The 144,179-nt window shown below is 39.6% G+C and overlaps 3 protein-coding genes across 3 annotated transcripts; 1 reads left to right on the forward strand and 2 right to left on the reverse strand.

Moving 5' to 3' along the window:
• The first annotated feature begins 11,096 nt into the window (after nt 1-11,096).
• On the forward strand, nt 11,097-32,835 carry LOC124162750. The gene is made up of 9 exons (XM_046539385.1): nt 11,097-11,354; nt 18,068-18,178; nt 19,723-19,830; nt 24,325-24,485; nt 27,039-27,200; nt 27,278-27,384; nt 29,169-29,277; nt 29,360-29,487; nt 32,416-32,835. The coding sequence occupies exons 1-9, from the start codon at nt 11,199-11,201 to the stop codon at nt 32,703-32,705; spliced, it is 1,332 nt and encodes a 443-aa protein (XP_046395341.1). The 5' UTR covers nt 11,097-11,198; the 3' UTR covers nt 32,706-32,835.
• A 12,511-nt stretch (nt 32,836-45,346) lies between these two features.
• On the reverse strand, nt 45,347-49,388 carry LOC124162095 (translation machinery-associated protein 16 homolog). The gene is made up of 5 exons (XM_046538477.1): nt 49,227-49,388; nt 49,035-49,114; nt 48,776-48,913; nt 48,062-48,210; nt 45,347-45,557 (listed from the first exon to the last, which is right to left on the reverse strand). The coding sequence occupies exons 1-5, from the start codon at nt 49,227-49,229 to the stop codon at nt 45,412-45,414; spliced, it is 516 nt and encodes a 171-aa protein (XP_046394433.1). The 5' UTR covers nt 49,230-49,388; the 3' UTR covers nt 45,347-45,411.
• Nucleotides 49,389-57,318: 7,930 nt separating this feature from the next.
• Nucleotides 57,319-119,862, reverse strand: LOC124162132 (G1/S-specific cyclin-D2-like). The gene is made up of 5 exons (XM_046538552.1): nt 118,661-119,862; nt 105,466-105,681; nt 73,694-73,865; nt 60,897-61,042; nt 57,319-60,306 (listed from the first exon to the last, which is right to left on the reverse strand). The coding sequence occupies exons 1-5, from the start codon at nt 118,862-118,864 to the stop codon at nt 60,109-60,111; spliced, it is 936 nt and encodes a 311-aa protein (XP_046394508.1). The 5' UTR covers nt 118,865-119,862; the 3' UTR covers nt 57,319-60,108.
• Between the last annotated feature and the right edge of the window lie 24,317 nt (nt 119,863-144,179).

The following is a 144,179-nucleotide window of genomic DNA, read 5'->3' on the forward strand; positions in this document are numbered from 1 at the left end:
TTTCGAGTAACTTGTTACATATAACATGTTTACATAGCATGTTACACATTGTAAACGCACCTTCATCCACGACCATCGTGTTGAGTCCCCTCTCCTTCTTCCCCGTCAACTTACACCACCACCGATCACACAGTCTCACGTTCTCCGACCTATTGCTTTACGCCCCACGGGAGTCCGAAAACAAATTCCAAGCCATCCACGCCAAGGAAACGGGGAGGCGGAAGAAAAGGTTTAATGCGGCGATATAAATTCCCAGAGACGCTCGAAAGAAATGGAAGTGGCGTCCGATAATTTCTTTTCTTTTATCTTTCTCGCCCTGGCGAGACCTCGTACCAAACTCTCCACCCCTTCCGAATAAAATGAATGTCCTGTGACAATCTTCCCTTTTTGCAACTGGAGAAGTCACGTTTAAAATGTCCTTTTACGTCCACTTTTCCCATTCTCGCCATGATATCTTTTATCACAATCATTAATCAACTATCCTTATCGGTGGCGAAGACATGGGAGGGATGAGGGGGATAGATCCCAAATTCTAAGAGAAATTTAAAAAATATTTTAAACTATTGTCTAATTTTGACGTATAATAACTGCCTCTACTTCCAAGGGCTAAAACGATGTAGAATGTATTTCCAGGCATGTCATTTTTCAAACTTTTCCCGGACCCCCCGTTGGCTGTGGGCTATCCCCCCCTCAGACAACCTCTTTTCCCCAAAAGCATTTTCTTTGTCAAGAATCCTAAGATTGATTTGACGCAGCTCTCCATTCCTATCGCTCCTATCCGCGAGCCTTTTCACGGTGATATCATTTTCCTGTATCAGAAATTTGTAACTTTTACCGCGAGAATTTTATCATCAGTAAAGTCTTTCTACTTGAGATTTGGGAAATGTTGACAACTGTAAACGCTAAGTAACCAGGAAATATCAAGGTGATCATAAAAGTTTTGAAGGAGTAATCTTGAAAACTTCCTTGCTTAAGTCCTCCATACAAATATGATTGGTCAAGAGGTAGCAATGCGCCTTATTGAAATCTCTAAGAAATACCCTTTAAATCTAAGTGCCACTTAGGCCTCTGAGTACTTGTAATAAATTATCATCACCATTAGTCAACAATCCTAAGATCGGTTTGACGAAGCTCTCAAATCCGCTCTCCTATTCACTAGCATTTTCATAGTGGTGTATTTCTTCTCTTTCACACCCTTTATAACCTATCCTATGTAACTCATTCGGGGACGTCCCTTGTCCTTCCCTTCCACCTGACCTTCTACGATTGTTTTCACCGGGCTATCATGCCTCATAATGTGGCCAGCTAAGTTGTCTCGTCTTTTCCTCAAAGGTTTTAGAAGATTTCTCTTTTCTTCCACTCTTATCAGCACTTCCTCATTTACTTACTCGGTCGATCCATTTTAACCTCATCGTTCTTCGGTAACACTAAATTTCGAATGCTTTCCGCTCTTGACTTATCCCATTCCTCCTACATCCAAACCTCAATTCCCTGGAGAAACGTTACCACCACGCTTCTCCACTAATCTGATAAATACTGCAGTCGATTGAAGAGTGGAATAGCTCCATCTGACTAACCCATCGTGGTAACGTTTCAGCGTCTCGTACTCGTATAAAAGCACATCTTAGGGAAAATCTGAAGGATTCTCTTTCTCATTTGATTACCATTGCCTCGAAACTTAACTCTTCATTTTAAAACCACATCCCAAGGAATAGCGTTCTCATTTGCATTCTGGCCTTGGGACATTTTAAGAGCTTTTAAGTTCATAAGTTCCATTGGTTTACTACGTATTTAATTGACTCATCTCTCGTCAATTTATTTCCCTCGGATATACCAAATCTGCTTAATAAGCACTTATTATTTGCAAGTAAAAAAAAAACTTTTTAATATAAAGGTGCATTTTGTGTAACATTTTATATAAACAAGTGACGTATAACTTGTTTTACGAAAAAGTTACAAATCCGTGAAACAAGTTACATGCAACATTGTGTTACAAAAAAGAATTCGTGTTATATAACAAGTTTTTGGTTTCCCGCACGAAGTGGGAAAATGTGTAACATGTTACAGAAAAGAGGTGAGGCGCATGTTGGGGATAGCCAGTTGACGTGTGGGCTAGGACTCAATCTGTAACATGTTATTTGAGCATTTTAGGCTCCGCTGGACTCTTGTTATAAAATATATGTTACAAGTAACTTGTTACATATAACATGTTTATATAACATGTTACACAGTGTAAACACACCTTAAGATATGGTTTGGTGCAAAATGACCTCAGATGTCTACGCACCCTTTTAACAAGATTACTACTATCTACCAGTAATCACCCAAGATTTTCATTTTTACTTCCTGTTAGAGTCTAATGCCTTGAAATGAAAATACACAACCCTGGTAAATTTTCACTTTCCAATGAAAAGTTACCAGGGTTGTGTAATTTCATTTCAACATGGATTTTCACAAAGTAAAAGCCGAATCGATTGAATTCGTCTAATGCCTATATTCTCACCTATTGAAACCGAGCTATAAATAAAATGAAAGAGGAATCATTGGGAGTGAATATCCACGGTGAAAAGATTAGAGTACGGTGTTTCAGCAATTATTCATAGTCTTAGTAGAAACAGCGAGTGATCTGAAGAAAAATCTAGCAAATATGGAATGGAAAAGGGCTTTGTGTAGGCTGAAAAAAATGGGAATGAAATCAAGATATAATCCCTTAAGAGAAGAGAGGAAGCAATTAGCAACAACTTACATTTGAAGCAGGCATGGACGATGACAGCGGTAGAAAGGAAAAGATTGAAAGTGTTCGAAATGTGGTTCTGTAGAAGAATCATATATATCCAATGAAGAGAGAGTGTGAGTATTGTGGAAATCTTAGGGAGAATATAATTGAAATAAAGCCTTTTGAAAACATTGAGAAGAGGATTTTCTCATACTTTTGTTTCGGTGATGGTAAATTAGGGTATTCTTTTAATTCGGAGCTTTAGTGCAGTATTTAGTTTGTCAAGTTTCTTTAATAGGAAGTAGCTCATTTTGTTTAGAAAGAACAAAAGACTTCCCCTCGTTGGCAGCCATGTAGCACTTCCTCTGATTTCTTCCTAAAGGCGCTTTCCACGCTTTGAATTATGGAATAATCAGTATTTGTCGAACTCATTAACTGATTTCAAAGACGCCATTCTCAACCTTGGGGCAATCGACGCATGGAATTGGAAGTTAGTGAACATTATGCAAGAGACTGTGGATAATACGGTACCAAGCAAGTTTAAATGTTTGAATGCTGAACCGAGATGGTACAATGTTTAAGTCCGTAAAGCTCTAAAGCGACAAAAAGAAATTCACGCTAAAATGAAACAGGTCTTACTTATGAGAAAATACAATAAATGCGAGAAAATTATAAAAAAATTTAAAAAAGAGACCAAGAAAACCTTTAGGGATGCATTTAGTGAATTCAAAACAAATATTTTGGGTGAATATTTAGGCGTCAACTCTAAGCATATATCTAGCCATACGTAAGGGAGGTACAGGGAAATAGCGTTACAGTTTCCTCCCTTATAACTGAACGAAAACGATGGCATATTTTTAGACTTCAGAAAGGCATTCGATAAGGTTCCGATTTTAAATCTGATTCAAAATTTGGAAACATACGGAATAGATACGCGCGTAATTAGTTGGATTAAAGATTTCCTAAGAGATCGCGAATGTAGGGTTGTTTTAGATGGAGTTAGCTTGGAGTTGTTCAAGTTATCTCAGGTGTACCCCAAAGAAGTGTAATAGGTCCTCTTTTGTTATTTTTTTACATTAATGACATTACCACCGCGGTCGCGAGCAAAATCCGTCTCTTCGCAGACGATGTAGTTGTTTAGAGAGAAGTTTATGGCCATTGCGATAGATTAGCATTAGAAAAAGACCTCGCTACCATAAATGAATGGTTCAGTACTTGGGAGTTAAGATTAAATCTTGAAAAGTGTATGGTAATGAAATTTTGGGAAAAGGATATATCTTCAAGAAGGAGCTACACCGCTAACGGGGTTCAACAATCATTTCGTAAAATACTTAGGGCTCACAATTACTCGGGATCTTTCGTGGGGTAAAAACATACGCAAACTATGAGGGAAAGCTAAATTTAAACTGGGGTTTGTAAAAAGAATTCTCGGTAAATGCCCTGGAAAGTCGAATGAGATAAGCAACCTGACTCTAGTAAGACCTCACTTAGAATATGCTGCTCGCCTATGTGGGAAACTTATTAAGTAGGATTGATAGCTTAAATCTATGGAGTACAGCGCAGGGGGGCCAGATTTGTGCTGAGTTGTTGCGACAAAAGTGCAGCGTTTACAATGTGCTACGCTAGTAAGGATGGGAGTCTTTACAGGAGCGTAGATCGGAGTATAGGCTAAATTTTCTTAGTTAATTCGGGGAAGATATTTTCTCAGACGATGTGAAGCACAGCCTTCGTTTACCGTCGTACTCTGGTAGACGTGATCACGAGAAGGAAATAAAAGGAATAGACTGAAAAACAGATGATTTAAAATGACATTCTTTCATTGTACTATTTAGGATGTCAACGGTGTCTCAAATAACATAATTAAATGCGTCATTCGCCAGGAAGACTCATTGCATGTTATTTTTTTTCTTCCGTTGTTCTAAACTTGCATGGATTTATAACTATAGGAATTACTCGTATTATTAACAAGTTTTGTCTTTGCATGAATATGCACGTATATTTTTTTAATATGCATCATAGTTCAATGACCGTGTGGTGTGCATGAGGCGGTCCTCTTGAATGCTGCATATTGGTGATTTATCACCCCCTGCCACACACCGAAAAGTGTCTCGCAGGACACTACGTAGATGTAGAAAATAATCCACTCGTTGATGCCCAAATTTGGCGGCCAAGTTGAGTAAAATAAACATTTTTTGTGCGACAGTGAACTAAATTCGGAAAACGCTTATTCTCAGCCTCCGTCCCAAGTCCAACTCCGACAGTATGATTGTTCTCTTTGAAGCCCACTCCAATGGACTCTAGAGCAACTCCTCCCCACTCCATTCTCCATGCTCCCCTCCCTTCAATCTCCATCTTCCCCTTTTCTTCATTTCCTGGACACTGCCTTGCAACCCCGCGGGAGCTCTTATTCAACCGTGGAAAAGTATGTTAGAGGTGGAAAAAGGCGTTGGAGGCGTGGTGCTGGAGGCGGAGCAAAAATTGGAAGTGGTGGGTGGGAGGAAGGATAATGCAGTGGAAGGCAAAAGGAGAAGTTTTCGTAACACGACTCCGGAAAAAAAACTTGAAAGGTACCAAAGAGATAATTGCCTGAGCTATTTTTCTTTCTCAAACTCATTTTTCGAGCTCCGTAGATTCCCAGCACTTGGTCAACCGGATATTACAACATTAGAAGGGACAACCGCTTACTAGGGAAAAATCTACAGTAACAAAACCCAATCATAAATATCATTAGTCAATATTATCCAAAGATTGGTTTGAAGCAGCTCTCCATTCCTCTCACCTATCCACTAGCCTTTTCATAGTGACGTAGGTACTTTTCTCTTTTACATCCATTATTACCTGTTCTATGTAACTCATTCGAGGCCATCCCTTGCCCTTCTTACCTTCCTCCTGTCCATCTAAGATTGTTTTCATCAGGCCATAATGTCTCATAATGTGGCCAACTAAGTTGTCCCGTCTTCTGCTTTAGGTGTTTAGGAGACTTCTCTTTTCTCCCACTTTTCTCAGCACTTCCTCGTTACTCACACGGTCAATCCATTTTATATCCATCATTCTTCGGTAGCACCACATTTCGAATTCTTCCACTCCTACTTCTCTGCTGCTGTCAACGTCCAAGCTTCGCTTCCATAGAGAAACATGCTCTACATGTAACATCTGATGAATTGCTTACTTACTTCTATGCTTGTATTCTCAGCATTATGAATATTCTTCTTTTTGTAGAGAGCCATCTTCGCCTGTGCTATAATCTAAAAATAAATAATTTAATTCATTAACCCCTTGCGCTAAAATGACGAGTCTAGCTCTTTCGTGAACTTCCGATGCAAAATCGCGCAATGACCATGCATACCACATTTAAATAATTACACGATCGGAATTAAATGTTAATTTGCGTTCATCATAAAGCAGTAGTTCAACATGTCACCAGCTTAAAGCCTTCAGATATCGAAAATATTTCTAAATATTTTCAAATTAACACCAATTACCAATTCGTAATTCATATGCCCGATTTCTACCAATAACTTCTTATTATCAAGCATTACATAGTTCTTTTTTCAACCACCGTGTCAAACTTAACCGCTGCACTGAAATGACGAGTAAAATATGTCAGGTTAGGGCAGTCTGGATCGTCATAAGATTTTCATAATTTTAGCACTATTTTAGGGATCAGTATAAATATTTCGAAATTTGAACAATGTTAAAACATCCATATTATAATCACTTTTTATTTCTCTGTTCTAATTAGATTACAAACTGCAGAATGTAATTTTATTTCATACCATTCAATTTAAAAGGGACTGCAAAAAATAAATAGAGGATAGAAGCACGATAATCAGACAATGAATCGAAGTGGAAGGGGTTAATTAAATTGGGTTTTCCATGAATTACCTAAAATTCGATCTGAGATAAGAAGGCGTTTAAACGATCCGGAGATATATGGACAATACTTACATGAAGACATGTAAATTTCACACATTGCATGACCCGATGTTACGCCTCGTGAAATCCTTAGATTTTTGTTACGGGCGTGATATTACACCATATGTCTTTTGAATAAGCTTAGTTTTTCATATTTTAACAAAATGATACTAACCTCTAAATAAACAAATGAAGAAAGCAAAAGCCAAATTCATTCTTTAAAATAATATCAAACACACATTCCTCGCATTAGAGGTTGGTTGTTAAGAAACAACACGGAAGTATTGAAACTGGACAGCATTGAGGTATAGATCTACAGTTTTAAGGTCAGCACGCTAAGTATTAATGCACTAAAAACCTATTTTGTACGTTCTCTCCCTACCCATTGAACTAAACCTTAGTTCATATACTCGTACATCGCCTCTCTTACCACTGTTAAGGTAGTAACACACTTTCTCAGACATAGAAGCCAAGACATATATCTATTACTTCTTATCCACTGTCAGAATTTTTAGATCAATGTGTATAACATGCTCGTAATATTTTATGGTTACATCTGAAAAGATAGATGTCTGAAGGAAAATACATGTTACTCATCACAAAATCTTATTTTTTTTACGTTTCTGGGTCCACACATGCGTATTTAAGTTTCTTTTAATTACTTCGAAAAAATGGGGCCGCCGCATAATTGGGTGAAACTGTATTGGTCCCAGTGTGTCCCAATTAACCGGCAGGTGACAAGTTACTAACCAGAATGGGCAAAGAACCGTTGTGCCCCCTAAATATTCAAAGTAATTTTTGGTACCGAAAAGCGTTAAATATCTTTTTTCATGACTGAAATTGAATATAGCTCTGGTGAACTTGAGCTAAATTCATCGTTTAAATTTGTGTGCAATGGTAGATTGATTTGCGTCGAAAATGTACCCAAAACTCAGGAGAGTATTGACATTGATGACTTTGGCTCAAGCTTTACAATGTATTTGAAATTGAGTTACACCTTGGAATAAAATGTCTCTATGCTGCACCTGGTAGCATACCTGACTGCAATAATAATAATAAATTTATTGTCCTAAGATAATATCCTTCGGAAGTTATGAAGTTATACATTTACAATTTAATTCCGTAAATGACAACACAGGGAGATGTAATAGGTCCAAAATTAAACTTTGTTATTTTCCACACAGTATTTACTAAAAGCTCGGTTGAAAGCGTTTTGAGGTCCTACAAACGTATATACCGCCCTATTTGTCAATTGGTTTGTTCTTTTACTTCTTGATAAGGATCGGAAAAGGTCGAAACCAGTACAGTTTTCAATAAATAATGTGTAGAATGTAACGTTTATTTTTTTATCTGGTATGTCTTCATTCCTCGAAGTTGAGCCACCAATCATTGATTTAATAGGGAAATGTAAATTACACAGTGAAAAATGCCTTATTGAATGATTACAACAACAAAGATTAAATAATATGAGTAACAAAACGGCAATTGGGTGATCTTCATGATCTTCTCCGTCAGACCGTAGACTGAAAAATAGACTAAACCTATTATATAAATTCAAGAGCAGTGTATTTTCCGATGAAGCTAGCCATATCTTATGAACGCAATACTACGGTAAATCACCTCACATAAATAAAATATGAGAGATAGACTGTAGAACAGATAGATTCAGAATGTCGTTTTTCCACGATAATTAAAGACTATAACGGCAGCGTTAAAATTCACAAGTTGATTAAATGCCTTATAGTGTTGCCTGCTAACTTGCCTATACCTTAATGCAGGTTTCTGAATTTTTCTTTTTATTTCTCATAGCATGTTTTGTGTGTTCTAGCTTTATTGGCAGATGACCTTAATGAGTAGTTGGCAAGTTTTGCCATTGTATAAATGAGGTAGTATAAGTTGTTTGCGTAGTCTGCGTAGCAAGGTTTACATTAGTATAAGTTGTTATTATGCGGAACGTTTCTTAGACCGTGTGCTGTGCATGTCGGAATCATATTACATACTGTATGCTGGTGATTGATCACCCCCTGCTAAACACCCTACATCTACATCTACATACATCTACATAATACCCCGCAAGCCGCCTAAAAGACGTGTGGCAGGGGGTGTTAGGACACCAGCCGTTTAAAAAAAAGGAAGAAGTGCTCTAACGAGGTTGGGACAAGCGTTTATTAAAGTCCTTTATTGTTCGGGGGAAAAACGAATTCTTATATCTATCCGTTCGGCTAAAAATCTTAGAGGTGGCTCGCAGGGTATCATGTAGATGTAGACGAAAACCGCCGATAATCGGGAGATGCGGGTTTGAATCCCGGATAAGCCTAATGATTTTTTTTTTCATTTCATCCCTAGAGCTGAGGAATCCTAAGGCAAGAATATCATGTTGGACCCCTGCCATGCGCCCATAAATCTGTTCCAGGCCTTCCATTCCATTCACCCCGGGTGTTTTCTGCGTCCCTATATACCGTATATGACGTAAGTAGGAAGGGGTCTCTTTCTCTTGCATCCCACCTTAGGCGAAATCTAGATTGACTCCATCTTCCAGCACTCCCTCCAAGTCTTCTATTCTTCTTTCTCCCTGAGAGTATGAAATGGAGGCGACATGCATTTAAATTGATCCTTAAGAACGCCGCAAGGCTTTTCTAGTTTATACCCCCTTACCCAGCCCCTCCTCCGGTATTGGTATTTGGGGGAGGAGACCGACAGCTGAGGTCATTTGCGCCATGAGGGAAGGGTAGGGGATAGGAAGGGTGGAGAGAAACCTGGCGTCGTTATTAGCCTGCTCATGACCCATTTCCGATAAGAAAACTTTCTACTTGCGATTGTGAAGACAATTAGGTACGGTGCACAGCGGGCGGAAATCGGAAAAAGCCGGACGAAATTACAAAATGGCTTTTTTTGAGTTATAAACTTGAAACTTCGCAGGAATACTCAAAAATGATTGAAATTTATGGATATGTACTTCATTTGACAAAGATCCCACCCGTTACTGATTTACAGAGGCTCAAACGTGCGTAAATTTCCATAAAAACACCCGTCTTAAATTATCCCCGAAAATCTTCCAAAGTAGATGGTGAAGTTATAGGTGGATTCTTGTGGAATGAAAAACCACATAATCTGTTGCCATTGTGTTTTTTCTTTAATTTTTCGTAATCTTAAAGAATATCATCGATAAATTCTTACCATGCAGTTACAATATGGAGGATACTGTTTTTCGACAAAGTTTTACATTTAGGTAGAGTTTCAAATGAGTTTTCGGCAAAGTCACGCAAAGTAGCAAATGAGAGCATTCTTTAAAGATTTCTTGAGGTGTTTATGCAGTTATCTTTGAAATAAGTTTGCGACACCGGAAATAACATTGATTTTTCGATCACGCGGCAGGGTTCGTCTCCGCGCGTCGGGAGTTGGATTAGCCGCGACGCGGTAAGGTTATTGTAACTGCATGGATTTTAACTCTCAGCATTCACCGTTTTTATGTTTTGCTTCAAGAAACTCCTCCTTTCTTCTCTAACCTTTCTCTCCTCACGAGTACACAACGCGAGAGCGATATTCGGGATCTGGATGCCGATGTTATTTTTTGAAACTGCTCAGGAAATGTAGGAAGAGAGTCACGGCTTTCTTTCCCATAGGCCCAGGTTTGAGAGATAATTGCAAGTAAATATTTCGCACGGCATGAGTTTACTAGATGTTACTATCATTTGCAACAATCGGCGTGGCCGAGCGGGTTGATGAATGAGGCGCTATGCGCCGGGTGACCGAGGATTGAGTCTAAATGTTGGCATATTTTTTCTCTATCTTTAAATTAAAGGAATCACTGTTTCAACCCAAAGGTGGAGATATTGTCCACGTAAAATTTATCGGAGCAGGTTTTCCGGAGTCGTGTTAGAATTAGGACGACACATTTCTCCCTTTCGAACGGTGTTATTTTATCTTGTTCGGTAACAAATTACTGGGTTAAAATTTAATATCCAGAAAATTTCAGCGTATTAACACTTGACCTTTTTAATATTTGCCGGTTCTTCAAGGGAATAATGAATGCAAACAAATGTTGACAGAGGTTTACAGCGTACATTATGAAAATTTCAAGATGAAAACCAAAGTTTTCCAATGAATAATTGGCCGTGGTGAAGACAAATCGAGCGGGAATAATGGTTTCTCTTAACTGGAAAGCATAAATGGCTGTTAAAATAATGGCAAGAACGCGGGATAACATTTGAAGAGTTAATAGCAGGGAAATGCAATCAATTGCACACCAAAACTTTTATCGGCTACCGACCTGATTACGATCCAATTATCGTTTATTTTGAATGCATTTAAGATAAGACCGGGACCTGATAAAAATGAACGTGGGTGATTTTTTTAAATGGGTGCAATAAATCACTTGCGGTGAAAGAAAATTCACTGACACATTTAATCTTGCAGACACAAGAAGCCATTATCTCTATCAACCTTTGCCTTGTTTGTAAAAAAAAATCGTTGATAAGGGAGTTTTCAGAGCAAGAAGGCACTGAAGTCATTTTTAGCTGGTGTCGGAATGTGTTTGGCTTGACAAATCCAAACGTAGCCGGTCGATATGTATATATTTTTCGTACTAGCTATCATAACGATATTGTTTTTGACATTCATTAATTTAAGAACTCCATTGCCCGTATTTTCCGTGTACCGGCAGCCTGATAAGTGGTACTTTCTGAAGACGACGCTTTTTTACTTGGCTCTAAAACTCCGCGAGGTAAGCACAAAATTTAAACTTGGGTAGAATCTATGTTCAAAAAGGTTAATGGCAAACGGATTCGTGATTTTTCTCATTTTATTCGGCTCGAAAGTAAAATAGAGATTTTTAAGCTTGTCAACTCACATTCTTTAAGATAATTTTTAATATTTTTTACTGTTCTCCAAGATAAAACTAATTCTTATACACCCGCTGTCAAAAATAACTCTCTTATTCTTCCTCTGTTCCTTTCGGACTTGGAATTATAGCGCTATTCAAAGATGATATTCCTTGTGTCATTCTACAGGTAATTTTCTCTTAATTGCTCAAGACTTCAAACCATAGTGCGAGTCTAAACCTGCGAGTCTCCAGCAGCTCCATATGTAGCGCGTGTGAAATCTGTGTAACATTCTATGTTCTCGGAGCGTATTTGACGAATCGATTAATTTTAAGGTGTTTGATGGTGTGAAATGTCAAAATTCAGAGTCCAATATTTGAAAGTGAGCACAAAAAGTATTAAATATATTGACAAATCAAAAACATCGACAACCTATGTTTTGCCGCAACTCTAAGGTGACTCCAAATCTATTGGTCAAGCCTCCTAAAATCGCTCGGCTTATATCGAACTTGGAGCCAAATTGATTGGATTCAATTGAGAAGCGTTTGTCCAAGCAGTTTCGTTGTTCGTGGAGCACGTAAGAGTCAACACCTACCATTGCCAAACTTTAGAGTTAGTTGGTTAATAAATATAATTTATGATTTTTATTCCCAGTGTTAAAAAATTTTACTCCCCGTGTCAATATTTCACGCTATCAAACGCCAAAAAAAGTTTTAAATTTTCAAATCCGCAACAAACGAACACAGACCTTCACACAGCTTTTACACGCATTAGTTTAGGAGCCGCTAAAGACTCTGAGGATAATTAATGCTTTGAATACTTAAGTAATTATGCAAGCATTGACATTCGTATTGATACAAAGAATATCTCTTTGAATAACGTCATATTTAGAAGACCTAAAGAAACTATTTTATAAGAGAGATATTTTGGCCAATGGATAGGTATAAAAATTCGTTTTTCCTCTGGGAGAAAACATATAGAATATTTTTAAAAATTCAATAAATGCTAGGTCGAACAAAGTCAGTCAAATCTTTTACAACGCACACCTTAATACTTTTCTGTATTCTGGAACAAATGGCTGGTGTCATTACACCTTCCTGCCATGCGCCTATCGAGGTAGCTTGTTGGGTAGTATGTGGATGTTAAAACTTGCAACCGCGTACCATTTTAAAGTAAGCAAAGAAAAATTTTGAAAGCCATTGTTTACTAACCCCTTCTTGACCATGGATTGATTTTCATTCATAGATGGGGTTAATGTCATGGGTAAATGTATATTTTAATTGATAGCAAATTCCTCAACTTGCTAACGCTCACTGGGTGTGCAGAGCCCCCAAATCACCCCACCCCAGACCCTTCCGGATAAGGCCTGCGGCCTTATTTTGGTTACTCTGCCAGTTCTTACAATTTTTGTTGAACCAACATCGTATCTCACTCCGGTGTTGAGATAATAATTCGCGATACAGTGAAATTGCACAGTTTGGTCATAATTAAAAGTTCACCGAAAAGTTTAAAAATTGGTTTCTTGACGTATCATGTGGTCTGAATAGGGTAGTTTCCTTCATCAAAGAAAACGAAAGGCATTGATTGCGATTCGTTACCCACCATTAGTTTATTCATTATATACAAATTATTTGATTTTAGAAATTCCAGTTTAGACGAATGTTAATGCTCAATTTTAACCTCTTTTGAAAAAGGCCAGATTGGCGGCCGTGCGATGCCACTCCACGTGACGTCACAGGGCCCTTGATGCTACACGAGTAGTCAAGAGTTTTACATCGTCTGATTCTACCAATGCATGCATGAGGCACAGAGCTCAGGGAAACATCTCTCAATAATCATTTATTAAACTTGCCTAAGGTCGGAAAGTTTCCTCCGTTTGATAGGGTATTAATAATCCTTACTTAAACCAAGCGCTACCTTCTAGCGGGGTACTCTGCTACCTGCTAGCAGCCTGCATCGTTGCGGCGCACATATCCTCTCCCCAAGGTCACCTCACACGGCGGCAGCGGGAACCAGAATGACATCACACGGGCTTTTCCCAGCATTCATACTTACTTGTTAGCCGTCGCGTTTTCGCGCGCTTGAAAATTTTCACTTTTCATTTAATCGCGAAAAATAGATACCGTCATTTAAAAATCTAAAAGTGTGAAATACGTACTCCAGGAGTAATAACCTTTCGATTTAGCCAATAAAAAATAATAGGAAGCCACGCTATTCTAAAAATAGCATTTTTTAATCGATTTTTTGACACCCTTACCTCAAAAAGTAGAGGCATACAGGCTGTTGGAAGTAGTGTAGTATATAGAACATTTTGAGTATCGAGAATGTTTCATAGAATTTCAGACGATTTTAGAGAGGGCTTTCTAAGACTTTTCGTCGTATTTAGTCTTGTCCGCCGCATACGTTCATTTCCATGAGTGAGTCAGTAAGGGATCGGAAGTGGGTTGGATGGTACATAGGATCGGCTTTAGCGTAACGTATAATAGTAACTGATTATTTAAATAACTTCGCATTAAACCAAGGTAAATATTATAAAAAGAATCAAATTCAAAACACCAAAGATTCGCACGTAATTTTTGCGTTTTGAGAAAAATCGTTTGCGTTAATCTGGATTTATATTAGAATACTTCAAAGTTGCGCCTTCTTCTCACGCAACATCAGTATCTTCTTTCCAAGCGGATTTATTGGGGGCTATAATTTCCAATAAAATATTGGGTGCGTGTTTTTGTTCATGTGTGATTGGCGTCTACGAATGATTTTAAAATTTCTGTTGCATAAAGCATGCATTGGTGATCTCGTCTTCTAATGCATATCCCGCGACACGTTTCGTCTGATTTTGTGATCCCTCGAGAGATAATATTTCCACTATCATTTCCTGCTAATACTTAAAGATAAGTTCCAACGCGAAAGCAGTGGTATATTACGTATTTTTCCTCGTTTATCAAGTCTGAAATAACTGTCAGCAAGTTATCTCAGGGAGATTGAAAATAGAGATTGACACTCCGTAGCATATTGTCTCGTCTTCCTAACTATGTATTTTATTCTCGAGTTGTGACTGGGAAGATTTAAAATACAATACTATGTTCCATAACAGTTCTTCCCCTTCCTCTTGGGCTACAACCTTGCCGCGGTGGACAGGATTGTGCGTTTTTGTAACCCCTAGAGCTAGACTGGCGGGATTAATTCTTAACTACTCCACATGGAGTCCACACCCATGACAGATAGATAAAGAGGTTGGAGCCAGACGAAAGGTAGTCCACGTAATGGTATCACGCAAAGAACTGTTGGGATGGAAGTGGGAAACCCTACCGCATATATGACTTCCCTGAAAACGTGGAGTACAATCAAATGAGCCTCGGAAACTCATCGAATGGGACTCGTCCGCAAAGGACGGGTGTCGTTCACGGCAGCGAGGTCGGCAAGGTACTCGGGGTCGTCAACATGCGAAATTCTTGCAGAGACGTATCATCATCATCAGCAGCACTATGAAGAAGGAAGAAAAGAAGACCATGAAGATGGAGTTAGAGAAGGCAGCGGCAATAAACGTAGGGACATGGAATGTGAGGACAATGATGAGATCGGGGAAGCTAGACAATATCAAAAGGGAAATCGAGAAAGGGACAGTGGCGTAGCCAGTAATTTCTTTCGGGGGGGGGGGGGGGGGGGTCCGAAACCATGGGGGAAAATATTTGAAAAACAGGGTACAAAGTAATGGTTTTTAAACTAATTTTAACACTTTTAACAATCGAAAAAACTTCATTTGTTAAGGAAAAATTTTTTAAATTCATGATTTTTCAATGTTTCGTTTTCTTTTATGAAGGAAATAATTGTGTTTTTATATTTCGGGGGGGGGGGGTCCGGACCCTCCCTGGCTACGCCACTGGAAAGGGATGATATAGGTATAAGATACCTTAGGATTATGAGAAGTGAGGTGGAAGTATGATGGGGACTACTGGAGTAATGGGCATAGGCAGTAGCGTGACTAGGAATATGCTTTGGGGGGATGTAGGGGCACAGAAGGGAACCCCCCCCCAAGCAACCGGGAAAATTTTTGAAAGATAACATGCCTGGTAATACATTTTACATCATTTTGTCACTTAAAATTTAACTTTTAGCAGATTCAGTTATTATTTATCAAAACTAGAAAATAGTTTTAAATGAGTTTTCTATTTGTGTGAGGCTTTGGGGGGGGATCCATCCATTCATCCCCCCCATATTTACGCCACTGCAGTGACGTCGTGTGCTGTGCGGGTGGGTATAGGATTATATGTATATTGGTGGGGAGGAAAGTCAGCAAGGGGTAGCTTTGGTATTAAACAGGGAAATGGGTAAGCATGTGGTACGTATTGGCCAGGTAGGCGATAGGATTCTGGTGGTAGAAATTGAGGCACGGCCCACCAACCTTGTGGTGGAGCACATGGTTCAATCATCATAATGAGTGAAGGTGCACATAGTCCAGGGGATACAACAAGATATCAGATAGACTCCGTTATGGTTAGACAGAGGTTTAAGGAGACTATGAGGAGAAAATACCGGGAACTAGTGGAAAATGGTATCTGAAAGATTGAAGATACACAGACTGGGCATTAATAAAATAGTCATAATTACTATTACAAAGCGTTGCAAGCAAGGACTGTGAGACTCAAGGTAAAAGTAGGTGGGGAAAAACTTAAGTAGGTAAAACAAATCAACTATTTGGGCAGCATATTAGAGGAAAACGGATACAGTAGTAAGGACATCAGGAAGAGAATTCCATTAGAATAGGAGTTCATGAACAGGAGAGGATCATTTTACGTTGTAGAAACATGGGCACTTAGGAAGGAGGACGAGAGAAGACTGGAGGCATTTGAGATGTGTGTCTGGAGAAGAATGGAGAAGGTGAAGTGGACGGAGAGGAGGAGGAACGAGGAAGTGCTGTACATGGTGGGTGAGGAGAGGCAGCTTTTAGATGAGATACAGCGGAGACAGACGGTATGGATGGAGCGAGTACTGAGTCAGTAGGAAATTGAAGTGTCAGAGGGTAGAATGTTGGGTAAATGAGGGAGAGGAAGGAAGATAATAGGATTTTTGGATGGAATGAAGGGGGGTTGGCCTTATTATATACTGAAAAGAAAAGGGAGAGAAGACTTCCAGAATACTTCTAAAATACTCCATGGAAAACTGCCTTAATCGATAAAATAATGTAATAATCAGTTCCTATTGTTACCTGTCGGCACCCATTCCTTAACACCGGACCTTATATCAGTGCAAGCAGTGCGTAAACACTTAAATGTAACATCCAAAATAATTGGCAAAATTAAATGCATTTCTTCACCAACATGACAACATTAACATGGGAATACACTGGAAAAGAAACTGAAATAATATCGAGTCAAAGCTGAAATTACTGAAATATTCATCTCCTGGATTTAAAAAATTAATAATGGTAATTTGCATTGGCAAAGATCACCTTGGCTCTATGATACATGAAAAAAACTGATAACCTCTTAATACCTGCGTCCTTGTCAACTCCTATAGGTTCTTCTCCCCACATGCTAAGTATAGAAATTCCTAAGAAAGAGTTACATAGTGTATTTTGAGACTCACCCCTTTTGGTTTCGCCTCCAAAATAAAACTTCACTTGTTTAATTACAGTACAACATGTTCTAGACTCAGGTTTTAATGTGAATAATAGTTGATGGTGGGAACAGTATTTATTACTCTGTATTATTGAGAGACAAAGGCATAAATAAAATATTAGGAGCTTTGGGTAACCTAGAAAGCAGACCTGTGTTTAGGTCACCATCATTATATAATTATCTTCCATGCATTGGTTTAAATAACAGAAAGAAACAACATGTACCAGCATTAAGAAAAATAATATCTTTGACTAAATATATCGTTATAATTATCATATTTTACTTTTATCTTGTAATCTAGTCCCATTCTCTTCCTTCCTCTTCACTTCTTACTAGTGGCATAGCCAGGAATTTCGTTCAAAAGGGGGGGGATCAAAAACCTGGGGTGAAAATTTTTTAAAAACAGGGTACTAAGTAATGGGTTTTAAACTAATTTGAACAATTTTCATAATGAACAAAACTTCATTTGTTAAAGAAATATTTTGTAACTTCATGGTTTTTCAATATTTTTTTCTTTTATGAAGGAAATAATTGTGTTTTTATGTTTTGGGGGGTTCGGACCCCTCGGCTATGCCACTGCTTCTTACCAAACGTTCTTTCCCCTTAATTGGCTTTTAAAAACCCCAATTGGCTTAGTAGCCACTCCAGCCACATCCTCAGTCGCCTTGCCTCCTCCATTAGCTTCTTCTCCTCGCCCACCATCCCCAGCACTTAGTCATTCCCATTTATCTCAGTCTACTTAACTTTCTCCGTTCTCTTCCACACCCACATTTTGAATGCCTCCTAATAATAGGCATGCTCCTATTTCAGCATCCACATTTCTGATCTGCACCTTTAGAAGATTAACTTTCAACATTAATTTTAACATTTTTTAGTTTTATCAATTTGACAGATCTAGGAAACTTTATATTTTTGTATGCTCTCTAACTAATTAGCATGCTTCAATTTATTGTATGTATATTGCAAGTAAAATTAAATCAATGCACTTATATTTTCAGTTTTATGAAAAAGTCAGAGATGATGATGATGATGACCGCAGAGGGGGTAAGAAGCATCAGATTTACATTGAGAAAATGGAATGCTCAAAGAAGCTAGTTTACCACCCTCAGGTAGGTAGGTACATATTCATTTAAAATATTAATACATACTTCATTGCAGAAACATTCTGCATGAATGTAATGCTGATATCAATTATTATATATTGATATTAAATATATCAATTATTTGGGCTAAATTGTTGTTTCCAAGTTTTCATGAAACCTTTGTGCTCTTTACTATCATTATCCTTGTCAATTATAATCCATTTTTAAGAATTTTTAACTTCTTTAAACAATGCATATGGTCTATTATATATACTAAGGTTATTTAATACTTGAGTGGTTCATTTCCTGACATTTTTTGTGGTACATTGGCATGTGGCATTTCATATTCCGTGGGACACTTGACAAACTTCTATAACTATCCCTGAATGATAATTTATATTTTAACATCATTCCATTTTATGTCAGTGATCCCAGATTCAGAATGTGTGGTGCATGAAATTTTGTATGGTGAGGAAAATATCTTCTTCGCATCTTTAAATCCTGAACCTGACTAAAATAATCTTTTTCTCTTAGTTCAATTTTATACGATATTTAAATGAATCTCTTTTCACGGTTTTTTTTTTCAAATTTTAAAAACATATGTGTTGCTGTTTCAAATAAATACCTTACTGATTTCATGTTTATTGCATGTTTTATTAGTTTTGCCCCTAGTATATTTCAGCGTTTCTGAAATTATCATACTGTAATTTGACAATTATATAGTAGTCACCACTGTGAGAGAAAGGGATTTGAATAAGAACTAACGCATGGCAATGAGTCATGGACAATGACAGTTGTAGGCATAAAAAGCAGGGATATAAGTATTTATAATATGGCACAAAAGTGGAATGATTTACAAACATTAAAAATGAACAAATGTGTTGACTGAGTGAGTGAAAAGGAAATCCTCGGATGAATTGGAGAAAAGAGAAGTCCTCTGAAAACTGGGAGAAAATAATGTTAGAAATCTTAAATGGCCATATAATGAATAAGACATGATGGTCTGATGAAGACAAGTGGATAGGAAGAACAATAGAGGGCTATCTATATTGGCTATGAACTGTGGCTAATTTTAGCTCTGGACATTCTTACAATATTTTCCTTTTTGATGAAGAATTATTTTATAGGTTAAATATCTCAGTTATTATTTCCAATTTGACTTTTACAAAACCCTAGCATGTTGATGTTGATGCTGTTTTGTTGATATTTTCTATTGTTGAGATCAGTGGCGGATACAGAAAAAACTCAAGGGGGGGGCGCAACATATCTTGAGTTGTCTTTACTTTTATTGCAATAAGAGATGATCAAGTCACAGGCAAAGTAAATGAAAATTTTATTTAAAGTGATTATAAACAGGTAAAATACAATGCCATCTTATGATATAAAAAAGTTACTATTGTGGTTTTGCAATGTTCGGCAATACAGGCGGACCCGCAAGGGGGGGGCAACGCGCCCCCTGCACCCCCCATCTGTATCCGCCACTGGTTGAGATGTTACTTCATATTTTTAAGTTACTTGTTAACAGAATTAGTCAATGTAATAAATCCATTCCTCTCTTTTTATCTATGTAGGCAATTGATAGTGTATATTTCATGGCAGCTGATAAGAAGGGGAATTTCTTAGCCAGTTCGTTAGGGAGAAGATACAATGGAATTGCTGATGGCTTTATTTATCTCAATGTGAGTATATATGTAATCATTAGTTGGGTACCACTTTGGTCTGGCGTTATATGCATTAGGTATTACATATAATGTAAATTTTGTGTGATTTTATAATTGTCATTTTCACCAGTTTCTTGTGAATGATATGATCATTTTACTTATGCCTTCTTCAAAAATGTTGATACATTTATGAAAAAATATTTCTTGCTTACAATAGGGTGGTTTTCTATTTTTTTAATTGCCTAAATTGAAACATTATTACTACTTTAGTAGGAGTTTCAAGCTTTCAGATTTTTAAATGACGATATCTATTTTTCGAAATTAAATAAAAAGTGAAAATTTTCAAGTAGGCGAAAACCTGAGTATGAATGCTGGGAAAAGCCCCTGTGACGTCATTCTGGTTAGCGCTTGTCTAAAAATAAGGATTATTCATACCCTATCAAATGAAGGAAACTTTCCGACCTTAGGCAATTTCAATAGGTGATTATTAAGAGAGGTCACGTGGAGTAGCATCGCACGGCCACCAATCTGGCCTTTTTCAAATGAGATTTAAATTGACCATTAGCATTCGTCTAAACTGGAATTTCTAAAAACCAAATAATTTGTATATTATGAATACACTAGTGGTATGTAACGAATCACAATCAATGCCTTTCGTTTTCTTTGATGAAGGAAACTACCCTATTGGCCAGGTAGAAAAATGCATGGAATGGCTCATGGGTATGACACCACTTCTATGAAACATCCATGGATCAGCCAATGTATTTTATTTATCTAATGGAGAAAGCTAGTATTAAAGGCAGAGTCAATGTACATTATGCCCAATCTTTTACTGTTGCATTCATGACAGTGCTAATGAGGTACAAGGATTTAATGTATGTATCCCTAAAACTGTTTTAGCAATTCATTTAAAAAATACATAATGTGAAATACAGAAAAAGGTCTAAAAATTCATCTTTTTAGTAGCTTGAGGAATGACCAAGGTTTTATCAGGATGCACAAAATTTTGAAAAAAATTCATATATAAATTTCATTCAAATGATATCTGTTCAACATAAAAGCATTTTATTTTGTAATTGATAAGAATACACTTCAATATCGAAAATTATGCTTTTGGTTGTGACACATTACTCAATATCCATTATTACCATCTTCAGTGTTCAAGTCTAAGTAGGACCCTGGCCTTCTTCACATCTTCCTTGTTCTCAGCTGTTTTTTTCCACAGCCACACCACCACCTTCCTAAGATCCTCCTCAACATCCTCCAACCATTTTTTTCTCCGCTTCAGGGTCCGTTGAGTTATGGTGACAGAAAATGGGGGAATCTGATTTATGTATTGGGAATGAAGGATAAGAAGGCCTGAGTGTGCAAAGATAAGCCAGTTCAAGTGGAATCAGATGTCTGTAGAGCCTCATCAAGAGCGTGGGTATTTGGATTCTGCCGAGAAACATCAACCGAGTGGCTTAGATGGGACTAATGCCACCAGAGAGCAAAAGTCAACCTCCAAATCCTGACCATTCTCAATATCGCCCCTCCACAGTGAAATTTGATATGGAGTTGGGTGTTTTTTTCGGGCAGAGCAAAGCTCGACCCCTCCTCCTTTTTTTCTTTGATCAGCAACTACTCCCCTCCACCCAGAGAGGATTCCCTTTCCACTGGCCATAGCAGCCGACTTCACAACTAAAATCCAGCACCCATTACATTTGGATTTTTGAATTAGGATACAACAGCCTTAAAGATGAGCTACTTTAGCATAGCAGATCAGGTTGGCCAGTTTTACGCAGCTTAAATGAGAGACGTTTATTAGCCATCAGTGGGTTTTGGATGGGTTAGGATGGAGAGCATGTCAAGGCAATTATGTTTCTGCAAGTAAATAGTAAATTAGGGGCACTACACCATATCTGTCTTCCAAGGTGTGAGGTCTCACACTGATTGAGCAATCACCACTGGCTTGCTTAAAAATGAAAAGTAGGTAGATGTTTATTGCTTGTTGTTGCTGGTCTGTATGTTTGGTGCAAACTTGGTGACAGGAGGTGATCATGGATTGGATCAATTATTTATTTAAACCTTTTACTGCCACCGGGCCGATATATCGGCCCTCGCTGGTTGAGCGAAAACTGCCAGGGGCTGATTTATCGGCCCGAATTATTTCACTTTTTTCGTGATTGTGGCCTTTTCAACGGCTGTAATTTATGTAAACCCCCATAATCTATCTATGGTTATGAGATGTAAATATATCTTAAGAATTGGGAAAAATCTAGAGGTATTAAATAAAATTAAGTAGCTGAAAAATTTTTGAATCTGAAATGTTGCTAATTCTGGAAAATAGCCTTGGCAGTCTTAGTACATCCCACCTGAAATGGACTAACAGTAAAAGGGTTAATACAGTTATACCCTTTTTCCGAACTGACGGTGGGTGACCTTGAGCTCGCTTGAGACCTACCCACTCTTCCAGCCAATCACAGAAGAGTGACAGTAAAAAGTGTGTAGGACACCGCAGTCTCTCTCCGACTCCTGTACAGCGCAGATTGCTGTACAGCTAGCAGTGCTGCCAAACTAAATCTGTGGAAATCGCACAGTATTCGTTCTGCCACCCCCAAAAGTACAGTTACTTCCAAGGGCTGGCAAATGCTGGTCGGCCAGGTGGAGGGGAAAGGAGGGGAATGGTGAGGTGGAAGGGGCAGCGCTTCTGATTGGCTATTAGCTCTCTACCACCCACCTGCCATCAGTTCGGTAAAAAGGTATACCTACGTGCTCTCAGATTTCTCTCCTTAACTGTCACTTTTACAGTGGTGAATCAACTCAAGCAGCAAACGATATCCATCGGATATCCAAATAAGGCTGATATATCCTAAACACGATCTTATTATATGATGAATATTTTGACAATGTTACATAGATATCTAGTGGAGTAACTGAATATGCTTTGGGGGCAAGGGTGTACCCAGGATCAAAACTAGGGGGAGGGAGGGGGGGGCAAGCCATGGTTGTTCAAGTACATAGTAGGTGAGATTTAAGCGTGGGAAAGGTGAATGAAATCAACATTTTAAGGAAACTGTAACAGCTCTTTATTAGTTTTTAAAATTATTTGTTTGAAAAAATATTATTTTTCTTACAGACATTTGCGATTTTTGTTTCTAGGGGGGGCAGCTGCCCCCTTCTGCCCCTCACTGGGTATGCCCATGCTTGGGGTGGATGAGATGGTCTGGAGTGCCTACTCCTACCCTCCCACGTAAAATCTGGTAAAAGTTTTGAAAAATGACATTCCAGGAAATACATTTTACATCATTTTGGTACTAAAAATTGAACTTTAAGCAGATGCAGTAATTATATGTCAAAACTAGCTAATAGTTTTATATATTTATTTATTTCTCTGAGGCTTTGGGGGGATCTATCCCCTCATCCCCCTCATAGTTATGCCGTAGTAGTAGATATCCTATTTTTAATATCCATGACGAGTTGTAAAAATAACATTTCATAGATATCCAAGTTGCAATATCCATGATATTAAAACATTGATATTCCAAGCAGTGTCCATAGGTAGCATATATTCTGTAAAGAATTGAAGAGCACACATATGTTTTGTCTGTGTGTCGAAGGATTTATAAAAACCATAATAAGCACACTCATTAGATGTTGTGAAGATATCTAAGAGATGTTGTTATATGGACCTCCATTTCCACTGTTGGACATCGCAGCAACACTCTTTGGCAGGTCCTTAGGATATTTGACTGATATCCATGCAACGTTAATTGGATTAACATGGATATTTCATAGATATCATAGATTAAGGCCAACATTGTTGTCTGGATGTTGTTGGGATATTGATTGCTGCTTGGGTCAAATGTATTTCACCATGGGGTAAAGGTTTGTAAGTTAATACAAAGGTCATCTCTTTCACCCTTTTCTTCACCTAAAAAGTGAAAATCACTTCAGAGGTTGATCTCCAGTCACCATAAACAGGAAAAAAAAATCATTTCACATTCTGTTAAATATAGCGGTAAAGCACTGAAGTCTTTCTTTTCTTACTTTGTATGTATATAAGTACATATATCTTTGTGTTTCCTACATATATGAGGCCAAAATATTAGACAAAAATATTATCTCTGGATACACTGATGACTATATATCAAAATATGCTAACTAAGAAGGAATTATAAAATGATGGATATCATTTTAATGTAAAAATACAATCATTTATGTACAAGTTTTTGTCATTGAAATGATTATTTGCCTTTATTTAATGCATGCAATTGGCTGGACTTGAACCTCTAGCTTTGCCTCTTTTGGCAGTTAATTGCTGCTTTTAGTGCTGAAACAACTGTATTGAAATCTGCAATAGCCAGTAAATAATTTTGGGGTGGTTTATTTGAGAGGGAGTACATTTTTGGTGGTTCATGAGGAGAAGGTACTTATATTTCTGAAACATTCTTGGAGGGTTTTAACCCTCCCCTCTGACCTTCTGTCATTATAGTGAGATATAAAAAATGTTCATGCATAATTTGTCCTCAGGTTCCTGAAATTGGATTTCTGGAGAGCATGAAGCTACCAGACACCATATTATTTCAAGAAAATATGGAGAAATCCATGAGGCTATTCAGTGCTGAGGGACTTAGATTTACACCTCTTCGTCCATTAAAAAAGTGGAAGATTTCTTACAAAGGAAATATGAGGTAAGTCGACTTATTGGGAATCAGGTAGAATACTCACTCTAATATGCCAAGAAGATGTTGGTGGGTAGATCTAACTTGAATGCAAAAACTTCTCCATGCTTAAAAATCCTGTTTTGGGATGTTGCTCTCCCTCAAAATGTAATTAGAAGTTAGATTTATCCCCACTGATTCAGTTTTTAACCCTTTCCTGCCGGTTCCTACAGTTGGAAGACGTTTTCTGTGCTACGAGTAGCATGACAGTATTTTAAACTCTCTGTACGGAGCTCTTATTTGGGTTGGAGTTACACTGGTATTTTTATCCCTCAAATTTGGGACCCAGCTCAACAGGACACACGTCCCTTACCCCGGCCACTGGACTACACCCTCTAACCCTATCATAGCATGAATCCACGGTCAACTTATTGCGTTACCAGTGCTTTTTTCAACCGAACATTGTATTTAATTTTCAATAATTTACTCTTCTAAAAGAATTACTAACATTTTTTTAAGTATCGTGGAATTTCAAATTGATTTCTAGTGTTAATAACAACAAAGTTAGTAAATAAAAGGTAGTAAGGCTACTAGTCCGGAAGTCCATTATTTATTTTTAACACTAAAATTTCGTTTAAAATTTGCTTACCCACAGAACAAATCAAAGAATTCATTTCAAAGTATAAAAAAATTGTAGCATGCAACAAAATATATCATTGAATATACTATTGACAACATAACCACTTAGCAACAGATTCCTGTGGTGAGGGTGATAGTAAATGAGTGGGAAGTTTGGGCTTAATTGACGAGGAATGAGCCAAAGGACTCACTAAGCTGGGTCTCAGGCCGGGCATGAATGCATCAGACGATTGCTAACTCAGCGGTCACTTCCCTTCCCTCGTGTTGGCTAGAGCCAACATCCACTCATTTGCATTGAAAAATTCGCGACAGCTACACTCGACGTCAGGTGTTATGGGTTTGAAAATTACCGTCGACTCCACCCAACGTCCGGCACGAAAGGGTTAATATTCCCATCCCACTTAGAAGGTACTCACTCCATTCAAACCCTACATGTCCTCCATATCTTATCAAGCTTTCTCTCCCTGCCCACTACGTCTTCCTCTTCCTATCTGTCCATTTCACATTCTCTATTCTTCTCCACATCCAAATTTCAAATGCATCTAGTCTCTGACCTCCTTCCTCAGCATCCATACTTCTGCAAGGTAAAGCACTATACTCCAGATGACACTTTGTTCACCTTTTCTTTAAACTCTAACTGAATGTGTTAAGTACATTCATGAATCATCATGTTTATTTTGGAAGCCATCTTTTATATATTAATCATAATGTGTAGCACCAATGTTATTTCACATGAATAATGTGTTGTATGCCATGGCAGTGGAACCTCCTAGCAGTGGCTATATTAAAGTTAGTTTTTGCAGAAAATTTTCAATGTGCAGTGGTAATTTAAACATTCCAAAAGATTCCCAATGAACAACAGTGAATTGTATTGGAGTTAATTTGATGCAATCTTGATGATTCAACAGAATTATCCTTTCATCAGCTCTTATCTATCCATAAACTCCTTCTTTATAAGTGCAATTTTCAATCTGATATCTTTTCTACTGTTGCCAAGTTCACCCTAATTGCTCAATATACAAGTAGCAGCCATATATATCCTAGATATATTTGGGATACCTCTCCACTAGGGTTCTTATTGTTGCTATCGCATCATGAATTGACTTTCCTTTTCTGCAACCGAACTGATTGTCGCCCAAATAATCATTTTCCCTTACCTCAAATTTACTGTCAACTCCACACAACGTCCGGCACGAAAAGGTTAATATTCCCTTCCCACTTAGAAGGTACTCACTCCATTCAAACCCTACATGTCCTCCATATCTTATTAAGCTTTCTCTCCCTGCCCACTACGTCTTCCTCTTCCTATCTGTCCATTCCCTTACCTCAAACATTTTACCTCAAATAGTCTATTTATCATGTTCTGTACTGCCCTCCCTGCAGGCGATATTAGGCTAATAATCCTATAGCCTCCACACTCCATAACTTTCTTCCCTTTTGGCATTGGAATGAGAACTTTCTTCAGAAAATTAATGTCTGAAGCTCCTGTTGATGGGTACTACAAACTAGATTAAGCGTGACAGACTATTGATTTAAAGAAATAGAAATTTCATGTATTCAGCCATCCAGTAAAAAAATATAAGCCCTCTATCTTGAAGGAAAGTAATTTTAAAAAGCAAAAATTTCAACTGCTGTGCAGAACCCAGTGCTAAGTATCAGTGGTAGATTAAGGTTGTTATTTTAGGGAAGAGAGGGGAGCTGCTCATTACTTTCCTCGGTGCCTTCGTGGTAAACCTCTCAAGGATAATAAATCTGATGTCTGATATGCATAGACAAATGGATTTTAAATATTCATCACTGATTTTTAATCATTGCTTGATAGGTTGGTGATGTAAAAAATTTTGATAGGAGAGCGACATTAGAAATCTTTCAGATTTGACACAAACATACACTTCTATTTTTATAGATGCATAATAGAAAATAATTACAGGTTCCTTGTTTCAGAGTTGATGGTGATGCAGAAAATGTAGTTCATGTTCATCTAGATGTCATTTGGACTTCCAGCCTTCCATTCTTTGATATTGACATGCATATGGATGCCATGCTTTTAGCTAAAGCATATGCGAGAGAGCCTTGGAATGAAGATTTCTTTGAAACAGTTAGAAAGTGAGTAGAAAGGGAATTAAAAACAATATTTTTACTCTATCACAATTCTAAAAACACTAATACTGTGTCACTAATAGCTTCCGTATGACTCATTATGAGCAGCATGGCAGTATCCATGGTACAGCAGAGGTCAATGGCGAGATTTTCCAATTAAAAATGAATTCTCTGAAGAGCCGCAGCTTTGGTGAGTCATAATATATAAACACTTGGTAAAAGTATAAGAGAAAAGGTTTTTTGGCCAAAATAAATTTGTTATGTTGTTATTTTTTTGCGAAAATCTGTCTAGTTATACATATTACTATTTTACATTAAATAAAACGCAACCCTCTTTTCTTCACTATTTTAATAGACATCAATTGGTTTCAATGGTCTGTGCCATTCTCAATAAAATACAAATTGTGAGTTTTATTCAATGTTGGTATCATTTTACTGAGTACTAAGTTTCTTGAGTTGTCTATCTGCAAAAAATATTGTTGCAGTACATGCTTGAAACTTTTCATTAGCTATTCAACGATGTGCCATTAACAAATTTGTAGAAGGAAAACATGATAAAAAGTGTATTAGTTTATTTTTCACTTCAAGTACTGAGAGTGCATTTATTCAATTATTGTCTAAGTTTAATTTTCCTTAAGTGGTGGATGTAATGGATCTATGTTAAGAGCATATCCCACACGGAAAATAGATATCTATAGATATCTATATTTTGTCTATTTTCATCTACGGTTAGATGTATATCTAATAGTTGCCTATTAGACATCTATTAGATGTGCAGGTGACAATGGCTGGTTTTGGATCCATCTCCGAAAGTGTGTTTTAAAACGCGATTCTTGAGCTATGGAAGCGATTTAACATTTGATTAAGGGACATTTTTTTTGGTCCCTTACTCGATTGATTACGGACTTAAAAAATTTTGCGACGCGTAGAACCATGCCTGGCGACTATGCCAACTGTATCTATATTTTGTCTATTTTTATCTACGGGTAGATGTATATATAATAGTTGCCTATTAGACATCTCCCACACGGAAAATAGATATCTATATATATCTATATATTGTCTATTTTCATCTATGAATAGACGTATATCTAATAGATATCTATTAGACATCTATTAGATGTGCAGGTGACAAGGGGCGATTTTGGATACATCTCCGAAAGTGTGTTTTAAAACGCGATTCATGAGCTATGGAAGCGATATAACATTTGATTTAGGGACAAATGTTTTGGTTCCTTACTGGAGTGATGGCGGACTTAAAAAATTTTGCGACGCGTAGAACGATGCGTGGCGACTATGCCAACTGTATCTACATATATATTGTCTATTTTCATCTATGAATAGATGTATGATTCCATTGAATGGGCCTTAGTTTGGCTGTAATTAACTTATTTCCGAGTGTTATTTTAACAATTGTTATAATATTTCAAAAAAGCACAATTTCCTCAACAAGATCTGCTGGTATAGTGGTGAGCGCATTTGGCTACGGAGTGGGGAACACAAGTTCAATGCCATGTCGCGGTATTTTTTTTGTAGTTTTCATTTTGATCATACGGCGACAATTTTTTCATTAATGTTAATTGCATCAAGCATAGGCATGAGAAAATTTTTTATAGATATAGATAAGTATAAAACAGATAATTAAATATCTAATAGACAACTACAGTAGGCATCTAATAGACATCTACAGTAGATGTCTAATAGACATCTACCGTAGATATCTATTAGAACTGCTGCTATTTTGACAATAATATATCTAATAGATATCTATGATAGATGTCTATTAGATAACTATTTATCTATCTGTAGATATCTATTAGATATCTAATAGATGTTTATTTTCTGTGTGGGATGATACTGCTGTGTTCAAATTTTGATCTTCATGACTTTGAGTATTCTACTTTTGTAAACTGAATAATAACATTATACACAACTTATCTTACCAATTGCACTAACACTGAACCTATATTTCAGGAATCATTAGGAGAAAACACTTTCACCGCTGTGTTACGCACTTTATGCATTTTCAAGATGGCACAAGTATCACTATGGGAGTTCAATGCATTCCTGTTACTTTTTCCAGGTATGTATCCCCTGAGTGAATGTCTTTATGACTTTATTAGTGCTCATCTCTAAATTTCACTCATATAACTGATTTTTTTCAGCAAGGAATATGGGTATGTCACAAAACCAAATGGAGAAATTAGACCAATTACCTTCAGCAGTATGAAACTGTATGAGCATGGAGAAGGAGGTACTCCTCCCAGAGATTACAGTTTTTCAATTATTGCAGGTTAGAAATCACATAACACTATCATTAACCCTTTCATGCTGAATGTTGGGTGGAGCCAATATGCATTTTCATGTGCAGAAGACGTGACATCAGGTATAGCTATCGCGGTTGTTTCAACACAACAGTACAGATATCGGCTCTAGCCAATCCAAAGGAAGGGAAGTGACCGCTGAGGTAGCAATTGTGGGATGCATTCAGGCCGGTCTGAGACCTAGCTTAGCGAGTCCTTAGGGCCACTCCTCGGCAATTAATCCCAACCCTCCCAATCATTTACGATCATCCTCAGTGCAGTAATCCATTATGAAGTGGTTATAGAGTCAATAGTTTTTTAAATGATATTTTTGGTTGCATACTACAATTTTTTATATGTATTTTGAAATGAATTCTTTGATTTGTTCTGTGCATAGGGATTTTTAAACGAAATTTTAGCAAAAAAATATCGGACCTCCAGACTTATAGCCTTATTATCTTGTATCCACTATTTTTTTTTATTAACGTCATTATTAATGTCAATCCATTTTATAGCACTGCAAGAACAAGTGACTTTGTAAGCAGTCATGTACATAGGTGCAAAGTTAAATACACCGACGGATGAAGTTCCCTATGAAAAAATATTTGACTTGACTTAGGCGGGATTCAAACCCGGATCTCCCGATTGTCCATCAGGTGTGTTAGCCAGTTACACCACCAAGCCATTTTCTCAGAGCAAACTTCGGGGTGGGTTTTACCGAACAAGATGTTGACGTCACAAGTCCACACTGTGGCACATGTGGTGAGGGTCATGCTTAATAAGGCAAGCACCTCACTGCATACAAAGTCACTTGTTCTTGCAGTGCTTTGAAATTCATCGTCGCAAACCAGCGACAAAATAAGGGTTTTTCACACTGACAGTGGCATTAGTAAGCACGAACCTCACCACATGTGCCACAGTGTGGACTTGTGACTTCAACATCTTGTTCAGTAAAACCATAGAGTAAGTATATATCATCCGACAAAATACCATCGGCGATATTATCTCTCAAATTTGCCAATGTTCCAGTAACGCATTGCGGAAGTCTGTAGCAATTCGTCAAAGGAATCACTCTGTCTCGCATAGTATCATTCGATATTTGAGCATATCTCCTCTCACAATTTCATCAAAATCTGTGGTGGTGGAGTGAATACTTCCACAACCCTATCTAACTGATAGCCTATTCGTTTAGTTTTGCTAATATATATATTTATAGGGCCCGGGAACCCGCTGAAAATTCCCTCTCTCTCCTGCTTGACTTTCGGACAGCAATCTTTGAAGTGCATGAGACAGTTTAAACACTTATTTACAGCTGCATGTTGTAAAACTGTTTTCAGTTGGAATGAGGAAAGCCAAGCAGAGGGAAGAATCGTGGAAGACACAGCTCACCAGACAAGAAAAAAATCCCCTATAGGAGCCAATTCTCTCAGCCCGATGTAAACATCGTCTTCCCTTCCTTCGATGCTAGGGAGACTGGGGGAGAGTTAAGGAAGAGGGGAGGGCGGGAAGGAAAGGGGAGAAGCTAGGAACCTTGAAACCTGACTCTCTCGCCTCTAGCTCGCCACTCCAGGGCCATCTATCAGCTGTTTGAGAATTAAAACAGTCGATACGATTTCCTCCTATGCCGTGAGCCCTCTATAATATACTTACTCTATGGTAAAACCCATCCCGAAGTTCACTCTGAGGAAATGACTTGGTGGTGAAACTGGCTAACACACCTGACGGGCAATCGGGAGATCCAGGTTTGAATCCCGGCTAAGTCAAATATTTTTTCATGGTGAACTTCATCCGTTGGTGTATTTAATCCATTTTATTTTCTTTACCCTTCCGTAGTGCTGTATTTTTAATTCCTCAACCCATGATTTCTCTGCTGCCACTGCCATACTCGATGTGTAAATGGTCAAGAGTAGTTACCTTTGAGTATACCAATAATATATGGATGTGAACTTATGCATTCTTTTATTTTTCTTGAGTGATGGCTAAATACTTAAATATTTATATTTAATTCCTGACCAAGGTTTTGACCAGTCTATTGTATTCAACAGAGCTGGGAATTTAATTAAGCCACAGGGAAAAGATTAACAACTGAGCCTTTGAGCGAGAGAGATAAGAGAGTAGCACATATAATCAGGGGCGCAGCTAGGAATTAAGGCTGGGGGGGGGGGGAATTTCGGTGTAACTAATACCGGGGTGTATGGGGGTATGGAATAACCACCAGAATAAGCGGTATGAGTGATATTAATAAATTGCGGAATTTTAAGATAAATGACTCAAAATGGTGAGTTTTACGGCTTTCTGAAGGATATTTTATTAATCCTTATACTATTCTATAAGTAATATCAACCCAATTAAGTACAATGGATTAAACTTCAAAATTTCTCTGAGCTCTGGAGGGGGGGGGGTTTATTCATATACCTGAGGCATAGTGTGGGGTGAGCCCTACCCTCAACTATCCATACCTTCCTCCATGTTGAATCATAAATATGCATAATTATTTTTCCAATAATAAAAAAAATAAAAATATACATTCATCAAAGCATATAAATGACAAGCACGTCTGATTAGGAATGTAGCAAGAGTTTACATTTGGGTAGATGACAAGAACATAAGAGACCCTGTCATAATCATCCTCTTGCCTGTCGAACCAATTCAAAAGTAAATTTATTCTCAAAATCTTCCCTTGGGGAAGGCTGGAGTTGAAGTTAAGTATGCGTTGATGAGAATGGAATCAGAATATTGCTCCCATTTTAATGAGATAAAAGGTATTACGAGAGTCAAAAATATGCGACTTGACCTGTATCTAAAAACTCTCACTTTCAAGTAAGTTGTGACACCAATTCATTTTTATACTTGCATTTTTTTGCAAGAGCATTCAAAATTGACTTGAACTCTAATAGTTTTTTATTTATTTATTATAGGTGGAAGAACTTATCATATCAAAGTTAAAACTATCAAATGCACTGAGTACTATGCTGGATGGCAGTGGGAGACAAGATTTGTGGAGTGTATGGCTACATTCTCTTACAATGGAAACACAGGCTGGGGTGGAATACAGTGGCAATACAGACATACAGGCAATAGGCCTCAGTCAATATCTAGCAAAGATCCAGAGTGGACAGTGGAAACAAATGAGTCACGGATGTTTCCACTGCATAAGGAAGTGGATTATGGACCTGTGATTTTACCATTTCAAGTTAACAAAATCTGAGGTTAAATTCCTAAAACCATTTAATTTATTTCATATAAAATGGATATGAGTCATTATCATAATTAATTTGTACACATAAGAGAATTGTTAAAGTTAACTATGTTTTTAATAAAATAAATAATGCCTCCAACATCCATTTTTCATCCACCAAGAGGCAAAAATATAGGAAAAAAATTAAAAATAGTAGTACCAGTGTTTGAATCATAGGAATAGTGTTGAAAAAACAAAATCAGGTAAGAGAAAGGGTTATCATAATTTTTACACGTTATCCCACAACCTTCATCCTTTCTTCACCCAGCATTTTAAATATGATTTGAGCCACTCTTCAAAAAATGTAAGTTACATGTTAGCCTGTGATCACTGACCTTCTTTTCACATAAGCCAATACACCACCCCATTCTGGAGAATGCATATAATAAAACTAATGGTCCCCCAGCACCAATGTTAATGTACAAAAAGTAACATTGTGATTTCTGCTACATTTTCTACTGTGATAATGTATTCCCAGCAACGTTCTGAAAAAAATCGGAATAATAAGTACTTCCACGTAGCGCAGGGGCGCAGAATTAAGGGTAGGGGGGGTTTTAGGCGCAACTAATACTTAGGAGTGTTGGGGTATTGCATACATGCCAGGGTAGCGGGAGTTGCGGGGGGGGCCTCATCCAAAAATTTTTAAGATTAATGGTTCAAAACGGCGAGTTTTACGGCTTTCTGGGGGGAATTTGATAATCCTAACACTATTCTATAAGTAATACTAATCCAATTAAGTAAAATGGATTTCACTTAAAAAATTCTCTGAGCTCTCGGGGGGGGGGTGTTTATCCCCCAAAACCCCCCCTCGCTGCGCCACTGATGTAGCGAATAGTTTCTCATTTATAATTTTCTAGTGATTTGCAATACCATGGCCATGTCATCTCATTAGAAGAGGCAAATGCTGGGAAGGTTTTAAAAGTATCCTAAAGCTACGTAAGAGGATTTTCTGTTATGCAAGGAACAAGGGTGGATCCAGGACTTTTTTTCTGGGAGGGCACAAGAGTCTGATAGACAAACTGTCTTCTCATATTTGAGATTAAAAACAGCATACAACAATTACTGTACGAAACATAGTCTCTATATTAATATAAAAGTTATTAATATGAACATTTTAATAACTTGCATTTATAATAACGACAGTTTTCATGCTCCTTTCCCACTTGGGCGATGCTTATTTTCGAGCTCTGACTAGCGAATGACCAGCAAATCTGTCTTCTTAACTTGGGCTTAAGGCTTAAATTACTGTGGCTCCGCAATACACAGAAAAAACGAAAGCAATGATAACGGGACCATATTAATCTATGTCTACTTTGGCTATTTTTGTCGTCTATTTTTTGAGCGTCTGGGGGAGCATATCACGAGCCTCCCCTAAATCCTCCCATGGCAAGGAACAGGTAACATTGCCTTTCTTCCGCTTTCTGCTTGGGCGTCGCAGACATGGGAGATTTAAAAGAAATGAATCATATACAGCCACGTCAAACACAAGGGTAATGTCTCCTTGGGTCCGCCTTCTCTTTACTCATCGCGCTCAAGGCCTATGTGAATGTGGAATGCAGGCAACGCTCTATATCCCAGTCCAATAGGCCTATTCCCCGCTGATCCCGCACCCATTTAACCGACAGTCTTCAACCCCGCTGCGCCCCCTGGGCGACTACGTTGAGAAACGCGAGGTTAGTTAGCTGTCTAAGGAGGAGATGGTTCGCAGTGTGTTGCGATTTCGGTCGGTCATTGAGTAGCTTATATTCCCGTGCTTTAATCAAAAGTACTAGATCATACTTGCCTCCATTTTCTTCTTATCGTAGCAAAAAAAGTGTGAAGTGGCTTTTTATTTTAAATTTATACGTCTTCATTCAGTGTATCGCACTGTGGCTTAACATTGTTTTCTCCTCGATTCGGTCAGATAGGAGTGTTTTTAACCCCACAGGAACCCTTGCTGGATACCAAGCGATGTTTTATCTTGGTGTTTACATTTCTGTGACGTTCAAAGTGAGTGTACGACGAGTGGTTATTGCCAAGGTTTCAATTTATGCGTGCTGGAGAAATGTTGATCGTCTGTGGAGGAAATTTCCAACTACAAATTCCCGTATCACAGTCGAAGAAGGGAAGCTCTACGTCCTCAATTTTTTGAGGTAGGTAAGTGCGTTTATATTTTGTAATAAATCGTAACATTAAATAGAATTATTTTTGCATTAACTTATTTTTTCTATACGCTCACTTAAGTTTTGGGTGATTTAATGGAAGCATCGTGCTCAATTCTCTCCTTTCGACTGGAAATTTTGTCGTGGGACAGCTATTTTTCAATTTTCATCATGTTTGATTTCCTCATCATTTCAGAGGGTATGTAAAGATGAATCAGTTGAGTGCCCCTGAGGATTATAAATTTATTAAGATTAATTCAACAGTGTTTCAAATTTGGATTATCAATATTATCATTCTGCTATCAGATACAGAAACATATTTCAGCGTTTTCACTCTCCTGTCTTCATTGGTTACGATCCCATGATGGTCAAAATAGCCAAGGTAAAAAGCGGTTGCCCCTTGCTATCCTTAATCAATTAGCTATTGATTTTTTCTCGAATTAAGATCCTTGCATGTTGCGACTAGAGTGTAAACCTCATTTACGATTTCCATTACTTTACAAGGCCGTAGTCAGGCCATCTCTTTAGTAGGGGCAATCGCTGGGAAGACGTCAACATTGTTAATTTTCAATGGTATTATTTTAATCAAGGATGGATTGTTTGTTGCTATGGTTTTACTTTCAAAGCTTGCCTCTTTGAAGCTGATAACTAAGTAAAACGAAATGTTAAACTCTTGAAAAATAGAAGTACTTCTAAGGGAAGAATGGGTAAAATATTTGCGGGGGGGGCGCTACCCCTCTCTCGATCCCTACCACCTTGTGTCCTTACCTAACATTATAAACCATGTTCAACTACATCATGTACGCAAGCAAGACGACCCATGACTGAATATTGGGTATAGGTACTTCACTCGTTATGCAGTAGAATAAGGCCTATTTCGTGGACATTTAGTCACTCATTTTTGCAAGTCTGAGAGCTTAGATGATTTACTTTAAGGCAAATGTTTTCACTTGCCAATAAATTCAATCGCTCTAATTTTCCCAGAAATTAGGAATATTGTTATCATTTAAGCTGTCTCCGCCCACCGCACTTACTTATCGTCGTCGTTCTAGGGCGTTAATCACGTGCGATGATTTTTGGACTCCTTTGGACTTTGGAAAAATTGTTTAATTATTTTTATTTAAGATTAGTTAAGACTAGTATTTAAGGTTACATGCTAATTACGTGCTCAATTCAACCCAGTTTTCTTGCAATTTTACTCCGTTTCTTACGGAAAAAAAATCACTTGCGAGAACCCCCTGCTTCCAATACGCATCACGTAATTAATAGATGCCCCCTTCCCATCTGTCTACCCATACTATCTTTCTGACTTAATTTCTTCAGTTGGACATTTATTTCAATAATGAAATATCACAAGGTGTCCTTATTTAAAATTGCCTAACCAAACCTTATATCGGTCTTTCCCCTCTCCCGAAGATATAATTTATATATGCTACTGATCTTGATACTTGATCTTTGAATTTTCCATGAGCGATCCTCGAGGGTCCGGAATCCCGAAACCCCTTAGCGTTAAACGGGTTGCATACCTTCGGAGCACGAATAAAGCAGTGGATGCTCCCTTAGGCCCAGCGCACACGGAGCGACTATTTTGTAACCACAGTTGGGAATCAATTGCAACTGCAACCAGTTTGCAACTGAAACAAAACTTCTGTCCGCACACGGGTGGAATGACAAAGGGCTGTTGTAAATCAGTTTCGTCTATTTTGCAATCAGTTGAGTGTTTATTTAGTGCGGTACGCGTTGTTTTTTAGCCCTTGCATTGGCCGTCAGCGCTTACTATCGCTGAGTCACGCGAAGGAGACGCTGTGAGCTATTATCAATACCAAAGACGTTAGATAGTTTGCGTTTGTTCAGGACTCCATGCTTCTCTATTGCTCCAACGAGCTTCATGTCGAGTTCTTGATCATTCATTTTGAGATCGACACTATACGGCCGTCAAAATACCACCAAAACACCACGTGGTCTCGTGCATCTGAAGTCTGCAACGCAACTGCAACCGCGGGCCCACGGTTGCATGTGACTGGTTTCAGACTGTTTTGAGATCGTCAAAAACCAGTCGCGTCGTGTGCACCTCCCCACTCAATCACATTGTCGAGGTCACAAAACAGTTGCGCGCGCAACTGGTTTGCAACGGTAGTTATAAAACAGTCACACCGTGTGCGCTGGGCCTTACCGTAAAAAAGTTGCGCAACTGGCTCAATGTTGTGAATAAAGTTGGACCCTAAGATAAGCACATTCCTCCTGTCTCCTTGACCATCACATAATCTACAGCAAGATTTTGAAATAATTAAGGGGAAAAAACATATTAAATATGCTAAAGTATCGTCAACTTGGGAAACTTTGGCCTAACTTTTCATGATTTCTTGGAAACAAACTTAGCTAATTTTAAAATTGATAATAAATGTATATAAAGTAGTTAAAATTATTGGCAGACCATGCACCTTTAACTTAGGCTGTCTCTGAACCTCTGGCTATTTTAACAAAAAGGATTTTTTTAATTTGGTCCAAAAGTTGCATTAAATTGGGGTAACTTTGGCCCAATCAAGAGAAAACATACAAATCTAGATCAAAACCATGATTGGAGCAAAGATACCTCACACAATATATCTCTTGGTAAACTGCATTTAAGTGTTCCTTGATTTTAACCAGTAATGTTCTTTTATTCAGGTAAAACTGAAAAATAAAAAAACAACATTTCTGCTATGAAAAGTCATATTACATAACCATGTATATTTAATCAGTTCATGTTCAAAATTTCCTCCTAACCTTCAGCAGAATATTTATTAACCTTCACTCAAAGAAGAATCATAACTGTGGCCTGATTCAAGAAATAAGTCGGTTATTCAATACAAATAGCAAAATTCAGAACTACGTATCTTCCTACGTGTCTGGACCAAAGTTACCCCACTTGAACCTAGTACAATTAAATTTGTCACAACAACTTTAAAAAGAAAAATAAGATTATTGCAAAAAAATCCAGCTTTGATGTACAAATTTGTACAATAGTATTTACATATGTAGTTTTATTTTCCAGTATGTACTATATTATTTACCCACTTCAATGAATTAAAATACAAATTACTCTAAACTTAGGGCCTATTTTACCATCTTTTGGTACCTATGTCACAATCCAGTGGCAGACCCAAAGAGGGGCTAGGGGAGGCTATAGCCTCTCTGGGTATCCAATTTACACTAGAGAAAATGGTAATTTCGTTTGGACCCACACTATTGCTGGAAGGTTATCCCCTCACTTAGACCCCCACTTATCCCTAACTTGGATCCACCACTGCTCATTTGTAATTTATGAGCTTCATTAATTGATAAGTAAAGTTACATTAAACTTGGGTTTTAGGCACATTGGGAAATAAATTGTAATTATAACTGAGAGATGTATCCAAGATCATATTCCACCATTTAGGATAAAAGGCAGCCTTGTCATTTTCAACCACTTGGGCTTGAATGTGGTTAAATTGAATTTGTTCTTTGATTCGCCTCAAGGTGAGTTATTCTCAGTTTAATCCAATCATTCTTCCTCTCCTTCTAAACACCCTTCCCTCCATCAAATATTCCATTGTCACCTATCCCCGCAATATATGTATACTCCATCCACACGGTCAGTCTCCTCCTTATCTTCTCTGGCAGTTTACTTGCCTTCAACTTCCACCTTCCTTTTCAATACATTCATTCCACTTATATTATCTTCTCATATCTCCACAACCTTGAGACTATACCAATTGTATAATATAAGTATATTTATGTATGTATATTTCAAGTATTACATCACTATAGAAAAATATCCTACTTGCACTTCTCAAAACTTAAGAAACACTTTTGATCAGTCACGGAATCATATAGTTATTGTCAAATATTTTAAATTAACCAGCTTTCATTGAATTACTGAAGTTTCTTGTGCTAATGAGAGTTGACATAGCAGAATGTGTAAACTTAGTATGCATAAAACAAAGTCCAGGGTCACACCTTGAGTGTTAGCAGAAGGAGGAACAATTACTCCTGATCCTTGTGCCACCAATGTAGAATTCAAAGGGAGTTCCAGTTGTAACAAAAAATCGTGGGGGGCAGAGCTTCTAGAGGGTGTATTGATCTGATATTTTGCATAAATAGTTTCCTAGAAATTTTGTGCAGAATTTCTATGCAGTAATCAATATCCCAATAACATCCAGACAACATTGACATTAACATATGACATCCGCGCAATATCCATGTTAATCCAATTAACATTGTATGGATATCTGTAAAATATTCAAATGACCCACCAAACAACATTGCAGCAATACTCATCAGTGAACATGGAGGCCCATGTTACAACATCTAATGAGTAGATAATTGGTATGCTTATTATGGTTTTTGGCAATCTCCAGACACACAAACAAAACATTTGTGCTCTTCAGGTGCGCAGCTAGGAATTAAGGCTAGGGGGGTTTTAGGAGCTACTAACACTGGGGGGTATGAAGTATGGGAGGTGCGGGCTCCCTCCCCCCAGAAAATTTTTAAGATAAATGGTTCAAAATGGTGAGTTTTATGGCTTTCTGAGGGATATTTTATTAACCCTTACACTATTCTGTTAGTAATATTTATATCCAATTAAGTAAAATGAATTAAACTTTTAAAATTCTCCAAATTCTGGAGGGGAGGTTTATCCCCCAAATCCCCCCCTCGCTACACCACTGGCACTCTTGAATTCTATACAGAATATATGCTATGTAGGGATACTGTTTGGAGCAAAATTTTTTTAATATCATGGATATTACAACTTGGTAAATTTATTTTAACAACTTGTAAATTTAACAAATAGGATATAAATTAGACGTCAAAATATCCATCATGTAATAACCTGTTTTGGATACATCAACCCCATTTAGATACCTGATGGATATCATCCACTGCTTGGGGTGTTGCCTACCCTGTAGAATACAAAGTGAGTTCTTGGTGTAACATCAAATTGCTTGGGGCACGGCCTCTAGAGGGTGTATCGATCTGAAATTTTGCAGAAATAGTTTCCAAGAAAATTTTTATTACACTAGGGCAATTTTGCAATCTTTGTATGTATGCAAAATTTGAACACTTTTTTTTTTGGACCACCTAAATGCAGTATGGCACAATATTTGCTGGTCAGTGGTCTCATGGTGCCAGAACACCGTTTCGGCACTGGTTAACAAAAGACCTAGCATTCAAATAACACTTTTATCAATTTTGTTGCCTAAAAATTTCTAATTAATGCATTCATAACCAAAGCAAAAAATTTAGTAAGAAATTTTAAATAATGACTTGTAATAAAAAACAGTAATATTTCAGTTCCAAAGAAAGTTAAGGAAAGTGTGTTCCAGCACTGCTAATTATGCCACGATGTCACTGGTGATGGTGATTTCACAACCAGTAGGAATTTGCTCGGATTCTCCTCATCCAGTATACAAGGCAGTTTTGCTCATGTGTGTCCTATTTAAACAGTGTGCTGTGTTCAGAATTGTGGTAACCCTATCTAAAGTTCCAGAGGAGATGAAATGTTGATTTTGACTACTGAGTGACAGCACTTGTTACACCTCACTTTTTTTCACACAAAACGTTTTTATGGGGCTAGTTGCATGTTCTGTGGATCAGTATGGTCTCTATAGTATTCACAGCCATGTATGTTGGATATTTCCATTGAAAAACTGATGAGAAATCAGTTTTCTATCAGAATTGTAAAGAAAAAAAGTGTAAAATTTTATGTTTTTCCGGCGCATAGATTGATGAAAAATTTCTCAGGTGTCCCTCTGGGTGTGTTATTGGGTTAATTCTCCCAACATTTCAACAGCTAAGTCTGCTATCGTCTTCAGGGGTTTACTCTTTATAGATAGCCTGTAAAGAGTAAACCCAAGAAAACGATGGCAGACCTAGCTGTTGAAACATTGGGAGAATTAACCGAATACCACAACTGGTGGGAAACCCAAGAAATTTTTCATTGAAAAAAAGTGTGTTAGGTGACTTTATGAATCACTCCCACCACTACTCTCATAACTGAAGGGTTACCTTCAAATGGGGTAACTTAGGCTCTTCCTAAGTAACTTTGGCCCTGAGACAAAAAGATTCATAGCTCTATATTGTACCATTTGCATTGAATTATCGGCTTAGTTCTTGCATCAGTCGACAGGTAGCATCACTGGCTTCCCTCCTTGATCAAGAGGTCCATTTTGGGACCTGAATAAAATAAACTTACAGGTTAAAAATTAAGGAATACTGGAAAACAGTACACTAAGAGATATATTGGTTGGTGTATCTTTGCACCAAATCATGGTTTAGAACTAGATTTGTATGTTTCCACGTGATTGGGTCAAAGTTACCCCAAATCAAGGTAACTTGGATCCAAATTTTTGAAGAAAAATAATCCTGGTTGTTAAAATAGTTAGAGGTTCAGAAACAGCCTTAAATTGAAGGTACATGGTCTGTTAACACTTTCACAACAGGGCCACATTTTAGAAAATGATACTTTCCCTCAAGGATGACATAAAATATTTTTTGTATTGCCAGTGGGAGCTTTCACTTCCCTAGGATTTTCTCAGTTTCCCATTTCCCTAATTTGAGTTGTGGCCCACTGGGGTTTCGAGCCTTTCCCCAGGCACTTTCACTGGGTCGAGATATCCCTCACCATTTCCCACTTGAGGACCCTTTAACTGCATGCTGTCGTGGTCAACTATTTCTTAATACAAGTATTTTGCTAAAAACAATGTTGCTGCTGCAGCAATATTGATTTTAAAGAAAATAAAGTCATTAAGTATTTGCAGTGCCTTTACCACTTTTAAGCAAAATTCTACCATTGATATTAAGCTCTCTACAACAATTTGTTATGAGATTCCTTTAATGCTAACTACGTTAAAAATAATGGAAGAGCTCCGTTTAAAATCTATAGTCACAGAGCTAAACATAAGGAATGTACTTATAATGCTCACTTTTCCAATTTCACAATGAGTTCTAAGTTAGTTATTCCATTGCACCAACCAGCAATTGACCGCAGACCCTTGATATGGGTAAGACATGCACTGTGACAAAAGGTCAAGGATAATCCTCTCCTGCAGGCCAAGGAAGGATACCTAAGGAATCCTGAGAAGAGGTCCTTTATAACAAATACCTTTTAGGTCTGCTTGAGGCTAGCTTAGCAGTAATGCCTTTTTTACATGTAGTTCATTCGCTTGGGTAGAAAATTTTACGCCATGTTAAAACTTCGTTTGTAGTGAAAGCATTAATAATTATGTATAACCACTTTATATGCATTGTTCATTAATTTTAAAATTAGATAAGTTCATTTGTTTACAAGAAATCATGCTCGATGGTGGTGGGGTACAGTCTTCGCCTGCCACACTGAAGGTCAGGGGTTCAAGTCCCACCTGGGCCTCCTAACCAGGGCATGGTTGTTTACGATTGTCCTACGTTAATTGTTGTAAACCCTCTGATGTAAAGAACAAATAGAGCTGTTTTTGGGGCAATGGAAATAAATAAATTTAAAAAATTTGGGCCAATGCTGCCCCAGTTGACTGTATACATAAAAACTTGAAGTGATTGTTCACCACCAGAGAATGGGATCTAATGAGGTTTTAGTGTATTACTTCAATTCTCTAGATATGTTAATGGCTTCAGAAAAAATGTGTGCATACTTTTTATGGTTTTAGCACAAACTTTTAACCACATTTCATTAGTGCGGGTTCAATTATTTGTAATATAAAAATAAGATTATGTACTTATTCATGATGATTTCAAAACTCTGTATCCCTCCCAGCATAGACAGATTTAGGGGAAGGGGCAGTGGCATAGCCAGTGGGGGTGTCTGGACCCCCCAAAATATAAAAACACAATTATTTTCCTTCATAAAAAAAGCAAATTCATGAATTGAATATTGAAAAATCATGAATTTACAAAATATTTCTTTAACAAATGAAGTTTTTTCAATTATGAAAAGTGTTAAAATTAGTTTGAAACCCTCTACTTGGTACCCTGTTTTTTTTAAATTTTCCTCCCTGGTTTTGGACCCCCAACCCTGAATAAAATTCCTGGTGACACCACTGGGGAGGAGGCACATGTATCTACATCAATAATGATTCCACAACCAAGACTACGTGATGAATAGACTAGACTTTTTCTTCCCTAGGTTATCCTGGTTATTTCCTATGGTAACTACGGTATCTGTTCCACTTCCTCATGGAGGCTAGTCAGAACACACATCTGGGCCACCGCTAAGTTAATATGGTCAGTCTCAAATTCACACTGCAGGATACTGTCGCCAGGGCCGGATTTACCATAAGGCAAAATGGGCACGTGCCTAGAGGCATCGCAGTACAAGGGGGGCCTTCAGTTACCTCATGCGAGTGGCTACACTTTATCATAAAAATCAGGGAGGGGGTGGGGCTCAAGTGAGGGACGGCGCTCAGTAGAGGTGCCTAAAGTGCAACTTTGCGTAAATCCGGCCCTGACTGTCGCTTACCTACAGACATGTTATTCTGGTTCTTACTCCCATTAATAATAGAGCTACCACTCACTGACTAGCATCTTCCCTAGTCCTCCATCTAAATCCACAAAGCTCAAACATATTTATTGCCATATTAGCAATGATAAAACTTCGTGACTTCCACAATTTCTTTAAAAAATTACAACTGGTTTCATCTATCAAGCCATTATAAAGTACATAAACACAATGACTTTATTGCCCCTATCCTAATTTTCCTGTCAAATATTTTCTATTTTACCAACCCACATCCTTCTTATAAAATTCCATATTTATCACTTTTTCCAAATTCAATCTCCTTCCTTATATTCCCTCCATTCCTAGATGCAGATAAGTTTCCAAAATAAATTTACATGATAGAGATCTCAAGAGCCTTACCTCCCTCATTACCATGGGAAGTGGGACTCGAAATACTAGGGAAAAGTTCAAGTGTGTAGGTGTTCCCCTCGAAATGAACCGCCCCTAAAATTTACCCCCTCCCATTTAACCATCCCTCAAAATTTTTGTGGCTTCGGCTTCGCTCTGAGTCTTTAAATACAACCATGCTTCTAGAAGACACATCAAACCTGCTCGATTCATCTTCTTTTCTGACACATTAATCTTTTAAAAATTAAGCGATAAACTTCTGGTTTTCAAAATGAATAGATTACACCCTTGTCAGAACTTGCCTATATCTCAATTTGGAAATTTTACTACAGTTTTTGACTAATTTGTAAACATTTAATGTTTCAAATAGTGGTCAATGTTGACAAGGGTCATGTCTATGCAATCCGAAAATTCAAGAAGAAAGCTAAAGCTTTCAGCAATATTTTAGGAAAAAAAGACAAAATATGATTGGTTGAGTAGGATTGATGAGTATCTGAGGCTTATATCATTTAGTGCCATTTCTATGGAGGATGTATGAGTATAGTTTTCCCATGCCCTTTCCAGTAGTGAATTTTACATTAAATATCACATTATGCAACAACCCTTTCACCTATCTGGCATTGGTGAGCTTACCAGGAGTAATTAAGAGTAATGGTCAATCATGACAAAGTGTTCTTGCACATCAAACACTCTGCAGTGAAAAAATTGTCTCTTTTTATCCACCTGATGATTTTTTCCGCGTTCTCTTCTTTCCAGGAAAATCCTTAGCTATCTCCTGCCATAACTTTTTCATTCACTCACTCAATGACTCGACCAGTAGGCTATTTAGGATACATGAGGGTAGAGCTCACTCCAACATAAACCATGGGCATGTTAGTTTCACACATTCAGGGTAAGGGATCCAGTTATTTTCCCTGTGCCACCTCGAACTTAAAGGAATAGCTGTAAGGCGGTGTCTAATGATTTTATTCACAACCCTAAGGTCAGCAGCTATACTTTCTATTTGAGAACTAGACTGTCATGCTCCAATTTTTCCATCAGTCGTTTCGGAAACCTAGTTGGTTCCCTTAACCTCAGTAACAACAATTACCTAGTGGGAAATCCAAGTATGTAGTCTTCCCAGATGCTGTATGCTAGGAAAACACAAGAGAATACTTCATAAAAGTCGTGCCATTTCTGGTTCTTTCAACGCAAAGAACTAGATAAAGCTAACATTAGGAAACCATAAGGTGATAATACAACAATTATGGTGATTTTCACAAACACTAAGAGGTCAATATTAATCACCAGAGTAAATATGCACGTCAAACTAATACACTGCATAAATACTCTTGGGCGACATATTTGTAACCACCCTTTTTATTGTAGCAAGTCTTTGCACTTCAGTATAATACCTCACCTTATAAAAGTAACTAAAATTACGTTGTAGCATAGAGTAAGTATATATATATAAAAATATACTTACTCTATGGTTATAGCCATTTTTTTTAAGAGGCCGAACAATTTGCATACACTCATTTGAATTTCAAATGACAATATGCTCAACTCCAAACACCTAATAGCATTTTATGCAAGGTAATTGTGCAAACAAAATGAGAAAAAATGCTAACAAATAGGAAAAAATATTTTTATTAAATATAAAACAGTATACACAGAAGCAACTAAACTAAAAATCCAGTTAGGTTGAATTTCCTTCTAGAGGCACATCTTTCAAAAGATTTTTGTGAGAAATACGAGCTAACTTTAGATTTTGAATAAAACGGAGTTCTCCATTCCACTCAACTAATTTCTTCATTCCCTCAGAATCCATCATGCTTGGAACTTCTACAAAGTGAAAAAAATCAAAACAATATCAGGATAATTTTTCCAATATCAAACAGAGCACATGAGTGAATTTCAGAATATGGTTTCTTCATGATAGTGAGAACGATAACGCCATGTATAACATGCAATAATGAATTGCTAAGTACCTATATATTACAAAATTTGTTTTTATTGTGGTTACAGCCAAGCATTGGCGTAGCCACAGGGGGTTTCCCAGTTACAACCCCCCCTTGAGCCTTTAAAAGAGGCACCAAAAATGAGTAAGGTGGCCTCAAAAAGAAAAAACAACTTTGTATTAATAAATACTCATACAAAATTACTGTTTTTGAATCCTAAAAATAGCATTTTCAACATCAAAAATTTCCGGACATCCCTTTGCCGTAGGGTGTTTTCCATACACCCCAGAGGGGCCCCAAAATCTCTGGTAAACCCCCCTCCAATATCAAAATCCTGGCTATTCCATACATAAATTAAAGGAAAATTACAGAGTTGTATAAAAGGGCAAATGATGTTCCATGTATGCAAAACTTATACATTATTGAGAGAAGTGTGAAACGAGTTAGAAGCTGGAGTGAAAGTGGGAGAAATGATGTTTCAATCGGTAAGGTTCGCGGATGATCAGGTGCTGATTAGGCAGTCAGCGAAGGGACTGCAGGCTGTAATGGATGTATTAGACAAGCGGTGCGAGGAGTATGGGATGAGGATTAATCACAAGAAGACTTTGGTAATGCCGTTTTGTAAAGCATCGCGAGCTAAGAATGTGAGACTCAAGATAAAAGTAGGTGGGGAAAAACTTGAGCAGGTAGAGCAATTCAACTATATGGCCAGCACATTAGAGGAAAACGGACACAGTAGCAAGGACATCAGGAAGCGAATTGCACTAGCAAAGGAGTTCATGAACAGGAAGGAGCTTCTGAGAGGATCGTTATGTAAGACTATAAAGAAAAGGTTAGTGAAGTGTTTGATCTGGAGTGTAGCTCTCGATGGTGTGGAAACGTGGACACTGAGTAAAGAAGACGAGAGAAGATTGGAGGCATTCAAGATGTGGGTATGGAGAATAATGGAGAAGGTGAAATGGACAGAAAGGAAAAGGAACGACGAAGGGCTGGATATGGTTGGCTGAGGAGTGGCAGCATTTAGATGAGATACAGAGGAGACAGAAGGTATGGATGGGAGGAGTGCTTTGCGGGAGGGAATGTTGAAAATGGTGTTAGAGGGTAGATTGAAAGGGAGGCTTCCAGATCACTTCTTTAGTACTCCATGGAAACCTACCTTAATCGGTAGAATACTATAATAATAATACCTAATTCAAAAAAATACGGACGACATAAAGATAAGGAATATGTTTAGGATACATTCACAATTCATTTTTTGAGGCAAATAAATAAATTGGCATAGCAAAGAGACAGCAGTGGATAAACCAATAAAAAATTTATGAATTAAATAAGATATGAAAGTGTCCAAAGACTGGAACTTTTGAATGCCAAATTTGATTGAAAAAAATATACATATATCAAAAACCATTTTCGAAGATATAATTTCTGCAACATGAATTAACATTTCTATAGAGCCAACAAGACTGTGGAATAAGTCTCATATGTACAATATTTTCCATATAGTGGAGACAAAGAGCTAACAGAAGAGATCATAGTTAGACCCCCTCCTACCTGTGAGTATTTGTTGATTCAGACAAAAAGGTGAGATTATATTGCTATTTGGAGCACTGAGTTGAGTTATTTTCACATTTGTTGGCTTAGAGAATAATTTTCAGATACAGTGGTGGGTCCAGGAGGGGGACAAGGGGAGATTAGGTGGGGGGCCAGTGGAATAACCTCCCTGCAGTAGTGGAGGTCCAAACAAAATTACCATTTTATCGAGTGTTAATTGAATACCCAATTGGTGCTGTAGACCCCCTTACCCCCCTCTGGATTGACACTGTTCAGGTACACATATGACAAATATAATATAATTACCACACCTTAAATGGTTTTCCTCTCTTGGGTGGGAGTATCCACAAGCTTCATGAGTAACACAAAAGAAAAGGTGGAAATAAATTTGAGGAACATTTATTTAACCTAATCATTTAAATAAATGGGAAAGTGTCAAAAAACAGAGGAATGCCACAGTGCACACATTGGTTCTTTAAAAAAAATCAAGACATTTAAAGGTTTAAAAAAATATAACCATTGAAATATTTTCCAAACTTTCAAGGGAGGAAAAAAACGGCTACATTACTCTGTCAACCATAACTTTGGGAACTGAGAGGTTCTTCCCGAACATGGTATCGGACGCTCTATATGCCACTGACAGAGGTGAATACCTTCATGGCAATGGCTAGGCTTCTTTAATCATATCTAACGTCCAAGCTTGCATCACTAATCCCCATGCATTAAATGACTAATTTGAAAACAATACCTTTAACTTATAAGAATCACGGAACTCATCCACAGAAACTAGTGGCTAAGTATATAGACTATGCAACTAATATTATGAGCATAGCTTACCAATTCCACAGGTCATAAATTCCTCTCTTTCTCTTTCGATAGTGTGATTGATAACATCTTGCCTACTAGCATGCTGCCTCTGTCTATGTCCTCCCATTGACTGTTTAGCTGAAATGACTTCCAGCTCATCATCAAAACGATGAAGGTACCTTCAAAAATTATACGGGAATAAAATATTAATACAAAACACTGATAAAGGTGAGGTGTACTACAGACTTGTTACTTGCCATCAACTAAATTCCATAGTGTGAATGAATAGAGTTTAAAGGATCAAATTTCGTTAAATGGATTACCTTCAGATAAACCCATGACTTAATAATAACACAAGAAACTTATTCGCGCATAAATGACAAATTTTGGAAGCTATAATAATATTTTTTTAGCATTCCCATTGCTCCAGCGATCCAACAGTAATGAACTTATTCTACTAATGAAAGCAATCACAAAGAGACTGAGAAATGGACGATTCAAATAATACACTGCAATTCCTTCTAATGATTTTTGTTTTTGAATTGGTACTCCTTTCTCCAGAAACAGATGAAAAACTGTGGCCAGCTCAGCACCATAAAAATTGCATTTGTACGCAGATGCCACGTTTACTTCCTATCTTTAAAATATGCCACAGAAAATCTTCAACCAACAATTCTACCAGTTCTCAAATGGCATGCACCTGCTTAACGTTACTGCTTATGTAAAAAGCGACACTTAACGTACTTCTCGATAATATCCATTGTAGCTTGTGGTGTAAGTTTCTCCTGTGAAGGCAAATTATCTCGGAACCAAAGGATCTTCTCTCCGAGAACATTCTGTCTCATTTCATGATTATGCTTCGACTTTTTCCTGTTACTTATCCTATAAAATAAAATAGATGGAGAGTATATCACGTAATTACAACACGTAAATAAATTCATCCTCATCCCACTCGGGAATTAACAGCAAATAATACTATCAGACATTTAACCGTTAAACTTACTTTTTTAGAGTTTTCACTAATGACTTAGTCTTCCGGCTATTCGGATGAACTAGCTTCTGGCCTTGAATATTCTTCTTACCCTGTTTAATTTTAAGCATAAATTAGTATAACATTTCAAATGAAGGACCTACTATTGCTAATAAGAAATACCATACTGTCACAATTTTCGGTCTCGTGGAACAACACACTAACCATTTCGCTTAAGGACAAGACTGCAGATTAACAACACGTATTATATTATTTCTCTATTCTGTCAAAGATTATGTCTCTATCCTATAAAAGATAAAATAATTCTTCTCTCCTTGATGACCTTCCTCACGCACATGGTTTTGTTTACGTTTCGCGGTGTTGACTGCCTTCTTTTTCTATAAACAAATGAACAACTTAATTTATGTTTGAAGCGGGAATTGAATTGTAATTGAATTTGGTTAAATCGATGAAGTGTTTGAGTTCTTTCATACCGGCGTATCATCCCATAATGAACAGGTATGAAAATAAATTAATCAATCTGTGTCATATGCAGATTAACAAAGCGTATTACATTATTTCTGTATTCTATTAATGATAAAATAATTCTTCAATCCTTGATAACCTTCCTCACGCACATGGTTTTGTTTACGTCAAGAAAGTTCCTCTATCCTCTTTTTTCCATGCATGTCAAGTAAATTGAAGAGTTTGTTTTTTCTACTTTTCAAAAAATTATAAGACCTCAACGACCTCAAGCTCTCTCTTGTTTATTTATTTGTTGACAGAAAATCCTTTTTTTACAGCAGTATACTAATTGTATGTGTACTTCATGTTTTTGCTATGGATGCATAAGTTCTGAAAATTCTTGGTGGAAAGCATGGGTTGGCGGATATTCATATCTTTAACTTTTCTATGAAATGAGAGTGAGCATGGTGTCTTAGTAGTTGTAAAATTTTTACACCAATTTTTTATTTTGGAACCAACCTCTTACACCTGGTCAAAAAAAAATTCTTGTAAAAAGCTGTTTCTAACGAATAAGTTTTTTCTGTGGTAACATCTTGTTTACAAATACCATTTCGATAGTATCTCCACTGCACAAACGTTCAACAATCGCCCACCGAATTAAATCCGCTCATCTAGGAGCCCAACTATTTGAATGGGCTCAGCTGGCAGTAGCTGAAGCACAAATGCTCACCTCCAAAGCTTGGAGAATTGGAGGTGAGCAATTGTGCTTCGGCAGCGAAACGCCCAAGAGACAGCTAAAGCAGCGAGGAACTGTAGCATTTAAAACAGTGATATCAACTTGGAATTGTGCTTCAGCTACTGCCAGCTGAGCGCAATCGTATTGTCAAGCTCCTAGATGAGCAGTTTTGATTCAGTGGACGAATGTTGAGCGTCTGTGCAGTGGAGGTATCAATTTTTTAAGGGAAAATATAAATGGGAACAATGGAATTCTTATCTAATCTCTTGCTCTTTTGATAAAATTTATTTAAAAATCAATGAGATGCTTGAAATTTGAACAGCAATCACATTTGATCACAATTCATGCTCGATTACATAAAGATTCCTTGCGCCTTAGTTGAATACGGAAATTAATGAATTCTTATCCATCTCTTTTACAATTGTATAGGTCTCAATGATTTGAATCATTTCATATTTCTCTTTGCTTTATTGTCTTAGTTGTATGATATTTAGAGGTGTTGTAATGGAAAAGGTCATTGACATACATGAGGATTGAATGATATGTTTTAAGAAAATTAATCATGTATGTAATTTGAAATTAATCCTATTTTTGCTGTGTGGTCTTCCTTCAGTGAAAGCTTTAATACATGGCATAAAATACAGCTAGCTGTTGTATTTTATGATTCACTTCACCTAAGTACACACAGTGTTTCTATTTTTATTCCTTTACAGCCAGGGCTGGATTTGCCCAAAGTTACGCTATATAGGCACCTCTCCATTGAGCGCCCCTCCTCACTTAAGCCACCCTCCCCTTCCCGATTTTAATGATAGCCTCTTGCATGAGGTAAGGTTCGGAAAATAGGAATAAACAGATATATGGCTGACAGCATTATAAATTTATGCTTGAATTTTTACACAGGGAAAACATAGACAATTCAAAATTAAAAACAGCTTGGAGTAAACCTAGGTATATGAAACAGTTTAACTTTTATGCAACTAAAACACTTTATGCATACCCATTCCAAAAATAATGTCTTGCCTAAATTCATACCACAAAAAAGAAATGTAAATTAAAAAATAAAAACATTGCGTATTACTGTTACTGAATGAACTGAGGTAGCACGAAATATAGTATAAATTAACTAATTTTAAATCCCATGAAGAGCAGTGGTACAAACAACATTTTCAACTGAACAAAGCCTCTAAAATATAAATATGGCCAACGGCATTAAACCAGGGGGGAAATTTTTTGTAAAAGAGGGTACTTCATAGAGTATTTTAGACTAATTTGAACATTTTACATAACCGAAAATCATCAATTTTCAAAGAAATCTTTTGTAAATGCATGATTTTTCAATATTTTGTTCTCTTTTATGAAGTGAATTACATTATTGTGTTTTTATATTCACACCACTGTCCTAGTTATAATGTATCTTACGACTATCGTTTGTTAATGCATGAGTTTTTTACAACATTCCTAAACCTCTGTCTCACCATGATAGTCTATCTGGTATCTCCTCTTCTCCTCTGGACTCTCCCACATGTACCTCTACCCTTTTTGATGATTGAATCATGTGTTTCGATGAATATCTAGTTTCTCCTTCAAAAATTCTGCTGCTTACTCTTCCCTTTTATTCCACTTTCCAAAGTAAATTCATCTATTTCGTTTCCATCCCTCCCTTCCACGACTGAGGCCTTCCAGTCTCCCATCTGTGTTTGATTTTTTTTGCTCATGGATAGGCCTCTGCTTTCTCTCGTCTGCATTCAAATATCTTGGTTTTCCTGTTAGTATCCTATGTTTTGTTCTAATAATGTCCTCATCTCCACCATTACATCCTTAGTTGACTTTATTTTCCTAAATCCAAACTCCTGTTAAGGCTTGGTCTCAACTCAATTCAATTTGCAATGGTTATTGTGAAATCCTCAAAGCAATCCCCCCTACCCTACAGCTATTGAAGCGGCTGTAAATATTTGCTGACTACTTCCTTGCCCTTCAGTATTTCATGTGGATAACAGTGTTAGTAAATTTGTAAATCGTCTGCATGAAGGTGATAATGGCAGTTTGTTACCACATGAGGTAAGTATATCATGAAGATCAAGAAGAGCAGCGGACCAAAAATCAATCTCTGTTGCCAGGACTATCACCTAGGAAATAGTTTTTAGGAGTCATATGTTAGAAGTTTTGTCAGGGGTCAAAGTTCAGTTTGCCACTCCTGCCCCCATCTCCTCATACCCCATTACTCCCCCCACCACTAAAATATAATCCGGAAGCTTTTTTAAGATCTGGTAGTTGACATTACACACCTTGTTTTTGCTATTAAGAAGTTTTATTGATATTAGTGTTTAACAATTTATAAATTAATATTTATTGTTGAAAATTAAATATTTTTTAAAATAAAGTTTCAAATTTTTCTGCCCGCTGAAATCTGCCGCCTGGGACATGTGCCATGCCCTAGTTTGGGGCATGCCTGTGACATGCCAGATGAAACAGAGGCGGAGGAAGATACAGGTAGCTTCCAATCAGGGATTTTTTACATCATGCTGAGGCTAAAGGAGATGACATTTAAACCATAACAGAGCATATTATGAAAATTTCATGTTTTCTAATCAAGAGAGAAATGTACTACGATTTACTTAGTCAAATGCTTCAGAAAAGTCAAGAAGTACCATCGCAGTGACTCTTTTTTTGTCAATTTATGATCTGATGTGGTCGGTTATTGTAATGAGTGCTGTTTGGTTGGTTTAGCCTTTTTGGAATCATGATTGATATTCATCAAGGGTATTTGTTTGTAAAAGATTCAGTACCACTTTACCGTATACACAGGGACGCCGACTTACAAAAAATATTGGGGGGCCCAAACCGGGGATCTTGCCCCGGGAAATTATATAAGTTGTGAGTTTGAAGTATTTTAAGCATTTTAAAAGAGTCGTATGATCAACATTAGAACCCTGATGACTCGAATCTCGATATCTGGACACTCCGGGGAAAATCGACAAGCCTGGCACACTTTTTCCTCACACCCATAAAGAATTTTTGAGGGGGCTCGGGCCCCCTCAGGCCCTATATAGTTGGCGCCACTTTGTATACCAGATGCTCAAGAGGAAAGAGCACAGAGAACAGAAATAGGATGGAAATCAGACATAATTTACAATGGAAGTTTTCTTAATGAGAATCATAAGAGCTGATTTTCTGAGGTTAGGAAATGTTGAATTATTTTATGAGCAGCTGAAGATATTCAGGAGCATAGGTTGAACAACAGGGAGTCTTACCTTTATTGATGTAATACTGGTCCATACTTGTTGAATTTGTTTTTATCATTTTAATAGAGCGGAATAACTCAGGAGCAAAACGAATAAAGTAGGTTTAATCTCTCACTAACAAAGTGCCCTGGTTGGATTGGAGATATGAAATGGCCATCAAATGATTTTGGGATTCGATTCCTCGAAAGTATGATCAACACCTGAAGATGATTCAATGACATACATATTCATTGAGATCATCAAGAGAATAATTCATAATATTAGCCGTTTGATTTGGTTAACATTGAGCGGGCAAAGAAGTGCATAACATGTGGATATTGCATCCCACGTTAGAATAACTCTGAGTACATATAACATTTAGATTTGAAATTCCTAATAAATTGCTTTACTCAGTTTCATAATTGATTGCACTCCATGTAAGAGGGGCATATATCATCGTTCAAATATTCTATACTACCTGTGTCTTTGATTAGGGAGAATAAATTTAAAATGAAGTATAGTAGCCTTAAGGAGTCAAATGAATTATACTCCAGGGTCTGGCTGTGGCATGCAATAAAACCCCATCATATATATTGTGACAGAACTGGGCGTCACATTCGTGATATGAATAGGGGAACTCCAACCATCCCATGCCACGTCTGTCATTGGTAATATGGAGCCCTACCATCACGTACAAGCTTCAAGTTTCGATTTAATTCACAAAAATATCCTGATGAAGATGAGGATGAATGTATGATGATGAAAATTCAGACGAGCAAAGCGAAATAAAAATATACATGAAACAAAAAACTGAAAATAAAATATGATTTCCCTCGCAAATATGATTCAAGTTACAGAATACTAAAAATACATAATTAGGGCTGACTTTCACAAGCACCCTAACATGAATTTTCTTGATGGCTCAAGAATAGTTCACTGTCTAGTTTTGTTGGCACTTTATCTAAATTTCATTGAGGACAGAATGCACAGGGGCCAAAAAGGAATAGAGATTCTGATTCCATGACGAGGGAAGTGAGAGTGTATCTGGATAACCAGAATGTTGGACAGGTCGCAAACAGCAACCTTCTTACTGATTTCGTTTAAGCAGGAATTGTTGGAGCTATCAATGGAGTCGCAGGGTGGATCCCCACAATTGTGGTGCTAGGGTTGTCCCTGGCGGCAAAGTAACAGGCCAGCTCACATCAGCTTCACTCTCTGCGCCTCAGCGATGTCCAACGGTTATGCCCTCCTTCAGTTAGACTCTGCCTTACATGGGAGAATCGTGATTATCGTATTCAGCCGCACTTTCTTCCTCTATGCCTTCTTCCTGTATTCTTTCTCAATGCGTTCTTCCTCATGAGATGTGCACACACTGCCTTTTTGTATCCCTTGGAAGGGGTACTCACTTTAAAGGGGTGGGGGTTTCCCAGAGAGAGGGAGTTACTTGTTCATCTATGGGGAAAAGTGGGTCCCTTGTTGGCCCCAGTTAACTAGGAGACGTCGCACACGCCACCATACACCATGATGCCATACACATGATAAGATCACCTTGCATACACACAACCACTATTTGACCATCCCCTGCCCGAGCCAATGTAAAATATAATGGGCTTGAATATGAGGGAGGTGGCTGAATGGGCCTGAGGGAGACCCTCCTCCCCCAATACATGTACCACTGACCTACATAATACCATTTAGTAGGTCGGTATGTGTGAGCTCATAGTACACTTTGTGGCCTTTCCTCTGTTATCCTTTCTGTAGATTAGGATGCTCTGAACAGGTTGTCTCTGTGGGGAAAAATTTCTATAATATAGAGTGACACTGGTGATCCGATAGCCCAATCCTTGAACCATGGATCATAAAATAATGGAGGTTACTTTACCGTAAAAAAAAAGTTTCATCGGGTAAGGGTAAAATATTTTCAATAGCGGAGGCTATGTTGCCATGTGAGGAACCGCAGATACCACATCCAGGCTGGCAATTATGTCCACCTTTAGTTGATGTAAGTCTGAAATATTTCATGATTATGTAAAAGCTTGTGAAATACTAGGTTGAAGATATAGCTAAGTTTGATATTTTTCCTTACAGTCATTGCATTTAAATATTAATTATTGCATTAGAGCTAAAATTATCCATCCTAATGAAGGTGAAAGTCTAAAGAGATAAATTATAAAGGCTTATACATAATATATTCACTGCCACTTTGCTGCTGCTAATTTGGCTGTGTAATGCATAATTCTGCATGATTGGTACCCATTCCATTGAAATAATTGTTGTTTTGAGGTGGCAAAGTGTCGTATCCGGCTCGTCTTCGAACGAGATATTAGTGACAATACGAACGTCTCTCGAATGGAAGGATCTGGTGCCGGAAATAAAAGGAGTCACGCTGAATACAAATAAAGCAGTGACTTTATTCCCTTTACGAATAAACAAATATGTCCCCAGCCTCCCGGCCGATCCAGCTCAGCCAGTCGCCACGCCAAAACTCAGCCACGAGCCAAGCTAGGCATACCCTTTTAATCTTCCCCAAGGGAAGGTCTAAAAAACCCTCTTCCCCTGGACCGACATCCGCTGATCACGAGTGGGTCATCTCGTAGACTTGCACTTTGGACTAGCATGCCTACGTGCCGGCTCACAGGTAGCAATGGCTGCTGGATGCTACAAAAGGTTATATAATGGAGAGTTTTTGAAGGAAGTGGCATGGAAAGTAATTTTCAGATAATTTAACAAATGGTTGATCAATTGATGGGTAATCAAGGTATTTATGTCATGTCCAATCCATTTTTATTAAAATTATCATTTGTCTCTTGATAAGTAATCTATGTGATTTATTTTATATAGATTCTAGCACATGCTTTTCTCTACCTCCTCCTTTTTGAATGTGTGTCTCAGTGCAGATTAAGAAGGGCCCCAGGAGGGTACCCTCCGTAATTTTTGGAATAATTTAAAAGATGCTTGGTATAAAGGTGGCTCCTCCATGAGAGTTTTTATTACACCAGCGTAACAAAATGTTCAAAAATAATTTATGCATGTGTAAAAGCCACATATCAGACCTCGATGCATTGTCTCTGACAGGTATTCCATACCATCAATGTGCCATGGAAAGTAAAGACATTAACCCATCCCTGGGGTGACTTCAGCTTTATTGATAGTTGAGTGACATGTACTATCGCTTGATTTGAGAAACATGACTAGAATGGATTAAATTCTTGGTTGATAAAAATAAATATGAAAAATTACATCTTTGAGAAAACCAAATTTTATAATTATTTACTCATGGACTGCAAGAAAATTTTCTGTTAATTATGGAAAAATAATTTTCATATCCTGGTGATTCAATTATTTTCTTCCTTTTACAAATTGTAATAAATTTTTTTAAATAGTCCTACATTCAGTAGAGCCACAGTACATGTATTGGCCACTTAGTCCCTGTAGAGATGGTGTATTATTATTTAGCCATTGTAGATTAGTCCAAGTTTCTCCATCATATTGAACGTCTTATTCTATTTGATGATATAGAATGCCTTTTCCAAGTCCGCGAAGGCTACATACAACACCTTTGTGTTTGACAGCATGGATCATTTTCTCAACTAGTAATCTCAGGAATAGAATTGCTTCCCTTGTCCCTCATTCCTTCCTTAATCCAAATTGGTTTTCTTACAAGTTTTCTCTGATTTTGCTTGTTCCGTTTTCCTGTTATCCAAGTGGGGATTTTGGAGGTGTGTCATACTATAGGCACAGGGTTCGGTGCTTCTCACATTTCTCAGGAATCTATCTATGGAATCATTAACCATTTAGTTTCTAGCCTCAGCCTAAAATTGCAATTCACATGGTATGTATTTGGATGGAGATAAGGATATTAGGAGTAGGGGATATAAACAAATGAAAAATAGGATTAATCAATTTTCTCTTTTATTTATATTGTACAAACATAGTTTCTACAACACTTTAATTTCTGTTTAACTTTTTCAGAGTACCGCATTCATTCAATACATAAAATTTACAGTAGAAACAGGAAAAAGTTGTCACTCCACATAGTGGAGCTATAACTTGTTTGTGCTGAGGTATCATGTGTTGTGATTTTTTCAAGTCTATTGCATAAGTTAAAACAGTGAAGACAACCTTGAGGGCGAATGTGGCAAACTGCCACTCACACAGCATTTACGGAATCAGTACATAACAGTTGCATGATATTTTATATGGTATAACCTTGTTCATTTATAAACGGTACAGTGAATTAGGCAGACACTTGATATTGAGGCAAAATTCTAACAATTAACTTAGCAATGCATAATCTTTATGGAATTTTAAGCAATGAAGCAACTTCATCATGGTTGCTTCATTCAAAATAGAAAAAAATCGAAACCATACATGTATAAGCAAATTAAAGTAACCTTAATGATACTTCTGTATGAAGGTGGAAATGCACCAGTTTTAAAAAAGAAATCTATTCAATGAGTTTTGCAAGAAAATAGGTTACACACAACATGGTAATCCAGCAGCTGTTTTGATTAGCTGAAGGAAACTACAAAATTTGCAACAATGGATACAATAATGCACACAACCTTTGTGTTCGAATTGTTAAATGAAATTAAAATGTACTCTGTGTCGCTATTATAGAATGTCTTCGTATAAAGAAATAAAAAAAAACTCCTTTCTTAAAATTCAGTCATAACAGTTACAAAGACTCAGAAATGCATTGTTCCAAACATCTGCACCAGTGTAAATATATATATTTATATATAAATCTTTTATTCCATCAAGTGATTCTGTACATTTCAGAAGGGGGAAAAACTAGAAATGATTGTACTCTATGTTAGGATGAAGAAAAGTGTGATCTGTGGGCTTTTTTAAGCCCTGTATAAATTATTCTCCCAGTTGGCAGAGCTTTCACACAATGAGAAATAATACTCTCTCCTCTCTATATGTCACAAAAGGAAATCTTCCCTCTGTAGCAAATGTTTACCCAGGACAGTGAAAATTTATTTTGAAGCACCAAATTAAGCATAAGTTTCTGAAAATCCTAATGCAATGACTTATAACTGGTGATCTTCAATAATCTACACCATGGCACGTTATGGCAAAGCTTACTTTATATTTTGCTGACTGCGGCAGCAACCAGTAATTCACTTTCAGCTAAAGAATGTGAAAATTAAGCACCAAAAGTTTTTCAGGCAATTTTCCTCTAATGCCCTCAATTTTAGATACTCGTCAATGTATGTATTCCTAATTACAACTTTTTTCTACCATAATGCTGAGCCATCTTTATATTTAAGTACAAATATTTATATCCATAATAGAGAGTATAGAAGCCCGAAGTAGCAACAACTTGAGTCCCATTCTAAAGACTTTCAGCAAAAAACTGAAACCTCTTAAATATTATTTATTTACATATTTTCAGGAATAATTAGATCTCAACATCTATAAAACATCACAATTCAATGGTTGCCTCATGTTGATAAAATTCCCCTGGTAAAGAACTGCTTACTGCAACCATTTCCCATTGATAAATAGGTTAGCGAATCCCTGCTTTTCAACTATCTAAGAAAAAAATTTCTTTCACAGAAACCAAGAGTAGTTGGCTACTAAACGCATACATTCCTAAGACTTTTTTCTTTTTTTACTGGAAATATGAACACATAGTTGGCTTCTGCGGGTATTAGGAACCTAATGCCCCTAAGGACTAACAGAAAGAACCAATTATTTTTTTATATTTACAAAGAATGACTTTACTTTATTTGACTAAGATTCTTAAAAAATGGAAGTCCATGTCTTCAAGCGTAAATTATAGCTTTCCCCAAATGCATAATGGGTCATCTCCTACCAACCTTTGCCAGTGAATTTGATTAATGACATCATCTGTGGCAACAGGGTGACTTAATGATCCTTGCTTTCTCAGCAACATATCTCACCACAGCTTATCTCAGTCTAAATAGGTATGGCATGAGTAATTCTTGAACCTTGCCCCTTCGATCGCGAAAGATAATGTATGTAATGAATGGAATGGTTCAAAACCACAAGACAAAAATTGACTGTTCGCCATCGGCAAACGAGAAACACTTTGGTGAAATGCACAGCAATATACGTGTTGACCTGCTCAATTTTTTCTAGTCGATACAAAAAAGTTTGGCATCTGTGCATCTCACCAAATCCACTTGATCACAAACTAAGGGTTTCCGTTGTCTCCTTTTGGTTTCTAGAAAGTTTTTCCAACAGAAAACAACTTTAATTGCCCCCTCAGCATATATCGAGCACCCTCACAGCAGTGATTAATGTACGCCACACTGTAATCACTTTTTTAAATAGTCACATTGTTTTCTTAAGTCACTCCGAATCAACATGGTGGTGAGGTAGAATTTATCCTTTCTTTAACACACTACAAGTGCAAACATGTGCACCTTTATCAGTGACAATGTCCACACAGCTCACTCGTAACCATTCATACATTCCTCCTCTCTGCTCTCGCAGCAAACGATGACTCATATCCTCTGCACATCTCACAAGCACACTTATTATTGCATTGATTATCTTTCTTCTCACTTCCCCCTCCCTCCTATCTCTCAGTCCACATTTTTCCTTCCATTTTTTTCTGCTCCTCATTTTCTTCACCTTCTCCCTCAACGGGAGTGTCCATCCAAATTCCGCTTGCACCTTCTGCCTCCTCATCCACCAGTAGAGACGCCTGTCAAAAGTGAATATCACGAACGTCTGTCGGAGTCCCCGCTTTCTCATGTTCAGCCACCTTGCCTGATGCATTGTTTGGGTCTGAGGAATGCGTCTGCATAGAGCTGGACCCGTTTGCACCCTGTATCGAGATGTTTCGGCTGTTGATGGTTTCAGTCACCATTTCTTCAATCTGCTCCAAACAGCTACGGAGGTAGTCCTACATAATGAGAGATAGAGAAAATTAATCACATGGCACAATCCAAATCAAAGTTATTATTAATGGTATGATTTACTTTCTACTGGACAAGGACTTCAGTTTAAAAGAAAAATAATAAAATTATGGAAATATTTATATAAATGCCAGAATCAGCCTTTATATAAAAATAAATTACAATAGAACTCCTTAAAAGGACTAGGATTATTTTTAATATTACAGGCATCGAAATTGGCCTGACTATTTATAAAGTTAAAAATATTTTTTAAATCAAAAATGCTTCCAGTTCAGGGTATCTCATGCAAATCAAAGCTTACAAAATGTACTTGTGAGGGTAACATAAAAGTTAGCACACTTCAATTCTTAATTGCCCATCATATTTTTTTACTACTCAATAGAGTTAGTAGTAATGACACTTCAATTGAGCCAAGCATTGTTTACCTATTATGGACAGCGTGAACCAGTGCGTGTGAAATCTCCAGTGCCATTCAAGTACCCAATTTGTACTGTTATGTGTGGCTACAAACATGTCCCGATAGATTCTAGAATAGTCTAACCAAAAATTGAGAAGAGAAATTAAGGAAACCACTTACCGGTTCAATAGATGTAATGCGATGAAGGGTATCCAAAAGCTGGGATCGTGAACAACCAGTCTTAGATGTCCAATCAAGTCCATCCAAAGCAGCAGCAATACTGGCTGAAGCTATCATGCTCGGCGTGTATGTGGAGAACTTGTACTCTGCAATTAGAGGAAATTATACCATTTAGCAATATGTTGGGAAGTTCAACAAATATCATGACATCACAGCAATAATGGTTAAGCCAGGTAAATTGGCTAGTACAGACAACTTCTTTTCATGGGTTTAAATAGCAGTCTTCAATTTGAGGATTTTTATAATCAAATCAATTTTCATTTTTTAAGGTAAATATTTCATTAAATTTTTAGCATATGTAGTTTAATTTTTATGATATACTTCTTTACTTCAGGATAAGAGAAAACGGTGATGGATCAAAAAGAAGTGAGGGTCCATCATAAATGTAAGTAGCAATTTCATTTTTCTCTGGTGTACATTGATATTAATTTTATCCATTACATTAATTGACAAAGATACAAAAAGATGAAATATATATGTATATATCTTATTTAGGAAGAGATGAATCGGTCATTGAAAGGATCACAGACGTTCATTGTAATCTATATTTTCCCAACAGCTTTTTCTATAGACACTCCCTGACACTTCCCTGAATTTCCTCATGGATTTTTTTATTCCCTGATTTATGAAGTCCCTGTTAATCAAAATCATAGGAAAGTGGCATACTTTGTTAAAAACTGCAACGAGTGAGTTACACAGCTTTTACAGGAGTAAGGTTGGGAGCTACAAGGGACAAGAGAAAACGGAGAACATCTTAAACTGTATTATATTTCCATGCACGACGATATTTTTCCGGCAACGTAAGATAGGAAATTCGTTTTCCTCCCGAACTTAATTGCTTAGCTGAACTTTAATAAATGCAATTCCAGAGTCAAATCGCCCTATCATCAACGTACAAAAGATTTCAATGAAAACAGGTTAAAGTTTGGTGGAGAAGTAGAGTGGGGCTCAGCTATGCATTAGTTTCTAAAAATTCTCAAACCCTGATGCTATTAAGTTACAAATGCAAAATGTTGGCATGAAAATTCGCAAGTTTTAAAACAATATTGATATTGACTTGTCTACAATGAATTCAAGGCGATAATAAAGGAATTTTTCCATGTTTATTGTTGGAGGCATTTGCGGATTTAGGGGTTGGGGCACACAGGGCCGGTTCTAGGCATTTTTCTAGAGTAAGCAAACAACATTCCGTCCCCCGTCCCCCCGTAAAAATAATCCGAGAGAGGTGGTAGGGATTCTCTTTGGATACATTTTTAAATGAATACAAATACTTAAGAAATAAGGGTCGAGACTCAAATATCGGCATGAACTTCTAACGTGCTTGATCTTATGCATAGAATGTTAAAAAATATTCCTACCTCAATAAAACAATTGTAGATTGGAACAGATTGTCTGCAGAGTTATTTGAGCCCTTTCCTGGCAATGTAAAAATATTTAAGAAAAATCTGAAAAAGTGACTTATTTTTTTAGAAATTTTACTTGAATTTTTAAAATTAGTACACTGTCTAGTTTATACGTGACTTAGTGGATATTTTCTGTTTTCTTTTTCGGATGTACATGTTACCACCTGGCCAGTTGCCAAATTGTAACTGATTACGATAATAATAATATTTTAAGAGAATTGGCAAGAGCTATAATTGGCAATTTTTAAAACAATAACGATATTGAATTGTCTCCAATAAATTAGAGACGAACATTATGGGGTTTTTCGGCGTTTAATGTTGGGGACTAAGCACATAACTACCTCTTCGGGTGCCTCCACAGCGGGAGAGCGGATAGAGACTACGTATGTGTAAGGAGAGGAAGAGAGGAGAGAGTGTTCGCGACCTTCGCTCCGCAAGTGGGCGTGAGTCAGAGGAAATGGTGGAGACGGACGAGGGAGGGGATAGAGGGGGGGAGCAGACGATATAGGGGCCCACGAGTGAGGGAGGGTGGGTCGAGAGGGGGAGGGGGTCCCATGGCGAGAGTATTGGGGGAAGGGGTGGGGAAGATTGAGAGAGGGGAGGGGGGACATAAGACGACGAAAGTGATGGAGGAGGAGGAAACGGGATATAGTGTTTATGGATCTCAGAGGAGGCCCACGACGAATTCTGGGTGATCCTCATCTTCCTCTCTCTCTCTATCCTGACGCAGCATCCCGTGGGGGTCCACGGTTGCATCCGGACGTTCAGACCACACGATCGCTGCCTTAGGGGTTTAGGCTACTCACATGCACGGTGCTACCATGAAATTAATGGTTAAACGCCATACTTCGTGGAGTTTCCGCTCGTAAAACATTCTAAATCAATACAACCGATTATTTCAGACTTAATTCTGTGAAACTTTTCCTTTATGAAAAATGAAAGATTAAACTTTGTTAGGTTAACTAATATATTTGAAAAAGCACGACTCGGGTTCCATAACATAGTCACACACATGACGATGTAACTTATGCTTTGAAACCCGGTTCGTGATTAAAAAAAAATATATTAATGAACCTAACAAAGTTTATTGTTTCATTTGCCATGCCAAATAAGTAAGCAAAAATATTTCGTGCCAGGTTTTTATTTCCTTGTGAAGTGGGGGAAGGCTACGATTTAGAGGGAAGGAGCAATAAGGATAGTAGTTTTAAATACTATAATACTACAAGTTCCGTAAGATGGTCTACTGTAACTGTCCATTTCTCCCATTGCAAAGCTAGTTCCTTCAGTCCTAAGACAATCTTTTTCCTTAGATTCTCCTCCATCTGTAGCGAGTGTTCAAGTCTGCGTCTTCATCGAAGGGATTTTCCTTCAATTGCTTGTCTCCATTACATTCCTCCCGTAATTGCTCTGTTTTTCTGAAATTACCTAGGGTCCTCCTCTGGCGTATAGTCAATGTTGCTTGCCTCAATACGAGGACAATAACAGCGCATTAGTACAGGAATGTTAACAGGAGCCATTTCATTGCGAGAAAAAATTATTTTGACATCAAGTTTTATTCAACTTATGACGAAATTGGGTTGAATATAAACTCAAAAATGAGTTTATTCATTACCAACAGAAACTGTATTATTTCCTATTAATGGATTTCTAGTTTTTTTCCAGCTAGTGAAAGCCATTTTTTCATTTTGATCACCCTTCATACAGGGGTTTTACCAAAAAGTATTTACGTTCATCTTAGTGTCCGTTAGAACCTTATTAATTTGAGCGAGACATTTCCCTTTACTTTATTCTCACCATTTGTACTTTCAACAGCCCATTTTTCGCATTAGTTCAAGGAGGATCTACTGCTTTTCATGATAGGTAAATCGAGACACGATATATCAGGATTCATTTCACAGCCAACTGGCTCAAAAACCGTGCCAAACAGAGGAAATTTTTCGAGACGCAATGGAAAATAAATATTAAATCGTGATTCAGGTTAATCCTGTCACTTTTCGAGGATTTTCCCTACAATGCATGCATGAACGTCACTTCGAAGTGAACTCGGAGGGTGTAAAGAGCCTTCAAAATAATTGGCATAATTGGCACCTACTTCGTTCTCATTTGATCGAAACCAACAGCCTTCCCTCGGGACTTATCTGCCAATCCTTTTATTTTGAAATCTCAACACCAATCCAAAAAAGGGATGTAAATTTTTATCTTTTACAACTCTCCTCCGGTCGAACACCAATAAAACCGATGGAAACTGGCGGGCGGCGAGGAAAAAAATAAATAATCATAATAATGAGCAGTTTCAAAAAGGGGAGATACACTGGAAGGGATGTCTCAAGATGTGTGTAGCCGCTGTTAGGCAACCCCCTGGTGATTCCGGTTGTTAAAAGAATTAAAAAAAAAACTTCGGGTCCAGACCCGTTCTTTTTGTCGGGTTTTTGCCGAGGAACCCAAAACCGACCCGGGCCAGACGAGTTGCCCTGGATTTCACCGAAACCAAGGCCTATGTGTGTGTGATCGTGTGTGGCTGCTCGCGCCCATAAAAGAAATCGCCATTTGGGGGGGGGGGGGTGAGGAGGCGGTGGTCGTTAGTCTTTTGTTTCCCTGACGACCGCTGTTTCTCTCTCGTTCGTCGTGATCCTGCGACGCACGCGTTTTCTCTCTCTTTCTCCGTGTCTCCTGACCACCCCGAAGTGGCTCACGGGCCCCACGTTTCGTCATTACAATCCAGACAAATTCCGCCCCTCCCTTTCTTCTGTCTTGCCTCCCCGCTTCCATTTCCCCTCCCAGCCAGCGACCAGGGTTGCCACCACTCCGGGTTTTTCGCCAGAAAATGGGGGGGAGGGAGGCTGGTTCGACGACTACCACACTATAATTACAACCAAACTAGGAACTTCAATACACGTGAAACCACAGATTATGATCACCAATAATAATGTACTGCTTGAATGAAAAACACCGAAAAAGTTTTTAAAAATAGGTATTAATATAACTTTTCTGAAAAAAGTAGCTCCATACATTTAAATCACATTTAACTAAACTAAAGTTTAAAGCAATAACAATTAAGGCCGCGAGGAAAGCCGAGAGTTTGGATTGACGAAGATAAATACGACGTGGCATCACGAGGATTTCTTGAGAACTTGTAAAACGGGAATAGTGGAATGATAAAGAACAGCGGAAATTCCTAGACAAAATTCAAGTTTGCACAAAGTTAAGAGGTACGTTGCTTAGATATACACGCAGCAACTTTAACGTTGAAGGTTACTTTTTTAATTACTTCAATCCAAGATTTTTTCAATCCCAGTAAGATACTAACTGTATCTAATTTATCTTCATCATGAAATTTCGACATATATTTTCGGTTATCCTGTTGAAAAGTTGATAAGTAAATGACGGAAATAAAGAATGCTTTACGCGAAGCTGTTTTTTTTTTCTTTAAGTAACACTACTATTCGTCAAAATTTCCCGTAATCCAGGTTCAACTGCATACAATGTTTCCCTAAATGCTCTCTTTACTCACTATATTGGTTGTTTATTTTTGCGCATTTTTCGCTGTAATCTTAAAGGTACTGCACAAGTCACGCGGCTGTCCGAGATTTCATACAGCAGTGCAGTTCTATTACTCTCCGCGATAGCAACACAGTTTTCATTGGAGTGACTGAAGTAGAGCTGGCTCCGCTAGCATCCCTCAAATTCCCTTAGCACAGCATGCATATTCCCCACTAAGATTACACGGCCGGCTGGTGCAGCTCTCTATGGGGGAGAAGCTACGCATTTCGCCGGACAGAATGGGACAGGCGCGTACCAAACTTAACAATGATAGCGCACGTATGCATGTTTGAAGAAAAAATTAAGGTGCCAGGAGGCTTGCCGAGGTGAGGCGGGGGGAAGAAGAAGGGTTCAACAATGAAAGCGGTCTTACGGCACTGGTATGGGAGGCTGTGAGTCTGGTTTTCGGGACACAACAAGTAACTCCTAAGTCACATCTGCCGGCTTTATGGGGACACACTACCTGGGCAAAAATCGTCGATGCAGACCAACACGTTTTCAGTCGGTACATAATAAAGAAAGGATGGCTATGAGTAGTCGTAACGAGACTTTGTTCTTTCATTTCCTGAGTGGGGATTTGAGGAAAAGTTCTGCCTGGATTTCTACCTCGCATTACGAATAAAGGGTATGTTTTCTGGCTAAATCAGGAGGAGGTCGTTAATAGTTACCGTATTAACAAAGGAAACTTTCATCTTCCACAAGATAATTAAATTTATTAAATTATCCTTCGATGTAGAAATTATTTTTTGGAAAATTTCCAGCCTCTTTTAAGTACTAGGTAATATGTTTAACTCCCACCACAGTCAGCCTGAGAACACTTTATAGAGACATTCTTCATTATAGAACTGATGTATAGGAATAGAAGACTTGAAACGTATCCATTTTCACCTATTTTGGGCCTAATATGTCTTCAAACAATTGAAATTAATCCGTAATATAAGGAACCAAAATAACTTACGTCTTCGGTGCAACACATGACTAAAATCCAACCTACCTTTAGCTGTGGATGCATGTATGAATAGTAAAGAACTGAAGGGAGAATCGTTGAGCAAGTGTGTAAGAAAAGGCGAGTGAAAAGTCCGATCTGGATTGTAGCGTAGAACGGTGAGTAACGGAAACGTAGATGCTGAGAAAGGAGGTCGAAAAGAGATCGGAGGTATTCTACATGTGAGTGTAGAGTAGAATGAAGAGGTTGGGACACACAGAAAGGGAAAGGTACGAGGAATGATGAACAGACCATACTCTTCACTAGCCTTTTCTTAACATTTCTACGCTACCATCCACTTACTTGCTGTTTCCTACTCATGAACACTTCCTTAGCTAAAGGTATGCACGATTTAATTCACCCTGAAAGGCACAGGCAAAAACGTATGACGCCGATATTAGAAGGTAGCAAAAATAATGTTAATTTCATGAATACTTGTCATCTTTTGTAAATAAATAATTTTACATGAATTTCTCGACATAGGTGGAGCAAAATGACCATTGCCGTCGACGCACCCTTTAACTCTCTTTTTTTGCTACGAGCGCAATATCTATCTTTTGAAAAATCGAAGTTTGCCATTTTTTTTAACAAAGCGGTAAACCAATAAATCTAACCTCCAAACAAAAAAAATTTTAAAAAAAGCAAAATTCAATCTCTAAAATGATACCAACCTCGCATCGAAGGTTGATTTTTAAGAAATAATACAAAAGTATTGAAAATGGCCAGCACTGGAGTACAGATTTACAGTACTAAGGTCAGCACGGTAAGAGTTAAGTAGAAGTACAACTACTAGCGTTATGTAGTTGATTCGATTGCAGCCAAACCATATCTTTGATAACAATTAATTGTGAGCGTATCAACCCCGGCCGACGAGCCTACCCGCAAGCACTTTGAAGTCCACCAGACCCGAATGTGCTCGCTCGTTGCGCGTGTGAAAGAGTGGGGTTACGGAGTCTCTTATCTCCTCCCACTACGCAGCTTCCCTCCGCATCTCTCTTCTAATCTCCTGCCTCCCATTGCCTAGTCTGCACTGGCGACACACAGGGGACACGAGCACTCGCAGTAAGAGGTCGCTCCCCGCAGCTCCATGCTTCACGCGCTGCGAGTCGAATGCGGGGAGCGGAAAAAGAATTTCCCCCGTCAAATCTGACAACGGTTCTTCAACCCTTTCAGGCAGAATTTTTTTCTCTTCATTTTGATGAATATTATGTTATTTTTAACCATTTAATTTCAGTGTTGGTCTCGAGAATTCTTTTGGCAAAAGGTTTGGTCATTTTTCACGTAATAAATTTTGTGACCTACGTCCATAATTATGGACGGGCGAACGCATAGGGAGGGCTAAAATCTCCTTAAGATCATGTCCATTTTAATGGCTGAAAGGGTTAAGATGATTTGTAGCCCTAATCCTTTTTTTCCAGACACTTAGCGGCTTAAATTCATTTACTTCCCACATTTACTTTTAAATTACAACTACTTAACATGCTCATCATCATAATCTCGCGTCATTCTTCAGCAGCATAGAGAGCTATGACGAGGTTTTTAGGAACTCGTTCCGTTCTCTCGTTCAGGCCACATTAAATCCAGATTTAATCATTTATTTACGAAATTAAGAATATATTTCTTTTGCGAACTTGTCAGGGTCATGATAATAAAATCCGAAGATACAAGCGTGACGAAGAGGAATTTTTCTGTATTGAAATAAGAATTTACAATGTTCCACGATTATAAAATGTATTCCTACCTTAATCACCAACGTATATCATCAATCTTCCAGGAGATGATGTAGTAATGTTGAAACCTAGGTCGGAATAAATTTTATACTCGTGTATAATTGCAAGCGTTTATTTCAATGGGGTCACAATATTCATAATTTTGCTAGTAGGTATGCATAATATTTCTATGACCGCGCGGTGTGCATGTGGGGGTCCTTTTGCATGCTCTATGTAGGTGATTGGTCAGCACCTGCCAAACACATTAGAGGTAGCTCGCAGGGTATTGTGTTGATGTAGATAATAGACTAATTTGATGCGAACAAGTTTTCATTTCTTCCCATTCGTGAGCGTGAACCGGGTTCAAGATGAGTCGGTCATGTGAGCCGATTCGCAAGATACGGGGTCCCTCTTTCTCTGGTCCATTGCCGAAGGGGTGGGGGAGACCTCTCAGAGTAGAGCAGACGGCCATCCATTCTCACCCCATACACGTTCATTCTCCTTCGTAAACCCTTCTGGGGCCTCTCTTGCTAAGCCTTCCCCATTTCCCTTCCGTCCCCCCGCGGCTTGCTCCGAGGACGAATATTTTGCGTTTGCGCACGAATTCTCACGGCCACGAGGCCAAGAATTGTTCCTTATACGGCTAAAAACGAGCACTTATAGTGCGACGAGCGTAGAAGTACAGTACAGCCCTGGCCTATCGCTGTAGGGGTGAGATTTTTGAACCCACGTTCTGGTAATAATCCAACACAGTGTGTAATTAAATGGATTAGCAAAAAATATTTCATAGCGTCTGCTTTGAGGGCGAACTTATTTATCATCTGAAGGAGAACGCTTAAGACTTAATGTGCCAAATATTTAGAGGGTGGGTTGAACCACTCGAAACCCCCAGTCGAGAGAGGAAGGAAGAGAGATAAAAATTAAGTGAAAAACGAATATTTTTATTCCAGCGATCATTTCATACTTTTCATCGGCTTATGTATACCAATAATAACAGCTAAGATGTTTGAAGAAAATTTGTGGATTCGCGTTTTTATTTACTGATAAAAGTCCACGGAAAATTTTAATTGAGCTCACACCTAAATCGGAAGTACGTATAGTAAGTTTTCATGACGAAGCAATGACTTCGTTATAGCATCAAATATCTTGAAGTATTAACAATAATTATCATGAATATCGTCCAGTATTTTATCGACTGCTATTTATCTAGGAGGATATTGATATTTGTTGCATAAGAAGTTTGGCCCGAATTAACTCGATTACATTCTTAAAGAAAATATATCGTATAATATCCTACGAGGTGATTTTAAAACAAGGCTAAACAACTTCCTACCATCCTTGAGTTGGGTGGAAGGTTATGTACATGACTGGTGTTCGCAATCACTCAATAATAATTAATTGAAATGATATGCTCGCGGGCGTAAGCACACTACAAATGGTCATGGCCTCAACAAGTCGCGCCAAAATCCGGTTTTCCCTGATGATTTTATTTTCATTAATTGGTGCCTTAATTTCATCCAAAAGTTATTGTAACATTAAAGGAGGATGTGTCCGAAATAAGTAACGTCCATGCATGATTCCAGAGTTGAAATCACTAGTTCACACCGACTTCGATCAGTTGAACTCGACTTAGCTATAAACTGAGAAGAAATCTTCAGGTCAATCTTAAGTCCAGCAAATATGTGGAGAAATGCTTCAAGTAAGATCGGGAAGTTGTATCGGAAAATCATTTACGACCGTTTAACCCACGGCTTTCGAATGTACACTCTTGATTACAGTGCTAATTCGTGTAATCCAGAGATAATGTCATTAGAACACTTGCAACGACCTACCCAATGATGCAGTAATACCATGAGGTCGGCCTGCCTTCATTCAAAGTCTCGGGCAAACCCCTACAACTATTAGATTTGAGCCCTAGAACATTTGCGCATGTCACAGCTCGAAAAGCTGGGAATGACGAATTTTACTCTGCAAGTCCTCAACATTTCACGGTCTCTAATCGATAAATATGAATTTCCAATTGAAGCAGTGCCATACAGGAGGTAAGGTTCGACCTTGCACAGCCAGTTTTGATGCCGAAAAATTGATTCATGCGCATAAACATGCGAAAGACCGTGCACCTTCCAGAGACATTCGTCCACCATAGGGTTTCTTCGCGTTTCGGAAGGCGCGGCTGCCACGGAACTGGTACGGTGCAAGCGGTTTAGGAAGGGATGGGGTCGTCCCTGGCAAGGGGAAACCTGTTCATAAGGCGAGATCGCTGTTGGAATACTGATAGCGACTAAGGAATCTCGGGGGAGACAGACAAAGAAATGTAAGCAGCAGTCCAGATATAGGATTCCCAATTAGGTCGGTCGTGAGAACGGGACGGTGCAGCCTTGGTCGGAACAGGAGCCGAAGAAACAAGACGTCGATAATCTAGCGAGAAGCGTGCATAGACTTATTAAGGTACACAGGGGAAAACTTGTTTAGGGTGTAAAACAAAACATCAGATGCGTGCACATCGACTGGAATACCTGGGCGTGTGAGCATATGGTGAAGACATGCCCAAATAAATACATTTGACTCTCCAATGGATGTGTTCCCTTGACTCAATAGTATCCTGTCGGATGCAGCCATATAAATATTATTTGTACGTAGGACTTTAATTTCTTCCGGCGAATGGTGGCAGTAAATTCTTCTCGGGATTTCACCTGGGTAATCTGAATCTCCATCACTGCAGACGTTTCATCAGGGCCGCTGACGACAGAAAAGGATTTCATCGAAGCGTCGGCAGCGATGGAGATTGAGGAGATTACCCGGACGAAATCCCGAGAAGAATTACCAGTGTATATTTTTCATCTTGTTCACATTTGTAAGTAGTCGAGAAAAGCATTGGGAGGGAGACTTCCCAAGGAAAACAATTAATCCTCTCTTTGTTATTAAACATCCAATTGAATGAAAAATCTCAGATCACGTTATCTCCTCTCCTCCGATATTTTGGTGTATGATAAGATCACGGATTGGCTGATTCTGACATAATCGTCAGTTTGGATGCTTGCTTCCATTAAATGTTCTTTTTCCCATAACTTTAATAATAACTGAGAAAGTGTGGTATCACGATTTCAATTAAATACGCTAAATAAATAAGTTTTCAATTGCTTTATTTTGCCTACTTTCATTTAACTAAATACTGATAAATACGTCTCTTAATTTTTCATTCTCTATCGCACTTAAAATTCTTGCCTCTTAATTTATGTACAGCTGAATTCTTTTTGTATTTCTATTTTTTTTTACAGTAAACAAAATTTAATAAATAAAGTATTCCAAAATTCATGTCTCTTCTTTCTTTCATTTATGTGCAGTCAAATTCTTTTTATATTTTATTATTGTAAAAATTGTAGTAATCCTTCATGCCTTCATTAATCAATTTAATGTTACTATTATCCTTCATGGCCCTGAAGAAGATATAATAACTACATCGAAACGTTGGCAAACAATTTTGCATGCCATTCGTAGGCCAATACTCCGAGACGTTAATAATCATTTAATAATAAGAGGTCAAGGAAAAGAAATCGATTTAAATCTTGCACAATCGACAATTCAAATTAATAGGCGAACGAGCCAGCCCATAGCAGGAATCACGCGGGGGTGCGGTGTATATTTTTTTGATCGCGGAAAAGGATGGGAGTGGAGGATGAGGTATCAATGCCCCCTCCCCTCCTCTCCCAATCGCTCCCCCACCCCACCACCCGCTCTGTCACCCCTTTCACCCCCACCCACTCTCTTCCCCCTCCCCTCCCGTGCGGAAAATGAGGGCAAGCGACCTTCTCAAGGTCGCCAATCCAGTTCTCCTCCCATTAAGACCAACTTAAGACTTCTTCTTCGTCCTCACCCTTCTTCTTCGCCCATCGACGTACAGCGAAATGTGTTACCGCGCGCCGCCCGCCTCCGGGGAACGATCCTCGCATACCTCCGAAGCGAATATTTCTCTCCCGAAGCTGGTTATAAGCCTCCCGCCTGCCTCCCTCCCGCCGGTATCAGCCACTCGAATCCGTACTCGACCTCAGCAAGAAGCGATGGGAGAGAAGGATGAGGGAAAGGAACGGGGGCCGTTACGTCAAGGAGGCGCACGTAAACTCTAGGCAGGGGGTGGCGAACCTATGCCACGCGTGCCCTAAGTGATACGTGGGGAAATTATTTCGGCACGTAAAGCAAGAGGAGCACAAAGGTCAATGAGTTGGGTTGGTGCGCGATTTGAGAGAATATGCTTGTATTTCACTAACTTTGGCACGAAGTCGCCAACAGGTTCGTCATCCCTGCTCATTTTTTTCTTCTTACTAGATTTCGTAGAATGACTGTCCATTGCAGTCGGTACCAGTGAATTTAAATGAATAAAAGATCGTAGCACTTTTCCACAAAATTTATTTCTACTGCGTACAGCGCGTTTCGGCTCACGGAGCCATCATCTGGTACACCACGATCTTTTATTTATTTAAATATGTATAACTTCCACCAAATGAAGCCAGAATCCGTTGAACTTATACCAATGAATGGCTGAATATATTTTACCAGAAACATATTTATCTCTGTCCACGATTAAAGCGTTTTTCGGTTCGGAATTGTGGACGCCGAGGAAGAGAATAGCAAAAAAACAACAGGAAAAAAGGTGCCATTCTCCAATTCGCAGTCATCGAGGCGTTAATCCTACTGGAGCTCTACACCTCATCTGTTGAGGGCAAATCAACGTATTTCTTATAACTGATGGAAGTAGTGGTATACGGGTGGTTGAGAGCTACTAAGTGGGTTCGCGGCGAAAGTGTGAAGAAAATGTTAGTCAGGAGTCTGGAGTATAGAGGTCTACCGTGCGGTAACATGGACACCTCGCCTTTGGCTATAGAAATAGTCTTAAAGAGTGCTAATGAAGGGAAGTCATTCTTTTCTCGACTAATCTCAATGTGAAGTTGAGCTACGCCGTTTCAAGTTCTACCGAAACAGCATTGTTTCTTCTACAGTTTTCAACTCCATAGATACGCCACGTTAAACCAAGTTGCTGTGAACAATGATTGACCCTTAATAATGACGTATGGTTACAAAAAAAAAGAATGCGACACCACTCACCTCCGGTGCAGAGAGCAACGAATGTCCTCGCATGTCGCTTGACCATAGAAGCATCGAACAACGTCTTGTCCTGCACGGCCGGTAGCCTCAGCAGCAAGTGCGGGATGAAATCGTGAGGTGTGACTGCGGACATGTCCCATTTGAGCTTCGCCAGCACCATCAGTTCCCACCTCTGCAAAAAGAGAGAGCAAAATAAGTCACCAAGGCCGTTAACAGAGAAATGGATATATAATCAAATTCACTGTCAATGCGGCGGAAATGGAAACCAGGGATCTTCAATATAGCTTTGCTTTTGTAAGGACCTTAGCGTTAAAATGTGTAAGCCATCGATTAAACGAATTTCCAACTACAACTTCGCCTCCGACATGACTGCGTGCGAAGTCACTGGAAACGTGGTGTTACCGAACGAATGATCATCACATACTGGTCAATAGATATGACGACGTTTCCAGGTAACTAAAAACCGTTTAGAACGGTGGTTCCAACTGGTGCCATATGAATTATGTTACCAAAGTACGCTTATCTTGGTCATTATGAGAACATACGCGTATTGAGAAGTTATTGTGTTTTCCAACTTATAATTGCGTAATTTTGAATTTATCTACTAAATGGCTGGGCGCCGAGGGAACTTTACCACTGGTAGGGGGTAAATCGAAAGTGGTCTGCACCTGATTGAATTTCAGGCTACTTTAATTTAACTGCATTAGGATTGTTAGCACGTCAACATGACAACTCGAGTTCCGCACAAAAAATCATTTGTTGTCCCGCTATAAGTAGGATTAATTGCTAAATGCTATCATTCCGACCACATTAATTACGTATTTCATTCAGACCTGCTTGCTTCGGGTATTTATAGGCAGATATCAAGAACACGAGACTCAAACGTGTTGGGGCTTTGTCTAAGTACATACGTATAGAATAATGAGGCGGGTAGATAGAGGGCACTGCGGTGTTTGACGCGCGGCGAAAACTTTCGCGGAATTAGCACGGACCGATGTTATGGTTTCGCGACAAGGCAAGACGCGCAAGCCGGTTGAGCCAGGCGAATTCCCCGGCTCCCAAGGCAAACACAGAGATTCTTCTCAAAAACTTCCAAAATCACATAACCCGTTCCCTTCATTCGCGCCGATTTCTTCGCGACACATCACTGGGACATGTGAATGGAAAACATCTTCACCTTCACTACCTGGAGTGGAACGCGGAATGTTCAACGGGTGCACGAAAGTCGTTTCTATGGTCGCATATTTCCTGCGCTATTCACATCTACCGTTTCTGCTGGCATCTAACATTTTTTCTTGTCACAGAGGCCATTATGGGGTGGCCATGACAGGGCGCGCCGTTTCGTATTGAAATTATTGTACAGGATAACGTTACACGGCCTTTTGAAGGTTACAAAAATGAGCGACAAACGGCAATTAAAAAAAAGTAACTCTAAAAATGCTAGACCTTTGACGAAGAATGATTGGTAGGAGACTTAAATACAACAAGTTCGACACCAATATATCATTCACAGATGCCTTCGCCACCTATAAGACCATGTAATAAACATGGTGTCCCATTTATCTTGACCACCCGAAATAACTTTTTGTCCAGATGCAAATTCAACAATGTGTCAAGCAAATGTTCATTAGCCGTCAGGGGGACATTAATCAGCATGATTGCCTTCCTTGTAGCTTTGTTAATTACAAAGATATGAACAGGAGGAGTTATAGGAGAGGAAATGAATTGCCGAATAAAAAATATAGGGTGCCATTTAAAAAAGACATACCGCTGTTCATATCTTTGTAAATAACAAAACTACAAGGAAGACATTCATGCTGATTAATGTCCCCCTGACGGCTTATGAACATTTGCTTGACACATTTTTGAATTTGCATCTGGACAAAAAGTTATTTCGGGTGGTCAAGATAAATGGGACACCCTGTATAATATACCAGTACTACATAGTAAAGATATTAAAGTGATTTGTATTTCAAAATATATCTGTGTAACAGTATAAAGACTACTTCAACAATGAAACTTTTCACGAATGAAATTTGTGTACATGGAAAATGTCTCTACTTTTTAGAGCGCAATCATGTCGAAATTCCACCTCATAGCTTCTGAATACTCGGACAAATGTTTCAATTCATCTCGAGGTTGTGCCCCCAATTGGGAACTATCTCACAGGCGTCGAACTAGACACGCGGACGTGGAAAACGACCTTCAGATTTCGATTTCAACGCACTTTGATTGCCGAGTAAGGGATGAGGACACACATACAGCTGACGTCTCCCGCTAACAGAGGAGATAGCGCGCAGGTTTCTCACAAAGAAATTTTCTGTTCCCAGCGCCCAGGGGAGATAACCAAGGGGCCTTGCCTTCCGCCGCCGCCTACGCGACGATTTGAGCTTTGAGGGAGTTGGGGACTAGATTCGGGCCATAGTTAGAAAAGTTAACAAAAACAAAAATTCATGAAGTTTGGAGTATAAATGTATGGAAAAATAACTTGTTTGAGTTAATTATTTTTATGGATAGTTAAATGATTCAAGTTGAAAGAATAGTAACTCAAGCGGTAAGCGTACTTATTCTGTTATTTTAGGTAGATTTTTATCGAGATTGATTGTAAACGACAGTAGCTTTATACCATGTTTATATTATGTAATATTTAACATTGCTCCATAGCACAGAAGATACGTATATTGGGAAAAGAAAAAAAAAGTTTTACCTTTTCTTAATATGTTCTAATTTCCCCTTTCACAATTACGTGAAATAATTAAATAAAAAGGAAAAACATTACAAAATCCAAAACAAAAATTAGCGATTTTATAACGATTACTTAAAACAGTTAATTCCAAGTATGATCAGAACCCCTCAGTCCGGTCAACTCTTTTTCTCGTAGTATCTGGTTCTCGCTGACGAATTAAAAAAAAACGCGAGTTGCGCGAATTTTAGAGGGACGGCTAAAAAAATGAGTGGGAGGAAAAGTAGGAGATAAAAAAATTTCGGCGGAAAGAAAAATCCAATTTGCAAAACGGCAGCTGCGTCGAGGTCTCTTTGTCGTCAGTTCGCGATCGGTGGGAGGGGTCTTGTCACGCTGGCGCCAGCAATAAAATCCCGATATCTATCTTACAAGCTGTGTGTAATCAGTGGCGGAGGGAAGGAACCGAGAAGACATGGAAGGTTGTACAGGTAGAGGAGGGTAGGGATGTACTGAGCGAATGATAAAGGCATTTGAAGGGGATTGATGTTAGGGGCAAAGGTATCTGGCCGTGACAAGTTTACCCTGAGGGTTACAGGTAAGGACGGTTATAGAAGTGTTCCCATTTTACCGGCAGATGGTAAGTAAGCAACTCCGAAGTATTTTTGCAAGTTTGTACGGCTTTGAGAATAAATTGCGAAGGGCAACAAGGGCACGGTTTTTATGAATGGATCCTACATGATTTTGTAGCCAAAACTTTATGCTAATTGCTTTATTCACTACATTATCTCCAAGTACTTCGCAAAATTATGGTGTATACCTACTGTCCCTGGTCTACATCATACTAATTTTTATGCAAAATTTTAATGAAAATTAATTTCATCAAAGAGTATATATTCTATACGTTATTAGCTTTTAAATTATGGTTGTAATTTCATGCCGCTATCATATAGAATTACCTCAATACTGCGTAATACAATTGTATCCTATAGAATTATTCTCCGGTTTCTCATAAGTTTAAGCTTCCTAGTTGGTCAAATTTCGGCCTAAAGACTTTTCATTGACATCGACCAGCCTTAGTTAACCAAAATAAACATTTCTAAATCAGATATAAAAAGGTGCTTCGCCCAAGTTTGATTCGCAATCGGATCAAATCGTAATTTAAGGCAACACACCAGCCACACTGGCGTCACGAATTACATAATTATGTTATCATGCTAATTGAACCTCGGAAGTTAACTCAGGAGGCAAATATGGGGACCTACCTACGCGTTCCGAGTTAAAGTCTTAATGAACGACACCCACAGGAATTGGATTAGGAAGAATGGCTGATTAATGGAGGAGAATGAACCTACAGCATGGGGAAACGTATAAGGCAGGTGGTAAATGAATGGGATGAGAAAACACGGTTAAAGCACTCGACACTTCGCCGGGGGGAAACAGAATGAGTAGTCCGAGTTCTGCGTCCCAAACCGTGTCGCGCAAATTCACACCAGGCGAGAAGCCAACTCCGCGGGAAGATGTGACACGTTCGGCTGACTTTTCAAGAGTTGGACACACCGTACGGACGATGAGAGCAGCCAAAAATGTCCGTGCGACCGACGCAATAACACCGGTCATTTCGATCCAGACTGCAGGAATTCCAACCTGAATATATTACGGAGCGCACTAGATGGCTGCAAAATACTCTAAGCAGAGGCAACATACAGGCTCTAACTACGTTATTACTATGAGAAATGGAAATTTTTATAGATTAAATACTTATAAATCAATTAAAAAATGCTCATACATCCTAAGCAACTTACCCGTCGTTTCTATCCGGTATTCTGGAAGTTATATCTCAGAACAAATACATAAAAGTTAACTCAAGTGACTGCTGATGGCAATCCAAATGTGTAGCCGAATGAATCACAATTGGAGGCGTGCAAACAGAACAAAATTTGACAGAATGCCGTTTTGATATTCGTAACTTTTTCTTGCAAAATATGTTCACCGCGTTTCTACATGCCAGTACGCCATTTACGCATGCAAATCTTTTTAGCGTTTTTTAAGTTTGCTCCGGAAAATTCAGTACGCAAGCACACAACGGATTTCTTTTACTTTTTAGTTCCCAATTGACAGCTTTGCATCTGTCTCCTGGGTGTTTCTTCAATAGCTGGTTGCTGTCATACAATCGCAGTGAAGTCACGGCATAGATTCAGGCTAAGGAAGGGATTCGGTAGGTTTAAGGGAAATTTTGGGAATTTTATGTCTGAGGTGAGGTCCATAGCCGCAGACACTTGTGAGCGTTTCGTCGTCGGTTTTTTCGAATGATTTCGCAAATTTGTGCAGATCGGCTTTAAGACGTTGCAGTAGTAATAGTGGCCCTGCTGTATATATTGATTGTAGTCCCCAGAATCGTCCCCAGGGCTTTGGCTTGTGGACCTGAGCGCGGAGGACCGTTCCCAGAGTCATGTAGTGCCTTCCTTCCCTTTCGCCAGCGACGGTCGCCAATCGACTTGAACATCTTTTAACTCTCCTCTCATGAATTGAAACGGTCGTTCACTCCTGCGACGACGGATGACGTCACCGCAGCATTGACTGGAGGACTTTTGAGGGGCGCCAGTCAGAGGCGCGGCGGCATGTATACAGCGGACGAGGAGGCGGCGAGGAGAGAGTGCTGGCGGTGGAGGGGGAACGGAGGGGAGGGAGGATGTGGGAGGGGGAACCGCTTGGGACGGGGGTGGGGGGAAATCCGAGCGCTGCCGCTGAAGAGATCACATTGGTTTAGCGGAAGAATTTGACTATTCGCAATTTATTTTTCTTTTGTTTTTCAATGTAAGATCAATAAGAGGACGCGTCACTTCCTCTCCATCGGTCGTTTTTTTTTCTTTTTTTTCGGTGCGAAATACTCGTTGAAAACATATGATATCATCATCATACTATTTTCATGACACGAAAGTGTATCGAGTGGACATTAATGAACACTTTCTGTTTTTAAAAAATTTACATCCAACATGAATCTAAGAATAGAATCTAACAATAATATCGCATAATTTGTAAAGTAATATTTATTTTTAGTCTACGAATTTCCTAATTTCATGCTTAGCCCTAAGGATGACAGAATTATTCTTGAAACATTGGCAAACAACTGAATTCTCTTCAATTGACCAACCCTCAATGTGTACTAAAAACAATCCTACAGACTTAGTGGTCAAGAATTTATTTTATCTTCATACCAGCTAAGAACGATTCAGCATCCACAGCATCCAAATCGCATGGATTACCATGTTAATTCCAGGATTACAGCGCAAGCTCCAAAGTCTATGCGTTTCCCAACCAGACCACGGGATACGAAGGTCGTCCGCATAAAAGACGTGAGGTCTCTCACTACCTTACCATTATAATTAACGTCCTTGATCGAGGAAGGATTTTCGGCCATTCGTCCCGCGGGTCGATGAAAGTTCCTTTTCGGCATTGACGCCCGCGATCGCCGCCGCAAAAAAATTATAGCTCGAAGGCGATGGAAACCCGTGCGAATTCGCAGTTTGCGTTCTCACGGTCATCGTAGACGGGCGAAAAAGGGGAGTGCCTGCCTATTTCGTTTTTGGCAATAGAAAAATGCTTAAAGGGAAAGCCGCCGTCGTCACCTTGCAAAATCTGGAAGGTAATCGGACGAAATTGGTCCATGTGGAATAGGTGCCGGTGGAAACGATGCAATATGGAGAGAGCTGAATGCTCTATTCTTTAAAAAAATGATTTCATGTTGGAGAGTTTTAGAATAGTAGTGAGTTTTTACAGTAAATATCAATGATACACCTTCAGTAACAATTTTATTCTATTTCGAATTATTACCGAAAAAGTTTCACAAATTCTTCACATGATCCGTATTTCAAAGCATTAGGATCATATGCTTCTACACATTCTTCATCCTTGTGTTCATTTATATGACCAAGCTAACTCATCATCAGTTTTTTTGTCTCAGCGAAATTTTTATTCTAGTTGAAATCGACAACCCAAGCGATGATTTTCGTTACGGCACAAATTCACACGGCAGGAATTGGGGATAAACAATTTGTGTAAATGTGACAGACATATCCTCTCTCTAAGGAATTTCCCACAATTACTGCGCAGCGTTAAGTTAATAAAGTCGACCCTCGCTTTACGTTATTTAACCGCTCCTTAGGATCAATCGCAAAGCGAATTCCATTGATGTTGAATTGGAATTACTTACAGACGAGGAATCGGTGTAAAGAGCATCAGCCTTAATCTAATCAGTGAACGCGACAGAGCTAACGCAATGAAATATCGTGGATTATGATTGATATATTATAAGAAATGCCTTTCTTTAAAAAAAATAAGGCTTAGAAATGTATAATTGATGCTGGGATCTACTGAAGTGTCCCATGCCGCATTCCCATTACCCATGTAGCAAGGAAGGATGGCGAAATTTTGGAGGAACTGTGTAGCAGGAAACATAATCACAGAGACACCAATATTGTATGCTGCACACATTTTTTAATGATCTGACCAAGGTTTCGACACTATACATCATATCATTCTCAAAGGTGTAGAATTTTCGACATTATACACTAGTCATGGTAAAGCAAAAAACCCACTACTGTTCCACAAACTTTTATTTGCTGTCGACTAGTTTCGACGGCTATAGCGTCATTCTCAAGACAACAGCCACGTCTTAAAACATTCTCAAACAGTCGTCTTGAGAACGACGCTATAGCCGTCGGAACTAGTCGACACCATTCCCATTACCCATGGTGTCGACTGGATGTCGAAGGATGGTATCGACTAGTTTCGACGGCTATAGCGTCATTCTCAAGACAACAGCCACGTCTTAAAACATTCTCAAACAGTCGTCTTGAGAACGACGCTATAGCCGTCGAAACTAGTCGACACCAAATAAAAGTTTGTGGAACAGTACTGGTTTTTTTGCTTCACCATGAATAGCTCATAGTTCCACCAAGTCACGCCAAAATCAATCGATTTCATTTACCCTACACTAGGTCATTTTCCTTTGAGAATGAAATTGTTTAGTACAGCGGCGGATACAGATGGGGGGCACAGGGGGCGCGCACCCCACCTTGCGGGCCCGCCCGTATTGCCAAATATTGCAGAACCACAATTATAACTTTTTAAAATCATGAGATGGCATTGTCTTGTATGTGTGAATAATAAATTTAATTAAAATTTTCTTAAATTCTCCATGTGACTTGATATTTTTAAACAGCATAAAAGTAAAGGTAACTCAAGATATCTTTTTCGCCCCCCAAACCCCCCTTCGAGTTTTTCTGTATCCGCTACTGGTTTAGTGTCGAAACCTGGGTCAGATAATTAAAGTATTTGCGGAGCATACAATATTAGTGTATCTATGATTATGTTTCCGCGTGGCATGTAGAAGTATGTGTGGGAGAAAGGAGATTTCTCGCGAGTGGCACTCTTCTGTTCCGTGCGAAAGGCCACGTTCTGCTGAGTCGTCTTGACGAGAGAGCGGCAGTGCCAGACGCTTCTGGAAGATTGGGAAGGGGGTAAGGGAGGTGGGGGTGGTGGAGTGGGAGGGGGTGCTCTCTCTGCGACGTGGACTCGGAAGAGGAGGCCCCTTATTTAAGATGTTGAGAGTGGGTGGATAGAAATGCTGAAGAATAGAACCACTGCGCCGTTTACGACTCTTATATATCAGTTTCCCACTCATAATCCTACACTTTTTTGTATGGTGAAAGATGTTTCTGCATCTATTTACATCCACATGATACCCCGAGATTCACCTTTAGGGTGTTCGGCTGGCGGTTGTTAATTTTAACCAACATGCACTTAAGTGTAGCGTCGTGGCATCCATCTGCTACGTAAGTTTGAACGCCGTCTCGATTTTTTTTAAAAGGTTTTGGTGCTTTATCACTCAACTGTCGGGCAGTTGACATTTGAGCGCGTACGTTAATCATTGCGTAGAATATTTCCTAAGTTTCTCTCTAAATTTTTAGATCCACGGTTACACATTTACCGAGCTAAGGGGATGTAAATACTCTCGGTTGTAACTACCTTTAAACTGTCTTGAAAGTAACTTGAATCTAGGATTATTACTCCAATAAAGTTTCTGTTGAAACTAAATCGAAATTTGAGATCACTAATTGTAAGACGCGAAACAGTGATTCAAAGGAGATGAAGGCAGTTTCCAAAAAGTCACTTCCGACGCTATTTGAAAATCAGGAGAGCCTCACAGAGTGAGTTTTATAGAGATGATTAGAAATGGCCAAGGACTATTTGAACAATTTCAGTCTACAATTTACGATACTATTTGTATGATAAATATCAGCAGTATAGTTGTTAATGAAGTATCGCAGGAAATAGTTTTCTTCGCTTGGTATGACTTTCGCGTAATTTCGCGTTTTTTACCCAATCCATATTTACACCCGGCCACTACATAAATACGTTCTCCGCATTTCGATAGCCACTTGAAATCCTTGAAAACTCAATAAAAATGTGATTGAATCGAAATCCGCAGCCCTTATATATGAGATACACAAACCCTCCCGATGCCAAACCGGTACTTGCTCCAGCACTTCAACGGTGCAGTACATACATAAATTCAGTAGAAGTACTCCTAATTCCGATGAGTACGACCGTGAGTGGTGGAACTGAAAAAAACAGTAACAAGAGCACGGATTTTAGCTATCGGGTTTTGCGTGGTGCTGGGAGAATGTCGGTAAAAAATCGGTTTTTCGAGCAATTGACTTTGTAATCGAAACGAAAAGCTCGAATCTTCAACAAAAATCGAAATGCAAACGAAAGATCGATTTATCGAAAAAAATCTAAGATTCTTTCATAATACAGTTTGTACAAAAATAAGTTTATTATATATATAGGTATATATATATTATTATACTATACGTTTATTATAAATTCGGAAAACGTTCAAAATAAATTTTTAAGATGCAGAAAAAATCCCAAAAATCTACTTAGGATAGATACATACGTGCATTATTAGTGGTATAACTTAGAAAATGCACGCACATTTAAGTTGTGGATCACTGCTTACATTAGAACTATTCGGCTTCGCTAAAATTTTTAAGAAAGATCAACTCATTGGGATGTATTCTTGATGGAGGAGGGCGTCCTTTCTAATTTATCTGCCTAAGAGAAAATTCTTTCACATGAGACGAAAGGCATTATCTGAGACCGGTATAAACGCTGATGAGATCAAAGGAAATGGTCAATATCGAAGTTGAAAAATCGAATTTTGGATCTAAACTCGAAGATCACGACTCAATCTTCTCGATATTTGAATATTACAACTCGATTTTCGATTTCGAAATCGATTTTTCCATAACTAGTCGTACAAGTGCCCCGAGAGAGAGAGGGACTGCGAAACCAGTGCACGAGCTAAAGAGAGGGAAACAATGGCCGACCCCTGAAATAAAAAAATGAAATAAAAGTGCAACGGGAGGCAGGAAATGGACAACAAAAGATGAAGTGCGCGCGTGTGGTGGGAGCGACGAATTTCGAATAGGGAACGATCTCACGATGCCCTTGTGAGAAGAAGCGGATGTAGGCAGGTATTCTAGCGAGAGGCGAAGAAGTTTCGAAGGTAGGTACAAGGCCGATCTTCTGGATTCATCCTACTTTTTCTTTATTTCAAGAAAATGTTCCGTAAATTGGCATGCCAAACATGTGGAAAAGACGAAATTGCACAGAAGAAGGATCTTTTGGATAGGAAGGGATGATGACTATCAGTACGTTTGCTTACTACGTTTTTGTCCGAGCGTTTCCGTGTTCCAAAATTATGTTTCCTGGCAGATTTCTCGAAGTTTCTGTCGCAAAAAGCAAAATTGAACCGACGCGGCGGTTCTTTCAGTTAACCAAACGGCTACGCAGAAAGTGAGTCTTTTGGGCAAAATTTAGCAGGAGTTAAAAATAAAATTAACACTCATTTATTTCACTAAATATCTCTTGAGGAATGCAGGATTTCAAGAGAAACTTAGGAAATCACTTCATTATTTTACAAATACTGCATTGCATTGTTAATGATCTGGGTAAAAATCGATAAACCGTCGCAGAAAAAGAATCAAACTATGCCATAGATATTTATATTATTGAGCATAAGTGCTTATATCTAAAGTACTAACCACGCAGTCCAGTGATAAAGTAACTACCCTTGATTTCAAAAATCGAGGGAGCGTAACTTAACACTTTACAACAAAACAACGTTCAAATAATCACGAAGTTAGGCAAATGTGACCTTGTTCGGCTTTGCATAAGAGAAAGACCGCGAAATACGCTTTCCGAGACGATGAAAGGAATTTCTATGACTACCGAGTTTAAAAAACGTCTCGTGAAGATTTCGACATGGACGATAACTACCCCGAGGCAGCGAAGTAATTAACACTTTTTTAACGAATTCGTCGACCCATAATTTCTCGGACAATGGCGACCGCAGAAGTGTACACGGAGAAATCTGCGGAAGTCCACATATCCGAATGAAAAGGATTCCTTTTTCATCAAATGCTATTTTCTTTTTCTTCGGATTTTCTTTCAAGCCCAATTAACAAGTAAGTATATTTTTCAATCTTGCATCTAAGTACGGAAGCCACGTAAATCATCAATGGGCTCATTCTATAGCTACCGAAATTCCCATAGGTGATTACAAAGCCAACTATAGCAGGTAGTCCGTTTGATATTTAATATTTCCAATGTAAATTTTCTATACAGCAGATAATTTAAACATTTCTCACAATGCAACCTGAAATCTGTACAGCTTGTACACAGTAATCGGAATAACATAGCCCGAAAGGTAACAAATATATTCTGAAACTAAAGGCAAAGAATCTAGAGAATCGTTTCATTCCCGTGACCAATCATGCATTTAGGGTAATGTTTGACTTTCTATTCCAATATCTGGACACCTCAAGTGCACTCCATCACTTGTACTCCCACCCACGATGCTCAGAGGAAGTACAGTTCAAAATGAAATATCAACTTTGTACAAATTCCGATAAAAATGTATGGTTACGAGGTTAGAGCGAAATTTAAACACATAAGAAGAAATATTTATTCCAGAAATGGAAAGTTTCTCCCTGGACTCAATATAACAACAGCTGATACTTGTAAGTACAAGACTCAAATAAATAGTTCCCACGGATTTATGACCAATCGAAAGATCGACTATGAACGTATTAAATTAAATCCCTACATAGAAACTAGAACTTTATATAACGGCAGCTTAAGTATATACTTGGCTTAAATGGTTCCCAGGGATTTTCTACCAATCGAAAGCTAGAATGTAAACGCATTTGTTTGGTTGGCAGTGTAATCGAATTAGACCGCGGTCCTGTGAACGTCGAAGGGAAGGACCTTGTCGGTCCGATATCCTCCGTTGGTGGGAGGGGAGAGAAATAGAAGCAAGGGAATGGGATGTGAAGGTTTACAGACGGCTCGGGCGGATTGAGGGGTCGGTGGATTTTTGGAGAGTAAAGGCGAGGAGGAGGGGGTGGCGGGGAGGGGGTTGGGAGGTGGGTGGGGCCTATCGGGAGGTGGACGATGGGTGGCCGACGTCTCTGGGCCTCTTGACGCCCGCCGCAGACAAGCAGTGGTGATATGAGCGAATCTTTTTTTCTTCTCCTCTCGCTTCTTTTTTTCCGCTATGACGTCGAGGTCACCGCGATTCTGCCGTGAAAAACTCTCTCGGGGTCAGCGCTACCAACCGCGCCAAGTTTCACGGTTGTTGTTGTTGTGGAACTCATGCGTGTACGCAATTAATAATAGTCAATACGCCTCTCGCCCCATCTTCTTGCTCTCGCCTCCATTAGGAAGGGCGAAGAAAGGGCGAGGGTGAATTGTAAGGAGCGGGCGATCTAGGATGCAATCAGAAGATTTATCTATTGTGCGGGAAGATTAGAGCTAGGAGAAGAGAGGAGAACTGTCCAAGACCAATTAACTATGACTATTAACTAATTATTGACTATTAACTGCCTTGCCTCACCCAAATAATCATCAACGCTGCCCTGTAACACCATTGCCGAAATAATTTTTTTTGCGCATGTGCATAGGCCCCTCAATTTCGTTTCACTACTTCATTTAATGAATCACTCGCAAAAATTGTCAGTGTATTTCATCCTCATCCATTCGTCATGTATCCAAAAACATAAATATAGGCTAATCACTTGGTTCCAATGAGGGAAGAAGACTAATTTTCATCTTATGTTCATGTAAGATAAAGAAAACTTCTAGGCTATATCGCCACGTCAATTTCCGGGTGACCCCCAATTTTCCCGACCGATGCTGGTCGCTTTTACAAGAGAATCAGGGGCCACACGAAAATTAACGCGGAGAATAGTCTAAAAGTTTTTTTATTTAACATGACCAGCACCCGCGAAAGTTTTTACGACGAATCTGATGTTCACTTAGGTAAGAAAAAAGCCGCATCGGCGCAGAACACGCCATGGAACTTGCAATTAGTAGTGAATCGGTTTTCTCATATTTCAGCACGTATGGTTCCGATAAATTTGTTTCCAATCAGGCTATAAAATACGAGGGTGAGGGGATCACAGTAACCGAATGTAAATATTATAATCTGCGTTCGCGATTGGCTTTATTAAAAGTTAAATTAAGCGTGTAAACTCTGAGATGATGCATGGTACAAACAGGAGCAGATATTGAACATACCATTGATAGAAACTAAATTTCATGCCGGAGCAATGATGGTCGTAAACTGATGCCAAACCCTGCCGAAACTAGTGCAGAGCGCTGGTAAACGAGAGAAAATACCCGACCACTTCCATTTAGGAGATGCACTTGCGCCGAGCAAAGCAAGAAAAGTGCCCATAAAAACTAACGGGAGAGGGGGGAAATAAATAGAAATAAAGATTTCCACATTTTTCCTTTCTAAGCAGGGAAGCCAAACATCTTCCCACGTAGCAACCCGAAGAAAGGGAGGGCTATCTCTCAAGTTGGAAAGTCACGGGAAGCAAGCAAGCATGAGGAGGCGGGTGGGTGGGTGGAGAGAGCTCCTAGGGACTAGGATTCCTACCGATTCCTGGAATCGGAGAGAATTCGAGGGCCCTCGACTCCTCGGAAAGGCTAAGCTTCCCATCCCCGGACCGCCCGATACCTCAGTCCCTCCATAAACACAAAGCAGCGCCGAACGGAGGTCAAGCGCGTGGAGGTCCCTCAAGGAACAGTCCCTGGCCCCCTTCTCTTTCGTCGTCATAAATCGGCCGTCAGGGCAAGCTACGCCCCCGCAGAGGGGATAGGCGGGAGTACTTTGGGGTCCACAGAACACCCCTCATGCCTGCCATGTGATTCCTCTTTGCCACCTCCAGTCCTTCCTCAAACCAATCTTTCTTTCGGCTCCGGGCGGTTTTTGAAGCCTTCCTCCCCGGGTTCTCATGCCCTCCGTTGCAGGGAATGGGATACCTTCAGGTGCTAGAGGCGCCAGCAAGACTGTTCATTGTCGGGACTCGGCGAAAAATAAGAGGAGTGCTGGTGTCTTCCTTTGGCGGCTGTTCCCCACAGGGAGATGTTTCGTCCCGGTCGAGGTCCTGGATAGATGGCCTGGGCGGGCAATGAAATGGACAGAGAGGCTGCGGTCGCTCGGGAGGTTTCCCGGAGTTGTCGGGCGAAGGAGAACAGGTACACGGGCAGGTGCGCCTGCCTAATGTTTCACACGAGAGGAAACACCGCACATGAGTTGCGCTCTCCACCGATTCCCACACCACTCAGGCTGTGATTGGGCATCGAAATGAAAAATAACCTGGATTGATTAAGAGGAATGCGGCCAAAAATACGCTCAATAAAAGACGAAACTAATTTATTTTATGAAACTAAACTATTTCTGAAAATGTTTACACACCCGACTGCTTTCCAACACCTCCGTTTAATCATCACGGCACTTGATAATGACCATAAGACTTGACACGACACTACACGGTTGATAATAACTATACGATATTGAAATCGGTTGAATGTATATCAAATAGCGTGAATGAATGTGCTGTATATATCACACCTGGATTACATACCAGTCAGTGTCGAGTGAAAACAGGGAAAGTAAAACGTTGAGTTCCAAAAGGTTATAAATACGGCCTCGTGTAGCTATAAACGTAAAATAATTGTTTTAACTTATACAGTGACTTGTGATTATTCGCAACAAAAATTACGAAAAATATGGACTATCTATTTAAAGTAGGTGAAATCATATCAAAACAAAGGCCATCACCTCCCTCGTTTGCATAGAGCCATCTTCTGCCCCGGAGTGAGATTTTAACAAGATTCCCAACCATTGGAATCGCATGTGTTGGAGAAGAGGCTATTTCAGGAGGACCGGTCCATTCAGCCAGCAGTCGAATACATTGAGTCGCTTTGTCGCCAGGCCCGAAAACGATAGTTTCCCGAGCGCCACGTATAAATAATTTATCTTCTGGAAGTAATTCATGAAGCCGCCGTCGGAGACGGGAACATATTCAGAACCATCTGAGATGTCGGAAGCTGGCAGTCAGTGCAACCCGCTCATCGGCACACTTGAAACACCTGGATGGTGAAAAGTGAATTGACAAAACGACCAGACGACACGATTACGAACCCTCAATTCGCGGCAACAGCTGGGCGACGAAAGGAAACAGTAAACTTTTAATTTCTATAACTCGGAAGCTATCCATACCCAGATATGCCTCCTGCCTTTCACCACATAATAGGTAAGTAGTCATCGTTACCTATGGTGTCAGTGCTATTTTCTATTTTTTCATCCATTATTCACAAATAAGCATCACATCTTCGGCTGAGAGAAACTCATGTCGCTACGACGATCGCAAGGCGTTGATTGAGTGATGTTCCAAATTCATTCGCATATTTCTGAGTCCTTATTAAAGTAGTTTTCAATTGATAATTAATAAAAAATGTGATTACTAACAATAAACTTATGACGAAAAATATCTTGACGGACGACTGACGGACTTACATGTTCTTCCACACAGTGAAAAAATAACAACAGCAACAGCGTTTGTTCAAGTTGATAGCGGTATCGTCGTCAGATGCCATGTGGTGCTACTAAAAAAAACGCGACGCATAAAAAGATCTACGATGTCGTTATCGTTGATGATACTTTTGCAATTGACTCAGTAGTGAGCGGACACCAATATGAAGACCTGGAAAGCTAGAAAGTTCAGATCCATGTTGTCAATCGGAAACAGAAGGAGAGGCTTAAAAAATATATGCTTATCTCCATCTTCGCCTTCTGAAACAGCGCAGTTTAAGGCAAATACATTGAGGGAATCTAAGGAATAAAAACATCGGACAATCACGAACACCTATGCTCTTAATAGGGAGACCGTACCCAGGTGGAACTCGAACCAGCGACTTTCGATTTGGCAGGCGAGGACTTTACCCCGCCGCTACCTACATCGGACGAAAAATATTTGCAACTTTGTAATGAAGGAATCATTTACATTCTTTCCTAATGAATATGAAAGACAACTATCATTCAAACTTAAATACTCGGCAGCCATACATATGCAGCATCAACTCGAGGCATTATTCACAGCGGGCCTTTTATAAATGCGTCGGTCCAGTGAATAACGTTAAAGTGGGCCGGCAAGAAACGGACCGCCGCTGTCCAAACTAAAACTCATCGGGAGGCGGGTGAAAGGTTTCTCGCGAAGGACGTGGGGATACTATTTCACGCATTATGAGGGCGAGCTTTCACGGAGTCGGCAAGGGCTTCCCAAAGCTCAAAGTCGTAACTCAAAGAATCACGAATCCGGACAGTGCTCACAAATATCATAGTGAAGTCGGCCCTTTTGTCGTTTGATCAGCATCATCCGGGAAGACAAGTCAGCGAAGATTTATTGTGAACGATAATAAGTGGAAGTTTATGAAACGAATTATTCCAATACAGTAGGCAATACGCATTCAACATAGAATACATACTGATACGTAGATACTATACTCCAAGCACGAATACAAGAAGAGCGCACAGGCCTAATTGTATGTGATTCGTCACAGCAATATAGGAACGAAGTGATGAGTGCTGCACGGTAGGGTTGTGCTCAATTAGCACACCGGCTATTGGTCACAGTATCATATATTTCGGCTCAAAGGACTAAGAATGAGCGAAATACAATTATGGTAGTTCACAATCACTATTAAAAATTTGATGTGATTTTTCTCTTAAAACATATCAAGATTTATTTTCTTGAGAAATGTGGGATTCTAAAAACATATTTTTCTTGGCAATGAAATTTAAATACAACACTGCCTCCGTCACCGAGCTAAGCCCTCTACATCTACGCCATTTTACTCCAAATCACATTTTTAATCTCATAAAATGAGGTGGAAAGCGAAGAATTAATCGCGACTTTCACCAAGATGCCTCCATGCTAACCTTATCAAGAGCCTCTACAAAATTACTAGACTGCCTCCAGACTGAGAAATACCCCGTTGCAGATCAGGTTTTCCGCGCATGCGAACGCATTCATCTTTTTAAAGTTTAAATCGTGTCCTCAAAAGCCATGTCGATGAATTAAATCCACAAGGGGTTTTGGACGAGACATTTAAAATTTAAAAAGCGCCTCTGAGAATGGGGAACCAGGTTTGCAAGAGGCTTGGGAAATACCTACCGCATGAAGAGTGGGGGTCCCCCCATCCCCTCACTCCCCCTACCACTCTCCAAAGAAGTGTGCGGGAGGAGGGGGCGCCACCCCTCCCGCATACCAAAGCCCCTGCCCAACCTCCCCCACCTCGTCCTTCCCCAAGCCGCTTCTACCTGTCCGAAAGCGCTCACCACTACAACAACAGCACTCGCAACCTTCCCCTCCATCGCCTCTCATCGCATTCCCCTCTTCGGCTTCTTCCACCTCACACTCCTCCCGACGTGAAGGAAAAAAACCTTCGCTCAATCTCCCACTGCTGTCTCTCTCCCAATACCAAATCCTCTCTCTTCCCCTTCTATATAACCATCCGAACGGATGGAGGAGACTGTACATAGAGGGGGGTCCTTATCTCTTGTGTCAGCCTCTTTGGCCACCCACACCCATTTCATCTTTTTTTAAGCCCTTCGCGATGTTTCTCCTCTTTGCCAGCAAGCAGACTGCATATCCCAAATCCCCCGCAATGCGTTCTAATGCGTGCCGTCGGTGAAACTCGAGAGGTCGATATATATCGCAAAAGCGACTGGAATGTGCGTTGCCAAGCGACCGGGGAGTTGAAAAGTGAAGCCGCCCTCGACGCCATTTTGTTGGGCGCGCGACGCCAGCGCTGACTCGGCTACATGATCGGCCTTGAGCTTACGTCCACTTCGTGATACGCATATGCCATTCTCATATCCAAGGCAAACATTAAGTTACACATAAACTGTTTAGTTTTAGCGTACTTTTCACAGTTTATTCACGTAAAAAAATGGCAGATAGGTATGGTATGCAATTTCTAATGGCATCGCATTTCGATAACATTGGCTTGCGAAAGCTACCAAATATACGTCAAATCTTTTAGCACGTAAAGAAATTTTTAACGACCTGTAGGTTCATATGAAAATATTTTTATTCTCTAAACAAGTACCAAATTGGAAGTTATAGAAGTTAATTAACTATGTTCATTTGAGATAGCATTAAAAACCCCAAAGTTAACACCATGCTTAACCGCTTTGAATAACCAGTGTTCCATTTAAAATCTTATAAATAATCTAGTTTTAAAAATAATTAAAACAGCGGATCTTAATATTGATTAAAATAATAATACCGCCAAACGAAACCAGCCTATATTAACTGCAATTGAAAATGGCGGAGAGAAGGACACGTGCAGTCGCGCTTCACTTCTATATCCAGAGTTGACCCCGACAGAATATTTGCGGCGGCCATTTTGAATCGGGTTCTTTGTAACTGGAAAGGACTTGACCACATTCAGAAAAAATAATCGCGCTAACTGGTACAAAGCCACATTAAAAAATTCTCCCCATGCATTAAAATAGCAGGATTTAGTGCCAACAAGATTCTCCGAGTTATCCTCTAGATACGACCTAATTTTAGGGTTTCCAATGCTTTCTTCAGACGCCAGATGCCACATAGCTCCGTCATCGTCCGCCATTGCAATCTCAGAAAATTTCACTTTCATCACGTTCAGCAACGTTCCAGAAAAATGAGGCGAAATCAATAAAAATAACTTTTTCAAATCACTTGCGCATAATTTCGACTGTTTTAGCATGCAATATTTAGGTATTCCAGAAAAAAATTGAAACCAATAAGAGGCGTAGTTGAGGAGTAACCTCAAAAATGGCGGACGGAGCACTTATCTCAATGCCAATATTCCGTTTCAACGTTTACTATAACCTTCATATATTACTTATCAATCCTTTTATGATAGGTATCCCAATGATATTTTTATTTCCTCTCCCGTATTTATCTTTTTCATCTAAATTGATTTATTTTGTCGGCAAAATAATTGCCCAAGCAAGCACCATCCTTTTTAATTCATTTTGATTTGAAGTACAATTTCGAAACTCGGAATCGGGAAAATTCCTCAGCACCTAGATTAGAGATAACTCTTATTTCGTAAAAAAAAGTAGCCATCGGTATTTATATAACACACCCTCTTAAGTTTTACGTTTGCATGTCAAATTCTAGGGGTTACGTCATCACTTTGCCAACAAGGGAGTGTTTATTCCGGTCAAACCGATGTAAACAGAAATATTAGTTACGGCAATACGGATTAGAAGTTATTTTTTGGGAGTTCACATTCCAGGGAGAGATTTTGCTATTTTAGGAAATTTTCATAGTAGGCACCTATTGGAACAATTAAGGGATTCTCACATCAACTGGTGTTCACTAGCGAAAGTAACCCGCTTGAGGACGAACATTATCTTCTGGTCGATAAAGCCATGCCAGCGCTGACAATTCGGTTGGACCTCTCTCTCTCTCTTGGAGAGGGTGACAAGCGAAATGTCACTTGCGTCATTTGTCATTCGCCTCCGTAATCGCCTCAAATGTTTCATCTTCCTTCTGACCTCTCAATCCTCGCCCGACGCCCGCCAACCTCCGACTCAACAGCTCAAAATTACCGCGTCATGACGGAAATCCAAGGAACTCTATCGAAGTATAGCTTTTTTCCCTTTGCAAATTCGATATGGCTGGTGAAAAGCTAACGATTATTGCCCTCTCGCCAAAGCTCTCGGTTACTGCGAAATCTCAGGATACGTTAAGACAAGACAAGTTTAACTAATCTTTATTCGCTTTCGACCAATCAGCTACGCGCAAACTTTCTGGAGAAAATGTGCCAATAGGATACATCCTTAACCAAGAAGGCCACCGAAAATTTATTAAGGACCGAATATACCAAAAAATTAGCAAAGTATTGAATTAAGCACAAAACGAAAAATAAGAATAATGGCTCTGGGGCATAAGTTTGTACCTAATTAATATCCTACCGCATAAATAGAATTATTTCAGATTACATTTATGATTAAAACTAGTACACTATTCAATAGATGAATTTTCCATCCTTTATTCTGGATTAATCTCGATTTATCCAGGAATAGTAATTTAGAAGTAAGAATAACTTAGCAGAAATCATAATAGATAATATAGGTATTTTCCGTAATGTAGGTTCCACAATGTTCACCCGAACAGATTCGAGAAATTTTACTCACACTGCAAAATGAGCCATAAAGAAACATTATTTCAGGAAAGCCCTCGACCAATCACGACTGAAATTCCTCTCCGCGAAATGAAATGTAGTATGCAAATATTTTTATAATTGGGAATTCTCAAGCCCACAGCTAGATGAAGAAACTCTTAAGAAAAAAATCCTGGCGTGAAATTCTTCTCGACTCGCAGACGCTGAGAAACATCACTTTTCAACGTCAGACACTTCACTCATTCTTCCGCCTGATCTAAGAACTTAAAATGTAGCTCACGCACCGAAGCACCTTTGCTCTTGCTCAGGGTTTTAACCAACAAACTGTGAAACGGATACAACATTGTGAGTACCACGAGGCCCACATAAAGGTAAACAGGGCCATTGTAGTCTGAGGGGTGCGATGTTTATCTTGGGACTTCAAGGATAAACCTCATCCTCTGATAACCCGCCCACCCATGAAATCCCCATCTTCTTCCCTTCCACCGACTCTACGAACCCCTCCGAGGGAGAAGAATGGACCCATGGAGCCATGGGATATAGGGTGGGGCGCCACTGGAGGATTACGAGGCGGGCAGGGTACCCGCAGAAGAATGCGAGGATTGCTGAGACGATAGGTAGGGAAGGAGAATTCGGTGAAAAAAATGGGTCCCGTCCCCCGATAAGAAATCTTTGATGGTTAAGGAGGGCGTCTTAATTCCCAGGACTCGAAAGCGATAAAATCAAAACCCCTAATACGGTTACCCAGGGTACGAAACGCTCAGGGTGTGGAGAAAAACAATAAAATATGCGTGATTAAAAGCCGAAATAAATGCAAGGACATAGTGATGAGAAATGTAATAATAGTGCAAAGCGATGAAGCACGATTTGTCCCTTCTAAAGTGCGCAGGTATAGCAGCTATAGTAATAAACTAGAAGTAAAGCATGTTGACCAAATATAAATCGTATTTCTACGATCAGTGTAATATTCCTAAATGCATATCAAATATTTTCCTTTGTCCTTACCATAAAAATGAAGAGAATCGGTTCAATAAGGTACCTATTTAAATTAATTATTCCGTTAAACAACTACTCAGGCCTTATTTATGCATATTTTAAGGTATTAATGCAAAAATATTATCTCCACCAAAGTGTTTTCAAGTAGTTAGAAAAATAAAATATCGTTGGTATTTAGTTTACGTGCCTCGCCGACATCTCAAAGAATGGCGGCAGCGTGCGAGGCTCGATCAAGATGGCGGCGCAGGCGTCGAGCAGGCAGGATCTTCGCGCCTAAAAGCGATCTTCACTTTTTAACAAAAGCTTTGTTTAGGTACTTATATGATGCCACGATTGCCCTGAAGGAAATGGTCTCATTACTTGAATCGGTAAGTGACGTGTGTCAAGAGTGGTGATGGCAACATTTTTGGGATTTACATTAACTATTACGCTTCGTGAGCAATTATCGTTTTAACTTCAAGAAGTGCCACTCAATTTTTTTAAGGAACTAAATAAGATAAAATAACTAATTTTGACCAATTTCGCTCACCCCATAGAGCAACTTTAATTCAGTTTTAAGCAATTAAAAGATCAAGCGAAAAGACCTCACCACTAATGGTCTTCATGGCTGTAATTGAGCTTTTTTGGAACGAAGTAAAAACAAATGAAAAGAACCACTCGCGTGGGTGGTATTAGCCTTTTGGGGGCAGCGACAAAGCGCGACAAAGACGAATAGATATGCTATTCTGAAAGTTGTATCCGAAAAAGGCAAACTTAAAGAGTAATACCGAAATCACTAGGTTAAAACAAGGTAAATGCTAGTTTACGACAAGGGAAAAAACACAAATCAAAAATATACTATTTCAGAGCACAATTGAGGATGATACTGTACTCATGAATACAAAGGCAAATTCTGGGTAATGTTGAGCCGGTTAGTTGCCCTTTTTTTACAAGCAGCTATCCAACCGTCCAAAAATGTCTCTTGTCACGAAGGAAATCTTATTGTTAACGGACCTATTCTGGCTCACAATCGACCACCTCATCTGAAAAGCTTGCGTGTCTAGCAAACAAATGCCTCAAGCATACGACCAAGGACACAACAAAAGCTGCCCACGCTGCCTCTTTCGTACGCGTTGGTAATCCCATTTCAGGTTATACACAGTGCTCTAAAAGCTGAAAAGCTAGGTTGACAAGTGCTTCAATCATACAAAATCGCTTTCATCTTTGTCATGACATGTCGTCACTGGAATCATAAGAAGGTGGGTACCATAATACTCGGATACACCTCGATACACAAACAAGATCCGCTCAAGGGTCGAGATGGGAGGCCATGTCACTATAAACTTGAGTTACGGCCTCTCAACCTATTTGGGGATGTTCGGTGGAATCCGCTGAATAGTGTCTTGAGTTTACAGGCGAATCTTCCATTTTCGATTATCCTTATCGAGTGTCCTTCTCCTTCACCTTTCATTCTTCGTGGTACTTCCATTTCTCCTTTTCGACCTCTTATGTCCTTCCGTACGTCAAACACCTTTCTTCGCTTTCCTTGTATCTCACTCGCACGATAGACGAAATATTTATCAAAATTCCGAATGAAAAAGGATGTAGTGTGGAGTCCCAAGAAGGCAATGAAAATAGAGCAATCGCACGTGGTGGAGGAGCAGCAAACGCCTTCTTCGCTTTGCTTCTAGCTCACCCTATGATATACGAAATATTCAAGAATATATGGGGCAAAAGAGGATCCTTAAGTCGGCCTCTGGATGTGTTGTAACTGGGTTGTTAAATGGCTTTTATCGAAGTCGCCACCGACGGACAAAGAGATCTGATTCTCATAGGGAAATAAGGCATAATTAGGGAAGCAAACAGAAATTTTTATACATGATTATGTGATCTATCAAATTCATAACTTTTCCATGCTATTAATCGCATTAGTTAGCATGGTTACACACGCTACACTGCAAAATATTGGAGAAAAGTGGATCGCATTGGAATCAACACCGTGCAGCAGTGGTGGACACATATGGGAGGCGTAGGGGTCCCTTGCTGGTCTTCCCGCATTGCCGAACATAGCAGAATCACAATTGTAACTTTTTTACATCATACGATATAATTGTCTTGTATATGCGTAAAATCAGTTTAAATAAAACTATCTTAAACTTTGCATGTAACTTGATTATTTTTTATTACGATAAAAGTATAGGTAGCTCAAAATATATTTTGCGCCCCCCGCTCCTCGAGTTTTTTCTGCATCTGTTACTGTCGCGCAGAGGACATTTTTGAACCAATTTAAATGGGACCGAAGTGGCAACAGAAGTCAGCCTTCTAAGGGATGGAATTGGGCCTCTTCCATACAGCCCCCTTGGTAATATTTATCAAAATTCCGAACGAATAAAATCTATAGTTTTTGGTCCCAAGAAGGCAGTGTCTAAAATCGAGCAAATTCTTACGTGAGTGAATGACAGATGAGTTCAGAGAGAGAGAGAGAGATGAGTACAGCGAGGCGAACGTGTGATCAAATAGAAAGAGTGAGAAGGAAAGTGGAGAAAGGCGTTTGACGTCGAGAAGGACGTGGAGGTCGGTGAGGAGGAATGGAAATACCAGGAGGATTGGGAGGAGGAGAGGTTGTGGAGGAAGGGAGTGGAGGGGGGGATTGAGGAGTAGGAGGAGGGTTCAAGGGCACAGGCGAGGGAGGCACGCGAAACAATTGCGAATCGCTGCTCCCTCCGCCCCACCCCACTTCCCATCCTTACCCCGCCACGTCCAGAGGTTATACCCGGGCAACTCTTGAACAGGAGGGAGGGAGGAATGGAGGAGGGGTAAAAGGGGAGTATGGAGGGGGGGGGTAAGGGAGGGAATTAACATGGTGTGCGAGGTGGTAGGGTGAGGAAGACATTCCGGTGGTTTGTTGAATGATGTTAGGTCGGTGTGAGAATAAATTTCCCCTACTTGCAGCCCTCCCCACCTTCTCCTTCATTAGCGCGGCACGGCTGAATGGAGGGGGAGGTTTTTCTTTTTTTTTTAAAGGTTTTTGTGGTCTCTCCGAAGGGGTGTTGCGAGGGTAGAAAAGGACTGGGGGCGATGGGGATTGGTGGAAGGAGGTGGTCGGGGGTTAGGCTGCACGTAATATGGGTCCAGACATAATAATGTGTGGAGGCGATGTTCTGGAATGTGGAGGTATTCCCCCTGTGTCCCGAGGTTACCCGCACAACCTTCATTTTTTTTGTTCTTATAACCTCCCATTTTCTTCTCCCTCCTTCCTACCCTGTTAAAGGATAGGATAGGGGGATGGATGATTTAAAAAACATAGTTGAGAGATAAAGCCGGCTGAAATGGGATGAAACATTCAGGGCATCTTACGATTTAATGGGATGGGAAGCTTTTAATTTTCCTCCTCGAAAAGCCGTACCGAAAGGAAAAACTAATGTTCACAGGAGGGGAGGTGAAGATATAATAGACAATGTTTACATGTAGTGGTTAAAATACTTTTAAGAGTCGGTCATTCACCGAAGGCTTTACACAAGCTCATTTCAGGATCCCGTTTGTGAGGATCGCGATAAAATACCGGTGCCGTAACGATCTTATTCCTACTAACTACCCTCAGGTACCTACTAGTCGCAAGAAAGCAGATTCGTACACTATGTTATAGGTAGGCAACCCCATATGAAATTATCAGGTTATATAGAATGACGTTAATTGCGCAATTCTATATCACACTATCTGAATTTCCCTTTATCTACAAAGCACTTCGTTCCTCGATTAATTTTGACTTTGAGTTAACCTACTCCCCCGAATAAGTCCAGGGAGGAAAAAATCTCGCCTCAATTTTTTTGTATGCACTTCTACTAAATGAGTGATCAACTGATCAAGGAGCTTAGGTCACCGTTTTACGATCCAAATATCAAGGCTCTTTCGTCCAGCCCGATAACTCTTGAGGATCACTTTAATAATAAGGATGTTTGCAATGCGAGTAGCGAATCAAGAGCCAGCTTAAAGTCCGCCCTGGAACTTTTCCATTCATGACATCAAATGCTTTAGTTGTACTCAATATATAATGTCCGCATAATTGACATTTGGAGATTCTTTTTCCGCGATTTTTAATTAGGCATAAGGTTATACTGATTGAGGACAGCAGAGTAATGAATGTCAGAGGATAGAATTAAACTTCTCTCGTCAACACGGGAATAACTAAACAGACCAATTTTTCGTATTTTCCATTGGCGATGAGATCGCTTGCGACATAAGGTTTTCAATGTCTTATCAGAGTTTTAAATCTTTAATTCAAACCGTAGAGGTTCCAACCCACTGCGTAAGATTCGAAACTCAGTGAACTAAGTCCTACCATGACTCTACGCGAAGATTGTAAGGAAAATATAATATCCACGGAATTGAAAAAATCTAAATACCGGTCGGCTCCGTGGCGTCGGGGTAAAGTCCTCGCCTACTAGACAAGAAGTCGCGGGTTCGAGTCCCGCCTGAGTAAGTTCCCCCTATCTTGGGAACGGTTCTTCGTGAACATGTAATTGTTGAGTTTTTAAGAAAATAATTTAAAAGGCCAATAATTGCTGTTTTCGGTAGTATGGATATCAATGAATAATTAAAAATACATTATGACAGCCCGTAAATTAAAATCACCTAGCATACGATCGATGAGAAAACTGCCGAATGCAAAAGCAAAATGCCATTCTTCCAAGAATTTTAGTGTTTCTAATGGATACAGTATTCCCCTACAACCCTGACCCCGGCATTATGTTTTCCTTCCTACTCCTCCTCTAAAAAAAAGGATCACTCTGTTCCTCTCAATCTAATTTCCTAGTGAGGTGGGTCTAGGAACACGCGCAGGAATTCCACACCCCTCTTAAGAGTTGAAAGGAGAGTGGGAGAAGACAGGGGAGCAAAAAGGGAAAAAAGAGACCGAAGCAGGTACCCGCAGAAGGAGGGTAGGGCAAGTTTATAGACGTGGAAAGAGGGCGGGCGGTCGGTGTGTGAACCGCTGCGTGGGTGGAGAAGGATGGAAAAAGAAAATAAAACGATGCGAAAGAGCTGGAAAGGAGAATGGAGTGAGAAGGACTGGAAGTAGGAGGAGAGATTGAGAAGGCAGCAGTGGCGGATACGTATGGGGGGCGCAAGCCCCCCCCCTTTCGGGGCCGCCTTCATTGCCGAACACTGCAGAACCAGAATTGTAACTTTTTCATATCATAAGATGGCATTGTCTTGTGTCTGTGTATATAATCAGTTTAAATCATACTTTCTTAAACTTTGCTTGTAACTTGACTATTTTTCGTTACGATAACAGACCATCACGATTTCTGTACAGACTGATCGGGTGCTCCACTGGCTAATCTCCTTTTGAATCTGAATTCTGGCCTGATGATGGAGTGCCACGTGCCCCGAAACGTCAGCAGCCATAGAGAATATTACTTACTTACCGGTAAGGCACACGAGCAGCCTTTATTACCATAAAACGTAGGGAAAGCTTCACGATTTCCCATTTCGCTAGCCGACCTAATCCGTTCTGCACTTCAAGTTTTTAGTTTATTCTAATTGTAAAGATTACTTTGTACGGACATTACCAGACTGGTCGTTTTAATGTTGAAGTTGAGGAAATGTGGTATTAAAAAACACGATTTTTACAACTTTTATAACAATCTTTGATCTCAGAAATTAGTATATTACGCAATAACAGCAATTGTGGTCCTATATCGTCAAATGTAAACAGCATACGTTACTTCATTCAGGAAAAACGGTAGGTATATATTAAATCATTTTTAGATACCTCGAGATTTATCGTTAATATTAGCACGGCGTAATCGACAAAACTAAAAATGCGCCATAGCGTATTCTGCATTGCACGATTTTAAATATAGTGTTGAATGGATTCTCCAAATAAGAGGATCAATCGCTGCTATTACTACTATACGAGCGTTTTACGCTTTCAGCCAAAGTAGTGTGCCCCCTTCAACGTAGTAGGATGGGAAGGCAAAAAAATAGATAAATATTCCATATATGTATATATATTCCATGTATATCTATAAATTCCAGCGCATATACGTATATATACACAACATACATATATTCAGAGGGGAAGGAGGGAAGTTGGACGGGTATGTTGGTCCAGAGAGGGGAAGGGAAAGGGCCGAGGGTGTGGGGGAGAGGGGGCCATCATCCACAGGTTCTCTCTCTCTAAGCAACCTGTTCCATCTTGGGGGCGGCGAAGTGTATGTGTGTGTGTGTATGTGTGCGTGGGGGCGGACGTGGAAGATAGAACGTGGGGGGCCCCCGGAGGGAGGAGGGGCGGGGGCGGCCAAGAGAGTTGGGCAGGCGCAGTCTAAAGAAATACTGCCTACCCCACCCCACAACACCTCCCTCTTTCTCAGCCTTATTCTCGAAGACTTGTGGCATGGAGGAGATGGGGGGGGGGGGGAAGGGTCCAGAGGGTGGGAGGGTGGAGGGGGTCCAGGGAGGGGAGGAGCTTCTCTCTCTCTCTCTCTCTCTTCAGAGACGATGTGAATTCCTCTTATACTTCCCACGGTGGCTGAGGAAGGAGTGGGGGGGTCGGTGTGTGTTGTGGAGGGCTAGGCCGCCGGGGGAAAGGAGAGTAGGGGGTGAACGAGGGGGGATGGGAAAGAAAGAAGTGTCTTGTGCCGGCGTCAAGACCCCCCTGGACCCCCCCAGAAGGGGTCCCCACCACCCGCGCTCACCACCGAGAGAGCCTGCCTTCCACATACATACACAAGGAGGAGATGAAGACGGGAGTCTTTCAGGTTCTCCGAGAAAGCAAAGGGGGGCGGGGAGGCAACAGATCCGGACGCCCCCTGCCCAAAGAAAGCTTTCTCTCTCTCTCTCGTTCCTCCTCAGTGTGGGCCATGTGCGACCACAAGGAATAATGGGAAGGGAAAGGCGCCATGGATTTTCGCGACTTCCCTTCACGAGGAGAATGGACCTCCAAGACGTCTCGGCCGGACCAGTGGCGCTATCTCCCAAGCCCGGAAGGTGTCCAGAGAGAGAGAGAACTCAAAGAGAAGTCGATAAGGGCGTTCTAATTTGGGATTTAAAGGATAAGCTCGACCCGGATGAGATCTGGAGCCGAAGTTTCACTGACATCGTTATCAATGAAGTGGGTTCTTTCATCGTTATCTGTACCTTCATGAAACTAGGTTCGACTCCATGAAAAGTAATAAATATGCTTCGCCCTCACATCTAGGATCACAGATGAGTCATCATTTTGATTTCATTAAAACAGTGTTTACACACTTTAAGATGATCGAATGAATGACGAAGACCTTTCATTTCTCACCGCAACATCAGTCTTGCCTCATTCTTGCCTTACGACACGCTATTTCGGCAATCTCCTTCGCAAATAAAGTAGGCCCTACCTTCGAACGACGATAGCGTTATTGCGACACAATCTGCACTTTCAAGTCTGGAACAAAACTAAAGCTTTGCCATTTGTGCAAACATAAGTGATACCCTAGCCGTAGGCGTTACGCGGAGAGCTATTCAAATAGAAAGAGAGCAAATTTAGCAAGCCCGAAGAACAGTCACGTACGTGTTCCTTCAAATAGTCCAAGTCGCCATTTCCTGAGCCCTTCAAAATCCATATCACGACTTATATATATATTTTATACTGTGATCGAAAAAACAGATCATTAAGTTGCCTATTTCTTTATAAGTCAAAATACGTAAGGTAAGTTTTTAAGAACGAGGCTTTTCAATGAAACGGGCCCAATGCTAGTTGCGACCATTGATCGCGTTTCCACATGTTCGCGAGCCGTGCATAAACGAAGATAACTACAGCAGCATTTTTGCGCGGTACTCCCAACTCCGCGAAGGTCTACCGTGCCCTAAAGCTAGTGTTCCCCAGCAACAGGGTAGGCGACTGTGATACCAACTCGCACGCCGTTGATCCCAATGGCTTTAAAAGACTTGAAGCAATATTGAGAGGTAGTTTCAGTACGAAATCTCCTAAATTGCATTTCCAACTTGATCGGGAAGAAAAATTCACGATTCTGTGCGACCGTATCAAAAGAAAGCGCCAGCGTGCAAAAAAAACGGCGAGTTAGGTACCTATCCAATCAGTATCGGCCCGGTGGGATTATTGGAAGAAGAAAAACGGGATTCAGTGGAGGAAGAGAATCTTTTGTGTGCAGCAGACGACGTGCTTTTATTTACTTTTTTTCGCGCAGGATGGAAGTGGGGTTGGGTAGAGGAGAATGGTCTCTGGCGAGATGGCCGAAAAGAATTCTGGGGGGGGGGGGGAAATTGGGGGAAGGAGGGGTTTCATCGGTTGGTTCGTCCACAGCACTCTTGTGTACCCCTTCCTCCCCATTGACACCCCACGCCATACTCCTCCCACCCTCTGCTGCCAATCCTTCGATTCCCCCCTTCCCTGGCGTCGTGTCGGCTCCTTTGGAGACCGCCTCGCCAGACTGAGAGCTCCCATTCGGCTGCCAAAGCCGTCCGAAAACCCTTTCTGCCCAATTCCTCTCCTTAATACCAATCCCCCCTAGACTTCCAAGAAGGGCTTCTCCTCTCCACCTTCCCAATGGGACGAGTAGGGTTGGAGGTGGTGGAAGAATAAGAGCTGATGGTCAGTGGGCACCTACTTACTCCCTATTCCCTTCCCTCCCTCCAGTGCCATTGTTAGTTTGTGTGGGCATTGTCTCCTCTAGTACGTATCGCCTAAAGGCCGTTTTACACGGGGCACGTATTTTCGCAGGTTAGATCTGCATCTCAATATGGCGTGGAATCACGCGAAAGTACGAACGAAATTTGAACTGGGGCTATTTTTCCATATCACGTACATGCATTCTTAGATGCGTTCTAGCTTTACACGACGTAATTTTGACTGCGCATTCGTACACACGCCATATTGTGCAATTACGTGCCCGTGTAAAACGGCCTTAAGTTTGGGTTGACATTATCTGCGTTAGTACGTACCGCCTAACGCACTATATCCTACGCGAGAGAGTATACACATGAAATACGTACGATAAATGAAAGAGTGAAAGAGGTGCTACATCGGAATCGTCAGGCCGCGTCTTTAATCCGCGGCAAGCATATGGGATCAGGGACCAGAAGACTTAAGTCTTAAGTCACTTAACCCGTGAATTTATAGAAAGGATAGCTGCGCGATTAGTCAAAAATTGCTTCCGGCGAGCTGAGAGCGTTTCACAGATTTTACACTGGACTCAGAAGCTATATGCGAGGCTTAGATTGCTTGAGCAACTGATGAGGGTAGAATGTTAGGGAAACGAGGGAGGTGAAGGACAAGAATAGGATTTTAGATAGATTGAAAGGGATTAAGCCTTATAGTGAATTAAAGAAGGCAGTGCTGGAAGGAAAGGGAGGCTTCCAGATCACTCCTTGAAAACTCCATGGAAACCTACTATAACAATCAATAAGGGACTTGACTAAGTGCTGCACTAGAATAAACAGTCAAATATCTGCAACGAGGACGTTTCCTGCAAACGGGTGGTGTCCCTACACCCCTAGGCGTGACGCATATTGAGGCTACTTGCGGAATAGAGTTAATATGTCGCTCCATTCAGAAACCCAGTGATTAAAATTTCTTGCTTCGAAATTCATCCTTGTTGTATACAGACGGCTATCGGAAATGTATCTTCGATAAATATTTACTGTACAAAAATTAGCAACAGGAAAACGTCAGCTGATTCAAGGATGTTCCACTGAAAAATTCGAGTTCTCTCTCTTTCCAAAAATTCAGGTAGTAATTACTCTATCTTCCCTCATTCATTTAAGCGAAAGCTACAAAAATTTAAGGCCGCCGGTATGCCTTCGGACAAACTCTAAGCCACCACTTATTAAAAGCGCCGAGTGGTTGACCTTTTCCTCCCCCGATTGACAGACTAAATTTATCGGCAGCCCCTTTACTGTTCCTAATGAGTTCTACAATCTTTGTCAGGGACCGGAACATAAATCCTGAAACCGTCAACATGGCGCGACAATTCGAGGGAAACCCATTAAAAGTAATGGAGTTCAAAAAGAAAAATATCACAGGCAGAACACAGCCGGTTTCGCATTGCTTAATTTAAGAAGATAGTTTTATAAGATACACTCATTCGCTTTATGAGAACCTTAACTGCTACGACATCTCATATGATAGCCACAAGATAGATCAAATTATGTGGGCATAAAGACGCTAAGCGGTAATATTACAGAGATAAATTATTCCATTGCTTTACGCAGACAAGCATGAATTTTGGCACCAAAATTAAATATTATTAGCCCATGTTTGTGGTCGTCGTGGATAGAATTTCATTTCTATTACGCATTTAGATACAGTAACGTACTATATCATGGATAAAAGTTGATGTGAAGCCATTAGCAACTTCGAGGATGCACAGAGTGAGTTCCAAAATCTTTCTGAACGGGCTTGTTCTCTTTTGGAATTCACGACATAAAATCATAGTAGGAATTACAATACTGAAAATGGATAGTGTTTATGCCTTTTACTGTGTAAGAGTCAACGACTGTAATAAGACAATGGACTCACCCAGAGGTCTCCGATTGTGATGCTGTTGTCTGTGTAGAACACGAGTAATTCCGCGGCCAAAGGCCTCGGTTCCCTTAATTTGGATGCCAAGAGTAGGCAGGCGGTTCCAAGGAGTTGAAGTTGGCACTTTCGAATTGGGTATATACTGAGGAAACGGTCGACGTAGTTCATAGCCAATGGGAACACTTCGTCTTGGCACTTCTGCTCCTCGCAAACCTGTAAAAACAAATTCAATTGTTACATTACATGTCAATTTCATGAAAAACAAGAATTTAAGGATTTTAAAGAGATTGGAATGAAGGTAAAAAGGACGAGAGTTTTCGTGGATTTTCGGGTCTTTCCCGGGTTTGGGAAGAAGTATTACTTTGGTTTGTTTCCAAGCGCTAAGATAATAAGGAGAAGAGTAAAGTAGAAAAGGTTGGAAATAAGAAAGAGATAGTTTGAATATCGGCTGGTATATTTCAAGTGAGTGAAAGAAATATTGTCCAACCTAGGGTATTTTTTAACGGAAAGAAAATGTAATGATTTGTCATAGACTCAAGAGTATTTTAGAGTTAAATGGCTTGCTATACCATTCCTGGAAATTATAATTTCAAAGCGCTGGCTGGGAAAGAATAATTTTCGATACGTATTTGCACATGCCCTTACGAATCCTTCAATAAAATCCGTAGACAGCATGCTTTAATTAAAGTTAGCTAGCGTAAAAGCGTCAGCGTAAAGCAAAGCGATGGTTCCAACACGCAGAACCACTGTTATAAAATGACCTCCTTAGCTTCGCTGCCTGAGAAAACCAATCCTCACATTACGCAAGTCGGACGTAAACGAATCAATCATGAAATACATAACTATTTTTCTAATACGCCGCCGATAACGGCACCAATAAAAATGAGATTTGCGTAAATTGTGCACACATTGTGAAGCGTTTGACATATCAATTTCCGCGATGCCTGCAGGGAGGGAGGAAGGAAGGGTGATAGCGGCTATTAGACGAATTAAAAAAAAATAATAGTAAAAAAACCATCGCATGTCATCCTAGTCTTGTGACAAATTGACAGCCGCTTAGGGCGCACGCATCGGCATTTGCCCTGACCCCGCCGTAAACGGGGGAAATGACGACACAAGTCGCGGTAATGACCTCGATGCGCGGCAAAATGCCCTACTTGTATCTCGGCGAGCCAGATGATGATGAGTCCAAAGGGTTTTGCGAGCGAGAGATTACAGCTGCCATTCATGGAAGCCGCAGATCGTCCACATTTCCGCCGCTGCTGATTCGCAAGGCCTCTGAATGAATCTCCCCAGTCGCAAAACTGCGCTTTTACGCATTAAAATGTCTCGGCTGATAATTGATTTTCTATTAGACACGGTCTCAGGCGTTACTTTGTGGAACTGCTTCATCATAAAATAAAATAAATTGCTTTGTTCTATTTCACACTTTATTTTAAATATCGCGTCCCGGGGTTCTGCATCTTATGCTATCATCAGGTGTTCAGGTATCACCCGATGATAGCATAAGATCCAGAAACCCGGGACGTGCTATTTAAAATAAAGTGTGGAATAGAACAAAGTAATTTATTTTATTTAAAATTGATTTTTTTTCTGAAAGGTTACGTTGCCTTTTTCACTCATAGTTAAATAATGCGTAAAATTATAAGTTTTGTCCTTTAGAGTCAATGTCTCGCCTTTCACGGCAGGATTAATAGTAGTTAAGAAATTACATAAAAAACTCAAGTCCCGAAACTGAGTAAAACTATTGATAATCCACCGCAACTAACGCCAATCGTGCATCTACAGTGGTCGAGAAAAAATGTGCGTATATTGGTATATGGTCAAATGGAATAAAAACTGTTCAAGTGCCTACCTATTGAAATTTCAATTTTCCACATTAGCACAACTTAAGCTAATTTCCACAATAATCGTGGAATATGCAAGTATTTATTTCGACGTGGAAAAATTCCACTCCATCACGCTTCAATCTTCGGATTTTATTGAGGACTTTTAAGGGACCTTTTGGAGAAAAGAGGAAACCCGGCATATGCTTTAAATTTTGCAAAATTGCAATTATAATATATTTTATTTTAACAAAAACTTAACTACTTATATCCTTTACCCGAATGGAAAATAAAACCGACGAGAAATGAATACCCAGAAAATGGTTCGAAAATGTATTTAGCATGGGAGAAAAAAAGGCGAATACCCGTCTTGTGTACATAGAGGCAAATATTGGCATAGATAATACAACACCGCACTACAGTGAATCTGAACCATTCTCCTCACCAACCGAATAATCGATGCCTTCATATTTTTTATGATATCTTGTCATACAGCGATGAATGAGGCCTCCCCGCCGATTGTTTTTTGCTGCTCTCGGCATTATCTCGCCGATATTATTGAATGGGCGAGTTCGTTCACCCTTGGACTTCCAAGCAGTTCACGACAACAGTTATGATAATACGACGGTTTCGCCTATAACCCTGTTCAACCAACTGATTAGAGAGAACATCTAGCCTGGTTGTAGTGATGAATATATGGGCCTTCATGCATGGTCGCCAAGGGATACAAGGAGTTACATTGTGGGGGAAATGCTACTGAGTTGCAGCTCTCGCAAATAAATGCTTCCTTGCACATTTTGTTTACAATGACGGGTATTTACTAATGTTACTACGCATATTGAGAACAAGTCATGGGGAAAATTTTGCTGAATTAACCTTCTTTGCCGGGTGGTCAAAAATCGAAAAGGAGTAGTAACAAAAATTTTGATTTCCCACCACAATACCGCTTAACTTTAACATGTAATTAATTTCCAAAATCGACAAAAAGAAAAAAAAATATTGAACAAAAATCAAAGTATGAGGAGATACCTTGTAGAAATCGAGGATAGATAAGATGGTAAAGATGAAACAGTCGTTTTATTTCCAAAGATTTCATTTCTTAACCGACCTTGGTTTCGACAATATACGCTTTCTTTATCATACCTTGGTAATGAAGGTAGGTTACCATGGAATACTTAAGAAGCATTCTGGAAGGCTCCCAGAATGCTTCTTTAAGTACTCCATGGAAAACTACTTTTATCGTTAGAATACTTCAATAATGATAATATATCGTCCAAACCTATGACGGTTAAGAAATGAAAACTGTGTTAAAAACAGCTGTAATATTTATCATGGTATCGATTTCGCCGGCCTCGGTGGCGGCGAGGTAAAGTCCTCGCCTGCCGAACAGGAGGTCGCGGGTTCGAGTCCCGCCTGGGTAAGTTACCCTTATCCAGAGCAGGGTTGTTTGTGTACGTTATATTGTTATCATGTTATTAACCCCGAGGTACAAGGCCGTACAGAGCTGTTCGGTGGTAAGAAAATAAAGAAATTATTGAGCTAGCCCATAAGAACGGTCGGGTGTCCCCCGCGCGCCGCCCTTGGAACAATTCTTCCCCAGCATCGGCATGAGACAACCGCGGTGGCGGCGCTGTAGCACCCGAATCTCCGCACTGCCGACACCGCGAAATGCCTTCCTATTCTCGCCTCCAGCACGGCGCTGCGCGCTGCCTGAATGGTTCCCATGGAGACAGGATGAATGGGGAGGCTGTTTAGCGAGAGAGAGAGAGAGAGAGAGAGAGAAGGGGAATGGGGTCTTGTCTCTCTTTCTCTCCTCTCTCTCTCTAGGAGCCTGACCAGACGGAGAGCGAGCTGTGTATGCCTTTTTATCAGTCTTTCGCCTCGTGGGAGTGAGAGACTAGCAATGGGGAGAGAGACCTCCTTCCCTCTCTCTGCTTTTCATTCATAAAAGAGGGGTACATCCCTCTTCGCTTCGTCCCCACTCTCTCCTCTCCCGACTCAAAGCAGACCGCCCCTTCCACTTCACATGCACGGACTAACTGAGGCTCGCCGCCCTCCGCGCACCGATTTCTCTCACGCTCCGCCAGAGGGGAGTGGAGTCGCTGCTGCTGTCTGCCCCCTCGGGCGACGGAGAGAGCAGCTCTATTATCGCGAAAGGCAAATAGAAAAACGTGGAGGGGGGGAAGAGGGTGATCCTCCATCGCTAGAGCATTTAAGGGTTGTTTCCTAAGTTTCCTCGCGAGGGTGAGCTGGGAGTTTCCGGCAATATGATGCTTTGGATGGCGGAAAGAATTGAGATCAGCTATCGAATGAGGATTTTCAGTATTCCCTCGAATCAGATATGACACTACAGCGTGATGGTACTTGAAATTGTAAGTTTTCTAGCTCAGCCCTGATATTAATTCCAGCTGGAAGCTCCGTGATATTTGAAGGCTCCATCTGCAAGAAGCGAGGGAATATCCTTAATAAAGGGGTCGTTCAGTCATGCGCGAAATAACAATTTATTAAACTAAGTCTGTAGGCGGTTGGAAAAGATAAGTTAGGGAGAAAAAAATCTTCATCATATGGTAGTTATATCGCAATTTTTAAAAATCACGTGATTACTGAAGAAATTGCACAAATCAAGCATATCTAGAATAGAAAACTCGACGGTTTCCACTACCATATCAGTACCCGTATTTATTTTCCGGATACATAAGACTCGGGTCTGATCAGGAATCCAATGGAGTCTGGACTAATTATATCACGCCTGACATAGCTTGATCATGTTTTATCAGTACCAACAGAGGCGTAACTAGGAATATGCTTTGGGGGGATGGGAGGGTCTGGGGGTGAGGCCCCCCCTCCGAGCAACAGGGGGTCCGGGAAAATTTTTGAAAAATTACATGCCTGGAAATACATTTTACATAATTTTGGCACTTAAAATTCCACTTTGAGTACATGCAGTAATTATATGTCAAAACTAGACAATAGTTTAAAATATTTTTTTCTTTTTCTCTGAGGCTTTGGGGGGGGGGGTGGATCTATCCCCCTCAACCCCCCTACCCATAGTTACGCCACTGAGTACTAAATTGAAGTCTTAGGTTTGTTTATATTGTTAGGTAGGTTTGGTTGTTAGTACAGGTTTGATGTAAAATTTAAACCAAGAAATAAACTGATTTAAATCCCGTTCAGGATCTGATCTGATATCTTCTAAGGTCTGATTTAGAATGTGATCCTGTCACATATCTTGACTGGGATCTAAATAAGCGCAATTCATGATCAAAATTTTCGATTAGACCTGATTTCGCCGATGGGTTTTTAAATTCATCATTTCCATGATCCCTTTCGAGTTCAAATTCCACCACTACAAGCAGACTGCGTAGCGTCCACCCCACCTTTAGGTACACCTTCGAGCCTTCAAGAATCCACTTGAAGAATTTCGCCTTCGTTCTATCCGGCGCTTAGTTCACTATCTACGTTGCAACATTCCCGATTACGGGGATTTATTTTCGGTCGCGAACACAAAGCATTGGCATGGGGGAATTCCCGTTCTTCCTATTTGCGTGGTGTCCTCATGTGAGGTAGGTACTCGTAGGAGACAGGGAAACACCACCGCTCATTGCACACACCCAGCCCGTCCCATTAGGGGGGCCAGACCACGTGACCGCTCGGGGGTATGGGTAGGGGTGGGGGCGAGGGGTTATCACCTGTTGCTGTCCCTTACTGAAAGGGCTCCGGGAGCGGTGGGAAGGGAAGGAAAAATTCCTCGGGATTGCCGAAGGGAGACCTAGGGCGAAAAGAAAGCAATGTGGTGGGGCGAAATATTTCCGCTGAATCCGACGCGAATTTACAGGTGCCGTGATTTCCCACGATACAATCTCGACACGTGCGACACCGTAAGAGATTGAATACGACTTTTAATCCACCGGAACGGGTGGAATCTTAAGATGCGTTAAGTATAGATAAGAGGGTGGATGATGTGTATTTCAATCAATGGAATGTAGTGTCTCACCAACTGGCTTAATATGTTCTTTATTAAGGTCTTGACAGTTCAGCAGTATTTGCATGATACCGTAGCAACGCATTTGCACATGAACTGAAAGATTCGAGATTCAATATCGAGATTCGCGCTGAGAAATCAAAATGGAAGGTAAAGTGAAATTCGCACAGTATTTCAGCATGGATTAAATCAAAATTATTAACCCTGAAATTGTGCGAATATTATTTCGAGGATGTTTGTATTGGGGTCATTGCCAGCCAAAATTCAGGAAAGTATTTATTAAATTAAATTACATATAATTCACTGATATAAGCTATGATGTTGGTGTGCAGAAGTTGTCGACCGATAGATCACCCTTGATGAGGAGTTGTATAACCTAGCACACTAATTGCTGATCAAAATTCCAGCTATTTATCGGTTATATTTTCATAGAACCATACAAGCAGTCTATCAAGGAAGACATTGAATATTCTTCATCAAATGCGAGAAAATACATACAGATTTGTTATTAAAGGGCATTGATATAATATATAACTTGATGGAAACGATGTTTATAATTAATTCCTCAAACGTTCGCTGTCTCTTCGACGCTATGCTCTACATAATCAATGGTAACGATTCCCATTTAGCTTGGAGAACTGGAACTAACCAGGAATAGTTTATCAGGCAAATGATGTCTAAAATGGAAAAATCAATGGTAATCACAATAACAATTTGCAATTCTAATAATTACAGACCCTAAATTTTGGCTAGACTAATCTGTTAATAGTTCTCTACTACGGCAAAGTGGGGTCTAAAAATATATGAACTCTCATTTGTGCTTCGCATGCTTAATCTTCAACACATTCTTGTTTCAGAGGACAATTTAGTTCCTTTTTTCCGAGTTATCTGAAGAACCTTTTTCGCCGCTAGATAAGAACTTCCGTCTCACTGCGTGGAAGATATTTAACGAGCAAATCTGTTGCCATTTTCCGCCGAGGAGTTCCTGTCAAATGACCATTGTTGAAGAATACCTGGAGTTGTCTCGAAGTATCATCTCCTGGTAACGTTCCCTTAGTGCTAAGGACAGGCTGTGCTTTTAACCAAGGATTTTATGCCTGTTAACTGGAGATATTCGCGCTAAGTCTCTTCCAAGTAGCTGTATTTCTTAGTTATTTTTTAGCTGCTGTATTTCTTAGTCAGTAATTAAGAATGAATGCTGAGTAAAATTATATCGGGTTGGCAACCGAGAGAAATAGGAAGTTCATTTTAGTTCAACCTAGCAGCGCTCGAGGGCATAATCAGTGCTCAATCAAATATTCACCTTGATGACGAGAAAAGAGGCGGATCTTCACTCATTGGATTGAAATCACGAGGCTGACAGCCGGAAATACAATTATTCTCCTAAAGCGCGCTACCTTACTCAATATGGAATACGTAACGGATCTGGCCATAGAATGAATACGTTTATAATTTTGCATTGTATGATTCCAAGGCACTTACTTCAGAGTGAATAGTACAGATGTTTTCCGGGTTTGAACCACAAACTTTCATCTATCAGTGTAATAGGTATTTCGAAGACTACCGCGTGAACGGCGGTGAAATATGCATGGATTGCCATGAGAAAAAGCACCTCGAGTTGCCATCCTTGATGGACCGCGAGTGCTAATCATGTATTACTATGAGCCTCGGGAGCTGCCATAGGAATTCTGGAATCTGAATGTCGTAGTGGCCAGCGCAGTGGTACGGAAAGCCTTAAGTTCGAAGTTCGTAGTCCAGGGGAATAACTTTACTTATGGCAATTCATGTATATTTCTTCTAACTTCTTCCCCGCGGTCTTCAGCCCTACCTCCTCACGCGGCTAAATCTTAAGGAGCGGCCCTTATCAAAGCGACAGCTTGGAGCACCTTATCGCCTTGGAGACGGAAGTGGACGACCGGGACTCGCCCAATGACAGTCTTCCCAAGGCTCTCACCATGTTTACAAGGAAGAAGTACCACTATGGTGCAACTGGCGAGATGGAGGAAAAAAATCTCTAGTCTCCTCGTGGGAAAATTCCGCCAAGTGTACCTCGTCGACTATCCGCAAAGAAACCGCCGGAAATATTGTTACTATACATCTACATACTACCAAGCAAGTCGCCAGGAGAGACCTTTGGCAGGGGGTGTTAGGACGCCAGCCGATCTCACATAAAAATGCAAATTCTCAAACTAATAAACGACTAGCATTTATTGAAGTCCTTCATGGTTCGGGGGAAAAACGAATTTCCATTACTAACCGTTCGGCAAATTATTTCTTTCAATTTATCGCTTCTGTCGGACCAGGATATACAAAGGGGCTCGAATATGATCTTCTCCAAGTCGCTCTTAAAGATATTCCTTCTCAATTGCTCAAGCAAACTAAGCCAATCCTATACCCACGTTTGAATACCTTTGCAAGCGCAAATTCCTGGCAAAAAATAACATACAATACAATATCTATTAGCTCGTACAAGGAAGAAGAATCAACCCGTCGTCAATTGGTTAAAATTCGGAGGTTTTACGGCTTCAGGCGACAAATCGACTTATTTCCTTCAAAATGCCTTGTTAATAAATTCACTCGCCGTTTCTGGGATAATTGCATGGGTATTTAATAGTTTCCGATAGTGGTTTGGTATAAGAAAATGAATTAGGTTGTGAAGTAGTCCGTAATTCTTTTCAAACCCACGACTTGTATTAATCAAGCTATAAGTTAATTTCCGTTATCTTGAATAGCAAATTCGCAGTCTTAATTGAGAGTAAAACCAAATCAGAAACTCATGGAACTCCACCTCCATGATGAGTTGAAGGTTTTTTCTGCTTAAAAATGCACTGCTTGTAACACTGAATTAAACATAACGTCGACAAGAGTAATTTCGGTTATCGACACTACATTGGCGAGTATCATGATGATAAACGTGAGCTTGGCATCTTAGTTTCGAAATGCCTCGAAAGTTATTCAGGGTCTCTTTGAAGCATGGCTTTTAAATGAGTCGCAAATTACTTGTGCGTCGTTATTTTCCTGCGGCGCACAACTTGGGACGTGTTTGCGGCTGGCGGAAGGGCGAGGAGAATGAAATAATGAATGAAGCAAGTTGGAAGTAAAACAGCATAGTCAACTCGGCCGAAGATGAATTGCGAAGAACAATATGGCAGTACGGTTGTTTTACATTGTGGACGCTAGGTGCCGTGTTACCGGGGCGGCGCGGAGGGTAGTCATTTTTCGAACTACCGAATATTGGTGTTAAAAATAATAATGTAATCTCCCCAGCAAAAGAATCAGCATAAATATGTAGTCAAATGTATTACGCGAAGATTGTAATAATGTTAAAACGTTTAATGTTTTCGACCTCTTGAAGTGTAAAATGACAAGGAGATTATAGTTCCATCATATGATCATGTTAGTGATCAAGGCGCGGGAACACGCGAGAAACTCACTCCACTGACGGGCATCAAACCACGTTCCTATGCATAGAATGCGAATTATTATAATCATTCAAAAGTGAAAATCATCTATAACGATCTTTAATGCCTTCTTTGTCATCCTTAAAAATAAATAATAAATGTTGGTAGTAAAAATTAACAAAAACTCACACAAATGGTGACGCAAACTTAAACCCCTACCAAAAGTCAAATTCTAATGCTCTATTACCCCAAATAAACGGCATGAAATTCACAGATTTCTGAAAATAATCCTTCTGGTGCCAAGACACCTTACCGAATAGCCACTTCTAAGCTCCTTTGTGCATTCTTGTAACGTCCACGGCCCAGCTTTGACAACTAAGTGCTAGGAAATATGAACTAAGGTTGGCCTTCGGTAAGCTCACGTGTTCACGGACTGACTTAACGAATTTATTTAACAATATATTCAACTATACAACTATTAGAGACGGAATCGAAAGATTTCTCCCATTTTCACGGCATTTAAATAGAAACTAATGCCTTGTTATAAAATACAATTAGGTTTTGTTAAAAAAATTGTTAATTTACTAAAAACAACTTTAATTGGAACCGCGAATATTTTCCTCAACTGAAACGAACTAATAAGACCTTGATCGAAATCCGATATTGACTTCGGCGAAGTCTAAGAAGATCGTCCCCTTAGGCTGGTATTGATTTTGTAATATTTTTTTGACAATTGCTCAACGCCTGAGAAAGGAACAGATGCTAAGACTGCGAGTCGTGTTGATCACACATGGACACGACATTGGGGCGCCACCTTCCAAGAGGAAGATAGTGGAAGTAACAAATCCTCTTTGCTCACAAGAACGATGTCGCAGTCGGGAGAGAGGCAAGATTTTTATGCGCACGTGAATTCCTCGAGGAGGTGAACGCTCTTCCGACACGCCACTCGGTAATGACTGGAGTCCCATTTCTTCCTTGCTCACTTCCACTGTGCGTGGAAAGCAACATTCGGTGCCGGCTTACTATTTACCGAGAAATCCGCCCATTTCCCTTACCTAGGCACTTGAGCAACACCTACGGGATAAGACTATTTTCTTTTCAGAACGGCGCAATAGCTTGCCCCTGAAAGATCGGGGAAACTACCTTCCGACGAAAGGATTTTCCATCAATTTCCCCTGAGAATTAAATGACCTACGATAAGTCAAAAAGGCAATCATATAAAAGTTATCTTTACAGAGCGCCGAGCTATGCAAATTAGTGGGGAATTAAATATGTGTACGATCGAATGAACTCCATCTGCCGCTTGTCGACTGTTCAGGAAACCAGTCAAGAATCTGTGGGGGAGGTTAATCAAAATCAATTTTTGCCCTTCACTACATTGCAAAATACGCTTTTCACTCCTACTTACTGCGTAATAGCGAATATTCAATAACAAAGAAAAAGCTTCAGCTTCGAACAGGCATAAAAAATGCACTATGTGCCACAAAAACTTCGAAAAATCTTGTCTGGTAAGATTTAAAATATGAATGAGGAAGGGGTTTATTTTCATGAATGTTTCCAGTACACTATTCCTCATTAAAAATTTTCACTAATGTAAGATAGTATAGACAGAAATGGCGCCAAAACTTTTAGGGGGGGGGGGGGGGGGAGCTGTAAATTCGTTCACCACACACGTTGTCTCGAAGATGGTCGCACATTCCAGCCGTCCGCACTCAAAGCTAGATGTCGCTGCATTCGCTTTACTCCTCGACGAATCACAAAAATACGCGTGTAAGCCAGCGGAAGGATTTCGAAGCCCTGTCGGAAGAAAATGGTTAAATTGAGCTTTGGTAAGTAGCTGTTGGCGACTTCTTTCTGGTTAACAGCTCGAGAGAAATGAATCCGCGAATTTAGCACCATGGTAAACTCCAGAAAAAAACGATACTTATAGAGATAGCGAACAATAAGTCCACAGAAAGATAAAACTTGAGTACTCTAAATCTATGCTAAAACATTATACCTTGTAATGTAGATAAAGGTATTAAAATTTTGCACGCGGCAATTTAAACCATGATGTTTTCGGAGTTCGGCGAAGAACGCAAGAGTTTCTCCGCTAGTGAAGACCTTTGACAACTATAAAGTTTAAAGAGCATTGGAAAAATAGCGTTGCCACAGTTAAATGGAAGTAATGATGTGATAGGAAGTTCGATGATTGCGGCCCTATTCCTCAAAGCCTAGTAAACCAATTATAGTGATGATAAATAAAAATAATGACGTAAGTAATTTCTACGAAAGCTGATGCACTACGCCCTGGAAAATACCTAGGTCTTTCCACGCAGATTCATCATTGAATGTCATCTCCAGTGCGAATAGAACTCCCGTGTACTCAACAAGTGAGGCGATCAGCTGACTACGGCCGAGCCGGTCTTCCCCTACACCGCCACCCCACCTCAACGGAACTTCCCCTCGGCGCCCTTACCGACCAGCGTGATTTCCTCCACCCCGGCCAGCCGGCGACGAAGCCGCGAGACCGCCGGGGATGACGGCCTCAACACACCCTGGATTGATGCTTTAAAATATCGAATACTCAAGCACCACAGGCGTAATCACTTTTCTGAAGGGATATCACTTTCTATTAAAGAAGTTTTATAAAAAAGGCCACTCGATAATCAGAAAAAATACTCTCGAATGCAAACGCGACATAATACGCACTTATTATTCGCTTTCGGTTTCATACCCATATTTCTCAACGCTCATTAAGTTGGTTCACAAGCTAAGCCTGCCATACGCCGTTAGTATGGACGCCGGGGATCACCTTGAGTGTATGTAATGCTAATGTTATCAACGCCAAGGGAGTTACCGAACGTTTGTATCAGTCGCTGATTAGCACGTTCCTCGGTGAAAGAGATGTAAGTTACGAAGACAGTTAGCCAGCAGAGAGATTTACAGGGGACTCTTGCAAAATTGCAAAATTTTAAAGATGTGTCTATAATATGACATTGTTAGATTTACTGATAGAATTTCGGAGAATTCGTCACGAGACGTATATGAAGTGGTCTTGGATACTATCCCAACGTTCCAGGATCACAGAAAGTGGCTTCTTGAGGTTGATGAATGAACAACACATGCACAGGTATTATGGAAAAGATGAGCAAGGTTCGAATAATACACCACTTAACACCTATTGAGACGCAACATCAACACACTCTCATTGGCCGCTAATGCTGGACTCCGGAAAAGATAACTTTGTAGTATGCTTCGCGCACTTAATTAGAACCGCTCTTAAAACGAAGGAAACCGAAAAGTACGCCACGCGACCAGATAAATTTACCCCATGTATTAACCACGATAGTTACAACATTTAAACAAGTACGATGTAGCTAAATTCAAACTGTTTTCTAGCACGATTATCAATTAGGGAGGCTATTTTAACACGAGGCAAATTTTTCGAAATACATTAGTGAAGGAGCAATTTTGATCGGAAACGTTGGTTATACTTGGTTCCGCAGCGGACTTAAGTTTGCACACGAAAGGATAAATTTATTTCAAGCGTACCAATTTTGCCGGAATGGACGAAGATGAAGCCTTCGCCGGAGAAGTACAGAAGTATTACATTTTAACACCGCAAATAAATCCGAAGGTTCTTTGAACTTAAAAATATTCTCTAGAATCACTTCAATATATACTTTTAAGTGGAAAATTAGAATACTTATATTTTATTAGACGGACTTCATGAGTGTATGACCGAAATAAAAGGTTGCATTGCCAAACTGCCTACTCTTTACGTCTTCATTAGGACCAAACGGAGAGGCAGTAACCATAAATATTTCTTGCGTGTGAGAGGGTAACTTATTAAGGCAATCATTTCAGGGAGGGGAGGGGATTAGTCTAACACTTTTGAACCCTAACAATAGGGGGAAATTGAACTCCACCACCAGCTCGCTACGGGGGTTTCAACCAACTAAAGTTACAAAGGAAAATACAAATGAATCAAAATGACTTACCTCGAGCAGCCACTCCGCCACGACCTTCCGATTGGCGGGGGTCACTTCGGTCTGCACGCAATTGAAGTAGCTGCTGGCCGACGGGGAATTCCTCTCCTCAGCCTTCAGCATGTTCTGGAACACTCGCTCATCATTGACTAGATGAGGATCTTCGTACGCCCGGCACTCACAGCCTCTCTCGGGCTCAAAGCACATTAAATCCATCTTCGACTTGTCCAGAGCTATGCGACGGTAAAGGAATCTGAGTAGATGCGAGGAGCGACGCGAAAAAGAGAAACAAACACAGATCAGAGCACCATGAACAACTCAAAAGCGGCCCGCGTGAGGTAATAACGGGCGACTGTCCTGGGTGATCACCGCGAATTGAGTCCTTAGGTGCATCCGAAGAGGATGTTTACGCAGTCCAAAGAAAAACACGGGAGCGAGAAGTCCTTCGTCGATCTCTATAAGCACAGAGATAGAGCTGCAGGTTTACGGAGATGATCCTTGCGACCGGCAAGCACGTTACCTCCGAAAACTTAAAAACCCGCGTTGTTCACGACGATCTGTTTTTCCTTTCGGCGAGCGGCCCCTGCTATTCCGGGCAGCTCAGGGAAGATTCCACGGGTCTTCCCGGTAAACCGAAAAAAACCTCCCTTCTACTCCTGAACAAAACCTTCCCCTCGTCCGCCGGCTTTGCAGAGCAGCCCACCCCTACGGACCAAAATTTGGCCGAGGTTACGGGATCCGCCCGGCTAACAAGTGTTCCGACTTTAAAGAGGACGAGAAATGCTAAGGAAGGCCAGAAAGAGGCACACTTTGAGTTTTTCTACAATTCTGCACACTAGCTGCGGTGGGGATCGACGTAAAACGTGTCTGAGTTTACAAGAAAGTCAAGGCATATACTAGAGCGACTAAGCTTGCGAACTCTCCACACCGCTGCTGACACGAAGGAAATTCAATAAAATGTTCAGCCGTGAGAGCAAATCCTACCTTTCCACGCAACAGGCACCGTAGTACTATCGACAAAGAGGAGGGATATATATCACAGGGGGTCGGTGCTGAAGTGCTACACGTAATTCGCTGGGGGTACACTATCGAGGGAAGGCACTTGCGGGAAAGGGCTGGATAGGGATACTTGCGAGCGCTATAAGGTCTTTCTCTGGCGGTCTACCAGGCCAGAATGAGCAGTTGATCGTGCGTTGCTGCCAGGCTCGACCCGTCTGCAAGTGATCCAAACACACTCCCCACCTCCGCCCTCCCCTACAACTTTGAGTCACTCTCGCTTGAGCAGCGCTACTCTGCGGCAGTTTGGGAACCTTCTCTCTATGCTGCATATCTCGGTGTCCCCATCCCACTCCCTAGTCTTCCCCATCCCTCCCCCCATCATACACGGCCAGCAGCTAACCCGCTCGCCTCAACTGAGATGGGGCCCAGGGGGATCATCACACAAAACACGAAGGCTTAATTTATGCAGGGTGATTCAGGAAGAATCTGCAATACTTCAGGAGGTGGTTGGGGAGACAATTCTAAACATTTTGTGCCCTATCAGCATTGGGCCGCAACTCCTTATTTACTAAGCCATGGCAACACACACATTATTTTGGGTGCACTTTGCATGTTACCATGAAAACGGTATTTTTTAGGGTATCAAGTCTTTTCATTAAAACGATTTATTGTATTCTTTTTTCAAGGTTAGGTGGCTGGTAGCCCAACACCTTCATTTACGCTCCTATTGAGGCGACTTTCGAAGTAATATTTAGAGGTAAATTATATTCTTATTAGGGATGAATGATTAAAATTACTCGTAAAAAAGAGAGTTAACCAGAAAAAGGATTTTGAGGAAACGTTACGAAGGAGAATGTAGAAGATGGTTTACCATACGCATGAGGATATGGTGAAGGTGGTGGGTGAGAAGAGAATACGTCTATCTTCTATATTATTTCTACTGTATCGATACCTTTTTCTCAACTTATACGCAACCAAACTCTACAAATGAGGTACCAAAATGCACAGAATTTATCAGAGAACATGAGACGGCATATCTTACTTCCTAAATATTGCAATTGTGTCCTAAAATTGGTTTTTAAATAATAAAAAAAAACCGGTAAATATTCCTGACGTTAGCGGCGCAAAAGCTGATAAATTTATTCATAAAATATCATTGTTCATAAATATCTTGCATTCTTTAAATAACTTTTATCAAAATGCGGATGATTCCACATTCAAGTCTCTTGTTGATACGTAAGTATGAGTCATCATGAGCGTTTAACAGAGGATAGTGTAATTACTTCCAATGTTGTGTTTAAAGAGGTCCTCTGACCTCAATTTGTACATGAACATTCCAATTAAATTTGTACATAAGACCCTCCCTTTTTTTCTACATTTTAAAATTAGAAACGCGCCTATCCCTCTGTGGACCTGCATTGAAAAGAGCGGGGGAAGCCCGCTGGGAGCTGGCGCATCACGCTCGTAGAAGATAAAGTGCATCCACAGGGTTTGAGTGAAGAAGATAGTACTGAGTAGGAAGGGGATGCTGAAAGCTGTATTGGATGATGTATGGTAATTGGAGAAGGGAGATGAAAAGGAAAGGGTTAAAAGATAGAATGGAAGTTGATTTAATTTATTGAAAAAGAGAGATGGCAATTTTTCCACAAATTCATTTCATAAAGTACGACGCGTTTTGACTGTCAGGGCATCCTCAAGTGCAATATGTATTACATATTGTTGTTGAGAATGACTTGACCGTCGAAACGCGTCGTACTCTGCTAAATAAATTTGTGGAAAAATGCCATGCATCTTTTTCATAAAATCAGGACATTCCACTACGCCTCACCTGCCTCAGTTACTTTTATGATGGAGATTGTTGGCCTTATCGTGAGGGAGCGCTGGCTAGTTATTCCTTATTAACCAACCTTATAATAATAATGTCAAGTAAAGTATGCATAAATATAAAGGATTAATAAAGTAAATATATGAAATAACTAAACGAAAGTACAATAAATAAGGAGTCAGGCTAAGTAAGTAGTCTACTCTTAATACTTCTCAACGAATCACAGAAGATATCGCTATCTGGATTATTCTCTAGAGCAGGGGTTCCCAAACGTTTTTGTACCCGGCCCCCCCCCCCCCCCCGCTACACATATCAGCTTTCCATTTTGCAATACCCTATTTCAACGGTGCCGTACATACCAACTCCTACTTGTACAAGTACTTGTACTCGTACAAGTATGTGCCTACTTGATATGGTGAGTAGGTAGATTTTTTGTTCACTGTTGAATGCGGTAACGCAGAATGGAAAGATTCAATAATTGTACGTATGATGAAAATTAAAACAAGTATTACATGAAAAACGAATATAATTACCTGTAACCTTCTTTGATAAAGTTTACAACTTTATTGAAACTTTACAAAAACAATTATGAAAACTTAGGAAGACTTTATTTCAAACATCTGAGGAAATTATTTTTGTAATTTTTTTAATTTATTTCATTTGGATGTCACGCCCCCCCTGGAATTTCTCCACGCCCCCCCATTTTGGGAACCCCTGCTCTAGAGAGACATAAGCCGTGCTAGCAAGAGTAAGTAGCTCGAACTGCTTGACGTCCACCCTTCCGAACTAACATCGAAAAGGTAGTGTGTGTCTATTTCTACGGGTAAGGGCATTAATGTTTATTAAGCTTGATAGATACATACAGTCAACTCCCCCAGTCAAAATATTTCGGAGAAAAATCGCGTCATCCATATTTCTCCTTGCATAAGGAGGAGAAATTTTGAAGTTGGGGTAGTCACTCTTGATAAAAATTGGTCCATCACTTTTCAAGCATAATAGTTATTTAATTCAAGTTAAGAGCGTTGTTGATAAGTTTCTCATTTAACGTTTCATGCTGGTTTCTTCAAAATTTTGATTCAGTATCCATTTCGCGGTACGTATCAATCTAAATATTTTCCGCATATGTCTATAGAGAATTGTTCAACCCCCGCAGTGAAGATAAAGCATTACCCACTGCGCAATAATAATTGTCCCACCACTCACAGCTACTTATACTGTCTGTAAAAAAAGCAAGACACCCGAGTTTGAGGAGTTCTAGCGTCTGAAAGAAGCAATCAATTTCAATGCAATGAAATGCATACAAAAGAGAATTTATTCCTATGTTGGATCATGTACTTTTAAATCACTTCGGCTCCATAGTATTTCCTGTACTTCATTGTTCCTCAAAAAAGTACCCGTTTTTTGCGTTTAAAATCAAGTTGCCCAAATTTAAACGCTTGGTATTCCCGTAGTTTTCGTTCCAGTAACTTGGAATTTTGATGTAAGAAAGCCAGATCTAGTATTACCAGTTTTCAGAAAACAAATTGTTCATACCACCAAAATCGATTGATTTGTTCTAAACATGCTCTGCTAACTTCGGAACCAATGGGTCAATTGACAATTGACTGGTACGGATGTATGCTGTACTATGAATGCAATGCTGGTAAGTATAAAATTTAAATTATCTATCCCAAATAATGTCACATATCACTTATTATTTATCTTGATGCTTCTGTACGTGTACCGGCAGCTGGTAGTCAGGGCTACATCTACATTCTTCCACGCAAGCAGCCTCAATTGGCAAATGACAAGGAGTGTTAGGACACCAGCCGTTAACTAAAATAAGAAATACGCCCGCGAAGTTCCGCCTATCATTTATTAGAGTCCTTTATTGTTCGGGGAAAACAAATTTCTTCATCTGTCCGTTGGGCAAGTATTCTACCGATTAAGGTAGGTTTCCATGGAGTACTTGAGAAGTATTCAGACAGCCTCCTCTTCCTTCATGGACATCCCTCTTCAGTTAACAATAAGGCGCTATCATTCTATGTAAAAATCCTATTCTCTTCCTTTCTTTCCCTCGTTTACATAATATTATACTTTCTAACATTGTTTTCACATTCGGAAAAATAAATCTCTTAATCTATCTTTTCTGTCGGACCTGGAAATACAGCCATGCCCTAATATGATGTTCTCCGGGTAGCTGTGGAAGATAGCTTCCAAGCGTCTAGCGCTTCTCGTCTTATTTATTTTTAAATCAGTGTAACGCTTTCTGATCCCCCGTAAAAGTTTCTGACGAATCGCGTAGCTTTCCTTTGCATTTGCTAAGGTGTGATGGCGTTTACGATCGAAGACAGGGCTTTACACTACACGTTGCATGTTTCATTATTACTCGATAATATGTACACAAATTGATGTGGTTTTAGAGGAATATAAATAATAATAAATTCATTTATTGCTCTAGGAGCCTGAACTCCTTGAAACATAGTTACAATTTATAAGGGGTGCATTGACAATAAGGGTAACGAAGTAATCATATAAAAATATGAAAAAATAACTTAATTTATTATTCTGTTGAACATTAAACCTATTAATCAACAAAAAATTAACACAGTCTGTAACAATAAATTCAGTTTGCATCCATGGATAACTGGAGAGTAATTCTATAGTAGTATAGACATTCTAACATTTGGCATGCATTAGAGCATGCATGTCAAATTTTAAATTAGTTACTGGATATTTCTCTATGCATTTTCTAACCTCACCAAATTTTGTACTGAAAACCCCTCCCCCTAAATTTTTTCAGTGGTGTAGCCTGTATCAAATGTGCATTTCCCACGGTGGTGAATGGCATTAATATGTCCGCGGTTTCCCACATGAGAATGTTTTTTTTTTTTTTGGCAGCAAAAGTTGTCCATAGGGACATGCACGAGACCCGTGGCTGCTACCGAGCACACCATATGCCAAAGACGACCCTTCGGGAAGAAATTTTTGGGTTTCGTTAATGAGCGTCGAAGGGTTCAATAACGGTGAAAGGGTTTCGGCGAAGAGAGGAGAAAGTCATGCCTTAACTATAGTGTCGAAGTGGTGTTTCGAAGAGATAACGGGAGTAGCGACCCTTCCCTGGCCTGAGTGCACATTTGATGGCCTTGAGATTTGATTGTTTGCGAGACTCATGTAAAGCCTGAGAGTAAATGTGATATGCGTTTGCGAATAGAATACAAGGCTAAAAGAGAAATACTGTGTGAGGAAGAGTAAATATCAATCTTTATTATTGCGTAATAATAATCTGACTCAAGAGTTCAATGCAAGCTTTTGTGTCGCTAATAATAAAATATATTCTTATTTAATCGTCTTAATTTTTACATGTAAATAATTTTTTGCATATTTTAGCCCAATAAACGTCGGTAGAGAGAAACAAAATTTGATGCATTCATCATACGTGTTACGGAAAATTTCAAGTAGAATTTTATTATAATCTATGATTTGTTTTAACTTTGCCTGAATGGCTGTCCGTGAGAAAACAATCCTAAGGGATTCATTATCGCATGGCTGAACGATGATGTCTCTGATTATTTCGATCGATTTTCTTTTAAGCTTCGTTTTCGTTTTAAAATCACCTATTTATCAGCAAAAATCTAACATTTTCCCCATGCAATTAAGAATTGGATATTTCCTAGTCTAACTCATGGATATTTACCTTCTACTGAAAATTCATAGACAGGACTTCAGCGAGAAAAATTGTCCGGTGGGGTGTTATGTGGAGGAGGCCTAAAGGTCGCTAGGTAGAAGAAAAGGCCTAGAATTTTTTCATAAAAAATTAGAGAAAAGTAGCATCAAAGGTTTGGGATGTTACTAATAGAATTCGATAAGAGACAATGACGGCGGCGAAAGGACTTAAAATAAAAAATTGAAAAAGCTTGTAAGAAGAACGCAAAACAATGAGAAGAAAAAGTTATATATTCCTTCAGTGGCTTAACTATGGGGGATGAGGGGATAGATCCCCCCCCCCACCCCCAAAGTCTCAGACAAATAAAAAAATAATTTAAAACTATTTTCTAGTATTGACATGTAATAACAGCATCTGCTTAAAGTTAAATTTTAAGCGCCAAAATGAGGTAAAATGTATTTACAGGCATGTCGTTTTTCAAAAATTTTCCCGGAACCCCTATTGCCTGGGGGAGGGTGGGGTCGCAACTCCAGTTCATCCCCCCCCCCCCCCCCCAAAGCATATGCGTAGTTACGCCTCTGTATTCCTTCATGCATGTTTCTGAATTTTCCTAGTATTTCTAACAGAATGATTTTTCTTTATGGGTAATTTTCCATCATAGTTAGGATTACATTAATCCGCTAGCTTTTGTGTCATATATAGCGTACATGTTGCGTAGTGGATGCTCATGGAAGTAAACCAAAATTTCCAAGGATGGTGTTGTGCATGGTGAATGTTGGTGATGGTTCACCCCCTGCCAAACACCACTCCAGGAGGCTTGCAGGGTAGTATGCAGAAGTATATGTAATAAAAAACATAAATGCCTACTGATCGGCATGCATCATATATTATTTCTAACGTATTAACTGCAAAATGCCACTGAATTAAAAAGTGGTTGATTTGTTCCTAAGCTGCGTAGATGTCTTCTCCGGAGTATAATGCCACTGAATTAAAAAGTGGTTGATTTGTTCCTAAGCTGCGTAGATGTCTTCTCCGGAGTATAATGATACCCGGAGTTATTTATCATCCCGCAATGCCTCATTCCATTATTTGCGGTTCGAGTAAACAAATACGGAAGAACCGCGCCCCACGTTTACTTTCGCATTAATTTTTGTCGGTACACGTCCGCCATTATCCTATGGGTTGTTGTATCTCAAACTAAGTGCTCCTTACAGTAATTTGTAGCTAATTTTGTGTATAAAACATTCTTAAGACTGTTTATTCCCAAAATTTGGAGGAGAAGAGGAACTCCTCGTTCCAACACCTTCTTAAGAAAACTACTGCGCGCGCTTTATTCTTAATTTATTTTTCTGATGGAATGGGAAAGAACCCTAGTATCGCGGGAGTTGCAGGATAATAAACTCTGCTTTTTCCGAAATGGTGATTGATTTGTCCGTCCATGGTTTCGTAAAAGCTTAGTATTTTCACGGTAAGAATAAAAAGAATACGTCGAATGATTGTAATATGCACTTATTTTGTAGCGCTTGTTGTGAGAGCAGGCTTCCAAGTTCGTATGACTTTCTCGCACCATACTAAGGGGAAAATTTATTATAGCTTCTAAATAGGGTGTTGTTTTTGTGCGATATTAAATCGTTTGGTGCACAGGCACTTGACACAACTGGTCTTATCGGGCAAACCTCTTTGTGAATCTTTGCAAGTCTGTAAAACTTCGATGATTTCGTGTGATTTACCCAATTAAACTCTATTAATTATTATTAAGTCGCTTCAGGTTAAATGCCGTAGTCTAGTGATTACTGGTCCATTTTAAATTTTTGGCTTGAAATAATCCAACGAATGTATGTCCAACCAAATTTATTATATCCTTTTTTGTTATACATTAATGCTTACCGCATAGGGTAATACCTTTTGCTAAGTACGTAAGATGAGGTTCCCACCGTATTATAAATATATAGAAATTTTATTGTAAGATTTAACTCATTGTCAGTGCTATTCTAATATCATAGACGAGAACGTAAATTTCGTAATTTTTGCGAATGCGTCTTACGATTCAGAAGATTGTGTCAAACAATATGTGGTGGAATCTTTCCCACGCTCACGAATCTTACTCGTTATCGTATTATGGTCAACCAACGACGAAACTTGATTTCTGAACTCGGCCAGCTCTCGAAAAAAAGTATCAAATTACATCCCGAAATTCGTGGAGTCAGCACACCCGAGCTCTTCCTCGAATGAGGTCTGGGTCTTTCGTATCGAATGACATAGCGGATGATGACATCCAAGAGGAAGCGAGATCTCACATTACCGTGAGAACCTTCACTGAGGACAGGATCCCACGGTTTTCACCGCCGAGAACAACATGTTTTGCTCATCTGGGCTGGCCAAAGGCTTTGAACGTCAGAAAATTGGCCTTATTCCCACGGGCACAGCTTTGAGAAGTATTGCCTATTGTCATGCATATGTATAATACTAGTGTATCTTCATGTCACTGCTCGGTACTTAAAACAATCATTTTATGTGTGATGGTGCACTGAGAGTCATCGGTCGGAGAAAATTTACGGTGATGGACAATAAAATCCTTACATATAGTTAGACAGTGTAGTAGTAGGCAGTGTAATTAGTAATATGCTATTAGAAACAGTGGCGTAACTATGTAGGAATATGCTTTGGAGGGGATGGGATGGCCTAGGATGGCGACGAAGTAAGGGGTCAACGGCAAATTTTTTCACAATTTAATTTTGTTTCTTCTTTAAAAAAATCTATAAGCTGATGGAGTTATGGCATGTCAAAACTAGACAATAGCTTTAAATACATTTCTTTATTCCTGAGGCTTAGGGGGGATCTATCCTCTCATCTTCCAATATTTAGGCCACTGCCTGGAAATTTATTTTGTATCATTTTGGCACTTGAAATTAAACTCTTAGCAGATGCATTAACTAAAGCAGATGCGGATAATCGCGTTCATACATTATGTGATGTCTGAGTGTATTTAATTCGTTTTTTTTTGTTGTTGTTTCATGTTACACTTCATTATTTAACCATTTGCTCACAAATCCGATGTTTAAGGTCTTATGTAATAACCGAATAAATTCGTTGAATCATCGTAGGAAAACATTTTATCGCTAGAAAAATAGGGCAAAATTTCGTTGATAGCATCGATTTTAATTGTCTACTGGTCGGTACCAAGGCCGTAGCGAGCGGCCTGGCTTGGGGTCGAAGTTTTCATACCCTCCCCCCCCAAATTATAGGGAGGTACATTCATATGTTTAGGTATCCCCTCCAAAAATTGTTATGGTCTCGACCTGTGTCGGTACTCGGTACTACTGGGTTAAAATATTTATAATGCTAACAATAAGAATCATCGGTGTTTTTGTCCACTGTCCGTCCGAAACTGTCATCATTACCTAATTTAAAATACAGTTTCCGGCGTAACTCGGTGGAAATCTTTGATATTTAGCATAATGAAAACACTTGTCTGTAACCACACTTCTTTATTCCGTCCGACCAAGGTTTCGGCACAGAATACCATTTTCAAGGTACAGTGGCGTAGCCAGGGGGGGTGCCTGAGAGGGTCCGGACCCCCGGTCCGATCCCCCCCACCGAAATATAAAAGCACAATTATTTTCCTTAGTAGAAGAAAACAAATTATTGAAATATCATGAATTTACAAAGTATTTTTTTAACGAATTAAGTGTTTTCGATTGTGAAAAGTGTTAAAATTAGTTTAAAACCCATTACTTAGTACCATATTTAAAAAAAAATTCCCCCTTGGTTTTGGACAAACCCCCGCAAACGAAATTTCTGACCACGCCTCTGTCAAGGTAACATCCTACATGACTTTCGGACGATGTCCATCATCGAAATTATCCTTAAGTCCTAAAAAGTTTATACCTCGAATATGGCATAATGTGCCGAAACCTGGGTGGGTAGAAATGAAGAAATATGGAATTAGAAATGTGATTTCATTATGCTGATTTAAAATACTATTAATGCGTAGTAAACGACGATCTTATGAAATAGTTTACTGTATTGTCACTAATTTTTAGCGTTTTGAATTTCTGGCGAACCAACCGGATTCGGAATCGATCATTTCCGGCTGACAATTTGTGAGTGCAGCAGCTGAGCAGTATGGAGTTCTTTGTACGTGTATCCATGGCTATTGCTCTCTATCTCCGGTCACTTATCCCCCAGATGGCGCTGTAACGCGCGGACATTATCATGACCCACGCGCGAGCTTTCGGATCAGGTTTCCTGGGCTTCCGAATTCATGAGTTGAGGCAATGAATTACACCTCGAAATTTACGATGCTTACTCACCCTCTCAAAAACATTGGTCAACCATTTTTTTGCGCGGAGGCTCAGTGCTGATAGCAAGTTATCTCCTTTGCCAGTGGTCGATTGAAGCGCTGGCAGCTAGCTGTCAGGGATGCCAAACCCTAGAGGCGCCTAATTTCACTGGGGCAGTTTTTGCTGCACAATAATACCTATGGACTCAGTATAGACTCGGCATGGACTAATTCAGTCGTATTGGTGGTTTTTAGTGCAAATGACAGATCCAGAGAGGAACTAGGGGGGTCAATGCCCCTCCCCAGGGGTATCGAATTTCCACTACATAAAATGGTAATTTTGTTCGTACCAGTGCTGGGAGGTAACCCCCAAAACCCCGACCTAGCCCGCCCCTTATCCCCATCCTGCATCCGCCGCCACTAGAGGGTGTTACAGGTCATATGTTATTTTGGTATGAATGCAAGGTTGTTTTTTTTGCATAGCGTTCCTATGTTCATTCCGTACCCGCCATAATAACAGCGGCGACCCGGGTTGGCAAACGGAGCGTGAAGCGGTGCTCAGAGAGGCGCCGTGGCGTGATTGCGGTCATATTCACGCCAGAGCCATGTGCATTCCGGCTGGGAGATAACTTGGGAGGAAGGGGTGCACGGAGAAAGAGAAGGGGTCCATGGGGAGAGAGAGAGAGAGTGGGAGAGAAAGAGGAAGAGAGATGGAAAAAAGAGAGGCAGCGGAATGCGCCGGCAAAGCAAACGTCTCGGGAATGTGGCGGGGAGGGTGGGACGGAGGGCGGTGTGTTGTCCGACCGAGGGGTCTTCTCATTCCCCTTGGCACCACCACTCGCTTTCACACGTGGACCTGTTCGACATATCGATATCGAAATGGATCGATTGAGTAAATGGTATCGATATTGGTATCGATAGATGGCTCTTAAGTTTACCGATACATTGATATGTGCGATAAAAATATAATTTTTGCGACTTTCATGAGCAATATCTAAAGAAAATCTGAAGACAATGTCTTCTATTTGTTTTTTTTCTACCCATCCTCTAGGAGTGTTAAATTTATGTTTTTGCCACAGTCAGCCAACGCCGCCATCCCTATGAGAAAAAGGAAAGCTTCTCCCATTTCAAACCTCTCGCATCTATATCTTAATCCCACTGAATCTTCGCGCACATCACGGGGATGAATATTCTAAAATATCTTGAGTCACAGGGAATCGGGTTGCTGTGGAAGGTAGAGAGCTTGGCTTCCCATCCCGTGAGCCAGAGTTCAAACCCTGGTGGTGGCGGAGATTTTTCAGAGACGGCGCAATCCCTGCTTGAGTGCTTTGTGGGGAGTACTCCATCACTCCGTCCGTCGAATGGGACGTTAAGCCGTGGTCTCTTTGGTGCCAGCAGGTTTATGTCGACCTCGCGCCGGGCCTCTCTTCAACCCCTCCCTGTCCTTCTCTCATGGCGCAAATTATTTCTGTTTTCAGTCGCCTCCTCCAAATAACATACCACACCATCTTGAGTCATTGCCGTAGATTGTTTAATACAAATGATTTGATGACGACAGGGTAAAATACGGAAATGAACCTCTCATTAGTATTTTCCTTATGTTCATGGACCGCCGGGGAAACACGATTGGTACCTACGCTGTACCTAATGAAAAAGCATGTATCAAGGAATCTCTGCTAAATAGTATCTTTTTCCCTGGCGTATGATTTAGGGAAACGGTTGTATTCAAGTCAGAGTAAATCAAATACGTGACGGATGTAGTATATGTTCACCTTAATTAATTAATACATACTATATCCACATAAACTATATCCTGTACGCGCGTATTTAGTATATTTCACTGTATTTAAGTTCTACATACTATATCCACATATACTGTATCCTTTACGTATTTCACTTACATATTCCACAACATCTCGCCTGACACCGTTGATTTCATTTTAAGTCAGAGTGTTGGATAATAACAATGGATTTTTTTCTTCGGCCTATGTACAATAGTTTTTAAGTACGAAAGGTGAAGAATCTCGTGCTATCGATGTAGAAGACGCCAAAGCTCACTGCCGCAGGAAACTCCAATATCTTTAAACACCGCACGGGTGCGAGCTACTCTCCTAAGCTTACAACTGTAGATAGGTCACGCAAAGGGCGATTATTTCGTCCAGATAAAGAAAAGGGTTCCGCTTTGAATTGTTTAGGCTTAGCTCAGGATAAGCGTAGGAAACTAGAGCATTGACCTCTGCTCTTGCTACTTCGGGGATCGTTGCTAGAGTCACGATTTTACTATGAAATACAAAAACGGTGGAGACGCATAGAGTCATCCTAGCACCGAAAGCCAACTTGTCATTTGTTCCTTACTTAAATATTCACGATGGATTTAAAAAAGTAGGATATCCGGCTATAAATATAAAGAAATATAAAGAAATAACAGGCTAAGATTCAGAAAGGTTTCCCTGGGCCATATCGCACTTCGAGGGTTATTGTATGGGAATGTCCGGGGGATTTAAACCCGTAATCCTTTGATTAGTAGTCAAGTGCTCTACCCACTGAAATACCTCTATTTATCCTTTTTAATTTGTAGTTTACTTCTCGAGTTATTCGCGATTAAATATCGAACCCTTAACCCTCATCGATTCATTTTCTTTATCACTTCAAAATTTTAATTACGATAAATAATCTCATTTTATGCGAAATAACTTGCTAAACACTGAGGATGTAGCTATTGTATCGGTTTGATGTTTTGTTAAGCTGGGGTTTGATTTGTAATTTTAATATCTTCATTGTTTCATTTTTATTGAAATTTTTATTGCTATTATTATTAAATTATTTCAACTAGGCCATTAGCCTGGCGATAACATGAACATACGACGAAAATAATTGAAAACATTATAAGAAACCTTTATAACCTACTTCTTCAACCGATTTTTTTAAAATTACGTTACTTTTTCCGAATAGGCTCAAATAGGCTGGAAGGTCCTTCCAATCCCGTATGGCCCTTTTCCAAAAGGAAAACTGCTTTAAATTTGTCCTTTGTAATTGGCACTTTATCTTGAGCTGGTGATCATTTTTTTCTATATTAAGTTTGGTTTTTTAATGACAGCTCATTTTAATAATCAGTGCATTCAGTAACTCAATAAATAGTGCATTATTAATCAGTGCACTTGAAATCAGCAATCTTGCCGTATGTGTGCGATTTTCTTTAAAATATAATATAAGTTTACGACGCCAAACGTGCCTTGCGAGTGGATCGCCGCTTCTCACAATCACCTATCCCTCTTTCCTCGCATCGGTCTCGAAGGGTTCCTTGTTTACTCTTCTGTGAGTAATTCATTCCCTCAATTGATTTTTTCTCTCGGGAGGAGTGAATGAACCGGGCCTCTAATGACGTCACCAACTCATTAAAAGTGAGCGTCAACTTTCCCGTTTTTTTATTTGAAAATTAGGATATAATTATGAAGATCTAAGCGTGAAAGATGAAGATGAAGATCTAAGCGTGATGAAATGGAATTTTTCCATATTAAAATGAACACTTGCAATTTTCCACGACTATACAATTTTATTCCCACCTATGTTTCGATGTTACTACATCATCTTCAAGGCAAAAAAAGTACAAAAAAACCTTTTTGTATTACACATTGGAGATGATTTGGTAACGTCGAGGACAGGTTGGAAAAATGTTGTCAGTGTTTATTTCAAAACGATAGAATGGGAGATTGAAGAACATTTGTTTTCGTCCTAACTTAAATTTTCATTCCAACTAACGAATCACGTCAATGAATGTCGATTTCGGTTAGTACGGTATGGTTTTTGGAGGGGGTAATCGACATCTTTGCTCATTTGCGTCATGAGGAAAGGGTAGAAAAGGAAGGAGGGGGAGAAATTCGAAAATTCGATGAAAGGCGCCAAGGGGACAACGGTTAAACGTCCTGTCAGACGGACGGTGTGCAGCACTTGCATTGTCCTCCACAGAACACTGTATCCCAAAATTATTTAAAAAATTGACAATCGGGCTCTCATTTCACTTCGGACATCGGACAATTTCTCTCGCGAGAAATTTCAGTTCCCGTTATTTTCTGAACACTTGCCGTAAATGCCAAAAATAATACTGTCATTACACTGGGATTGATTCCCCTAATTCACTGATATGGTGATGCAAGATTTATTTCAAATTCATACTAGATGTTATTACGTCTAAAGCACTAGAAAAGTCATAAGTATGGTTTTTACGGCATACGCATGAGCAACGGTACGCTTGCGTCTTGTTAGCCACCCAGCTGACGAAACTAGAGAGCAGAATAATGTGCTATAGTTTCACGTCTGTGCACTCAGTAGCAGCTTACATAGGTGTTCACGCGCGAAGCGAGAGCGCTTACTCGTGCTTGAGGTAGCGCATTCCGTAATCACAGTCTCATCTGCTGATAGGAATCTAACCGTTGCAGTTGGGGAGCGAACTAGAGATATTCCGTAAAGAGCGGGTGGCTTAATACTGAAACGCGGTACACTATGATCCGAGTAATCTCATCATGTTATCTCTACACACACACAATACCCTGCAGGCCACCTCTGGGGTGTTTGGCAGTGGGTGATCAATTACCAGCATGCAATAAGATCCCCATATCGATGGCTAAGTTATAACAACACGTATCTCAAATTTGGCCGGTTTGAGACAGGTATCTTAAACAAAGTGTAATAACATTAAAAAAATAAAATTCAAGCAAAAAGCAACTCTTTATTTGAAAATTAATGCTTCTTCTTCAGTTTTATGAACTTTTGGTTTTTAATTTCAGTGCACAAGTAAAAAAAAATTAATCGTATTTATGCTATCCTTAAAAGTTGCTATTTTTGAGATACGTGTTGTTAGAACTTAGCCATTGATATGCTAACCACACAGTACAAAAACGTTGCGCATACTAACAAATTTCACTACCACATTCATACAACGTACTACTGTAGATCAGTTCATGCAAATGAAATAAGAGAGATAGATTGTAGAAAAGATAGATTCAGAATGTCGTTTTTTCCACGATCAATAAGAGACTGCATGGGCAGCGTAACAACAAGGCAAAACCTGCCTACTACTCAATAAGGCAATCTTCCAATAAAGCTAGTACACACAAAACATACTGCTAGAAATAATAAGAAAATTCAAAAACACGCATTAAGGAATACATAAGTTAGTAGGCTACACTAAAAGTCATCTAATCTATTTGCGAGTCCTAACGCTGCCGTCATAGTCTCTTATTGATCGGGGAAAAAACGACATTCAGAATCAATCAGTTCTAAAGTCTATCTCTCTTATTTCGTTTATATGATCTGATCTACCGTAGTATGTTGATGTTCGTAAGATATGGCTAACTTCATCGGAAAATACACTGCTCTTGAATTTATCTTATAGGTTTAGCCAATTTTCAGTCTTCGGTCTGACACAAAAACCCATCCGTGTCTATCTAAGAGATCTAACAAGACTATCGTAACGACTTTTCACGCACCTGGCAGCACTAGTAATAGGTTATTTAATATTTTTCAGTCTTCTACTGCACAGCTAAATCTAAATCAAATTTAGTCTTTCATCGTCGTCCTTCATCGGCATTTACGTTTCCGATCCGTTAAGCGCTGCAACCCAGATCAAACCCTTTACAAGCCAGAGCTGGGCAGTATTTCAAATAAATTTATTATAACATACGTATTTGAAGTGTACATTTGTAACTTGTATTTGGTATTTTAAATACACGACCTGAATGTAACTTGTATTTTGTATTTCCATTACAAATTTTTGGTATTTTCCAATTATAAAATAAAAAATACATTACTAAAATACATTTGAAGTAGCTCTGATAACACTTCTGTAAAATTATGCCTCTGAGATCACTTCGTTTTCGTTAGAAACGATACGTCCGTGTTTCTTAATGTTTGCAACCATCCATAACGTGTCAAGGTAGTTTATACTTTTTTAAAGATCTCCTAGTTTCCATAGAAATGAATTTTGTATTATAAAAAGCATTTAAAATACTATTTTGTAGCTTGTTTTTGAAATACCCAAGTCAAAGAAGGTATTCTGCACATTGCATTTCAAATAAATTTGGATCGGTATTTTCTATTTCAAATACTCGTCGGCCTGTATTTTGCCAAGTCCTGTAACAAGCCCATTCTTTACACAACAATCATCTGATTGGCTTTTTACTAGTCAGCAACACCTCCTTCATGCACACCGAATAACCTTTATTTTCACGCTACATTTAAGTCCGAATACAAGTATTTTCACACTACGATAGTGTGTTTATTTGTAAGTAAAAAAATTCTAAAATACATTTTCTAAAGTTTGTTCTCCATGAAGTTGAAGTTCATCTAAACTCTAAAATCTATTTCACACGATTGTCATTTTTACACTGAATGCTCCAGGTGTGCCGTATTCCTAAGACCGCTCTGATCAACGGAAATACCGATGTAGTAACGTACTTTGTTAACCATATATTGGGAGGTCTGATCTGAAGAAAAACTATACTACAGAATAAAAAAATAAAAAAAAACTCTTTCTCGCAAGCTAAAAAGGATAAAATACATTTCCTTTGAGCTTGACAGTCTCTCAAAATAAATAACTGAATATGTAACGAAAAACGTTAGGCTCATGTTCCACTATAACACTCAATTTATACTTAACATCAAATAATATGTAGTTATAGTAACACATGTGCCCAACGCTCTTTGCTGTATATGAAATTTATTTAGAGATTGCCATGTTCATAGAAAATTTATTTTATCCTTTTTAGTTCGCGAGAAATTTTTTAAAATAAACATTTCTTTGTATTTAGTAATAATATATTGTTTTTCTTCTTTTCATACTTGGATGAAATCTATTAATCGATCAAATTCTTTAATAAAAAACCACAATTTTCAATCCATTCGGTTGAGAGACTCTTTAAGGCTCTTAGAAAATTTTTCGATTCGGGAGATATTAGTTGAGTTCAAAATCAATTACTTAAAAAACGACTAGCTCCAGCTCATAATAACTTAATTTTTTTAATAAAAATTTATTTTGATATTGTAATGTTATTTTTCTTTCTTCTAGATTAATATGAAATCTTTCGATGGATCAATTAATTTAATACAGAACCACAATCAACAATCCATTCGGATGAGACTGTCAGGTTGAGAGAACCCGTTAAGGCCGTTTTACACGATACACGGAATTGCGCAATCTGACGTACTTGCGAGGGCGCAATCAAAATTGCGTCGTGTAAAGCGGTGAATTGCTAGAACACATGCGAGAATGCGTGGATGCGAGACGGCAGAATAGCCCCCGTTCTAATTTTGGTCATACATTCGCGCAATTCCACGCCATTTTAGAAATTAATGCTGCTCTAACCTGCGCAATTCCGTACCCCGTGTAAAACGGCCTTTAGGCTCATATAAATTGTTTGATTCGGGACTGCTGTGCGCAGTGGCGGTTTGCCCATAAGGACTCTCGGACGCCGCCCCTCCCAAATATTTGAAAAAGTAAAAATAATAAAAATCTATTAATTTATAATTATACATCTGATTAATCAAAGTGTTTTTTCAGTCCCATACATCGAAAGTGTTGGAAAAACACGAAAAGAAATAGCGCGAGAAGTTCGTATTTGTAGCCGTGGGGCGCTGGCCAGAACGTCCCAATCCATCCCCATGCAGTTATATGGAGAGTGGTAGTGGTGGGGGCCGCTGGTGCTATGACGCGTCTAACGTTGTGTCTTATGGAAGTCTTGGGACGTCGTCCGAAAATGCGCAGAGCGACGTGTGAGTTGACATCGCTGCGCAGGCCGGCGGGCGTATAATTCTGGCGTCTACTTGGTGCTGCCACAGAAAATGGACGTACGGAATCAGAATGATCACTGTACTGGGTGTAGTTATACGATTTTAATTTTTAATTACTGGTAGGTATTGCTACAGAAAATAAATTATCCCATTATGCTTGCGTTTTTTGGTGTTTGAATTCCGGAACACATAAAATCCAACCATTTAAAGGCCGTATTGATGTAGGAAAACCATTCTCGAGTATTTGCCACAGTTCTATTATGATTACGGATTTCAAGAACCTTGGGGAAACTAATATTATAATGTTTAGGCCTGAACAATGTATTCATATCTTCCCGATGTTTAGAAATGCGGTACCTATTTTTCAGATAAATTTATCAAAAGACCTGCAGTATTAGAAAAAATCAGTTAACATTCCCCACTGATTTATAATTTAAGAAATAGGCGCGTGCGTGATAGGGTGAAGGATTAAACATGATTTAACCCGTAAAATGTGACTTTAAATAGAGTCATTCAATGACTGTCAAGAAGTGCCGCGTACAACGCACCTTTTGTGTGTAGGTTCATCATTTTTCTAGCCGTCCTTGTTTTTTTAGTACATGTTCACCTAATTCCTCAGCGGCAGAGCGGTAGCTGTCTGACGGAAAATGTCCACTTCGGTCTGATTTAAATGGCTTCGAAGAGTTCATATCAGTGCGGAGATCCTTACAACTCCTATCTGTGGCTCAGAGTCGTCGTCTTTTACGATCTAGAATTTATATTCTATTATATCATGGCAATGATTTCGAAGACATGGTTATTCCAAATGCGACCCGTTGGCGTCTCGTGTGTTTGCCACATATGAATCTTAGACTCAAGGAGATGGTCCGTGACGTCCTTGTTTGTTTGAATGCCTTTGCTGACCTTAAATTCGTCCGTCAGCTGAATCAGCATTAGTAGACCACGACTTCTATCTCCCTTGAGTCGTCCTTATAGTAACGGCAAGACTCTCGGAAGGAACGGAGTGAAATGAGTTCAGACATCATTTTCGAGGAGTTAACTGTGCGTAATTGCCGATTAAGAAGTTTCTTAGCGCTGTGTGTACATTCAAGAAGACAATTTTGAATTAATCAACAGTGCTCGTTTTTTTTTTAGGGAAATATAGGGAAAAATTGTCCCAATTCTGTGTCCAGGCACCTTGTTCTTTTTGGTCGTATTTTTCGTCGGCCTATTTTGTGTCGTCCCTTGTTTATTTATAGACTAGTGCCCTTGCCATGCGTTCAATGGGAAAGAAATTGTTGTCCGGCGCTGATTTCAACGAACTTGTAATTGATCACTTTGCTGGACAAAAGGAAAGAAGGATGGACTTCTGCAATATAACTAAAGGCATGTGAGTATTTCAGATTATGTTAAAAATGTGTGAGAAATGTTTAATTATTGATTTTAAATCATACTGTATTCAAGAAACAACGCGAACACCGCCATCAAAGTGTACATCTGCAATAGCAAAGCGCGCGCATTCTAGTAGTGTTTTTTGCCTAGTGGAAGTCTGTGACACTCCCCTCCCTCCTCAGGTGTTTTAAGTGTCATTGCTACCTAAATCATTGCAAATGTTGTATAGATTTGACAAATAACGCATTATGATTGCAAAGCGAACAACAGAAGTGTATTGCGGGCATATCCGCACGAAGAATGTAGGCGCTAAAACGTATTTTCGTTTGTATTTGCATAATATCGCAGCAAATATATTTTTATTCTTCAAGATCATTGATCAGTATAATCGAGAGTCCGGACTAAGCCGATCCGTATGACCGAGAGTCTTCTGCATTTAGTATTTATTAATCAAGCCTTATTAGGAGAACTAGGTATTTTTGTTGAAAAAAACGGAACATATGGCATCACAAAATTTAATTCCTAGATTGCCGTAAAAACTTAATAAAATACACGAAATATTAAAAAATTATGACCCCCCGGTGGAGTGCGCCCCCCCTAGCATTTGACTCACGAGCCGCCACTGGCTGTGCGGCAGTGGTTGGCGCACTCCGTGGCAGGACGAGAGGAGTTTCACGTGGATTAACCAAAGGCAGCCGACTCTTCCCCCCTGTTTACCTCTTTCATGCGCCTTTGGCTTTGGAGGCGATGAGTCGTAGAGGTACCTACTCGAGTGAGAGCGTGTGTATTTGAGAGAGCAGGTAAGGCGGAGTGTGGTCGATGGACGCGGATGGAATTATCTTGTTGTCTTTCTGGAGCGCGCCTCTTGTTGGCAGAGGGAAAACAAGAGAAGGTGGCTAAGAGAAAGGACGGGCCTGGTTGCATCATACCCGTGTGTGTACTTTTTCTTCAACGTACTTCGTGCGTGCGTTTTCGTCGCGTGCGCGTCGACGTAGATACGGCTCGAATTATTTATTTTTTTATATTTTCTTTCTTGGTTTAAATCCACGCACCCACGCATCGCTCTTTACTTTAACCCAAAGCGGTGCCTATCACGGAAAAGAAGCAGGTTAAAAACCTGGAGCCGCTTAAAAAGCTGCTGATTACGGTGGCAGGGAAGAAGCGTAGATATCGTGAGGGAGATAAATCTTACGATTTCGCAATCGGGTTCACTTGTTATCTCAAGGCATAACTTAGGTTTTAAGGGAGTAGTGGAGTTGCAGTGATAATCGTAACATGGTAGGCGTCTGTAATATCTAGTTTAATACCAGTAGTTTTGGCTTCGCAGCCTAGGTGCCAAATAGTTACGAAGGGATTGTAATTTTCGTGAAAATTGGAAAATATTTTCTTGTAGCAGTACTTCTTTGACTGACGGTTAGAAAGTTTCGTGAGAGTGCTATTTTCTGGAAATTTAATTTAAAATCATGTTCGCGCCATCAAATTCATGTCAAGGCCATAAAAATGGCAATACCTATTAAAATTTAAATTCCGTTCGTAATGCCATCAGAGTCACTAAGAAAATAAACGCCAAAACTCTTTCAACCAACTTTTAAGCAGTTACAAAAAATCCAGTAATAGAAGTCAAATCACGTGGTAAATGACTAAAGGTCATAATGTTTTGTAAAGCATTAATTTTAAATTACATACCGTGTAACCTCTGCTTACGGACACACCTCTATCATGAACACATTCTACTTTGAATGACACTAAATAATTCTCTGGCTGATGGATATTTTTTTAATAGGGATGGAATCCATTCTAAGAGGATATATAAGGTTCTTACGCTCTTATGATCATATGAACACAATTAGTGTAAATGGACGCTGGTTATGGTCTCGCATATAATCGACTTAAAGATGTACGAGCTAGCCGAAATCAATCTATGTTTAATTGATATTTTCTTGTAATTATTGACAAAATCGCATTCATGTGCTGAGAGTCTTTAACTTTTGCGAGTAAATGAAGATGAGTATTATTTTTATGAGAAAATCCCAAAACCTGTGCGGTATTACTAACGATGAACAGGTCCCTGATTACGGTGGAAGGGAAGGAGCGTAGATATCGTTAAGGAGATAAAAAAAATCAATTTCGCAATCGTAGCGGCTTGTTGTCTTAAGAGATTTAAGGTGTAAATAGGCCAGTGGAGACGCAGGGATAGCCCTAACTCGGAAGGCGTCTAATCTTTTTCTTATCTCAGATTACGGGATTTCATATCCTGCACAGTCTTACCAGTGGCATACTTGCTATCCTTACTAACTGACATTGGGAAGGAGGTAGCCGACCCCAGGTGTAGATAATTCGAGTGGTATATTAAGGTATAACTGATAACTTCAGGCTTGACTTTGTGAAACCTCTCCGTATTGGAAATAAAGGAATAAAACTTTGTAAGGTTCAATATTATATTAATATGGGCACGACCCGGGTTTCGTAACGTAGATACATCTTCAGGCAACTGATCTTACATGCATCTTATACATATTGAATACGACACTAAGGACATAACCTAAGTATGGGGTTACACCTAAATATGTTTCTATGTCCTATATGTATGTGCGATGTTGAGGAAACTCGTATGTTCGATATATCCATATTTTTACCCCTATTTATTCAACACTAATGCTTATTGGTAATACTTGTTTGATCGATGTCACAGACTACAAATTTTCTCGAATAGCAATAACTACAGATTACTTCATCGATATTCGCAGGCAAAAATTATTTCAATCCGGAATTCACATCCAAAATCATGACGCAGGCCTGTTCTAACTAATCTCTTTTATAGAACTAACCCCTTTCGCATTATTTCGCGTGCAATTGTGATAGCACCTACATGTAGGCGAGTAGAAATACCCAGACCTTGCCACACCCCCTAGAGATTGCTCGCAGGGTATCATACAGATTTCTATCAATAGTTCTAATACAAGTTGCGCCTTCAAAGAATGCATATCATTTATATGTATACAATATCAAAAATATCGTCATTGCGCTGTTCAAAGATGACAGAAAAGGAAAAAAAAAATATATATATACAAATTGAAGGCAAGAAAACAACAACTGTGTGTTGAATTACAAATTTGTTTATTTTATTTTGCTGCTTTGTTTCTCTCTTTTTTATTATCATTATTATATTATATATATATATATATATTGAAGTATGAATGGTGAGGAAAGGAGAGGGTTGGAAGAGGGAGAAGAGGGGTAAGGGGAGAGGTGTATGGGGAGGGGGAGTTAGGAATAGGGGTTAGGATGCGACGTTCAGACCTGGAAGGCTATTGGCTTGAAAGTGCCAAATGCAAGCCAATTCGAGGGTGTGGAGGTTGAGGGCGGAGTCGGTGGGAGGGAGGGAGGCAATAATGGAAACTTTGTAGCATTGATTGAAAATGGAATCATGTGAAAGACAATGTGTAGGAACTGGTAGAGAGGAGTGGGGGGAAGATGGACAACAGGAGGCGCGATGATTGTTAATTCTGAGATTGAGAGGGGTAGTGCATTGGCCAATATAGAAAGCAGGGCAGAAATTACAGTGAAGAAGGTAAATGATGTTGGTGGAAGTACAAGTAGTGGAGGGGAAAATCGGTAGGAATTTAAGCTTGGGGAGAAAAGAGGCAGGGGGTGGAGAGAATATCTTGCAGGTTTTACACCTGGGACGATTGCAAGGTGAGGGTGTGGAAATAGTGACTGACTGCGACTTTTGGAGAGGGCGGGTGGCTTTAAATATGGTGTTTAAATTCGGCGGTCTCTTAAATGTTATCCGAGGAGTGGAAGGGAAAATCTGAGAGGTGGACTTGTGTTTGGAAAGGATGGGGTACAGGTCCTTCAATATATTTTGTAGCAAATGAGCACCAGGAAAGTAGGTTGTGAGCAGAGAAGGAGAGCAATGTTTGTCTGCGCGGGGTTTATTGTGAATGGCCGGTTTTTTTCTTATTTTGTTCAACAAGAGTTTTTCGGGGTAGCCGCGGTGAAGAAGAGAGGTGTGGAGTTTGGAGAGGAATGTTTGGAGGTCTTCGGGGTTATTACAGATTCTGTGTCCCCGGACAGAGAGGGAATAAGGGATGGAACGTTTGGTGTGTGGTGGATGGCAACTGCTGTAGTGAAGGTATTGTTGTTTGTTGGTAGCTTTGATGTGAACCGATGTTTTGAATTTGTTATTATCTGAAAGGTGTATGTCAACATCTAAGAAGGTGATATTGGTTTTGGAGATGGAAGAGGTGAAAGAGACTGAGGCAGAAGCGTTAAGTGAAGAAACAAAGGTATTGAGAGAGTCGATGTCATGAGGCCAGAGAATGAAAATGTCATCTATGTATCTGAGCCAAAGAAGAGGTTTTAGAGGGTAATCAGTGAGGAAATTTTCTTCAAACAGGCCAAGGAAAAGATTTGCATAAGAAGGGCTAAACCTACTTCCCATGGCGCAGCCAGATATTTGCAGATAGTAGTTATTGTTAAAAGAGAAGGCATTGTGGGTGAGAATGAAATGGGAAAGATCAAGAAGGAAGTCAGTGCTAGGGTTTTGAGGAGTGGGTCGTAATGAAAGATAGTGGCGGAGAGCAGCGAGTCCCTCAGAATGAGGGATTGAAGTGTAAAGTGAGGTTACATCAATAGTGGCCATGATAATGGGCTGATTGGGGGGGAGGGAAATGGAGTTGAGTTTAGAAAGGAAGTCATGAGAATCTTTGATGTATGATGGAAGGGACTGAACGAAGGGTTGGAGATAGAAATCAACGAAAGCCGAGATGTTCGATGTGAGTGTTTCTTTTTTTTGTGTCTCTGTGTTTATCGATATTAACTTGAACTATTTATATTACGTGCCACGTGCATATCATATTTTCCAAAACATTGTATATATATATATATAGTTCAAGTTAATGTCGTAACACACAGAGACACAAAAAAGAAACACTCACATTGAATAAATAAACTTGTGAAGCTATCGAAGCACTTCAGGCTTAAGAAGCCTGAAGTGCTTCGATAGCTTCACAAGTTTATTTATTCAATGTGAGTGTTTCTTTTTTGTGTCTCTGTGTGTTACGACATTAACTTGAACTATTTATATTACGTGCCACGTGCATATATATATATAACCACGTCGGTAGGGAAAAAATATAATAATGATAATAAAAAAGAGAGAAACAAAGCAGCAAAATAAAATAAACAAATTTGTAATTCAACACACAGTTGTTGTTTTCTTGCCTTCAATTTGTTGTCGATTTTGTTTGTTGTAGATTTAAGTATGCACAAGTTGCACCTTCAGAGAATGTTTATCATTTATATGTAGACAACATCACAATTATCGTCAATTCACTGTTCAAAGATGACAAAAAAGGATAAAAAAATATAAATATATAAATGCATCCACGTCGGTTGGGAAAAAATATAATAATGATAATAAAAAAGATAGAAACAAAGCAGCAAAAGAAAATAAACAAAATTGAATTTGTAATTCAACACATAATTGTTGTTTTCTTGCCTTCAATTTGTTAGATTTAAGCTTTTATTTTACACAAACAACATATGATATTGACAACGGTGCACATGCGCCATTTATTAATTGCTTTTGTCAACTGGCTGGTTGGGGTGAGTTTTTGAC

The sequence above is a fragment of the Ischnura elegans genome, chromosome 7, assembly GCF_921293095.1.
Source record: "Ischnura elegans chromosome 7, ioIscEleg1.1, whole genome shotgun sequence".
NCBI lineage: Eukaryota > Metazoa > Arthropoda > Insecta > Odonata > Coenagrionidae > Ischnura > Ischnura elegans.

What these genes read in the sequence shown, in the direction of transcription:
- LOC124162750 (XM_046539385.1), top strand. Translation starts at nt 11,199, where the DNA reads ATGTATATATTTTTCGTACTAGCTATCATAACGATATTGTTTTTGACA. An exon ending in AGCTAGTTTACCACCCTCAG is followed by an intron (nt 18,179 to 19,722) that starts GTAGGTAGGTAC and finishes TTATCTATGTAG; the next exon opens with GCAATTGATAGTGTATATTT. An exon ending in ATTCCTGTTACTTTTTCCAG is followed by an intron (nt 29,278 to 29,359) that starts GTATGTATCCCC and finishes GATTTTTTTCAG; the next exon opens with CAAGGAATATGGGTATGTCA.
- LOC124162095 (XM_046538477.1), bottom strand. An exon ending in ACAATGGATATTATCGAGAA is followed by an intron (nt 48,211 to 48,775) that starts GTACGTTAAGTG and finishes TAATTTTTGAAG; the next exon opens with GTACCTTCATCGTTTTGATG. An exon ending in ATTTATGACCTGTGGAATTG is followed by an intron (nt 45,558 to 48,061) that starts GTAAGCTATGCT and finishes TTCACTTTGTAG; the next exon opens with AAGTTCCAAGCATGATGGAT.
- LOC124162132 (XM_046538552.1), bottom strand. Translation starts at nt 118,864, where the DNA reads ATGGATTTAATGTGCTTTGAGCCCGAGAGAGGCTGTGAGTGCCGGGCG. An exon ending in TGGCGGAGTGGCTGCTCGAG is followed by an intron (nt 105,682 to 118,660) that starts GTAAGTCATTTT and finishes TTGTTTTTACAG; the next exon opens with GTTTGCGAGGAGCAGAAGTG. An exon ending in TCACAATCGGAGACCTCTGG is followed by an intron (nt 73,866 to 105,465) that starts GTGAGTCCATTG and finishes CTCTTTTTGCAG; the next exon opens with AGGTGGGAACTGATGGTGCT.